Below are 144,179 nucleotides of genomic sequence, written 5' to 3' on the forward strand. Positions count from 1 at the left end.
TACCATATGTATACAGGGACCCCGTGTACCATATGTATACAGCGACCACTTGTACCATATGTATACAGGGACCCCGTGTACCATATGTATACATGGATAACTTGTACCATATGTATACCGGGACCACGTGTACCATATGTATACAGGGACCACTTGTACCATATGTATACAGGGACCCCATGTACTATATGTATACAGGGACCCCATGTACCGTATGTATACAGGGACCCCGTGTACCATATGTATACAGGGACCCCGTGTACCATATGTATACAGGGACCACTTGTACCATATGTATACAGGGACCCCATGTACCATATGTATACAGGGACCCCGTGTACCATATGTATACAGGGACCACTTGTACCATATGTATACAGGGACCACTTGTACCATATGTATACAGGGACCACTTGTACCATACGTATACAGGGACCACTTGTACCATATGTATACAGGGACCCCGTGTACCATATTGTATACAGGGACCCCCTGTACCATACGTATACAGGGACCCCGTGTACCATATGTATACAGGGACCCTGTGAACCATATGTATACAGGGACCACTTGTACCATATGTATACAGGGACCCCGTGTACCATATGTATACAGGGACCACTTGTACCATATGTATACAGGGACCCCGTGTACCATATGTATACAGGGCCCCCGTGTACCATATGTATACAGGGACTCCGTGTACCATATGTATACAGGCACCCCGTGTGCCATATGTATACAGGGACCCCGTGTGCCATATGTATGCAGGGACCCCGTGTGCCATATGTATGCAGGGACCCGTGTGCCATATGTATACAGGGACCACTTGTACCACATGTATACAGGGACTCTGTGTACCACATGTATACAGGGACCCTGTGTACCATATCTATACAGGGACCCCGTGTACTATATCTATACAGGTACGCCATGTACCATATGTATACAGGGACCCCGTGTACCATATGTATACAGGGACCCCGTGTACCATATGTATACATGGATAACTTGTACCATATGTATACCGGGACCCCGTGTACCATATGTATACAGGGACCACTTGTACCATATGTATACAGGGACCACTTGTACCATATGTATACAGGGACCCCATGTGCCATATGTATACAGGGACCCCATGTACCATATGTATACAGGGACCCCATGTACCATATGTATACAGGGACCACTTGTACCATATGTATACAGGGACCCCATGTACCATATGTATACAGGGACCACTTGTACACAGAGACTCATCATCTTTATATAGTCCCGAGCGTGAAACTCTAAATCGGCTTCTCCCTGTCCTACATCGCCACCTGCTGGACAAGTGTATAATAGCAGCCTATCGTCACTAACACGTGAGTGAAGAGCCGGCCCGCCGTCACTGCTGCCGGGAGGTGAGGCGTTGGGTCAGCACTGTTGGTGTTAGTGCGGCGGCCAGTAAGTAGTGCTGCGCTGTGTGGCGGCTGCAGGCGGCGGGGTGTGAGGGCGCCGGGCACCACTTCCTGTGTGCAGCCGCCGCTCCTCCTTCCTGTGTGCCCAGCTGTCCGCCTCCCCGCCGGTCACTGCTGTGTCCCCTGTCAAATGGAGGGGCTTACTATATATAATATATATATGGCTGCGTTCTCGTGCTGCACCTGTGGGGGGCGCTGTGTTGTGTCCAGAGTCGGAGGTGTAACTTCCTTGGCTTCTTCCCCTCCTAGCCTCTGCTGTAATACTGCCCACATTTGGGTTGGCAGGGGCGGCTGCGCGGAATAGACTTTACGTGACTCCTCGTGCACTGGTGCGCTGTGTGGAGTCCCCGGGGATTTACATCGGGGGAGTCAGATGAGCGTATTTTGCAGGCTTTTTGGTGGTGTGAAGAAAAAATGCAGCTTGTCCCATTTTGGTGCCTGTAACGCACTGAAATGGCGCACTGGGGTGCTCGGAGCCGGCGTGTCCGCTGCACATCTGTGTAACACATGCGGGAGCGTCTTGCGGTTTTATTTTTGCTCACATGATAACGCATATTTACTGCACACACAAAAAAAAGCAAAAGTGCTGAAATGCGCAGCGAGTAAACGTATTCCGGTCCCTGAGCACGCTGCGTATTCACGGATCCACATACGGATACGCCCGTGGGAGCGAGCCTTCATGGTGCTGTTGGGGGGGGGGGGGGGTTTGTCTTACTTGTCCACTGCGGTCTGGATATTGTCTTTTTTCAGACTGCAGTGCAGAACTCTATGGGCAGCATGAAGCGTCAGCTCTTCAGACCAGGCGCGGACTCCATCGGAGGAGCAGGGGAGTATAGAAACACCCGACTCCCCAACCAGCGCTGCAACCTAGTTTATGGTGCTGTCTGGAGGCGACTGGTTCCCCTTAACCTCTGTTATACCCATGTATGCCCGTCGGTGACCTCTACCTACCCGGGGGCTCCTCTAGAGGTATATACCTTGATGGAAGGCTCACATGTGGTGTGAACAGGGCGGGCACTGCGGCGGTGGCAATGCTCCACACAACATCCTGGGCACGGCAGCGGGTACTACTCTGTTTGGGGTGATGGAGATTCGGCAAATCCCACTGTTATGGATGGGCCTGGCGGGCATCAGACACCTTGTACCAGATCCAGCATTTTCTGGTTTGGGTCACATGATAGAGCTACTGGCATAACCATAGGAGAACTTCTGCTACCCTTGGACCACAAGGCCGGCGCCTATATCCATTGGGACATGGTGCTACCGGGCCCCTGTAAAGTGGCGCTGCAGGAGGACTGAAGCGCAGTGGGGGGTGAGCGTGCTCGGTCAGGAGCGCCGAGAGAAGCTGGCAGAGCCATCCAGCTATGCTACTACTGGGGCCCTGTAAAGCGGCACTGTAGCGGCGCAGCAGAGGACAGGTGACATGGAACAGGCAGAGCAGCGGGGTGGGTGAGTGATAGCTGTTGGCCGGACAGTGTCAGCGCAGGAGCAGCGACGGGACGAGGCAAAGCGCCGGGGGTGAGTGACAGCTGCCGGCCGGGGAAATTATGGCACAGGGGGCCTCAGGAGTGGCACCTGCACATTTCCCAGTCGGGCAGCGGGAGACAGTCGGGCACAGCGGGGAGCAGGGGCACAGAGAAACTGAGAACATACTTGCTGGAGGTTTCGGTCCAGGTGTGTGTCTCTGCCAGCCAATCCGGAGCTGGGGGCATTCCCTTTAGCTCCCGTGGCACAGCCTGTGTATCCACCCATAACTGTGGTGGAGACAAGATACAACCGTACCGCAGTTGCACCTAGGCCCTGGAGCCTTTGGGGGGGGGGGGGGGGGGTGTGTGTCATAAGGCCTCTTTTTTTCCATATAGGGAGCCCAGGAGCTTCAAGTTATGCCTTAGAGTAGAACTGAGCAATGGAAAGGGGCAAGCATAAATGTTGACCTGGCTCAACCAGCTCTATGGCCCCCGGACACTGATGGATGTCGGGAACAGACAAGTGAGCGCTCGGAGTCATGATGAAAATATACAAGTTATCGCTACAGAATTACTAACTTATAATTGAAACATTTCTTTGGAATTTTGCTTAAAGCGACCCTCCGACCCTGGAGGAACAAAGATGGCCGAGCTGCTTCTGTACCTGATGCACTCATCTAGTAATCTAAAACGCTGCATGCTGATGTGATTGGCTGGGGCTGCCCACCTGGTCAGCAGGTGTAGACTGATGTGATTGGCCGGGGCTGCCCACCTGGTCAGCAGGTGTAGACTGATGTGATTGGCCGGGGCTGCCCACCTGGTCAGCAGGTGTAGACTGATGTGATTGGTTGGGGCTGCCCACCTGGTCAGCAGGTGTAGACTGATGTGATTGGTTGGGGCTGCCCACCTGGTCAGCAGGTGTAGACTGATGTGATTGGTTGGGGCTGCCCACCTGGTCAGCAGGTGTAGACTGATGTGATTGGCTGGGGCTGCCCACCTGGTCAGCAGGTGTAGACTGATGTGATTGGCCGGGGCTGCCCACCTGGTCAGCAGGTGTAGACTGATGTGATTGGTCAGGGCTGGTCAGCAGGTATAGACTGATGTGTACATCAGGCAGTCAGAGAGGCTGGTGCGGCCATCTTTGTTTCTGGACTGAAGGGTCTCTTTAAGCGGCAGGTCATCTCTGTTTCTTAAGAAAAATGTTTTTTCCTCTTCTGCGACTCTACCGCCCACAGCGCTCACCGCAACAACACGAACCGCTCTTACTTCTTAGTCTGCATTGTGTGGGCGTTGTGTCTGTGAGCGATCGCCTGCAAACGGATGCTGCTGGCTTGTAATTGTCGTTGTAGAACAGTGCTAAGGGACGCCTTAAAGGGGTTTTCCAACACTACAAAAAAAGCCCCCAAAGTAGACCAAAAAAACCTCCGCCCCCTCGGGTTGCCTCTGGTCCGGCACCTGTCAGCCAGGTTCCTGCTGGTACCGGATGCAGTGACGTCACGTTCATCTCGGATGTGACCCCTGCAGTCCCCGGCTCAGTGGCCACGTGCCATTCCTGCATAGATGACCGCTGAGGCCAGCAATCTGCTGCAGAGATCATGTGAGCGACAAACGTGATGCCACCTTCTGTATCGCAGGGGGCGGGGTTGGCGGTGCCGGGCCGGAGACAACCAGGGAGTAATGGCTGCTCTTTCAATTACGTTTCCTAACCTTCTGCACATCTTTAACCCTTAAAGGGGTTGTCTCGCGAAATCAAGTGGGGTTATGCACTTCTGTATGGCCATATTAATGCACTTTGTAATGTACATCGTGCATTAAATATGAGCCATACAGAAGTTATTCCACTTACCTGCTCCGTTGCTGGCGTCCTCGTCTCCATGGATCCGTCTAAATTCGCTGGCAGCTTGCTTTTTTAGACGAGCTTGCGCAGTCCGGTCTTCTGCTCTCAGCACGAGCCGCTTCAGCCTGCTAGCCGCTACAGCTCTTCTGCGCATGCGCAGACGAGCTGTCACTGCTCGGGAGCGCGCTGGAGCGGCCATTCTGTACCATCCTCTCTTAGAGAGGGGTGCAGTAACTTGAGCCGCCGAGCTGTCCCGAGAAGCCGCCGAGCTGGCCCGAGAAGCCGCCGAGCTGGCCCGAGAAGCCGCCGAGCTGTCCCGAGAAGCCGCCGAGCTGTCCCGAGAAGCCGCCCAGGTAAGTGATGGGTCGGGGGTGATGTGTCACTAACAGGCGTGGGCCCCTCCGGGTGTCCTAGCGCTGGGCTCCGGGGCCTTCACCTGTCTTGAGGGGACTGCCGCTGGGCCGAGGGGCCTTCGTCTGTTGTCAGGGTCTAGCGCGGGGGAGCCGGGGGCTAGCGCCGGTTACCTGCTGCCTGGCGGTGGGTGACTGTGTGCCGTGGTCGGCTGCGTTCAATCCCGGGGTCCAGTCGGCGGCTGCGGGGCGTCTGGTTGTCAGGGAGACACAGCTGGTAGCGTCTCGGGAGCGCGCACGTCGGGCTACAGCAAGCGACGGGAAAAGAGCCAGCGGCCATCTTGGGAAAATTTTTATAAGTTGCTGAAACGCTGGAACTGTAAGTACAAACCAGCTAGAAAAGTCATTTACAGGGGGGCTTAGTAATGTATGCTTAATTAGGGGGACTGGGAAAAAAAAAAAAATTCACTGCTTCCTCGAGACAACCCCTTTAAGGCCAGGGGTCTGCCTTCTGCAGCCTTTGTAGTTGTAACTATTTCTTAAATGGGGGTTCTCTGCTTTCGACAAACCAATCGGGTTCCTTGATGATGAGCTAACTTCTGAGTGCCCCTCTGAGACGCTGCGGCATATTCACACGGGGTGGGGGGTGGGGGATTGTTTGCGTAGTGTCTGCAGCAGACCCCCAGCATTCTAGAACAGCATAGCTGAAGGTCGTAAGAATCGTGACACTGTTGCAATTTGCATTAAACCGGAATGTGTCTTCTCTGTGTGGTTATGGCGGCTCGGCACCACCGCACTAAGCGGACTCTTATTGGTTATTTTAACTCGTGCTCTTTGAAATATTTCTTCCTTTTTTTTTTTATCAATTTTTGGGAGGAAAAAACAAAAAACCGTGTTTGAACATAAACGTCTGTAGTTTTTTCGATGCCCTTTGTACTATTTATCTAGGCTTAACATTCTTTACAGGCTGACTGACCTCCCTGTTTGCTCCGGACACACGGGCCTCCGCTTTAGTAAGGGGTGTTGCTGTTACTCCTGGACAAGTGGGCAATGGGGCTTTAGTGACTACAGGAAGGGCTCCTTCACCCAAACGTGTGGTAACAGTATATTACACGTGTGTAACCAATCTGCCATAAGCTCCCATGTTTCCGTTCACATGCTGCACATAATAGAGATCTCGGCGTGCTTTATGTTGGCGCACAGAAACACCAAGATGGTGCATGTTGATTGGCAGGAGGTAATGTCATCGCATACTTGCAGGGGAAGCCGTCCTAAGAGTGGGAGGCCAGCTCTAACAAATGGGTACCCAGTCTTTGCTGCTAGTGCCAACCCAACCCTCTATCTCTATACAGATGAGAATGGCCTCCAAATGTAGTTAAAAAGTAATCGGAGGTCCATTATAATATATGAGAATAAGATTGACAGTGTTTCTGCTTAAAGGGGTTGTTGGAGTTGTAATATTTCTGCACTAACATAATAAACCCACATATACTCTCCGTGCCCGCTGTGCCCCGTGTCGCTGCTTCGGCCTGTTTACGGGATGTCACAAGCGCTGCAGCCAATAGCAGAGCTCAGTGATTGATCGCTGGCTGCAGCGCTTGTGACGTCCTGTAAGTCAGGCGGTACTGGAGCGTGCAAACAGCAGAGGACTGAGTGCCGCCATGGGGAGAGGGGAGTAAGTGCGGGTTTTTTAGTGTATGGGGAACGGGTTTTACAGAAATATTACAACCCTTTTAACATTACCCTTTTTCATGTACAGAAGGATTTTTTAGGATAAACCATTATTTTCTTGAGGCGGTCCAACTGTCGGCACCCCTGCTGATTTGAAGAGTCTCTGGCGCTTCTGCGATTGCTACGACTCTGCAATGTGTACATTGGTCTGGGAACGCAGTACTCTCCATAGCAGCCGTTCTGAGTATTGCAGCCTCGGCCCATTAATGTGACACTATGCAGCTGCTGTGGTTCTTAAATGAATTGCTTTCTCATTCTGCTAGAAAAACAGCCTCTTCACCTGCAGAACCAGGCAGCCATTACATTCAGCCACGCGGTGAACCGGCTGGTCTCCAGATATGCAGCCACTTGTTGGCAGTCCTACTTAAACACGGCAGCAGTTGCATCATGTTGGGGCCACAACGTGTCCCTATGCTGTTTTCCTATATACTGTGTGCTTACATGTGCAGCCTGGCACTGCTGCGGTTAATGTGCACTAATAGTACCATTGCAACACTTTGTTGGTCAGGGGCTTCTCAAGTTGAGTATGGTCCCAGTACAAAATAAATACCGATTGTACTTGGCAATAGTTGGATTTTTTCTCTTTACGTGTGGGAAGTCCAGCTGTGGCAGAGGATTCCTTTATCCCCGTGGGCATGAAGGAAACTCCTGCCACGGCTGTCTCAGCTGTGGCAGAAGTCGATATTTTCCCTATGCTTTCAATGGGGTTGGCGCTGCTGCCGGCCTCATTGAAAGCAGTGGTTTTGTGGCAAACCCTGCAGCATTATTTTTGGGGAAGAGCTTGAAATATAAGCCCTTCCCTGAAAAATCATCCCTAGCTGGTGTAAAAAACAAAAAAGAACTTTACTCACCTCTCCGCCGCTCAGATGCGTCCTCCGGCTGGCTCCCCTGTACTGCTGTCCAGCACTTTCAGCAGGCGAGGAATTAAAAATCCCTGCCTCCTGAAAGGGCTGTGCTGATTGGCTGGGCGCTTAGCCAATTACAGGCAGCGCTTAGCTATTCATCAAAGAATAGCTAAGCGCTGCCTGTAATCCCTGCCTGCTGAAACTGCTGGACAGCAGTGCACACGAATGGGTCGGATTCCGCATGTAGGAACCCGCAGCAGAATCCAACCCTGTGCCCTGCCGGTGTTGTGTGTACCTTGTATTACTCTACCTTGCAGATGGTCCAGATGGCTCGCGGTTGGATACGTGTAGTACTTTTTTTTTTTTTTCCCGTCTCTAGACAACAACGCAGAATCCGCAGCTTTTCTGCAATGTCAATTGTGGAAGGGCCTTGGGCCGGACAGCTTGTAATGACTTCAATGGAATCTGTCCGTTCGGAATCCATGCAAAAATAAAACATTAATTTTTTTTCCCAATCGCCTCACATGGTGGCTTCTTAACTCTTTTTCTATCGCTCTAATCTGGAACAAATCCAGGTTAACATAGTGAATGTTAAAGTGGCGTGACGCGCCTGAAAGCACAACATTGCTGTATCGGTGGCACTTTATAGCTACCGAGCTGATAAGTTTCCTTTTTATGTTGGATACATGTTATCTTAAACTTGGTCTTTTGAAGCACAAATCAGATGATATGTATTTTTTATTGTATTTGTGTAATATACAACCCTAAGGCCGGCTGCTCATGGCCGGGTCGGATTCCGCATGCAGGATCCTGCAGCCAAGCCGGTGACCCCCGTGTACCTGTCCGCAGTCTTACATTCTGTACTGTGGATGTGCCGGCCGAGGCACATGCGCAGTACAAGGACTTCAATGAAAGCCGTCCGCACGGAATCTGCCTCAAAATGGAGCATACTCCGGATTCCGTAATGCAAATCTGTCTGTGTGCGGGGGGGGGGGGGGGGGGCCAAGTCTGAAAAAGTTGGGATGTTTGTAAAATGTAAAGACAAGAGTACAATAATTTGGAAATCTCATATAACCATATTGTATTCACCATAGAACATGGCACACATCAGAAGCTGAAAGTGAGACATTTTTCAAATTCACTTTAAAAAAAAATAAATCTAGAAATGGATGGCAGCAACGGATCTCAAAAAAGTTGGAACAGGGTTAACAAAAAGCTGAAAAGTGGTACTAGTGAAACCGCTGGAGGTCAATTTTCATGTCCTATAACTGTATAAAAAGAGCGTGTTAGAGAGGCAGAGTCTCTCAGATGCAAAGATGGTCAAAAGGTCACCAATCTGTTAAAAAGTGTCTAATAAATTGAGGAACATACTCCTGAAATTGTTCCACAATGTAAAATTGTGAAGACTTTGAATATCCTATCTATAGTAAATAATATCAAAAGATTCAAAGAATCTGAAGACATTCATGTGCACAAGGGGCAACACAGACGGTCAGTATAGGATGCTGGAGATCTACGGGCCTCAGGCGTCACTGCATTAAAAATAGGCATGATTCTGTAATGCAAGTCACTGTATGGGTTCAGGAACACTTCCAGAAATCATTGTCTGTGAGCAGCTTGCCATACAATGCACAAATGCAAGTTAAAGCTGCCTCATGCAAAGAAGAAGCCAAATATCAACACAATCCAGTGTATGCATTAAAATTATATAGCATATAATTGGAGAGATGTGGTGCAGAAAGTATCATTATGTGATTCAGTAATGCATAAAAATGGGCTCAGCAAGTGTTAAAGGGGTTGTCCAGTCCACTTGTAAACTATTCTAGGCCTAGCCATAAGATAGGCCATCAATAGTAGATTGGTGAGAGTCTGCCTCACAAAAGCCCCCCTGATCAGCTGGGCCAGTGTGAGTTAGTACGGAGTTGATTTTTTTGCAGGAAGCAAACGGCTCCACTCCCAATGCAGTGGTCAGGCTTAGTATTGCAGGCAATGTTACCATTCAGTTCAGTGCCTCTAATACCAAGCCTGGCCACTGCATTGGGAATGGAGCTGTTTGCTGCCTGCAAAAATCAGTTCAGTTCACAAGCCCACTAGCTTGAGGTGTAGCTGATCAGCAGGGGTCCCGGACAATAGACTCCTAATGATCTACCATTGATGGCTTGTCCTGCAGATCTGCGGAATAAGTTGGCGCTATACAAATAAAGATTATTATTATTATGTGTCTATAAATTGCTCCGCAGTTTGGTTGTTGGTTATGTAATGACACAGTTGGGTTGTTCCTTTTTATATATTTAATAAAGGAGTTGTAACTTTTTTCTTCCCCTGATGTAGTGCTGGGACTTGCTCTAGGAGTTTCCTGCAGAACTTGCTTCCGTATGCAGCCTGGCCCTGTGGTTAGTGTGTAGTAATAGAACTATTGCAACACTTCATTGGTCATCGGCTTCTCAAGTCAAGTATCTTCTTAGTGCAGGACAAGGTTGGTCAGAGTCCGGCACGGGTGATCCTGAGGCTGCGGGTGGTGAGAACACTTAGATCATACAGGTTTTGATTATGGGCATTATTTAAACTTTTCTTTATGATGGGGGCGACTTGGAAACTAGCTCATTGTAAGAACGAGCATTGTGCTTTGTGAGACAGCTCCAGAGGTTCTCCTGGACATGTGATACTTGAGCAGCGCCTCTTACAGATTAGCTGCTGAGTGGAGGTTACTACAATCTGTACTATGTTAAAGTTCAAGTGTGTGTGTGTGTGTGTGTGTTGTACAGTTATATATATTATATTTTTCTTATGTAGTTGTAATGAGTGTCGGCAAATGTATAGCAAGATGCCTACCAAAAGGACACGTTTTTGGCTTATGTTTGGTGATAGTCTATGATATATATGGAATATAACACCTAGCCTACACAATACTGTATTTCCACTTTAATTTAAAGGGAACCTGTCTTCTGTAATGGGATTCTACGGTGAGATAACAGGGAGTCCAGGAAACGCTGCTGCCCGGACTCCCCGTTCTTTCTCCTTTAAAGCCCCATAACCTAGTTTTAGTGAAGCCATTTAAGGGGTTTGCCTAGGATTAGCAAACTCCTGCTGCGTTTCCATACACTGTACAGGTCAGTCCATGGACTGTTCGGTAATGTGATTCAGCTGTAACCACTTGAATGGAGATGAGATGCCGTATCGGACACGGCCCGTGGACAGACCTGGTATTAGTTCTAGGGGAAAAAACAAAAACCACTTAGCATTTCATTAAAGTTGTCTATTTGCATCCAGAAAATGTAAAGAACGTTTCACCATGGATGTGAATAACTGCAAATTGTATTTCTATAAAGACCAACGAGGACTGATTTCACAAATATCAACATAATGTTTTTTTTGGTTTTTTTTTCCTAACAGGAAACTTTTTATTTGCATGAAGAATCTTCAGTTTCATTTTTCTTACCCATTTAAAAAATATTTTTCATGTAAATAAGAGTTTGTGGGTTTTAAAGGTGCAAATCGGAGCTGCTCTGTGATGTCTGATAAATAAAAGCTTTGAACCTTTGACAGGAAGCAACATAAGAGGCTTCAGTTTTGCAGAAGGTTTTCGATCCCCGCATGAATCAGGTAGCCGGCTCAAGGTTGACTAAGCCTTCCATCCTTCCGAGGTCGGTAAAATGAGAACCCAGCTTGGTGGGGGGTAATAAGTAATAATTACCTGAAAGCGCTGCGGAATAAGTTGGCGCTATACAAATACCATGATTTGATTTGATTTGAAGGTTTTCCTGATCATAGTGTCTTTCTTTTAGGAGCTCTGCTGGTTTAAAGGGCCACTTCACCTTTATAAAACATTCATTGTGTAACTCGGCTAGTGTTACCTTATTACGGTTAGTTACTCCTTTCCATCTGAAACTCCTGGCCGCCTCCTCCTCAGATAGTCATGTGATCTCCGTTCTGACCAGCTGAGATTTACTTGGGGTTATGCGTTCCCAAACTAGTCAGCCTAATTGCTGTGTGATATCACATGGAGCCAGATATGCTCTTCAGCAGGGGTGCCGACAGTTGGGCCGCCTCCAGAAATTAATGGTTTTATCCTAATAATACCTATGGCCTGTAGCTTATGTAAGTGAATACATAATGGCAGTGGTTTCCCTGCAACAGAGATGGTGCAGCCTCTAGCTACACGTATAATGTGTTAATGCATCATGGGATTGATAGCACAAAATGGTAAAAGCAGAAATCTCTGTATCAAGATAGTGCCTGATAAGCATCAGACAGGAGGCTGCACTGCATAGAAGTACCTGCAGTAACACCTCCAGAGTGTTACAGCCAATCGGGTGAGGGGTACAGCAATGGAAAAAAAAACGTTTCTTGCCAGAATGGCCCTTTTAACAGTCACGTAGTATTAGAATGGTGGTGTTAGACGTATTAGTGTAAGGAAAAACCACTTAAAGGGGTTGTCCCGCGCCGAAACGGTTTTTTTTTTTTTTTATTCAATAGGACCCTGTTCGGCGCGAGACAAACCCAATGCATGTGTTTAAAAAAAAACAAACGTTTAGTACTTACCCGAATCCCCGCGCTGCGGCGACTTCTTCCTTACCTTACTAAGATGGCCGCCGGGATCTTCACCCACGATGCACCGCGGGTCTTCTCCCATGGTGCACCGTGGGCTCTGTGCAGTCCATTGCCGATTCCAGCCTCCTGATTGGCTGGAACCGGCACACGTGACGGGGCGGAGCTACGCAATGACACGTAGAAGGGGGCGGAGCCAGAACACCGCTCGTGCCGAGACCCAAGAGAAGGGAGAAGACCCTTCTGCGCAAGCGCGTCTAATCGGGAGATTAGACGCTGAAATTAGACGGCACCATGGAGACGGGGACGCTAGCAATGGAACAGGTAAGTGAATAACTTCTGTATGGCTCATATTTAATGCACGATGTATATTACAAAGTGCATTAATATGGCCATACAGAAGTGCTGAACCCCACTTGCTTTCTCGGGACAACCCCTTTAATGGCTACTAAATCACTAATAAGCGAGGCGATCTCCATGCCTCCTAAGGGTGTGTTCACACGTAGTGGAATTGTTGTGGAATGCACGCTGAAATTCTGCAACATTGTAAAGTGCAATGTTTGACAAACCCCATTCACTGAGGGCTCCTACACACAGGTGTAAGATAGTACCCATGGATTTTCAGTGGGTTCATTCACATCTGTGTATTTTTCGCACATATTTCAGTTACATAGGAGAAGGAACAGATGGAAAAAAGCATGTTTTGTTTTGGTGTTTGTGATTGCTCTGTGAGAGAAACCAAGTAATCTTGTAGATATGATACCTTTTAATGACTTACAAAAATACATGATGTTACAGCGAACTTTCGGAACCTCTTTTGATCCTTCCTCAGGCTAAAATGGAACTGGTTTGGATGGGTCACATATATAATATACAGATGCAGAGAGGACACCCCTCTTGATTGAAATACAAATGTTCACATACAGAAATTTGAGACTGTTTTGCACTCAAAACAAACAGAGCTGAGACACTACTTGATCAGTCCCTTGAGGTCAGGAAAGTGATAGAATTTTGATGTCTTATCTCTGCTGTGTGTTGGGGATTTGTATCCTGTCCGCAGTCAGTATATGTGAGCAGGTCTCGCAGCTCCTTACATTACAGGGATAAGTTCCTTTTTGTGTGTCTGAAGGCAATGCACTCCTGATTGTAAGGTTCCTCAAATTTGCAGGTTGCCTGTAACACAGAAGCAGAGGGTCCAGGAATATGGCTGTCAGACGGTCATCCTTGTGTAGAGTATGATGGAGTTTCCTTAGTACCCCTAGCTATGGATTGTAGGTCACTACTAGAGGTACACGTCCGTTTCTTTCTTTCTCCTTGTTTTGGAGTAGTTGATTTTTGGGTATCCTGGTGGCTCTGCTGATTTAGTCATCAATTGAGGTGGGATGGTAGCCCTGATGAAAAAATATCCTTTTAAGATGGTACAAATGTTCCTCTCTGTCTGTTGGGTTGGAGTAGATTCGGTTGTATCTGATGGCCTGGCTGTAGACAATGGACTTTCTGATGTGTTTAGGATTGAAACTGTCCCATCTGAGGTATGTGGGCCGATCAATCGGTTTTCGGTATAGGGATGTCTGTATTGAGTTGTTCGAAATTTTTATGGTGGTGTCCAAAAAGTTGATTTCTGTATAAGAGTAGCTTAATGTGAGGTTTATGATGGGGTGAAATGCATTGACTCTCTCATTGAATTTTATTAGCTCTTGTTCGGTATTAGTCCAGATGATTATGATGTCATCAATGTAGCGGAATTAGGCCAATGGTTTGTTGGGGCAGGAGGATGAAAAGTCACTCTCTGGTTTTGCCATGAAAAGGTTGGCATATTGTGGTGCCATTTTACTGCCCATGGCAGTTCCAGTGAGTTGCAGGAATATTTGTCAAGGAGAAATAATTGTGTATGAGGATGAATCTTGTGAGTTGTAACACCGACTCAGAGGTAACCCCATTGGCCTCAAAGTGTGCCTAGCAGGCGGTCAGTCCATCTTCGTGTGGGATGTTGAAATATAAGGGTTCCATATCCATGGTGGCCAGGATTGCACCATCTGGGAGGAGACCTATGATTGACAGTTTGTTCAGTAGGTTCATGGTATCCTTCAAGTAGCTGGTTGTATTCCTCACCAGTGGTTTGAGGACATCTTCTACCCATCCTGAGATTCCTTCAGTGAGGGTTCCCACACCTGAGATAATTGGCCTCCTTGGGTTGCCAGGTTTGCGTAGTTTGGGAAACATATAGAATACTCCAACCCTGGGGTTCTCCGGTGTCTTGTGGAGCCCATTTTGTTTTGGTGTGTATCAGAATAGCCAATATTAAAAGTGAATTGGCCATTAAAATCTATGGGGGCATAAAAATGTAGGCAAAACCCCCCACAATATGCAGGGAATACGCTGCAGATTTATGTGACTGAAATGCGCTCATGTGAATGAGCTCTTGCAGAGAAAAAAAACTCGGCATGCTGTGTCGTGGTGAAGTGAAGGGTTTTCACCAAGCAAAGAATAAAAACTGCACTAAAATTCCTAAGGGCTCCTTCGCACGAGCGTTGTTTTAATGCTCAGTTAGCTGTGCTTAAACAGCCGTGTCACCTGACTCTAGATGGCCAACAATGGAACAGTTGGGGCTTGTTGGATGATCTGACTATTCTCTCTTCTGGATTGTCTGTAGAGGGTGTCCTGAGCCCAGTCGCCCTATGTGCCCTCACACCTCCACTGGTCCCTAATGCCTCCCAACAGTGTGGTCAGAACGGCCCGGTGGCGGGCAGCTTGTCAATATGACCATCCAACTTCTTGTTTTCCGCTAATGCGCCCCTCTTATACTTTACCAAGTGGGTGAAATATCTTCTCTGTCGTAGAGACTTCTAGCGGTCAACAAGCTCCGCATAAGTGGAAGAAGAGGTCACTACACACAAGGAGCCTCTGAGAGCCTTTTACAGGCCAGGGGGGGGGGGGGGGGGAAGCACTCTTTTTGTTTTAAAATAATTTTATTGAATTATTCACTTTTTAACAATCTCATTCTTGAGACTCGTGTAATAACTGGATTAAGTGTAAGAGTGGGTGTGAGCCATTGGGAAGCTATGTAGATTCTGGCGGCCATGCAGATGTGTTGATAAAGCTGATGCTGTTGAAATATAGCCAAGAGGTCGGTCCGCCGGGAGGCAGGTCGACCGACAGAGGGGGAAAGATTTACCCAGGACGTTAGATATCAGGTTGGCCACCTGCCTCTAGAAAGACCTTACGACCGAGCACGACGACCACGTGTGGGATGTTGATCCTAAAGTGTTACATCCCCTAAAACAATTTGGAGGGGTGCTTGGTGAGTATTTATCAAATATTTACTGGACTTGATAGGATCTGTGTTGAATTTTAAGTGAAGTTTCGGCCAGTGTTATTTGATGGCTGCCCTTTGAGATGAAAGTACAGCAATGATGCCATCAGGGTAAAGAGAGGGAGATGTTAGGATCTGATTCCCATAATTGCATGAATGGAAGCTTGGCGTGGAGCCACTCTTTAAGGGCCTCAGGTGGCAAGACCGGTCATCTAATCTGCATAATTGTCTGGGATCTAATTGCCTGCCGAGTTTTGCAGAGAAACCACTTCTAGGTGCTTGGTATAATTTTTTTTCTTCTGCTTTTCAGACGGCATTCTGTTTGCCCTTGTTGGACTGAGTCTGCATTCCAAAATCTATTCTATAGGCATCTTCGTAGGTCTGAGGCCTTCATGTACCTGGTTCTTATAGTCTGTGCTTTATGAAATTGCATGTAAAAAAACATAAAAGCTTGATCTGCTTCCTGGCTGTCATAGTTTAAAAACCGCAGGCTAGTCATGCAATCACTTACCCGGTGATCTGTATCTACACATGAGATGAGATCTATCCATATTTAAAGGTGCTGTTGAGACTTTGCATTCTGGTTTCTATTGATGACCTGTCCTAAGTAGATGATTGGCGGGGGTCTGCTGCTCAGATCCCCACCGATCGGCTGATCAGCGCCGCTGTCACTATGGGAAGCACATTGCGCTGACCATAGCACAGCGGCCCAGTTTGGTACTGCTGACATGAGTTCCATTGAATTCAGTGCGAGCTGCACTGACAATACTAACCTGGGCTGATGCTGTATAGTCAGTGTGATCTGCTTCCTGAGCTTCCCATAGTGTCAGCGGTGCTGGTAATCAGCTGATCGGTGGGGATCTGAGCAGCAGACCGCTTCCAATTATCAGGGCAGAAATGCAAAGTCTCACAACCCCATTAGTATAATGGTTTGTTAGGTCTTTGTGTGTTTATTGGCCCCAGTGTTGTGCATATTGCATTCACTTGGCTCTGAATTTTCGTCTAGATCAAATTAACAATTGCAGTAAATCCTTTTTCTTGTTACAGGTCAACAATGGAAACTTCAAGAATTCTGACCCTTCTGGTGCTGGTGGCTGGTAACCTGGAATTGGCGCATGCAAGGAGTTCTTTAAGCCACATGTTTAAAGGAGTGAAGGTACCGCCAACAACTAAAGGGGATCCTGGGGAGCCGCTCTTCCTCACACCTTACCTGGACAGTGGGAAGATCGATGAAGGTAAAAACAGAGAATTTCCATCTGGTTTTCCATATTGGCTTGTGATTGATGAATGTTCTGATATCTTTCTATTTTAGCTCTAATCTCCAATCTCCAACTATTAGAACTTTGGTTCCCATGCTCAGCGGTTTTGTAATAAAACGCACCAGTCCGTATAGGAGAGACTCCATGGCTTAGTATTGGAGTCTCTAGACTTTTTATTGCTTACACAGTCTCTTACTTGTGGCTCTCCAGCTGAGAACACTACAACTCCCAGCATGTCATTAGTACTATTTCATAAGAACTAGGAAACGAGACCTCTGCTCTATGGTAACAATTTGGACACATTGCATCCCATGCGCCAAGTGGCAACAAACAGATGATGGCACTCCACAACATTGTGCGTATTAACAGATCAAAGGGGTTGTTTAAAAATGTGCAGAATACAGAATCTGGTGAAGATTTTTCCATGTGGATTTCATCTGTAAACTCACAACTGACCTGCAGACTTCTGCTACGATTATACAAATAATTGGCCATAGTTCCACATGCGGATTTAGCCCTTTTGCAATGGGCAAATCCTTGTGTGGAAATCCTGGTATGTAAACCATGCAGAATTCGCTTCAAGGATTGATATTCCCTTTTTTTTCCACACGTGGATTTGAATTCTGCATGCTTCACAATCCATGCAGTGTATATATAGGTGATGGTGCGGATTCCCACTGAAAGTAATATGATGGATATTTGCTGAGGAATCGCTGTGAGTTCTGCAGCAATCTGCTGTGCGAGTCTACCCTTATAATAAACTTACCAACTATATTCGCTGCCTAATGTCCTGGCACTCCGGTAGTCTGGCATAAGTTCTGGAGCTCCTGCTGTGGTTACATGATATTCATAGTTCATATGATTGGCCACTGCTGTCACGTGAATGATGAGCTGCATGTGACCGCCACAGGGGCTTCTGGGACTACAGGCATGATGCACAAGAGCCAGGACACACAAGTTTTTTTTTTATGTCGATCTGACGCAGTGACATTTATTTTTCTGTTAAACACTGTGCAGATGATTGCTGCTGGTTAAAAGAAAATTAAGGAAAGCCCTGCAGGCTACTTTCCTGTGGCCCACCATGTATATCGAATGACCATAAAAACATGGTTCAGCCCCAAAGACTTAAAGGGGTTGTACGACTTGTAGCTTTTTGGTTAAACCCCTCCTGCATGTAGTAACGTAATAGACCTAAGCTCGCCTCTTCCAGCTCCTGCTGTGTCTTGTGGTGCTGCTGCAGATCTCTCCACTGACGTCACGTTTACAGGCTGCCCCAGCCTTTTTACAGAACATCACATGCGCTGCAGCCAATGACAGAGCTCTGCGTTTGATCACTGAGCTCTGTTATTGGCTGCAGCACCTATGACGTCCCATAAACTGGGCGGGACTGCAGCCTGTAAACAAACAGACGGAGCAGCACTGGGAGCGGTAGAGGACGGAGCAGCTAGAGGCGAGTATATGCAAGTTTACTACTGCATGCAAAAGGGTTTTTACCAAAAAGCTGTAACGCGGACAACCCTTTTCAAGCCTAGGAGTCCAAATTCTAAAGTGACCACCATTAAAATATCCTGTCCACATACATTTTACTGGGTGGCAACCCTCTTTTAAAACTGGCAGTAGTGAGGGCTGCTGCTCCACGTTTCCTTCGAAGATACCACAAGGTGTCACAATGTGATCCCATAGCCCCCACTAATGGATGAAGTGACCTTACATTCTAAGACCTCGTTCGCATTCATGTATACTGCTGTGGTTGACGGTCACAGAAAGCATCATTTAAGATTTAGGTTTCCATAATCGCTAATGTCATTCCAGCACGTGAGTTGAGCCTTGTAGGAGAACTGCCGGGATCGAATGTGAAGAGCTATTCGGGATACTTGACTGTGAACAAGACGTATGACAGTAACCTCTTCTTCTGGTTCTTCCCTGCACAGGTATGACCACAAACTGCCTCCTACAGTCTTACTGCCTATAAAGCGCAGGCTTCAAAATGATGTAAGACCGTGGGGCTTGTCTGCAGTGACACTTGCCGCAGGGGCATCTGAGCTCCTGTTATATAGGATGTCACAAATTCCATAATGCAGTCTAGAGTGAAAGGGTTTTTTTTTTTGAATGGAGTCCTACACATGGGCGACTTCTTCCCCTCACCCCACCCTGTGTTGCATCACACCGCGGGAAACAAATTGCGGCCGTCCCAGCTTTGGACGTGTCCTAGCACCGCCCATTGTTTCCGATAGGGTCAACGGCAGCATCGCACTGCTAAATGCAGGTGAGTGCAATGAGATATATCCCATTGAAAACAACGGGAGGCACCCTGCGATCCTCCGCCAAAGTAATGTGCTTTTGATAAAATAACTCCTCGCGTCCACGGAGAAACCACATGTTGGCGATATCAGACTGTGATTCACGGCCCGATATCGCACTTGTCCGTGGAAAGTTGGCCTAAAGCAACATAAACTAATGTATGGTGCTGTTTCGGCTGGTGAGGTGGTATTCATACTGGCCCGCTGCCTGGTTCCTGCTGTGCCCGCCTGTAAAGTATGCATACCGGCAGAAAATCTGACTTCATAGTCCCTTGCACACCTTCTCCTATGCAAGGCTTTGGGACTCTAAAGAGTCAGATTTCCGGTCGGCGGGGACTTTATGGTAGGAACAAGGAAGTGGGCGAGTATGAAATACGCCTCACCTGCCCTTACGACACCATGAGTTACTCTAGGGTACTTCAGACAGGTGACAGGTTTCCTTTAAAAGCTTTTAGCAAGTTGCCTTAAGGCTGTCTTTTTAAGCGATAGTCGTGGTGTGTAGCTGCACAAACATTGTGCAGTTTTAATTATCCTGTCGCTCATCGTTGTAACAATTAGCCTTATCAGGGATTCATAGCGGGATACAGCTGATGCTATTGTTTCAGCTGTATCCTGCTCCCTGATAACGGGTTGATCATGAAGAACAGAGCGGTCCAGCTGTGGTGTTCAAACCTGGCACGGAGCGCTCAGCTGTATAGCAAGTCATAGATTTACAGTAAATATAAACTTAATTTTAGATATTTTTGTTCTGCTTTTCTGATGCATTGCAGTCTTTGGCCGCCTGCAGACGTCCAGGTCGAATCCGGCAGCGAGAATTCTCGCCGCAGGACCCGACCCGAGCGCCTGCAGAGAGCAGCATGTACTCACCCGCGCCCCGCAGCTTCGGATCTTTCATGCGCTGGCTGCTGGGCAGCCGGCGCATGCGCAGACCGGAGCCGGCGGCTGGTGAGTGACGTTTCCGCGGTATGTTTGCTGCGCGAGATTTTGCGCGGCCAAACCGCAGCCATCTGCATAGGATTGCGTTTGCAGGCTTCCAGCGGCAGAATTTCTGCCCGTCTGCAGGCGGCCTTTTAGTGGGAAGTTTTTTTTTTGGTTTTTTTTGGTGGTTTTTTTTTTTTTTGTTTCTTTTTTTTAATACTACTTTTTATCCCATCACATTTGTTAGTGAATTGGTTTAAATGGAGCTTAGTTTCTTGGAAAAATGTTTTAGTGAAAACCTATATCAAAACTTCCTTTGAGAATGAGTAATGCTATTAATGAAGAAAGAGTTCATATACTTGCTGCTGTGGCTGCTTCCCACATGAATGCTCCTGCACAATCCTTTAACTTTAGCCAGGTAAGAGACCTACTTCACCACCCAGGCCCAAGCGGCAACATAGTAGTAACATAAAGTATCTCCAAAAGGAAAACTGAGCCGGTAGTTCTCTAAAAAGGATATGCTTTTCTTTATTAAATAAACTCATTAAATATCCCATTTAAAAAGAAAAAGCTGGAGGACACATTTCAACTCGTAACGCCGAGCCTTGGTCACCAGGTGAAACGCGTCCTCCAGCTTTTTCTTTTTAAGTGAGATATGTAATGGCAGAGTTTATTTAACCCTTTCCAATCCAATTTGTGTCCTGGTTTTCTTAGGGGGGCTTACTCTTTTTCTGCCGTTATACAATGGCGCTATCTGCTGGCTAAAGCCAGTACTGCATGAGGTGACATGTTAGATAGGCACCAACAGCTGAGAGGCTGGCAATATACAGTAAGAGAAACCCGACGGACGTCTTCCAACATCGGAGCTGTACAGCCTTAAATCATAATGTCTTCACAGGTCAGACAGTGGATTGGAAAGGGTTAATAAAGAAAAGCATATCTTTTTTAGAGCAGTACCGGCTCCGTTTTCCTTTTGGAGATACTTTGTTAATGCTATTAATGACTTAACTTGAAATCTTAATACAACCTTTATCTCCTATCCACACAACGGGATCCCCCCCCCCCCCCCCCCCCCCCCCCCCCCCCCCACTCTCCTTCCTATCCCTACAGTGATGTCAGAATGAATGAAGTGCTGGTTGACCATGCATGGTCGATGCTCTGTTTCAATTAGGCTGATTGAAATACCTGCCGGTATCTTGGCAGTCCCATTGAAAGTGAATGGAGCTCCATTCAGTCTCCTCCTCCCTGTGGTGGGTAACGCTGCAATCAGGAGGACATGGGACCCCCAGTCTTAAGATCCACAGGATACAGGATCAGCAGGTTATCCTCCATCCTGTTAATGGGATACAACTGCAAATCTTGGTACAATGCTTTAACCCCTTAATGCTATCCAGAAAAAGGCAAAAAAAAAACATGGTACCCCAGGCGTTCTGAAAGCTTTTAGGATGCTATTGCAGATTGCCTTTTAAGCCATGACTGTGGCGAGGATTGATTGCCTGTCAGATCGTGGTATAACGTAATGTTCTACTGCAGTAGCGATTAAACAATCGCAAGTTCTTGACCCCTGTGTGGACTAAAAAGAAAAATGTAAAAATTAGTTTATAAGTTATGGCTTAAAATATCTTTGGAAGAAATAATGCAAAAAAACAACTATATAAATTTGGTATTGTAGTAATCTTAGTGACCCATAAAATAAAGCTATCCTGTCATTGCTGCAGTGTGTACATTGTAGAAACGAGACCCTACCAAAAATCATGCAGCGGGAGTCGGCTGTTACTGGTAGTTGGCCTCCCACTGCAACAGCCGGGGTGCATGAGGACAGTGACACCCCTCCCAACTGTTAATAACCCTCTACATAAATTGCAGCATGTAAAGGGTTCACAGAGGGTGGGTGTTCATTACATCGCGGTGGTCTGACAGGTTGTCATGGCAACAGGACGCCAGATACTGGCATCCCTGCTTGTAATTGCCTATGATTGCTATTACAAGCAATAAGGCATTGCAGTACATAATTTCTACAACACCTTCCTATAGCGATTATAAATGCTATGGTTCAGGTCCCCTACAGGGATGTAAAGAGTGTAAGAAAACAAAAAAAGCCCTTTTTCCTAATTTTCCTCTATTTTTTTGTGTGTGTGTGTGTGTGTGTGTGTGTGTGTGTGTGTGTGTGTGTGTGTGTGTAATATATAATCTTTAAAAATAGGAAACCCCACATATTTGGTATCATTGTGTCCGTAATGAACTGTACTATAATTTAAGCACACTATTTATCCTGTGCAGTAAAAATCATAAATGCAGGCAAAATGCTTATTTTGTTTGTTTTGCCTCCCAAAAAGTGCAATTAAATAGATCAAAAAAGCCATATATACCCCAAAGTGGTACAAATAAAACTACAGCTCGTGACACAAGAAAAGCCCTCACAGAGCTCCGTCCACAGAAAAATAAAGTTATGGGACTTTGAATGCAGCAATGTAAAAATTTAAGTTAAGGCTTTTGAAAAGTGGAAATGAAAATCCCCCCAAAAATCATTGCGGTCTCATGACCAAATGACCCATGTCCTCAAGGGGTTAAGTTTCTGATTGACTGACTTTCTATGCTTGTATTGTTTTCCAAGGCACGGCATACTAGAGGACTGAAATCTGAGCATATTCTATAAACTGACTGACTCCTTTCCTCGCTTTCTTCCCTGTTGTAAACATGCATTCACAGCTTTGTACAATAGCTCAGTGGAAGGGCAGTGTGATTGTGCCAGGGGATGGTGGAGGAGGCCAGGAGGACAGATCAGAGAAAGTTACTATTACAGAGTGCTGTAGTTCACCCTGGGTGAATTTTCTGCTCTTTATTAGCAGTGAGAGTGAAAGACCAGCAGCTCCTCGTAGAGAGGAAACTTGAATGTAGGAGAGCCTGCAAACTAAGTGTGAGGCTTTCTAAGTGCATAGGAAGGAAAACTGTATATTGATGTTTTGTGCAAAAGGTTTTCTGTAGCCTTTAAATGGAAAACAAAACTGAGCAGCTTACCAATAGATCAAACAGGGGATTGAGTATAAAAGTGTGTATCCCTCCCAAAAAATCAAAACACTTATACTTTCTTCTCCGTTTCTAGTTAAATCCAGAGACTGCCCCGGTTTTACTGTGGCTGCAGGGAGGACCAGGAGGTACATCCATGTTTGGCCTCTTCGTGGAGCATGGGCCTTATGTGGTGAATCACAACCTGACTTGTAAGTAATCGCACTTTCATATCTGTTTTACTACATGAAACGTTTGTTAGCAAGAAGAGTCGGGGGGACTGGAGTAAGTTTGTCTGTAGTTGTAGAGAATCATGGTAACAAGTGCAAGATGACTGCCCGGCGAATGAACACGTAGTGATACAACACCTACACCTTCTGTATTTCTTTGCTGTACTGGTATTGTAACATTCAGGACTATTGCCCAGGTTTTCAACTATGAGGGTTTCAGGTGGAGCAGCCACAAGGGTTGTCTCCCAGGTTTCTCAAAAATTAAAAAAATATATAGTTTTTATGATAAAACAATAAAACGTTGCTTCTTCACATATAGTCCATCCTAAGGCTAGGGTTGCCAGTGAGCTGCTGTGGAATCACAGCCTTGCCACACAGCTCAGGGATAACCTGAATGATTCCTTAGGGAAAGGTGATTACTTTTATTTTTAAAGTGCCATTATTCCCAGGGCGCTGTACACTGGCCTCTGTTCACAGTTCTTGATGATTTCATCCAGCTGGTCCATCATGGAGTCGGGGAATTAGAGTATGAATTTCACTGAGTAGATGCCTCAGTGACGGGGATCCAAGTATGGGTGACGTCTTGGAGCCTATCGCGGTGAGGAGACAAGAGGAGAGCAAAGATGTGTCAGAGCATGCAAGAACACTTATGTTGATTGGAAGTTTGAGAAAGAGTCGTCAGTTTTTGAGTTGGTAAGGGCTTGGGTCCCTTTTACTCAGGACAGTTGTCAGGCATAGAAGTGCCCGACAGTCGTCCCAGAGATAATGGCTCCTTCGCTTTCAATGGGGACTGAATGGGTTGAAGATCGTTCTAGTCGTCCGCATCTATTCACCCTAAGGGCTCCTTTCCACTGGCGAGGTAATCTCACGTTTTCAGTGCGATGCGAGAGTGCGAGCTCTCGCCGGAAAGTCCCACACATGTTGTTCTATGGCAACCTTTCCACTAGCGATGTTTAAGGGCAAGCTGCGATGCGAGGATTAAAAATCGCAGCAGGAGGATTGTTTCAGCGTTTTGGATTTTTCTGTCGCCCATACAGTGCAATGGCATAACCGATTCTCGCAACGCAAAAGCTTGCGATTTTGCAGCGTTGCGATGCGATTTTAACGTTGTGATTTTCTCGCAGCGATATCGCTATCGCCAGTGGAAAGGAGCCCTAAATGGGCCAATCATCGTTTGATTTTTATGCCTGCAGAAATGATATGATCGCATTGTTCAGATTCCCGCTATCCAGGGAGATACGGAATGATCATCGTTCCATGTAAAAGGGCCCTTAGATGAAGGAAGGGACGGCCTGAATCAATGGTGGCCTCAAAGTAGTGGATTTGTGAGATTAGGGAGAGTGCGGTCCGTCACTTGAGCCCTCCACCAGATGTATCAGTTAGATGAAGGGGAACATGGTAACGTTTTCCTCCGTGTTGAGTTATAGATTATGGGAGGAGGTTGTCCTAGTTTTATGTAACGCTCTAATGGTTACATTTGTAGCATCCAATGATTAACTGGCAGAAATAAAAGAACCCAATACATGAAAATTATCCAAGAAACTGCCATACCTATAAAATCAAGATGGCTAAATACTGGAAAACTGATCAAGTCCCCAAACTAAAAGAAATCACAGCGGGTATAAATCCTAATTGCTGATACAAATCTATGATTGCATCCTCCTGTGATGATAAATCATCCCTTTTTAACAAATGGGATTCATGGTTATCACGTAGACATAATACGTTAATGTATTAGAAATCACCCAGTAGTGACTAAATATTCAATTAGATTAAAGAATCTGGCTCACATATGTTGGCGCACTATAGGCATGTATGTTTTTCTATATTGTCCCTACTACTTTTCCTAGCATACACAGTAGGCTGAATTAATTAGTTTTAGTTATAAGTTGATACATGATATCTTAATATGTTGACTATAAAGTTGTGGTGAACTATGCTGAGCACCTAGATGGTGCAGAACATGAAGCTATAACTGTAACCTCATAGTTCAGTATAACCCTATGTATATTGTGTACGGTGCTGTTTTTGCTATGTTTGGAAAAACTTTTCAATAAAAAGAAATATGATAAAAAATGTCCCAATACATGTTTCCGATATTTACTTAAGGCGGACGTCCGCCCCCACATAGTCTGCATTTTAGGATTTATTAGTAGTCCTGGGAGCTCACTGCTTCATCCACCCAAAGGGCACAGCTCTGATAGAAACATCTGCTTTGGGGCTATTTAGTGTTTGTTTGGTAATGACCACATGTTCCTTATTTGTTTATTTTTTGTGTCCTTTTATAGTGGCTTATCGGGAGTTTTCTTGGACAAACAAATACTCGATGTTGTATATTGATAATCCGGTAAGTCCTTTCTGTTTTATTTGCTCTATTTGAGGAGATGGTGATTTGTTAACAAATGTCAGCTGTGGTTTTAGACCTCGTGTCTGCGGCTGGATTAGTGAAACGCTGCGTTTTACCGGTATTCGTAAATAACAGGTCTGCCAGTAGAGACCGCGTACGGCTGTGAGTGTACTCCTCATGCCCGTGTATCACGCACGCACACACGGTCATTTGCAGTGTGTTGTTTTAAATCCCTGCTCTGTTTCATAGGGCAGCTGTGTATGAAAACGCCGCTCATATGCAATCTATTGCGTATGGACGGCGTTCAATATGCTGCCTATACAAGTGTATAGGGCTCACGCTGTGTGACATGCTGAGAAAGAGCATGCTGCGATCAGATCAACAGTGTGTACACATATGTGCATGGATCAGTAGGAGTCCATTAACGTTCTTTGACCTCATTCACTGCGTATCACACGGCCATTAAATGCACGTGTAATATGCCTTGAAAAAACACCCGTGGACATGAGCCCATCACAGTACAGCAACTGTATTAATGTATAAGTTAGAACAGTACGGTCCGCTTTAATCAACACTTAGCAATTTTTGATTTACAAAGGCCTTATTTGGCACCAGTGGTTATGGGCGCTTCCCTCTGAGCTGCTCTGTAGATGGTGCAAACACTGTAACATTTCTACCCGATTCCTAAAGGAGAACGTTTTATTTACAGATGTCCGTTTTGTCTGATACCACTTTTACTTGGTTTGCTTTTTCCCCAAAACAAAAAAGTTACTCAACTGTAGCATGCAATACTGTATGATGCCTGCAGGTGTCAGCGCTGTAGCTGAAGTTCTAGTTCTGTTCAGTTTAAGCATTATCCTCTTTAGTTGTTTTTCATCGGCAATCCTGTTTTTATTCTGTATATTCAAGCTAACAAATGGCTTTGGATGCAATAGAGGTTTGTTCACCATCCACCATGCATTACATGACCCTGTTTTACCAAGGGATATAATGGAATAAAGTTGTCCCTTCCATGGATGCAAGTTATCTTCTGTGTTTTATACTGATTTTTAGATGGAACGATTTGTCATTACAAAAAAACCCCATTAAAACAAGTGAAAGTAAGCTATAATTGTTCGGCCTAAACGCGAGCCGACAACTGGACGACGAATGAGTCGTTCGCTTTTTGGTCGTTCACTTTATGCAGGCATAATAATATTGGCTTGTTCACTTATTCGGTTTAAACACCAATTGTTCAGTCCCTCCTCGTACGGCGAATGGGAAAAGCTGAGTGATTCTCATTTGAATGAGCCAACAATGTATCTGCCTGTCTAAACAGGCTGCAGGAGAGCGAATGAGCTACCAATGACTTACCTCGCTCATTCAAACGATGATCGGTTCGTCTACAAGTACCCCTATTGCTGAGCATACAGTTACTGATGATCTCCAGCCCCTATGTCTACCATTGTATTAGTGGTTTCCACCAAGGGGTAGGAGGCTCACTGGCAGCTGGTCAGAGTCCCCAGAAGACTGATCCCAGATCTGTCCGTTTACTACTCTTACTGAAAAAACTAACTTTAGCTTATATTTCAGATCATAAAAGAATGTGCACTGATCATATAGTGAATCACACTTGTAGTAACGCTGCCATGACCGTTGTATACTCTTGACTTGTTTTTAGGTTGGAACTGGTTTCAGCTTCACAAAAAATGACCGAGGCTATGCGGTAAATCAGGATGATGTCGGCAGAGATTTGTACAGGTATGGTTTTTGTACAACTTACCACCCCTAGAAATGGAGATAAACTTATCCTGCGTGAAAGTCTGTTATAATGATATGCCAACCTACTGCGCCACATGGCATAAATATTTTGCCATTTGTATAGCCAAGAAGAACAAACACAGCAAACTACTACAAGTCTATTTCACTTGTGAGCCTGGCACTTGCTCACACTACTTCTGCCTCCTCAGCACTGATTGGCATCCAGTAAAGCATATGCCTCTGCACGTTGGCATTAGTCCTTCATTAGTGAGAGAGAAAGCTAGGCTCTCGTATTCGGTGGAGGACTAAAGGCTCATTTACATTTGATGAGTGTCGGGCAAACTATGCCCGACACTCGTCCCTGTATGCCCGCGCTCCCATGGAGCTAGCACAGCTGGCTCGCACACGAAGCAGCCAGCAGGGGCGCGGGGCAGTGCAGGAGATTTCTCTCCTCTCGCTCCCCCACCCCTCTCCATTCACATAACACAGGCGCCGTTCGCTATTGAATGGCGGATGTTTAAACCGCACGATAAGCAATGATCGTCATCGCTCATTTTTTGGGCTGCTAAAAGATGAGCAATGACAATCATCGTGCAGTTTAAACAGCCGCCATTCAATAGCGAGCGGCCGCTGTGTTATGTGAATGGAGAGGGGCAAGGGAGCGAGAGGAGAGAAATCTCCTGCACTGCCCCGCGCCCCTGCTGGCCGCTCCGTGTGCGAGCCAGCTGTGCTAGCTCCATGGGAGCGCAGGGATACAAGGATGAGTGTCGGGCATTGTTTGCCCGACACTCGTCCAATGTAAATGGGCCTTAACTGTTTTGCTCTGGATGCTTATACAGATTCAAAGGGCAGAGTATTTTATATTTGGCATGATGGTAAGTCAGACCTCTTGGGATAGGCGCACACATAGTGGAAATTTTCCATGTGTAAATCCGCACAAAACTTAAATCTGTATTTTTTTTTTTTTTTTCTCACAGCGGACTTCACTCCCAGTATGACTAGAATCATCTGCAGACTATTCTAGTCCTACTGTGAGACCCCATTCACTTATGTTGTATGTATTGTAATTTCTTGTGGCACGTCAGTGCACCTCCTACAGCTGACATTCCGCAGCAATTACCCCATGTGTGAATTCGCCCTTATGTAGCTGTTAAATGTACAAGACTGAACCTGTTCTCCTCAACCTGAAAAGTACACTGGATAACTACTGCTATTGGGTCCCATTGTCATGGCTGTAACACCGCTACTTGAACGGAGCTGTACATTTTTTTTCCTTTTCTTTTTTTTGCCATCGCAAATGGAATTTGGATCTTGTGCAAAGAGATTTCCTAAATTTAAAGGAAAGCTGTCGCCCGATTCATGCTACCCAGACCACGGGTAGCATGAACCCAGGACAGGTATGCCCATCGCACCCATGTAAGTTGTTGTGTGTTTTGTTTTTTTTCTCTTCTGAAATGCTGTTGCATTTTGATATAAATATACTTTGAAAATGCAGACGGAACGGAGCTCCGAGTCACAGGGTGGTGCCGTCCTGACCTCTTCCCACCTTGATCCTCTACAGTGATGGCTCTCTATAAACACAAGGATGGAGAGCTGTAGGGCTGCCTGTCCACGGACGTTGCGGTATCCCCCGGGAGCAGGAGCCTGCAGACGGATCTCCGCGTTCAGCCTATCTGACAGATGGGCTGACCGCGGAGAATCGCGGCAATTTGCAGCATGCTGTGAATTGCCGGCCGCGAGCCAAGAATCACTGATTCTCCGCTCATGGACAGGAAGGCTGCGCTTTCCATAGCAACGCTATGGAAAGCGTGCATTGCGTTTCTTGCGGCCGGATTATCGCCGCTGGGAATGCAATCTAAAAAAACGCCCATGGACAGGCAGCCTAACTCCTACATGATGCAGAGAAGGAAAAACGTATGCCAGCAGCACAACCTGAATTGCTGTTCCCAGCGAGGCAGATTTTTAAAAAAGGCAGTCAAAGGTGGGAGCCCAAATCAAGGCTCCACCATATGCAGCCAAAGAAATAGTGTGCAGCATAAATGGTGCAAAAAAAGTAAAAAAGATACTTTATTTGTTCATACGACTGTGCGACTTTCAACTTGGTAGTCTTTAGCAAGTTAAAACGTCATACATTCGTATGGAGGAATAAAGTATTTTCACCTTTTTGCACCATTTATGCTGTCACACGATTTCTTTTGCTACTCTACATGATGCAGGCGGACAAAGACCGATACTACATTTCTACACGACTTGGAGCGCCTTTCCAACTGCATCTTTTAAAGTATCCTTTTATTCTGCAACATTGTGAAACCATGTATGATTTGTTCTGAAGTGCCAATGTGCCTCCCTGTCCTGGGTTCATGCCAGCTGTGGTTTGGGCACCATGAACTCCGTGGCAGGCTTCCTTTAGCTTTGGGAAATGTTTTCCCTTTGTCCTGCTCTCTTGCTTGGTCAGTTTCTGGGAAATGTTTTGCTAATCTAGGGGGACTGAGGGATTGTCTGGTCATCTTCTCAATCTCATTTCTAATGTTTCTTTTTAGTGCGCTCACTCAGTTTTTCCAGATCTTCCCAGAATATCAACAAAATGAGTTTTATGCCACAGGCGAAGTAAGTATTGTAATAAATTACCTACAATAATGTGCTAAACCATCAATATCTACTGGTACAATATGTGAACACACCAATAGTGTGTGCTGTAGCAGAGATGGAAGTCTAAGGTGCTCTCCATTAGGCTGGTCTCACACGAAGGAGTCAGATTCTGCTGCGGGCTCCTACATGCTCCTCAGACCGCACCCGGCGACCCCGCGTACCTTTTCCTGTACTGCGGATGACCGCGGACGCTCACTGTTGGTCATGTGCAATACAGATAATTTTATTTTTTTTTTTTCAAATACCCATGTCATCGCCTATCTGCAATGTTAATTGCAGATGGGCTGCGGGTTGGACAGCCTCCATTGAGTTCAGTGGAGGCTGTCCGTAACAAAATAGAGCATGCTATGACTTTTTTCTTCCCTCCGCTTGCAGAAATTGCATTTGATTTCTGCGAGTGTGAAGGAAAAAGGGAAAGTACATAGCTTTGCATGCTTTTTGCTGGGATGCCAGCTGCAGATCCCGCAATAGAAATCCAGTCGTGTGAGAGCGGCCTTACACAGTAAATAAACAGGATGCTTTAGTATTGCTGAAATCTGTAACTTGCAACAGGTCCTTTTTTTAAAAACCTACTGACAGTAGCAAGCAATTGTACCCTAATCCAGGGCCGCTTTAAGCATAGGGCACTGCTTTCACTGTATCTGTGTCTTCAGGATACAGTTGAACACTAATGCGGACGGCTTGAACCCCACCACCACCACCTTCCTTCCACCCATTCCCCCCATTGTCCATGGAATATTCACTTACCGGAGCGGGCAGTGTGGGACCTGGGCTGAAAGACCCATATGACAGGTGGGGGGTGAGTTGTCCAAGTCCGTAGATCAATGCAAGTTGTGATATCCACCACTAACACGGAATGGCAGCGCTGTGTACAGACCACGATTCCCCCCCCCCCCCCCCCCTTCACTGCCCTTCCCTTCTTTTGGATCCAGCTCAGTGCTTCCGAGTGGAATCGCCAAACTGAAACACGCGGTGAGCAATCATGGTCTGCCTGCAGTGGCTTTTATCAAATGTGGCGTCATTAAATGAGCTGTACAGTCATAAACTATTGATGAAAGGCCACCAATAGTAAATCAGTGGAGGTCTGCCATTCAGATCCCCTCTGAACAGCTGTTCACTGGGCGTGTGTGTTTTTGAACTGAGCAGATTTCTATAGGAAGCAGACAACTCTGTTCCATTTACTTCAATGCTGCATGTAATACCCAATCTTGCCACTGCAGTAAGAAGAGAGCTGTCCGCTTCCTGCAGAGATCGGCTCAGTGTACAGGCTTATCAAACAGCTGATTGGTGGGGATCCTAGGCAGCAGATCTACTATTGATGGCTTATTCTTCGGATAGGCCATCATTGGTTTTCAATGGACAACTCCTTTAATAGGTTCCTAGGGCCTTATGTAGACAAATACGCTGGTATTCTCATAATGACTAAAGGCCCATTTACAAAAGGTCTTTTGAGCAATAATCGTTGAGCGTAAATGCTGCAGTCGTTTACTTTTCGGCCGAATGATTTTTAGGTAAGCATAAAATCCATCCTTTGGATGGGAAGATGATAGCAGGGACCACGTGCTGTGTTCTCCACAGGAGTGCTGATTACATTGTATTCAGCTTGCAGTCCTGCAGCAGAACAAAGGAGCTGTATGCAGAGAACAGACCACCTGCAAATGAAGCTAATAAGCTACTAATGGGCATTCGTGCCCATTAGCAGCTTATGCAAAACGATTGCTAAAACTCTCAATTATCCTATGTTTTGAACAAATTTTGAGCGCTCTTTGAGTGTAAATGGGCTTTAAGCCTACCCCGCTTTCTGTCAGTCGATGCAGTGATAGTGACCGGCTTGCATTGTTATAATGAGCAGGTCGCTTATCCATTACCTATGACGTCACTGACATCGGAGGGCCGCAATGTCGTGAGACTCCTTGTTGGAACTCAGCTGCAAGTGGCAGGTCCGTCTTGGCAGGTGCCGGTGAGGACTTCAAAACTAGAGGATGTGCTTAAGTTGTGCTGGATGATTACAAATACAAGGTCATGGTGATTCCTTACAGTTTATCATATTTGATTTTTTTTATACTGGTCTTTTTGGGACAAGACCTGTCCTTGTGTGACCCTGTAGCGTTGCCATGTCTGCACACTGTGGGGCAGTATTCTCCTATGTACTCGCGGTCAGGCTCCTCTAATAGAGCGACTTGCTTGAGGAAATCCATAAAATCTTGCAGTAAAGATTACACATAATGCTTCCTCGTACAGTGAGTTATAGGAACAATAGAAGTTACCTTCGAGATCAAAGTACATTTTAGAAGTGCATTGCATTAAGGCCCATTTACACGTAACGATTAGAGATGAGCGAGCGTACTCGGATAAGCACTACTCGCTCGAGTAATTGGCTTTATCCGAGTATCGCTATGCTCGGGGCTAAAGATTCGGGTGCCGCTGCGGCTGACAGGTGAGTCGCAGCGGGGAGCAGGGGAGAGCGGGCGGGAGAGAGGGAGAGAAAGATCTTACCTCCGTTCCTCCCCGCTCTCCCCTGCAGCTCCCCGCTCCGTGCCAGCACCTGAATCTTTAGCCCCGAGCACAGCGATACTCGGATAAAGCTAATTACTCGAGCGAGTAGTGCTTATCCGAGTACGCTCGCTCATCTCTAGTAACGATTGTTGCTCAAACGAGTGGAAGTGCGTGATAATCGTTAAGTGTAATCGCGAGCCATCATTGCTTTTAGGTTGTCTCTCAGTTTCTTTCAGCCTGCCTAAAAATCAGCGTCTCGTTCACTTCTCTTTACATTTAAACACTGAATGAGAAGTGGACAGTTCTCAACGAGGTGGTATTGTATTCTGTCGCCACCGGGAGTTAGGGGTGGCGACATAATACAAGAGTTTGACATAGTCATACCCCCAGCTTGTGATTGGCTGGGGGCATGTGTGACCTGAGGAGAGGCAGCGTCAGCGCCAGTGGCATCACTAGAGGCTGGGGCGGCGGCCAGAGTAGAGAGCGGCGTCAGGAGGAGATGCAGCGCCGGCAGCCCCAGAAGAGGCTGCAGCCTCGGCATCAGAACACGGCGCGCCAGCGGCAGGACCACAGCCGCTGGTAGCGGACACTGGAGGGAGCGGCATCAGCACAAGACCCGCTGGCAGCGGCTGCTGCAGGAGAGGGCTCTTACCTGGCAAACCTCCATGCCGACAATGCTGCTACCAACCTTGAAAAATCCAGCAATCGGGAGCTAGGGGTCTCCTGTCAAACCCCTAGCTTCCAGTGGCGTCAAGACACAATAATGCCTCTCAATGATCTGCTTACATAGTAACCTAGTATGCAAGGCCGAATGAAGACAATGTCCATCTAGTTCAGCCTGTTTATCCTCCTATGTTGTTGATCCAGAGGAAGGCAAAAACCCCAAGGGCAGGAGCCAATTAGCCCTTTTGGGGGGAAATTCCTTCCGGACTCCCTAATAGCAATCAGACTAATCCCGGGATCAACCCCTAATAGTTCCTACCTGCCTGTATACCCGGATTAACAATTAACCCAAGATTTATATCCTGTAATATCCTTCCCCTTCAGAAAGACATCAAGGCCCCTTTTAAACTCCTCTATGGATTTTGCCATCACCACATCCTAAGGCAGAGAGTTCCACAGTCTCACTGCTCCTACTGTAAAGAACCCTTTTCTGTGTTGGCGATGAAACCTGCTTGCCTCTAAACGTAGCGGATGCCCTCTTGTTACCGTCGCAGTCCTAAGTGTAAACAGATCATGGGAGAGATCCTTGTATTGTCCCCTCATGTATTTATACATGGTTATTTGGTCGCCCCTTAGCTGTCTTTTTTCTAGAGTAAATAATCCCAATTTTGATGCCTCTCTGGGTATTCCAGTCCTCCCATTCCATATATTAGTTTAGTTGCCCTTCTTTGAACCCCCTCCAGTACTGTAACATCTTTCCTGAGCACCGGTGACCAGAACTGTGCGCAGTATTCCATGTGAGGCCCGACAAGTGCCTTATATAATGGAAGAATAATGTTCTCGTCCTTCGCCCCTATACCTCTTTTAATGCATCCCAAGACTTTATTAGCTTTTGCAGCAGCTGACTGGCATTGCTTACTCCAGTTTAGTCTGCAGTCCACTAGTACCCCCAGGTCTTTTTTCATATGACTTTTCCCTAGCAGTACCCATTTAGTGTATATTGGTGCATGTGCATAACCTTACATTTGTCAACATTGAACTTCATTTGCCTCTTTTCTGCCCAAACCCCCAGCTTATCCAGGTCCGTTTGTAGTCCGTTTGACTAAACCTTTTGCGGGTGTAAATATACGGCTCTTGGTCCTGGGGCTTTAATCCCAGACGATGGCACACACAGCCGAGGTCCCGGAGGAGAAGGGAGAAGCGTTTTTTAACCGCTTCTGTTTTCTTCTTTCCAGTTTAATATCCAATCCAAAATCTTGTAGGTAAGGACAATTCTATATTAAATGCCAAAAGTTAGCGTTCAGTTGATGACACCTGTAACTGGCCGATGGGTGAGATAAGATTGTTGTATAATATACAGCTGTATTAGTTTGTTAATGGCAGAGGATACATTTAAATGGGGTTCCAACACATCTGACCATTCCTCATACATCCAGTAAGGGATTGCCATCTGCTTTGGATGGAAAGTGGGTTGTGCTTAATCTTTGCTGAGAGTGGGGGTATGTATAGTACTGATATTGGCCTTTGGGTTCCTAGAATTAAAGTATACCTATTATAGGGTAGTTTGAAATGTAGGTTGTGACTGAAGGGAACTGAGTATTTAAAGCCTGATGTAGCTGGAAATCTCCTAACCCATTGGAGCTGAGGTGCCTGTAAACCTTCTCATAGTTGAGTAAATGTGGCAAATCTAAGTTCTCTATAGACCTTTTCCAGCATAACAACTCCTAGTTTTATCCAGTGTGGACGATCTGTAATGGATTGTAGATGGGTACGGTGGGGTTGTTCCATAAGGGAAGATCCGACATGGTATCCGAAAAATGCTGGCTATTCTTGACAGCACAGATGTTACCAGGCAGTTTATGGCTTCTAGGTACTCGGAGTAGAGGTATCTAATATTACGGACATTCTTGTGTGTTTCTTTATCCCCAAACTCCTGCCTTGCAAGTTTATTGCATTGAAGAGGAAGCTGTAGCCCAGCAGGAGGAGACCGTCATTGTTTAGTGGCAGCAAGGATTACAGAATAGCCACTTGGTAATCTGGTTAGACCAGTGGTGTTTAAGGTCAATTTCAATGTCCATTCACACTGTAGTGCAATGTTTATGGCCGGTGTGTGTGTGTAAATGTTTATACACACAAGTAGGACTGGAGAGGAGTGATCTGTCTCGGACCCCTGATTAGTGGTAAACCTAATTCTCCCCTGGTGTGTGTGTGTGTGTGTGTGTGTGTGTACATATATACATACGCCCTGACTGACTCGCCGCTAATTCTCTAACATCTCGGTGTCGTACAAACATGGAATTTGGCGCGACCATTCTTTACGTCCTAAATAGGAAAAGTAAAGGAGTCACAACTTGATTTTCAATGCTTATTGCAAAAGTAAGTACACCCCTATGTAATGTAACTTCTTAGTGTCATACAAGAATGAAATTTGGCGCAAGCATTCTTTAGGTCCTAAAATGAGGAGAATGGGATGGGTGGCACATTTTGCAGAGGGACATCGGTGCATGCAGCCTGAAGAGAATTTAACACTTCCCTATGTGTATACATATTTTATTCCTCGGTTACTTTAAAGTAACCTTGACTTCATAAGATTTTCTGTACAAACATGTAAACACCTGTCTCAAATTAACTCAACCAGAGATATATAATATATCACACACACTAGGAGATGTCACACACAAATTAGGAGCTGAGGGGGTGGGAGAGGTGCTGAAATGTAGCATGTGATGTATTATACATTGTAACTGCTTGTGGCAGCCTGTACAATAGAGTCCTACTATTAAGAGCTTAAAGGGGTTGTCCCGCGGCAGCAAGTGGGTCTATACACTTCTGTATGGCCATAATAATGCACTTTGTAATATACATTGTGCATTAATTATGAGCCATACAGAAGTTATAAAAAGTTTTTTACTTACCTGCTCCGTTGCTGGCGTCCTCGTCTCCATGGTGCCGACTAATTTTCGCCCTCCGATGGCCAAATTAGCCGCGCTTGCGCAGTCCGGGTCTTCAGCAGTCTTCTATGGAGCCGCTCGTGCCAGAGAGCGGCTCCGTGTAGCTCCGCCCCGTCACGTGCCGATTCCAGCCAATCAGGAGGCTGGAATCGGCAGTGGACCGCACAGAAGAGCTGCGGTCCACGGAGCAAGAGGTTCCCGGCGGCCATCTTCACAGGTAAGTATAGAAGTCACCGGAGCGCGGGGATCAAGGTAAGCGCTCCGGTAAGCTGTCTGTACGTCCCTGCATCGGGGTTGTCTCGCGCCGAACGGGGGGGGGGGGTTGAAAAAAAAAAAAACCCGTTTCGGCGCGGGACAACCCCTTTAAGTCCTGGTTAAGAACATTTAATTACAATGACCAAAACTTTATTTTCTAGCAAAAATGCATTGATTTTGAGAAAAAAAAAAGCATGACTGTGTCTGTAGCCTTTAATGAGATCTCCACATACTCTGCCGGCTATATCCGTTTGTCTCCATATTTTATAGAATTTTCTTTGAATTTCTTTTTTTCCCTATTTGCACTGCTCACCAGGTATCTTGTTCCCTTCTCTCCTCCAGTCCTATGCTGGGAAGTACGTTCCTGCTATTGGCTATTATATTCACACTCGCAACCCAACCTCTAAGGTTAAAATCAACTTCAAGGGGATTGCCATTGGAGACGGGCTCTGTGATCCTGAAGTGGTAGGGCATTTTAATTCAATTTTCTATGCTTTTGATCTACAAAAGAAGGTGGAATGCCTTTCTTCCCTCGCACACTGTTTTGATAAAGTAAGCACCTTCCCCCTTGTGATCTGAGACATTTGTTAACAATGCATTACTCAGTAAGTTGCTGTATCACGTTTAGGGTAGAAAGGATTTAGCATTTCTTATTGCTTTAGCTGATTAGTATTAAACACAAACCACGGGGCGGTGGGGGAAGCGCTTCTACTAATGACTGTTGTGTGTATGTTGCACAGATGTTGGGTGGCTACGCTGACTTCTTGTATCAAACCGGTCTGGTAGATGAAAACCAGAAGAGTTACGTCCAGCAGCAGAGCGACCTGGCGATAAGATATATCCAGCAGCAGAAGTGGATCGATGCTTTTGATGTACGTATTGCCACTGTTGTGCTTGCAATATTCAGAAAAATATCTCTTCAGATGTGTCAGGATTTTCAGGGTTAATGTAAACACTACATTTTTCCATGGGACATTTTTTAAGGGGTTATCCCCTTAAAGAGTTTAGGGGATCATTTTGCTTAAGTTGCTAATGGGGCACTAATGCCGATTAGTAGCTTATTAGCTTTATCTGCATGTAAATGAGCCTCCAGGAGCTGTATATAGAGAACAGCAGGTGGTCTGTTATCTGCATACAGCTCCTTTGTTCTGCCGCGGGACTAATGCTGAATACAGTGTAATCGGCACTCCTGTGGAGAATCACAGCGTGCAGTCCCTGCTATCAGCTCTCCGGACGAACAATGGATTTTATGCTGAACTAAAAATCATCATTCGGCCGAAAAGCAAACGATGGGAGCATATACACGCAACGATTATCGCTCAAAAGACCTAGTTTGAGCAAATTTTGAGCGATAATCGTTGTGTGTAAATGGTGCTTTATAAGGCCATCCATTCTCCTCTGGGAAATGATATGCAAATAAGGAAGATGGAATACCTCTGCAGCGCCACCTATTGGAATGCAGCATTCCTGCAAATCAATGTTAGACAAGTCTTTGTAACAATGATTGGAAATCGACCAACAGCCAGAAAAGCCTACACATACAGCTGTACAGAGGCATTGCTTCTAGGGTACGATACCTTTATACAGATACCCTGGAGGAGTCTGTATGGCAGTGGATGAAGGCTGTATGCCTTTATAGTAAAGACACCTACAGGGATCGTGTGTAAAGATGCCCATAAACCTTGCCTGAATGAAGTTTTTTGACGGACCATAAGACTTCCCGACGGCAGATGTTGGAGAAGGGTATCAAATGTGTTGTATTTCATTGTGCCCAATCCTTTGTTTGCACGGGAGATATGCTGCTGCCACAGGTACCCCCGGCAGTGGCATAGTCTTTTCTCCCACTGAGAAAACATGCATGCTCAGCTGAGCGTGCGAATGAGTGGAGGGGGGTGACAAGAAGAGCTGTCAGTGAGTGAACATTTGGCCTGCTTACTCCCATATACAAGCGTATGTGCGCGTGCTTCAGAGCAACATATTGGCATGCATATTGCTGTATTTTCTTGCACACTGGACACTACCACCCGCCAATTTTAAAAGCTCATTTAGCCTAATGAGGTCCAGATGTGTTTTTTTTAATTTTTTTTTTTTTTCTTCCATGGAATTGCACAATGTATTATGCATTTGCACATTTCCCATAGACGTCTGGGGAAAATTAGGTGCACAAAAGTAGAGCATGCTGCATTTTTGTTTTGTTTTCTGCTCGCACTAAATGGACATTGAAAAAAAGGGAAACGAGAACAAAGCCATTAAAATCAATGGGTCCTATTCTCTGCGTATTCCATGTGCAGATACGTCCACGTGAAGCCGCCTTTAGGCACAGTTTAGCATCTTTTTTTACACTTATCCAAAAACTGAAAATGAATGTAAAAGACAAACAATTACCTAAAGTCTCCATTAGATTAGTCTGGATGACAAGTTTATAAATCCAAGATGCATGACAACATATTCTACAGCCTTGTAATAGGGATACAGAAGAATACATGACAGCAGGAACATGGTGTAAAATCCCTGCTGGCAGAAGTTTACTTAGCAAACGTTAATAATGACTATCCAATATGTAATGGAATTGGCCGTTGTTTTGAATACTGAGGCTTATTTGTTTGTAGAGTATAATTGGGAGCATATGTATTACTGGGCTCTACAGTAGATTCCTAACACATCCATGACAACAGCAAAGGTGATGTCACGGGGGCATACATGCACTGGGTCGCTCTGCTTTTCATTACTCCGTTATGTATGTTCTGTCTCTTATTCTCAAAGTTTGTTTCAAAGTAACTCCTTACTTGTCCATTGCCTAAGAAACACAAGTTTTCCTGCCTCTATGTACGCTGCGTCTCAAAAGTGTGAAAACTACCATATAGAATGAAAATGGTTTGACAGACTGTGATTCAATTTTACATATGGGCTGTAGGGGGAGACCTGTTAGACCATGTCACCAACATGACTGCCATTTTGAATGCCGCCATCTTGGATTCGGCTCTAATTCTTCCAGTAGGTAGGTGTGCTATATCATACCGGCAGAGAATTTCACAAGAACATCTCACTCTCTTGAGACAATAGGTGATTGTTGACCTCACCATTTATAAATAAACTTTGCTTCGTCACTGATGGGGAAAATGAGGGTTTATCTAAAATTGCCGGGTCACCCATTTTGCACGTTCTACCCAATAATCTGGGTCGGTCCTCCGTCAGTTGTTGCAGCATCTACAGTTTCTAAGGATGCCATTTCTGCCTAGACAAGTCATTTTATGCAAACATGACTAACCCCACGTTCTTGAGACTGATGACTGATTTGGAAAGAAGTTTGGCAGCTGCATTGTGGGTAATAGGGGGTCTGGTTGAGGGACGGGGAGTGAAATCTGCTTTGATGACGCGTGTGCTTTATTCACCTTACTTAGCCTATCCCAACACATTGTGCTTGAGAACGCCATCCTTCACATTGGCCGTATTGAAGAAAAATCACTAACGGGAGAACAAATAATGTTATGATAAAATGAAGCACAACATTGATGTATTCATCTGGTAGAGACGTTCACCAATAAAACCCACACCTACTGTACCTGCCGACTGGAAAAATTACAGTTGAATCCAAGGTAGCGGCATTCAAATTGGCCTTCATATTGGTGACATGGCCCAACAGGTTTCCCCATTCTTTGTATACAAGATTGGGTCACCATCTGCCAAATGGTCTTCATTCTGTGGCTTTTTCCACACTTTTTTCCGACATCCTGCATTATAATGCTGCCATTTAGAGATGTGACTTTGTCAGGGTCCTATGGTGATTGGTAAAATTGGTAATCTAGGAATTGCCATTGAAGACCTTCTCAAGACGGACATCACTAGGCATGGAAGAGGTTACCATACGAGGAGAGGAATCTCCTCCCTTGTTGTCAGTGTAAAGTTCCATCAGCTGCTCCCAGGTTGTTTCTTTTTTTCTTTCATTCTCTGATTTGAAAGAACTGTTCCGTCTCTAAATGATACATGATTGTAAGCTTGTCTGCTGAAGGTGTGAGGTCTCCTGGTAGGGCAGAAGTAACTCTTTTATGTTGGCCCCAGACATATAATTGATTCTAGTTGTTGGCTATTGAGCGCTTGCTCTTGCCTCACCGATCGACCACCAACAGCCAGTCTGTCACAAAAGAAAACCGCTATTGGATTTTCTATATCACAAGTTCTAATATGAAGTTTGCTAGAAACTTTCAGCCAATAATGGCCCCATTTAGACACAACCAGAATCGCTCAAAGCCGTCTTTAACAGGTGGTTGTTCTGTCTAAATGCACTGACATTGTACAGTTTTGTGCACGAGTCGTTGATGTTTTCTTGAATTGAGCGATCCGCTGTTATCAGTACAGCCGGCTGTGCTGATGGGATTCTCTGTCCTGTGTCTTGCTGTGAAAACACAGCGGCAAACGGGCTGTGAGCGTGCAGAATAATACAGCTGTTTGCTTATGCAAAACAGCTGTATTATTCTATTAGCAGCTGTGGCTCTGTCCCGCTCCGACTGCATAACTGTATAGTAGCTACTATAGATTATGCAAAGATGGTCGCTCAAAACTATCACTCAAACTGTCGTTTGAGCGATCATCTTTCAGTGTAAATGGGGTCTAAGAATTCTCTAAAAGAGAAACCAAAATCTGGTTTCAGATGAACCAACCTTAGCCCTTATTTACATGAGCGTTTTAACGTGAGTGAAAATCGCAGTTTGTTTTTTTTTTTTATTTTATTTTTTTACTCGCAGGCCATGACCATCTTGGCGAAAATCGCAGGGAACTCCCATAGATTCCTATGAGAGCTGTAAAAAAAAAAAAAAAGGGGGGGTGGGGCGGTGGAGGAAGTTTTCCTGCATCTGGTGCTCGTTGAAGACAGCTGGCTTTGCATCGTGGCAATGCAGTGTTGGCGCATTTTGTTTGTTTGTTTTTTAAGCGATGTGACCCACATGAAAATGCATTGCTTGTGTGAAAGACCTTAGATGACTGTTTACGGTAGAACCGTATGGTCTGTCTGGTTCATTAGAATAGCAGATGGTCTTTGTATTGTGGCCATTCAAATTCGTTGTAGAAATTTGAAGCCACCTTTCGGGTGAATCTGATATTTGGATGTACAGATTTGTAATGGTCAACAAACCTTTCGGCTTCTTGCTGACCTCCCTGTTTTATCAGCCAACCATCACATGTGGATCACATTGAATGTACTGTCAGATCTGCGGGCAGTGTGTAATAAAGCGGCATTTGGGTGTACCCTGATTCTTTCTTACAAAATAATGTAACTTGTACCTATTGATTTAAAGGGAACCCGTCGGCACCTGTGAGCACCATAAACTACACTGTAGTGTTTTCTTGTACTGCACTTGGTGCAAGAGCGGGGCACTGGGTATCGCCCCTGAAAGTTGGCCATGGACAGTGCAGCGGACTTATCTCTGCAGGCTATGCACACATTGTTCTCTATAGGAGTGTGCGCACCGTGTACATAGAAGTATCCACTGCACTGTCTGCTCACTGACTTCCACAGGTGAAAGCGTGGGAACAGGTTACTGAGTGTTAAAAAATCCCCAGGCTCATCAGGACCTGCCTGATGTGCACCAAAACTTGGTTTATGGATCTCATAGGTGGTGACAGGTTCCCTTGAAGTTCCTGTTCCTTCTGGGTTTGAGTGAGTGTTACTACTCGGTGTTGGCTATCCCACTGTGCGTACCGAGATCGCTGCTAGTCCCTGGGTAGGACCATCTGCTGGATATCACTCGGCTCAGCTCCTTTTTCTCTGTAGCATGTTCCCACAGAATGCACAACAGGATCAATATGAGGGGTTCCCTTTAATGACTTGGGAGCACCTGATGATGAAGTTACTTGGTGAATGTTTTTGATGGCGATGAGTAAGGAAGAAAAGCGTTTCATGACACTCTATACTTGTGAAAAAAAAATAATTTACTGTTCCCGTTTTTTCGTTTTATAGGTGTTTGATTCATTACTGAACGGTGACCGGACGTCATACCCATCATTCTTTCAAAATGCTACAGGTTGCAGCAATTACTTCAACTTTCTCCAATGTCAGGTAAGACATTAAGTGATAAACATGTAATGGATCTACTATTAAAATGCCGCAATCTGGAGAATAGTTCTGCGACTTTTCATTATTTTGCCCAAGTTGCCTGGGGATAACACTTAAAAACCCTTAAACATCATTGTGAAGTACCGCTATAGTGATGGCTGCTGTCATCGACCCGGTGACTGGCAGTCAGTGATCACTGATCAGTCAGTTTGTCAGGCTAGCTGTATGACTGCTGCAGTCGTCAAAGTTACAGTTAGAGTGGGAACGTTTTATTTTAATTTAAGCATGATGCTTGATAAAGTCGCTACAGGTTGCGACGAAACGTGTTGCATATTTTGCACATTTGCATGTTTGTTTTATACCCTAAATAAATCCAGCGGGACAACCCGCATTTTTTAATACGAATGGTTCCTTGGAGCACCTTAGTTATTTTTACTTAAACTTTTCCATGTCTGCCTTTTGAGGAGTTGAATCCCCTTCTTTTTGGGGATACAACAAACTTTGGCTAGCTCATCCCTGGTCACACAGGGGGTTTCCTAGGGAACACATTCTCCAGCCTTTTGTGAATTCTTCGGACTTCCATTTATTAATTCTTCATGCCGACCAGGACTTGGAGGTGTGGGGTGGAAGGACCCTCCAGCACACGGGGGTACCCTCCACCTACACCCGGGTAAGTCGTTTCTTCATTTATTTATTTTTCATTTCGTTCTTTGGATGCCAAAGAGGAGCGCTGTCCTAACTGCTTTCTATTCTTCAGAAAGGTGTTAACTGTTAACCCATCCCAAGAATAGCTTGTCAAGTTGATCAGCCAGAGTCCGCAACTTGGGATCCTCGACTATTGACAGTTTGCTTGGTCCGCTGTTAGTGTGGATGGAGGTGGAAACGGACAGCTCTGCCCACATTGCAGCTGCCCGGGTTCAGTATTGCAGGCACAGCTCCCATTTGACTTCTATTTCACCATTTGATTGGATCTCCTGCCGGTATTGTCACTTTTCGTAATGTTTCTCCCTGCAGGAGCCAAAAGACCAAGAATACTTTGGACCTTTTTTGGCACTCCCAGAAGTACGTAAGGCAATCCATGTTGGTAACCTGACTTTTAATGATGGATCTGAAGTTGAAAAACACTTGCTTTTTGATGTGATGAAGACCATAAAGCCATGGTTGGTGGTGCTAATGGATAATTACAGGGTAAGTGTCCTGCAGCTTCAATCTCATTACTCACACCGGCCATCAGTGTTGCTTCAGGGGTAATGGGATTAACCAACTTTAAAAATAAGATAAAAGCAAAAGCGCTCCACTTCTCCCCATGCATCACAGCAGGAAAGGGGTCTGCAATATAGGGCTCACAGAATGATTCATTGCATTACAGCTTTAAAGTGGGCTGTTAAATGCCCTCGGGATGGCTGGTATTGAGAAATGTAGTCATCAATGTATCTCATTAAATGGCTTTTGATCCGCAGGTCTGAGTTGTATTTCCACAGCTGGAGATTCTGCTGGTTCTGTGGTGCAGTTAACGTGTAAACTTGTTCCAGTATGTTGGACAAGCAAAATGGCAAGTTAACCTTTAGGTCCTGAGAATGGTAAAGAAACCCTTCAACGTTGTGATTACACCTCCGCCGGGCTGAACTCTTCACACGTGACGGGAAGGGCTTACCAACTCGTTCTACTTGCACCACTTTCAGATCCTCCCATCAGCATAGCACAACAGATCTTTGATTTATCTGACCCGGTGATGTTTTTCCACCCCAGTGATCCAATTTTTGCAGTTTTGTCCACTGCCTGTTTTTCCCTTGGCCAGAAATGACACTCAAACTGGTCCCCTCCTGGTATGAGGCATACATGTTTAGGAACAGTGCTATGAATTTGGACACATTAGTTGGAGCACCAGTTTTGCTTGACTCTGCACAGTCACTTTATTAGCACCATTCTTTACATCCTCCTCTGATCCCTTTTGTTTAAGAGTAGTTTGCATTCACAGAATCCCCTTTCATTGGATGGTTTCCTCGATTACACCAGTATCTGTATACTGTCCAGTCTAACCTTTTGGGGTTCTCTCATGCAGTAGTGTTTGAAATACTGGCCCAACTAGTCTACCACCTATGCCAATGCCTCATTCGAAGTTACTCAGATCGCTCAGTTTTTCCATTCTATCATGAATTCACACTAAAACTGGTCCGTGGAAAACTTGTTCATTTGACTTAATGCTGCACTTTGGGGCCATGTGTCTAATTTCAACACAGGGAAATTCCAGTTTGAAAGGCCAGCTGTCTTTAATTTGGCGTATTTAAAATTCTGCTTGTGTACTATTTTGTATACGGATACAGTAGGCTCCTGTCTGGAAGAAAAAGGTTTTATCCCTCAGGTTAGTCCTTGGCCATATATTCCATGGGCTAACTGGATGGACTAATCACAACATTCGTTATGTGACCTATCAAAAACGTCACGTAACTCAGATTTGCAAGAGAAAAAAAATAGCGCAATTTTTTTTCATTTTTCTCCCGGTAAATTGACTGGACCCAGTGGGGCATCGCTGACTTCAGTCATTGTCACATAACTGACATTTTGTCTTTCTTTCACATGATTGACCTCATGATTGGTCCTGTGTATTTCTATTCAGGAAGCCCATGGATGCATTAATCTGTGGTCTTTAATGTTTGACTTTGCAGGCACATGGACTTCTACTTTCTAGTATAAGAAAGGTATATCCAACTAGATGGATATAGTATGCTAGGCTGAATGAAGACCAGGTTACTAGGAGATCTCCAGCATACAGCCCTGCTTGGAGGGTGGTGACTTATATTTACCTACAGATGTCAAAAGCAAGCCTTTATCACCTGCCAGTGCAATAATTGCAATAATTTTGGCCTTTGCTATCCAGTTAACCTTGTGACTTCATGCACTGTGATTTTTCCAGAAGGGCAGCACAGACTACAACTGCTACCATCGTCTTGTGTGGATTCCCACCGCCGGAGCCCATTCTTAATGAGTGGAGCGGTGGTCATACATGAGGCCTGCTGCTCCATTCATTTAGTGTCTATGGGACTCACAAATCACCAAGTGCAGTTTATAGCTACCCTGTTTCCCCAAAAATAAGACACTGCCTTATATTAATTTTTGCTCTCAAAGACGCGCTAGGCCTTATTTTCAGGGGATGTCTTATTTTTCCATGAAGAAAAAATTCACATTTATCGTTGAACAAAAAAAATGAACATTTATTATATACTGTACAGTAGCTGTCCTCACAAACCAGCATAACCGGACAAACTGTGAATCCTATTGAGAATTTCTTGTTACTACCATTATTTCCATGTACACACTGTCTGGAGACTGTAATGATCACCCCCTTAAGAATCAAAGTGACACACTGCCTGACTGACACACAGGGCCACAAAAAATAAGGGCTGTAAAGTACCTGGTTCCCACACACTGTCTGGAGACTGTAACAATCACCCACAGCAGTTCCTGGACCACTTGTACAGCAGGGAAGGTATTGCAGCTCCCGGCCACCAGGGGGAGCTCATCACAGCAGACTCGCACAGCAGGGACAGATAAGTCTTACTTTGGGGGGGGGGGGGGGGCTTATATTTAGCACTTCAGCGAAACCTCTACTAGGTCTTATTTTCAGGGGATGTCTTTTCAGGGAAACACAGTAGCTCTGTCAATCTCATTGACTTTGAATGGAGCGGCATGTATGAAAACCACCCCATTCAAATTTGTCTTGAGTGAGGGGCTATGACTATTCACATGCGTTAGAACTACTGTTCTGGAAGATTACTACAAGAAAGTGTAACCTGATTGTAATTAATATCATGGTTGTATGTTATGGACCAGACAATTGATCCTGTTCTACCACAGATGACAATATTGATCACGATCAACTTATCCTTTTCAGTTTGGTCTCGCGTCTGACCTTATTTGGGCCATGGACTCTGGAAGTCTTGGGTAAAGGGTAAAGTCCCCTGGTGCAAGCACAGAGGCGTGACATCATCTTGGCAGACTGTTTTTGTCATTTGCTATTGCTTTCTCCAGTTATCTTTAACCCCCCTTCTTCCCTAGCAAGCTGGGTACTCATTTTACCAATCTTGGAAGGATGGAAGGCTGAGTCAACCTTCAACCCGCAACCTTCAGGCCATGAGCGAGAGCTTAGGACTGCATACTGCTGCCTTCACACTCTGCACCACAGGAGCTCATTACTTACTGATAATTGTTCTGCACTAAATGGTCCTTCACTTTGTATAACTGTAGAAATCTAAAGCTGGGTTAACACGGTACGAATGTCGGATTAACAGGGTACGAATGTCGGGCAAACTATACCCGACACTCGTCCTGTGTGTCCTCGCTCCTGTGCTTCTGCAAGGGAGCTAGTATCTTTTTAACACTGCTCCATTCAAAGTCAATGAGATTGGCAGAAAAGGCTAAACTACAATGTCTGCAATAGTTTGGCCTTTGCTATCATGTTAACCTTTTGTGATTTCAATCAGGGTCACTGGAAGGTGATGAGGGTTTCCTTTGACATCTGTAGGTAAATACAAGTCACTACCCTCTAAGTAGGGCTGTATGCTCATCCATAGATCCCTTGTGGATAAAATACACTGAATTTGGGTCTTCCAGAAATTATTTCAGTAGAGCTTTTATTGAAAGGACAGAAAAGACTGGAAATTTTAATAAAAATTCAACCTCGACAGTTGTCTGTTCACCACATCTAATCCCCCTTTTTTTCCCTCCGATTTCAATATGTCTCATTTTCAGTTACAATGGGGGTCGTTCTCTATTTTTTTTCTAAGTTGTTAGACTTTAAGATGTTTAAAAAAAAAAAAAAGACCAATGTTGCCAAATGGCTGAGAACATGTTTGGCAGTCACAATGTTTAAAAACTAATGTTTAGTAATACCTAAATATACGATAAAAGGCTAGCAAAATTGGTCTTGAAACGACTTCTCCTCCTGATACAATCTTCCCCTATTGATGAGGATTACTGAGATTAGTTCATGACATGCGAGCTCCGTTCCGATAGTTAATGTGCCTGAGGACAGGAGCGGCCTGTTTAGAGATTACCTAGCCAGGAAATGATGGTTATAAAGCTGCAGAAACTGTCATTTTCTCATCTGCAGCTCGTTAAATCCCAACTAATTGCATCCTTGTTATGCTGCTTAGTGGTTTGAAGTTTTTGGCAGTTAACTTGTAAAACCTAAAATCTAAAAAGATTTGGGATTTTTCCCTAACATTCTCATTTTTAAAAGGATATTTCGGCTTCGGTCTAGGAGCAAGTTAAAAAAAAATTACCTTTTAGGTTAAAATTGCATAATTATAGCAAATTAGGAAATGCTTTTTAAAAAAAAAAAAAGCACTTCCTGCCTGCTACTTTGTTTTTCGATAAGTGTATCAAAGTTGCCTGAGCGCGCACAATATTCCGTTAATGGGTATAATTGATATATAATTTTTTAATCTCTTAATGAGGTTTGCAAGGAAGTGTTGACCTGCCAAATTTTCTATCTAGCTCAGGTTATTGAAATGTGTGCAACCTGGACTTATCTTACTTGGTATGTAAGGCTGTGATTACACTGATATGCTCATCAGTGATCTGATGCCAGAAGCCTACTGTATAGTCTATCTGGTACCGGCAGAGCAGGAATTTTTACGTGGTGTCTGACATAACTTGCGGCACCACCTTGCAATGTCCCGTTTGATCACTGCAATGAGTAACCCTTTTAACTTAAACATACCCATATAGCAAATGATTTGCTGCCAATTGTCAGCCGAGGTGTCCGTTTACCTCTTGTGTGAACTGTTGCCCCTGGGCAGCCTTAAAAGAAAAGAGGCCTCTGCTCGCCACACTTCACTCAGAAAAGTGAAATTAAGGTACCATTTGTTACCTAGTTTGAAAGAAATGGCAAAAGCAGCTTTTGAAGTTTTGTAGAGTAAGCAACAGTAGTTACACAAATTACTTTTTTTTTTCTTTCCAATGTCAGCGTATTATACCTACAAAAACTTTTTTACATTATCGTTTCTCCTTTAAAAAAAAATTGGTCTAGAAACAGTAAGGCCGCCTGCAGACGGGCGGAAATTCCACGGCGGGATTTCACGCGAAGTTTCTGCCCCTGGAAGCTGCCATAGGATTGTGTTAAACGCAATCCTAGGCAGACGGCCACGTGAAATCTTGCGCGCCAAACAAATCGCGGCATGCTCTATTTCTGTGCAGAGCTCGCAGAGACCCGCACAGAAATGTCACTCCCCGGCCGCCGGCTCCGCTCTGCGCATACGCCGGCAGATGCTCGGGTCGGGTCCCGCTGCGAGATCCGACCCGGCCGTCTGCAGGCGGCCTAAGGGATAATTTACGTAAGGGTACAATTACGTCCTGGAGCATCAGGGTATATATGAAGAGGGCTCACGGGGCAACCTCTCTTCATACAACGTGGGCGTCAGATGTTTACTACAGCTGACACCTGCAGGCATTAGCTGCAATCGCAACCATTAACCCTTTAAATGCCCCAAACGATGTTCGGGGTCCTTTATGCCCCCCCCCCCCCCCCCCCCCCCCCCCCGTAGTGAGATCGATGAAGCCGTACAGGTGTCGTGGCAGCCAGGGGCCTCTGAAAGGCCCCTGAGCTGCCTTAGGAGATTGCCTATCAAGCCGTCCCCGTGAGTGGCTTAATAGGCTGCCTGTCAAATTGCAGTATAATGTAATGCTATAACGTTACATCATACTGCAGGAGCGATCAAAGCATCGCATGTTGTGGTCCCCCAGGGGGGCCTAAAAGTAAAGTAAAAAAATCAAAGTTTTTTTTTTTAATTGTAAAAAAAAAAAAATAATAAGTTTAAATCACCACCCTTTTTGCCATATCTGTAACTAAAAAATCTAAATCCTAAAATAAAAATACATATTTGGTATCGCTGCGTCTGTAAAAGTCCGATCTATCAAAGTAATACATTCACCGTGTGGGGTAAATAATGTAGTCCAAAAAATAAAGAGCGCCAGAAATGCACTTTTTCAGTTACCCTGTCTCCCAGAAAAAACACAATAAAAAGCGATCAAAAAGTCGTATGTATTCTGAATTAGTACTAACGAAAACTGCAGGACATCCTGCAAAAAATGAGCCCTCACTCAACTACGTCGACGGAAAAATAAGTTATTGCGCGCACAAGAAGACCACAGAAATTGAAAAAATTAAATGTCTTTGAAAAAAAAAAAAAGTAGTAAGGTAAAAGAAGCTTTACAGGTTTGGCATCGTAGTAATCGTACTGTCCCATGGAATAAAGTTATGTAGTTTTTGTTGCAGTTTGTGCGCCGTAGAAACAAGACGCACTGAAAGATGGCGGAATGTGGTTTTTTTTGTTTGTTTTTTTTTTCATTTTGCTCCACTTAGAAGTTTTTCAGTACATTAAATGGTACTTTAAATAGTACCATTAAAAAATACAACTCATCCCACAAAAAACAAGCCCTCAGACATCTACCGCGATGGATAAATAAAGGAGTTATGATTTTTTTTTTTTTTAAATTTATTTTTTTTTTAAAAGGGGGGAGACCAACGAAAATGCGGGGAAGAAAGGGGGGGTCGCGTCATTAAAGGGTTAAACAGCATTTTGGGTGACAGACTACATTTAAAGCGGTTATCCACCTCCTACACCTCCTCCTATTGATGACATATCCATTCTTGGGATAGGTTGTCACTAGTTGATCCGTAGGGGTTCCCTACTTGGGGCTCCAGCCAATTAGCTGATCTCCTGGTGGTTGTCAATGTGTGTATGGAGCTGGAAGCAGATGACCCTGTATGCACTGACAGCCACACAGAGAAGAGCTGATTGGTTCAGGTCAACTCTCGAAGACCTGTCATGAGGTTGGATAGGTCGATGGTGTAGAGGTGGGCGACTCCTTTAATTGCTTCAGACGAGTCACTACCTTTATCTTAACCCCTTTAAAATACAGGCTGCAGCTACTGTGTGCCCCCCTCATGCTATGCTGCATCTGATTGGTCAGAGCCTTCACTGATGGTTTTGACTTTTTAAACTCCTTCACACACCGAACTTTTGAGCCACTTTTCAGTAACTTTGTAGTCTAAAACAATAAAACCTCTGAATGCCCACAGGGTAATATAATGCACCGTAGACCATTACTGATTAAACTGCGCATTCTATACAGAAAATCTACAGCAAATCTCACGGCTGAAATGGCCTTACCAAATAGCACGGATTTTAATCGGAAGCCAATTTAAAGGGTATGTGGCGGTATATTCTCCTGATTGATCAGACTACAGAGTGGAACAGTTTCAGAGGTAACCGGTTGCTTCAGCAGCTGCCCACCCATCAAGCATTTGCGTGTCTTCATGCCGATGTCAGATCGCGGTGGGAATGTGTCTCTGGGCAACACCTTTATCCTATTAGACATCTCCATTTCCAAAACGTGCTACGTGACCCAGCTAGTAGCACCTTTTTAGTGTATGCTCTATCCTTATAATTTAATTCCACATCTTGGCAAAGGAGGTCACCTTCCTTTGAAGCAGGAAGGAATGTTTGCATGCGTTGCTTTTTTTCCAGGGTTAAAAAAACACAAGATTGCTTTCTTCCGAACACAGCGCCACCCCTATCTGTGTTTTGTCTGGTATTGCAGCTCAGCTCCCATTCACTTCAGTGGCACTGAGCCGCAATACCACATGCAGCCTTATGGACGAGGGTGGCTCTGTTTGGAAGAAAGTAGCCCTTTCTTTTTTTTCACCCTTTTCTAACTCTGGAAAACCCATATAGGGTAAAAAGATGGACCCATTTGGTGCTTCTGGTGTCCAGTAAGGTGTAAAGTACATTTGGCTGGCTTCTTTCTGTGAACCCTATGCTAACTGGTTTATTCCTCATCCCACTTGGACATTTTTCATACTTGGATGTATAAACCTTATAATATACACTTAATATCTGCTGAAATTGACTACAATTATAGTTTTCAGTGTTTACTAAAAGCCGTGGTGAATGTATTCCCTGTAGTCTAGTATATATTCTCATTGTCCCACACAGATCCGCTCTGGCTGACAGATGTGGAATGAGATCTGTGAGATAAGAGAGGCCCTAAATTCCATATTTATGGAAGAAAAGTGTCTCTTGTGCGGTCTTCAGTTATCTTGATAATTGGATGCTGGATTACATGCGGTACACACATGCTTTTTACATAGTTCAGGATTATATAGTGTTGTGTTCTTCTCCGGAGACCTTCTGTAGACTCCTTTGTACTAATAGATGAGGTTCGGGAACAGGGTCCCCCACTAGTATGCAGAGGTGTTAGACTTGCATTTATAGAACAAGGGGGTTAATCATAATTTCTTAGCTATCCGGTTTCAGAATTAACATTTTTGTAATTGACTTCATGTTTGAAAGATATTGACCTGTTTATCTTCAACTTGACTTGCTGTGAATTGTGCCTTGGTACTGACTAACCACATAGGTGTTTTGGTACTTTGCTTTCCAGTACAGTGTCTGTGTATCCAAACCATGCAGCCATAGGCCCCTTCAGAATGTATAATGGTATAGACAGGGCTGTCCTCCTATATGCTCTGATCAAGGAGCACCTTACAGCCTTTATTCGCACCTGTCTGGATATCTGGGGGATTACAGTTGGTGATCAAGAATACAAGTATTCTGAATTTCGCAGAGGTCTTCCTTCTAAATATTTTTTTTCTCAGTATCGCACTGTAAATATATTATACAGATTGTGAACTTTGTCGTTTTAGAAAAAAAAAAGCTAAATTGTGCCCTCAAATTGGCAAAAAAGCAACCCTTCAAATACACTTTGTAAAAAAAACAAACAAAAAATTTTTTGAATACCTAGAAGTTTTGCATGCAGTTAAATCTCAGGCAGGTATGCAAATGACTAGAGTTGTAGTGTAATTATATGAACGGTCTTACCACCTGAGGTCCTAAAATGATTCTACCCTCTGCCTATAAGAAGGCTCTCAGAGGCTACTTGAGTAGTGACCTCTTCCGCTTGTGTAGAGTTTGTTGACCACTAGATTCCTCAACTAGGTAAAATCCCTTTGACTGCATCGTAAATCGTTTGAGATGTATCGCATTATTCCAAAAGCTGAATGGTCGTATCAGCAAATTGCCCCCTGGGCCGTTCTGACCGGACTGTTAGGTCAGATGGACGCATGAGGGCACACAAGGTGACAAAGCGTAGGCCGCCCTTGACAGACCTCCAGTAGAGAGGATCATTTCATTGTCCGACAAGCACAAGTAGCTCCAACTGTTTCATTGTCTGCAATACAGAGACATGTAATACCATCGTTCTAGGCCCCTGTGTCTGGCGAAAGCATTTCCAGGTGCTGGAGACCTCGGGGTGAGTGCCCCAATCCTGGCTTTTCTGTGGAGCGGCACACTGCCCCCACTGCTGGTGTGATAGTCTGGTGGGCCATTGCATTACGACGGTCGGTCACCCCTAGTAGTAGTACAAGGGACCTTCACAGTTCAGTGATATGTTCAGGACATCGTGCAGCCAAATGTGTCGCGCCTCATGGCGGTTTCCAAGAGGCATTTTTCACACAGCAATGGTGTCACACTAATGTCCCCACAACATTTCCACACTTCTATGGCCGCCCGCCTGGTCAACAGATTTATCGCCAATAGGACATATATGGGACAATCTGGGATGCCAACTTAGACAGCCTATGAGTTTACACGATCTAGAGGCTGTTACAGGAAATGTGAGCCAATATGCCGCACCCGATACCCAGATACCCTACGGAACGTGTACATCTCTAAGCCCACCCGTATCACATTAGACTCCCTCAATACATGGCCCACTTCTAATGTCATTCTGCACTTGTCGTACACGTGCAGCATTGCATTCTTCTGTGGTCCATTGCACCCTTATTGATCTTCCTAGCCCAGTACTTCCATACACTGAAAATCTATTTTCCCATCAGGCAGTTCTAAAAAGTACTCCTTATGGGTCTTTGAAAGCGGCACTCGCTAAGTTTCCTTCTTGTTCTCCAAAACCACACTTCAACTGCGCAGTACCCCATCAAATATATTCAATTATCACTTCTTTTTTTTTCTTTTACCATACGACCACCTGAACTAACAGTTTTCCATTGGTTCCTTACAAGCTTTGGGCATATATGACTATATCTCCTGCCCCCAATACACCCTTTCTTCTGTTTTACAAATTGTTACTGTCGCCTCATACTCAAGATTTTCCCTCATTCTATAGTGCATGAGAGACTGAATTAGGAAAATGATTCTCTGCTGGCCTATGGGCCAATTGCTTCTACTTAAGTCATTGCTTCCAAAGCTCAAGAAATTAGCAACAATTTTGGCATGATGGTACCATATACCTGCCATCCCTCATAGGTGGTACCCCTCAGTCTTTGATGCCTGTTGGTAATGTGGTGAGGCAGGGTGAACATAGTGGAGCTGCCCTCCTTGTCGGGCTTCTGTGCTGCGGTCCTGCAAATCGTGAGATAACCGGTGTTTTCATTCCTAACGCCTCCAAAGCCAATCTACTTGCAAAAAAATCTTGCTTGTAATCTTTCACAAACTACCGAAACAGTCATTCCTCACCATTGGAAAGCCATGGAAACAACTACCTTATAGATAGTGATGTAGATCCAACGCATGAAAGACCTGAATTCACAAACTGCGGTGGAAATGATTACATATGGCAACATCTGGTGCTTTTGGGCTGTTTTCCAATCCTCCCACTATAGTTCACAAGAGTGATAGATCACATCCCTCAACTAAGGCTCCCATTTCCATGGAGTACTCTTCTTCACTGATCTTTTTTCCCTTCCCTTGGCATCCCTCAATATCCTAAGACTTTTCTTTTTAATGGAACTTGCGGCATTGTGTTTTCCTCCTTCGCAGTCTTGGCCTTCTCTCCTCTCCAGCTTTTCTCTTCTCGGTGCTTATGAGGGTTTTTCTATTGGGAGACACCCTGTGTCGTCAATGAGCTGGTCCCTGGCAGAGTCCTACACAGCCGCCTCTCCACGTTGTAATTATTAGTCCTCTTGCCTGGTTGCAAGTGAGTTTTTAACACTTTCTGTTCATTATTAATAATAATCCATTACATTTTATGTAGGCGTGAAAATCATCGTTCATCTTTTGCCAGTCATTCCATCTAAATGGCGCTTGTCCAGTCATTTCCAGGCATATGCCAACTCCTCTAATGGCTCACTCAATCCATCGCTGGTCTATGACGAAAAAGACGCAAAAAATTTAACTATTTGTGCAAGTAAATGAGTGTCGTTTGAAAGCGAAGTACTGATTTTGCTCATTCCAACGATTAATTGCTCTGTGCAAGAGAACCCAAAGACACTATCAGTAGTTTTCCCCAAATGCTCTCCACTTCTGCTACTGATTCCTTTTTGGACTAAACATAACTGCTGTAACCTCTTTGCACTCAGATCCAGTCTGTCCCATGAATCCAAGCTTTGCTACGTGCCACAGAGCAATATGGAAGTAATTACTATTCTGCTCCATTGTTCTAAATGGTGTCCCATCTGCAGCGTGTGACCATGTTTGTGAGGCAGGACTTCCCATGTTGTGAGAAGTACTGTAAAAGACAGATGAGAAGCAACAGAAAGCATATTGTTAATGGCGCTGAGGAATTCGGGTTTATTGATGCCAGGATGTAAAGATTTAAGGAGCAACTCCCGCCTCTATAGACGCTGGCATCTTTATGGGCCATGGACTGAATGGTGATCTGTGATACAACTGGCTTTGCTGGGTTTTACTCCTACACACTTCAAATTCTGCATCCCCAGCTGTCCGTGTCTGTGCGGTGCCGCTTCCCTTCTGATTTAATGCTCCATCCTGCCTTTCCAGCACATACACTGAAAGCAAACATATATGTGATGGGAGTATATTAGTATACTGTACCAGAAGGACAAGAAAGGGATCACATGCTTAGTACAATATATGTATGACTGGAGTTGCTTTTTTTCACTTAGGCTAGGTTCACATGGAAGGTGAAGTCCACACGAGTTCATGATGAGACTCGCACCAAATGGCGCGGGTTTAGAGGCAGGCTTTCCACGGCTGATCTGTAGCGGAATGCTTGTTGCGGACATTCCGTTGGACATCCGCCCCGTGTGGACCCAGCCCTTGGGCTCTTCTCACTGCATTTGTCCTACACGGTTTTGTTTCTGGGTTCTATCAAACTGCATTCAGACAGTCATAGACGTGTCAAATGGTGACCGCTTTGGTCTCTGTTTTGACGTGGGTTACGTTTTTTGACCTAATTCGAGAGGACTGGAAAGTGTAGTAGAGTCTGTAGTTTCAGCTGTAAAGGTGCATTTGAACAATTTATGAAGAAAAAAAAAATGTTCCCTCTAAACGTGAGCCGATGACTGAACGATGAACGAGGATCAGTCACTTCTTGATCGTCGTTCGGTTTCTGCAGGACTAACGATCATTGTTGGCTCATTCACTCATAATTCCGTTTTTAAACACTTCTCGTTCAGTGTATTCGCTATTTGAAACACTGAATAAGAAGTGAACGATTCTCATTGAACGAGTCATTGATGAATCTGCCGGTCTAAACAGGTTGCGCAAACGAGGTGGTGATGACGTCACCAGAGCATTCGCTCCTGCTAACGCAAATTGTGCAGTGTAAGAGCAGCATTACTAAACAGTAGAAGGTAAGTAATATCTATACAGTTCAAAGAAATAATTGATTGATTTCGTGAAGGTTTTTAAACACTAACTTGGGCTTCTATGGTTGTGTAATGTATATACTGGTAACTTCGGCTTCTATAGGTGTGTAATATATACTGGTAACTATGGCTTCTATAGGTGTGTAATATATACAGGTAACTTGGGCTTCTAATGGGTGTGTAATATATATACTGGTAACTTGGGCTTCTAATGGGTGTGTAATATATATACTGGTAACTTGGGCTTCTAATGGGTAATACATACGGGTAACTTGGGCTTCTGTGGGTGGGTAATACATATGGGTAACTTGGGCTTCTTATGGGTGTGTAATACATACGGGTAACTTGGGCTTCTAATGGGTGTGTAATACATACGGGTAACTTGGGCTTCTAATGGGTGTGTAATACATACGGGTAACTTGGGCTTCTAATGGGTGTGTAATACATACGGGTAACTTGGGCTTCTTATGGGTGTGTAATACATACGGGTAACTTGGGCTTCTTATGGGTGTGTAATACATACGGTTAACTTGGGCTTCTAATGGGTGTGTAATACATACGGGTAACTTGGGCTTCTAATGGGTGTGTAATACATACGGGTAACTTGGGCTTCTAATGGGTGTGTATTGTATACGGGTAACTTGGGCTTCTAATGGGTGTGTATCGTATACGGGTAACTTGGGCTTCTAATGGGTGTGTATCGTATACGGGTAACTTGGGCTTCTAATGGGTGTGTAATGTATACGGGTAACTTGGGCTTCTAATGGGTGTGTATTGTATACGGGTAACTTGGGCTTCTAATGGGTGTGTAATACATACGGGTAACTTGGGCTTCTAATGGGTGTGTAATACATACGGGTAACTTGGGCTTCTAATGGGTGTGTATCGTATACGGGTAACTTGGGCTTCTAATGGGTGTGTAATGTATACGGGTAACTTGGGCTTCTTATGGGTGTGTAATACATACGGTTAACTTGGGCTTCTAATGGGTGTGTAATACATACGGGTAACTTGGGCTTCTAATGGGTGTGTAATACATACGGGTAACTTGGGCTTCTAATGGGTGTGTATTGTATACGGGTAACTTGGGCTTCTAATGGGTGTGTATCGTATACGGGTAACTTGGGCTTCTAATGGGTGTGTATCGTATACGGGTAACTTGGGCTTCTAATGGGTGTGTAATGTATACGGGTAACTTGGGCTTCTAATGGGTGTGTATTGTATACGGGTAACTTGGGCTTTTATGGGTGTGTAATACATACGGGTAACTTGGGCTTCTAATGGGTGTGTATCGTATACGGGTAACTTGGGCTTCTAATGGGTGTGTATCGTATACGGGTAACTTGGGCTTCTAATGGGTGTGTAATGTATACGGGTAACTTGGGCTTCTAATGGGTGTGTATTGTATACGGGTAACTTGGGCTTCTAATGGGTGTGTATCGTATACGGGTAACTTGGGCTTCTAATGGGTCTGTATCGTATACGGATAACTTGGGCTTCTAATGGGTGTGTAATGTATACGGGTAACTTGGGCTTCTATGGGTGTGTATCGTATACGGGTAACTTGGGCTTCTAATGGGTCTGTATCGTATACGGATAACTTGGGCTTCTAATGGGTGTGTAATGTATACGGGTAACTTGGGCTTCTATGGGTGTGTAATGTATACGGGTAACTTGGGCTTTTATGGGTGTGTAATACATACGGGTAACTTGGGCTTCTAATGGGTGTGTAATATATATGGGTAACTTGGGCTTCTATGGGTGTGTAATATATACGGGTAGCTTGGGCTTCTATGGGTGTGTAATATATGGGTAATTGTATATATGATAAAGGTTTGCAATATGGAATTTCAATGCACAATATATAGTCTAAAATAATTTTTGTGATGTAGGTCCTGATGTACAGTGGTCAGCTGGATGTTATAGTGGCTGCTCCTCTTACTGAACGATTCCTGCAGACTGTACCCTGGTCAAGACTGGAAGAGTATAAGAAGGCTAAGAGATCATTCTGGAAGATCCGGCCGACAGATACTGAGGTGGCCGGTTATGTCCGAGTGGCTGGAGAGTTTGCTCAGGTAAGATCTATCGGGATGTGTAGATGCAGCGAAGTTTAAGTGTGTTCTGCAGTGGTAAATTCTGCACCATCAGTGTGGATTTTGATGCGGGCAACACTCTGATCAAGGAGTACATCGGGCACATAGTGTCAGCAGCTTGCACTTGTACTCTTAAAGGTTTAAAAAAAAAAAAAAAATTAAATTGCTGACACTTCATATGTGTTTCATCTGCTTTATGAAAAGTTCATAGTATCATATAAAGTGGCAAACTTAACCCTTATGTGCGAATGTCCATCATACTCTGAAAGCCTGGAGACCAAGTTTAGAGGACATTTGCACATATGGGTTAAGTTTTCCACTTTGTGATCCTATGTATGCGTCTCATTAGCTTTATGAAAAGTTCAAAGTGTCGGCAATTTATTTTGAAGTTGATTTTTGACATAGATCCACATCAAACTTCACCCTTTCAATCAGAAGGGTGAAATGGGCTGATCCGCATCAAAATCGGCACGAATGCTGTGGATTTTGATATGGAATATAATGCAGCCATTTCCACTGCAGAAAATCCACTGTGTGAACGCACACTTAAGGGGTATTCCGAAGGATGAAGTTAGTCCCTATTCACAGGATAGGGACAAACTAGCTAATTGGTGACGGTTCAACCTCTGGCACCCCACCAATCCCAAGAATGAAGCAGAGGTTCTACATGCAGCACAACCACACCATTCATTTCAATGAGGGTATTGAAAATCGAGCACTTGAATATTTATTTAATATTGCTTGTCCTGGTCAGACTCCACTGATTAATATGGCCATACAGATGCTTGGATCTGGTGGTTCAGCTCTGTCCCATAGTGTACAGGACTGAGCTGCAGTACCAGGCACGGCCACACCTGTAGGGCCATTGTAGTGGACGTGGTGCTGGCTGGGGCCATGCTTGCTAGGTGCCTGTGCTTACCAGAGGGGAAAATCCTCTCTAGGGCACCATCTGAAGTCTTCACCACCTAGTCATACCAAAACTTTCCACCTCTGTTGATGGAATATGTTGTGCAGAAGTGCAAGAATCACTGCTAGAATCCTAGAGTATTTCTTTTTCTTCTGGAAATGGGACTCAAGTTATCAGGATGTATATTATTGGTTATTGATGACTCTCAGCCCTACGGTATAACCATGGGGTTAATTCATACACATGAGTACTTGGGAAGCGCACAAAATAGAAAGCATATTTAGAGCTTCCATCTGCTGCACAGCTTAACAGAGGTGCTGCTGGCTCTACACGGTGACATCCAGGGTCTTCCATCTGATGAGAAGAACAAACACAAGTGGCTGATTGCATCCACATGCTTCTGATGGGACTCCTTTTGTTCTATGCAGAACCACAACAAGCAGACAGGACCCTTTTTATAAAAGTATAGCGACTTCTGTACCAAGTCATTGGTCTTGTCTGACCAATGACTTGGTCCAGCAGTTGGGACCACCACTGATGTTGAAAAAGGGTAACAAACTTCCTTTTTAGCAGAAAGCTAGCCGTGTTTTTTGTGCAATTTCTAACTCTCATATTTACCATTCTGACCTGCAGCATTCTAAGATACGCTTATATAGCAATTATCGGCAAGACTCGAGATGAGCAATAACTGCATTGTGTCAGGGTGGTTTCGGATCTGCGTTGGAACTTCCTTCCGGTGTTTGCAGCTGGTTCTGCAATAGAACCTCTGGCCGGAGGACACTGCATGCAGCGTTTTCTTCTGTCCAAAAACTGGTGGACCCCCATTATAGTCAATGGGGTCTGCCTGGTGTTGTTTGGTTTCGTACAGAGATTAAATTGTTAGGAAAGGGGAACCCCCACAGCCAGCTCCCCTGACTGAAGCAGTAAAGCAGAATCCCCAGAGCAGATGTGCAAGCACCCTTAGTATGGTGAGATAAACTACTTTTATGAAGGTATGCACTTTGTTTATTACTAAACATGCATAAAAACCTGTATTTTCAGCTCAGTGCTGCTAATTAGTAGATTTCACTGAACAGAATTTAGCAGACATGAACATAGGCTCCATAAAAGGATTAAATGCTACAGAAATTGCGTTCTTCCAGCAGATACTATTTGGAGATTGCCTATAAAACAGCTTATGAATTCCCAATGATGGCTGTTTAAACATGAAGGTTTTAAAGGAGCTCTAAACATAGAGAATACACTCAAAATAACACCCAGGCCCTTCCTTCCTTAAAATAAAGGGGTTGTCTTCAACTTTTTTTTTCTTAGTCAAACAACCGGCTGTTATAAAATAAGCCATAGCCTCCTCTCTTCTACCTCCGGGAATTGCTGCAGCGGGCCCCGCAGTGCTCCAGGTTACTGACAGTAGATGCCACTTGACTGCCGCAGCCATTCACAGCCTGCAGCATCACCACTTGTTTTTCCCGGGTGAAGAGAGGAGTGTGGTTTATTTTTGCTTTTAACACACGTGATTTTGTTTGTTTGTTTTTTTTAAGTCTGATGCCCCTTTTATTACCTACCTTTCCTTTTTTATGTTTTTTTTTGTCTTGTTTTATAGTTAAAAATGTAGCATAGAATAGCAACCAACCAGGTGAAAATGGAAGAGGTCAGCTGGAATCTAACACCTGACAGTTTTACAGTAGGTTGCAGTCTGTAAAAATACATAAAAGGTCTATCTTAAAACTATTTCCATTTCACTGATTGGCTAAGAGGGATCACCTGACCAGCTGTGGCCTGATCTATAGGTTTTTAGTGAGCCAGTCAGATCATCCTTACCAGACGGATGTAATGGTTAAAGTACTGTGCATTCCCAGCTGTCTCCTTCTTTCTCGGTGGGGATTACCACCAAGTAGAACATTTTCCCAAATGTCGGTCAGTCATAGTAATTTTTACTAGTTTGCTATAACACTGAAGCAATCTGCTTGCTGGGATTTCCTTCAGACTCCTTATGCACATATTGTACTTGGCTTCCAGATGACCGTTCCAATATTGTAATGTAGCTATGAACATGGCCAAGTCCTCCCGTCTGTGGCCGGTTCCTCATTGCCCCATGCAGCCTCCTAATTTGAGGTCTACATACTATACTGGATTTTGTTCTCCCATTAAATGTATCCTGTTCTCTTCCTTCCTAATGTCCCCAGTAGATTAGACGTTTCCCTTTCTCATTTTACCGTCTCGTTCTGTATCCTTATTTCATAACCTGGATGGAAAAATAATTTGTGGAAGAATACACTTTTGTTTTCACCTTCTTGATAGAGATGATAATCAGTAGAAACAAATCGTTGCGGTTAGAAGAAGCCATAAAGTAGTGGAAAATATCTCAATTTGTTCCAATTGCATGTAGCCCAGCTGTAGCAGTCATTCACTTTTGTGCTCTGTTTGCAGTGTTTATATGCATTCCAGGATTGGATTTCCTTAGTTGGGGTAGGCGTAATATAAACTGTAAGAGGTGCAGGGGGAAATGCAGAGCCAAGACATATTGGACAACTGCAGCCATAATAATGGCAGAAGGAGATTTATTCTATTGTCTTATGAAAACGAAAATCGTCTGAGAGGAAATGAGTGTCTCCCCTGATCGTGAAAGTGTTCTCTTGGTGTTCTGGTCACCTCCCACGGGTTAATAAATTTGTCTAATGGCTGAGCACACATGTTAGAGGGTCCAGATGGGGCAGGATTGCCGCTGAATTTCCGTGCAAACCCTCTGCAGCATTTGCAGTAGCAGCAAAGTGAATGGGATCTTGAAACTCTCTCGTCCACAAGCTGCGGAAATCTGCACAAAACCCATGTGGAAATGAACATGCGGTGTGGTATTCAATTCCGCAGCTAGTCAATTTTATCATTTTCCACTGCAGAATTTGCCTTTTTTCAATGGGTGGGGAGGGGAGGAATTTTCCAAAAAACCCACTTCAAATACACCCCAAACGGTGCAGATTTTAAGTTGGCTTTCCATTGCTGAACTGCAGCAGACTGCCAGCTTTGGACATTCTGCTGTCAGTTAGCCCCTGTTTTGACCCAACCTTAACCCTTTGCAATCCAATTTTGGATTCAGGGTTTCCTAGGGGTTTTTCTCTTTCTTCCATTATACAATGGCACCATCTGCTGGCTAAAGCCAGTACTGCGGTATGTGACCTGCTGGAGAGGGCCCCCCCGACAACAGAGCGGCCAGTAATCTACAGTAAGAATACCCTGTCGGACATCTTCCGACATCGGAGCTGTACAGGCTTCAATCAGAATGTCTTTAGACGTCACAGTGGATTGGAAAGGGTTAATGTTTTTAATAGTTACTTTTTTACTCTGGTGTTCAGTGGAATTCTCATTGGTCAGATCTGACATTGGTGGCTTACGGCTCAACTTGCACAGGATTTTTATTGATCCATTCACGTTAGCGTTTAAACATTTGCGTGTAGACACAGGCCTGAAAAAGATCGCAGCATGCTCTATTTCACCATGTATCACGTAGGGACACAGCCCTATTCTTTTCTATGGTTAGCGCATGCAACGCTGTCCATACGCAAAAGCTTGCTCTTGGGCAACATTGGACATGCAACTCCGTTATGTGAGAGTGGCGGAAAAAAAAAAGGAAACTAGTCACACTGTGCATGACTTTGTGTGCGAGATACGCTGTCATGCACAGTGCACTCGCCAGTTGGCTGTGTCTTTCCCCTCCCCTGCTTTGAGCCAGCCTAGCATTCGCAAGATTGCTCAAGGCAGTGATTGGCTTCACATAGCATTCCTGCTGGCGGAGGCCAGTGATTGGCTGCAAGATTCATGTGAACGAGGGTCCAGCCTGTGAACACTACAGGACCTTCTGGGACCGAGAATATTCTACTGAGGGGGGACATCATACTGGTGTGAACAGCCGTGGGCCTTTGGACCCCTTAATCCGCAACTAGAAGTATGCGCTATATAAAGTTTTTTTTTTTTAATAAGAATTATTAATAGTGACAAGTTGGGTGATAAAATGGGCCTATTTGATATGGTGAAGGGCAGAGTTAAAGGTTTTGAGAATAAACGTGGATTGGGCAAGCTGAAATCCCACCATCCGACCCTTCCTTCTGCTGACATCTGTTGGACAATTTGGTCACCTCCTTGCACATTTAATGTTTGGCCAGTCCTGCTGAAATTGGCAGGTTCAGCTGACTTGCATCTAATGTGTCGGACCATATTAATAGTCTAGCTTCCAAGAACTAGTCTTTCTGAGTAGAATAGGTGCATACGTAAGATTATAGTAAAGGAGGGGGGGTGGGGGAATTTTGAGAATGCTCTAACCCTCATTTTCTTTAGTAGCAGTTGGTACTGCGGTGTAGTCCATGGGACTGGATAAAGAGTTGGAAGATTCTCTGGAGTCTGGCTCCATCCCTGATCCCTTACAGTTACGTTGTATACAAACACGTTGGCGTAAATATTTGGACCAACAAACTAAAAAAAAAATATGCAGACTTCCAGAGACTGCAGCAATATTAACACAAGCAACCATAGAGACACTGCGAGAAGAAAGGCATGTTCTATTGTAACGAACACATGGAAATACTCACTAAATTGGCCTCCAACTGGGAATTTTTTTTTTCTCTGTAGTAAAGACACAGCTGTCCAAAAAAATAGCAGCAACTCCTTGAACGTGTGTAACAAAATGTGCCGGACCGTAAGAGTAACATTTGTGATTGGGGTTTTTCCAAGAATGTGTATGTATTAATATATATATTTTCGTGGCCCATGTTAAAAACTAATATGAGCCTATTCTTGCGTATCCGGGGTCTATACCGCTCCCTTCACCCCATCAGGTCTATTTACAAGCTGCAGAGTCACTGGGTGAATGAAACATCTCAGCCAATCGCAGACCTTGGTTGGTTGACTGCTGTGGTTTGGTTGGCCTATGATGGCCCATTAACAGGCTGGATGCAAACTGTAAACGGAGTGAGCGCGTGGAGCGCTCCTGTATGTGTGTTTTTTGATTTTGCTGCCCATTTAAAAAAAATAAAAAATTTCTTGGAAAACCCATTTTTTAAAGATACATTTCATTGGAAGGATCTCTACGGCTAAGAAGTGTCTTGATGGTCATGTAAACCGAGGTAGCAGACTTTACTAGAACGTAAGGAAGCCATGCATATTGGGTTCATATCAAACAAATTTGCTGGGACCGGCTGATCTGCTGTGTTTGGTGGTGCACTGTGCTTCCCCTGAGGGCAGGGGTGGTAATCGGAATATTCCCCATACTTTTTTTTTTCTTTTCTCTCTTTTGTGGGAGATAAGCAGCTTTTCCCTCTTTCCCCATTGAGAATACATGAACTCCTGGCTGAGTGTGCATTGTGGGTGGGGGATAATGGCATGGTTTGGCCAATGAGTATGTGAAGTGTATGGTGGGCTTCATTATCACAAAACCTTTATACTGCTGAGCTCAAAGATTTATGCACAGTACTTGTTCTATTGACTCGTTTTACAGACCTGTTAAAAAGGCGTACATTGGTTTGAAGGAATACTACCATCCAATAGGTGGTGCTGTAGAGGTATTGTTTCATCCTCCTTTTTTGCATAAAATACCCAGAGAAACATGCATGGCCGTATAAGTCTCAACAGTCACCTCTCGGGTGTCTTCTCACACCCCTCCTGGGTTCTCTCCTTGGGGAGAGATGATGCCATCCCCTGACCCACTCACCCCCTAGGTGTTTGCACGCACTTTTTAGTTGCTCTCCTTAAGGAGAGATGACACCCCTCCTGACCTATGCTGAATGTTGTACAGTAATCTGTTGTAGGAAAGCCTGACTGTCACAAAATGTGGTGAAGAACACTGCAGTCAAGGACCTAAGTGGATGCGCCTTAACGAGCATCTGGAACGAATATTCGAGGATGTATAAACCATGAAATGGTCTATAATAAGGCCATACTTCTTTTTTTTTTTTTTTTTTTTTTTTAAACAGCTAATCTGTTGATGTAGGAAAAGCGTTGTTATATTCTTGTATGTTATTTTGTATCTTGGCCTCTGTTCACATACGTGGTGGGGATTTCGATATTAGTGCATCTTGAGGCCACCAGTATCTAGAGGTTTGACAGGAGAAACGCCCCTGTCACACCCCTAGATACCAATTGGCGCTAGTATGGAAGGTGCTAGCAGCCTGTGTGCAGCCAATGGATGCTGCTAGAAGCTAGTTTGGCAGCCACATTACTTTATGTGCCCTGGAGCCTTGAATCCCCCGGCGCCAAGAGTTTCCCTCTACCTCGCCCCTCCAGCCAGGCGTGTCAGTATATTTTCAAAGCACTCTGCAAGCCACCTTCACTATTATCACATTACATCGGCCCTCCATTGCTTGCAATGCTTGCCACAGGGCCCGCTGCAGCACACCTGACAGTTGAAGCGCCTTCCCCGCCGCCAGACAACCCCCCCCCCCCCCCCCCACCACCTTCAACGCTCACCGCTGTCGGAAGCACGGAATCCTCAGCGGCACACGGCTGCCCAAAGAGGTGAATGCAGGAGGACACCGCGGGCACCGAGAGCCTATGCACAGTGACATGAGCTGCTGGGTCGAGCTTCCTTGGGAGCTGGAACAGAAGGGAGCCCATACTGGCAAAATACAGTGCCCTGCCAGCAACGCAAAATGGGAACAGCAGTGGGGAAGAGCCAAGCATTATTACAGCACCTTCGGGGACACTTCCATCTGTGCCGCCTGCAACAACAGCTCAAGAATAGTGGGCAGCCAGGACCTATAGGGGACCGTTGTCTGCAGCCAATGAGGTACAGAGGGGGGGGCGTCCCCCCCCCTCCCCCCCCCCCCCCTGTCAAGCTTGACTCCACCAGGACTTCCTGGTGGCGTCAAGATACACTAATACCGGTGATTTCTATTGCCTAGCTCAGCCATAGGAGTTGAACTACAAAACAAAAACCTCAGTTTTGGATCTGGCATATCATGAATGACATCCATTAGATTCCGTTGACTATAACGGGGTCAACGGATTTTCATTCATGCTATATTGTCTGGGATTTTGGACTAGATCTGCAATGGAGGCTCTGAACAGTCTTGGATTATAAATTTTCACTTCACTTTTATAGTTATAGCTTTCTTTGGGGAAACCTTTTAGATAGCCTGAATCTGGAGGATAATACTTGAAAAAAAAATCTGTACATGACTGACGAGCCGCCGCGGTCATCCACAATACAGGAGAAAGCGTCGCTAGCCGCGGTCAGAGCCATAGTCTTTTCTGTGTGCCCCCGCATGTGGTACCCGATCTGGTCGTGTGCAGCCGGCCTTATGAAATATAAGTGTTTTTTTGTTTTTTTTTCCTTCTTGCTTCCTCTTGCCCATAGTTTGTACATTTTTTAATTCTATAATTGTACTTGTGTTTATAATTACACTGAGGATTTTTCTTAGAAATCTTCCTGGCAAAAACTCACTTTTTTGCCTGTTTATTGTTAACATCTGTCCACTAACTGGATATTTTTTTTTTTTCCTAGCTCTCATTGATGTATATCTTGCAGAATACAATATCCTGAATTTGTCAAGTGTATGCACGAGATGTATTTTTATTTATTTTTTGCAGTGCCCTACAAAAATGGCGCAGTCCTACTGTGAACTACTGAAACCACATGTTTATAGCCAAGATAAGATAGTCAGTACTCCATAATACAAAAACGTGTGCGATTTCACTTCTGAGGGGCATTCTTCTCAAATTCAACTTTAAATCTGTTCCTGTAGATTCAGGAGGTGTTTGGTATGGTCCAATCATCTGGGGTTGTGGACTTGAGTGCCCTACATGGGAGAAGAGGCCAAAGGGTTGGTGGAAAAATAAATGAGCCCTCGACTGTAATCCTAAAAACGCAATGTATGACAGCCTATCTAATAAGCCTGCTGAGATAGATGTGGGCTTAAATAGTGTATGAAGAAGTGCATGTGGAGTAGTAACACCGTGATCAAGGGGCTTTACTATTGGCAGCTACTGCAAACTGCAAGTATATATGTGTATATAGTGTGTTTTGGGCTTTTTTTTCTATATAGTGTGTATTTGTAAATTAAATATTTTTTGCAGATGTGGTTTAAGTAATGACCATTCATTGTTCTTCACCGGGATCCTTGTCCTCAGGTCAGACAGGAAATGCGGGTCACAGATTAATTGGCCCTGGCTCCACAGTCCATGTTACCTTTGTTTGCTGAACACTGGATGTTAGTGTGTTATCAGACCATTTTGCTGGCAGATGTTGTCTGCTCCGCCTGTACAGTTCTTGTGGTTAAAGGGGTTTTCCGGGCACAAAATGGGAGTTGTGAAGATGCTGAAGTCCTACGATGTACAACCAATAAGTAGCAGCGGCCTCTACCTTTCATCTGCTGTTCTGGAACCTCTTATTTGTTGTGTGCAACTTCCCACTTGACGCTATTTTTATATGCATCACTTCTGCAGTAAATGCAGCAACAGACTGTTAACTACAACTCCCAGGATATATATATATCTTGTTTACCGACCAGCGCTGCAGCTCCGCTCACTGGTGCAACAACGTACTGGCGCCAACCTCCCCCCTGGCTCGGAACTGACTGGCGCCAACCTCCCCCCTGGCTCGGAACTGACTGGCGCCAACCTCCCCTCTGGCTCGGAACTGACTGGCGCCAACCTCCCCTCTGGCTCGGAACTGACTGGCGCCAACCTCCCCTCTGGCTCGGAACTGACTGGCGCCAACCTCCCCCCTGGCTCTGTGCCAGAGAACTGCGGATGCAGACAGGACCTTCCGTCACTCTGCACTGCACATGAGCAATCCAGTGCAGTACTTCCGCTTCTGTCCTGCCATCATGCACTGCTCACAGGATGTTGGAGGCCATGGAGAGAAGAGGAAATGGCAAATGCGGACAAGATGTCAGGAATGGCAGAGATTTTTCAGGCAGAGGGTCTTGTAACAGAAAATGAAGAAAATAGCTAGAGCACGTAATGTGAGCCTATTACAAAGTAACTAAGGGGTCTTTCCCACGAGCATAGGCGTTTTTTACGTGGGACCGCCGGCGCTGTAAAAAATGCGTGAACGGGCAAACAAATCTAACGTTTGTACGCCGGTTCAGACGGCACAGGCCCTGGCGCATATACACCAAGGCCGCAATGCTGTTGGCTCACCACCTCTTTTTCCCTCCGGCTGTTTCCAATGGGAGTGGGCGAGGGCCGAGCTAAGCACCCGGCCCTTGTCCGCAGCCAACAATGGGAGTGGCGGAGCTTATCTCCATCCACTTCCATTGCTAATAGCCTGAGAGGAGAAGAGAACAGGAAGAGAGTTTGGCAGTCAAGCTGCTAAACTCCCTCCCACCTCTCTTCTCCGACTGCTGTCATTGACTTCCATAGGAGTCTATGCAGTGGCCAACGTATTCTGGGTACAAAGATACTATATCCTTGCTGCCTGGCACTATATTGGCCGGCTGGGTGCTTTTACGCCGTGGGAATACAATGCATCAGATGGGAGCATATATCAGCCGGCCGTGAAAATGGCGGCTGATATACGGTCATGGGAGTAAAGCCTTATTGTGATGTAGATTAGATTTTAAAATGGGATGCCTTTTACACGGGCTGAGGGTGTCGCAATTCTCGTTTGCCCAAGGGAACGAGCCGGTGACCTCCTCAGCCGACCGCTTGCACTCAGGTGGCCTGTTTAGACTGCATGATTCTCATTGATAATTGTGCAGTCCTTGGGCTCTTATTGTTCATTCCTGTGTGAAAGACTAAACGGTCAGGGTTTAAACTGCACGATAAGCAAACGAGCCGGCGCTGGTTTTTATGTCGGCTGAAACTTAAACGACGAATGAGTAGTGCACCATTTTCATTCGTCATTGGCTACGTTTTTAGAACGATTATCATTCCACTTCGCTTACTTGAACGATAGTCGTACTGTGTAAACGCAGCATAAGTCTGTGCCCAGAATCCCCCTTTAATAAAAAGGCCATTGGTTGCACATCCACTCTCTCCAGCCATGCCAGCCTTTTGTTTTTCATTAGTTGACTCTGCACAGAGCATTGTAGAACCTCAAGTGGCTGATTACCATCGGCGCAGTCAGTCTGAGACATTTTGACTTTAGGTGTCGAAAAAAGTCAGCTGAGGTTGCTTTTTATGCTTTTTTTTGTAGTTCAAGTAAAGGTTTTCTTTCTCAGATTTTTAAAAAGATTGTCCATGCACAAGTTTAAACAACTAAAACCTCTTGATCAATTATGGGGACGTCCATGGGCATCTTAAATATAAAACCTATATCTTATGATTAAACCTGAGATGGACCGCCTCTGACCTCCTAGGCAGTATTATAATAGACATGCATGATAGTAGTTTGTAATTAAGACACATTTTGAGCCGTAGTTCGTAAACTTAGTATATTGGGTACAACACAGCAGACTGCTGATGATGCTACACCAGGTTCTCCAGCAGTTTCTTCTAGATATTAAAATCTGTCCTCTTAGAAGGCGGCAGCAGTAGTGACTGCTAGGCTTATGAGGTCTCACCAAGAGTAGCAATGTTTTACTCTAGATACACCAAATAATTGGACATCTTCATATATGAAGTTACATTGGGCACAATATCAGAACTATAGAAATTGTTTCTGCATTCTAACAAAGGAAAAAAATGGATGGGAGTTCAACAGAGTCTTTACTTGGTGGTGGTGGGGGTGGGGGACAACCGGCGGTTTGGTTACGTGCAGCCCACAATGCCATTCTATGTGGCCACCCAACCGCTTGGACACAGAAGTGCTTGTCTGTATGGCTGCTCACGTGTAGTTTCCATATTGAAAAGAAGTGGTCCACAGCTCAGAATCAGGTAAGTAGTAATGGTGCACTGTGTAGCCATCTCAGGGGTCCCCACATCAGACAAATGGGGTACTCTTGATCCCCGTTTAACTCGCTCTTCCTGAAGTGTGCAGCTCTCCATTGTAGTTTATGGGAGTTGTGACCTGCTAGGCTGTTGGCACAACACCTATGATCTTCAGTGAAGAACTACATGCACATACGGTCGGATCCTTTCTAGAGTACTGATTGGGGGAGAATGGGAAAACTGGGTAGGGTTTGCTGCATTTGTCATCAGACATGCTCTTCAGTCATGGCCAACTCCTGGGTCACAGAGTGCCGGCTGTCTATACATGTCAAGTAATGCAGTAATGTGTTTATCCAGATCACTTGTGGACCCCAGCACAGTAGGCACTGGCATCTGCCCAGATTTAAAGACTGGTATGGATCCCAGTGCAGGTTCCGGCTGAGACCTGGTCATGCTTGTATGCTTGTTTCCAAGCAATCTGACCCTGACCAGTCACGCAATGACGTATCTAGTGCCTTTAGAAGTGTTGAGTTCGAAATCCACTTGGAACATTGCATCGTGGTTGGTGTTCCGGGGTTCAAGGGATTTTTTGGCTATATGGTAGTAACCGGTGCCCTTTTATTGGTCCTTTTTATGATACTGCTAAGTTTAATCCATCTTATTTCTCTTTCCTCTTCTAGGTGATCGTCCGAGGCGGTGGCCACATCCTTCCATACGACCAGCCTGAAAGATCATTTGTACTAATTGATAGATTTATAAGTAACTGTAAGGCCTTGAATTGTGAGACTGATTAGTTATTCTACAGCAATGGGTTTTCTTGAGTTTATACTAAAATCTTCTTGTTTTGAAGAGTACATATGAATAAAAATCCTTTTGTAAGAACAAAGTGTCTTTTGTATAAAATCGTAGAAGCCTACATACTTGTTTTCTTTGGAGACTTTATCCTAAAAGCACAGTGCAAGAATTGTGCAAAATAGGGAATTCAGCATTTGTTTTTATCTCTTCTTAAAGTGAACCTGTGAGCGCCCCCGATAGGGCTGATTTAGTAAGTATTTGTGTTCCCCATTAAATAACTCTGGAGCATCTTCTCCTAAAATTGTGTTGCTGATCCTCTGCTCCTCCTAGAAATTTAGGAATAACTTGGTGTTACCAGTTGGGGGGTTTGTCCTTACTCAATGTGACAATGCCAGACTATGTACGGACTTGCCCCTTTGACAATGTAGCACGAAGTTGACAGTTTATTCAGTGGCAGCAGGGTACAAAGGGGGTTTCCAAAAGTTTTTGTAGGTACTAGGAGTGGCTACTTCGTTGTTCTAGACACCATGGCATCACACCAAGTCTAGAACAATAGCGAACATCCATGTTCTAGACCAGTGATGGCGAACCTTTTAGAGACAGAGTGCCCAAACTTCAACCCAAAGCCTATTTATTTATCGTAAAGTACCAACGCGTCAGGGATCGGGGCTCATCATGGCGTATGATATTACCACCGTTCTAAAAAGGAGAGGGCCAGTTTAAAATAGACAGCGTGCAGATTTTGACTGCTTTTTGGATGCGGCAATACTGAAGAATGTCTTCAGCGGAAATTTCCGTGGAAAATTCTGCAGCATTTCCGCAATCAAAAAGCAGTCAAAATCTGCACCCTGTCTATTTTGAAGCAGCCCTGCCCATTTCCGCCACATGTAAACATACCCCAGCGATAATGGTGACATCCCCCAGCGATAATGGTGACATCCCACAGTGGCCCCAGCGGTAATGGTGACATCCCACAGTGGCCCCAGTGGTAATGGTGACATCACCCCTAGTGGCCTTAGCAGTAATAGTGACCCCCCCCCCGTGGTAAGTGACCACCCCCTCCCCCAACAGCAGCTCCTGCGGTAAGTGACCCCCCCCCCCCCCCCCCACAGTGGCCTTCGGCATGATAGTGACACCCCGCAGCGGCCCACACTAGGATAGTGACACCCCGCAGCGGCCCCCACTAGGATAGTGACACCCTAACCCCCCCGAGACCAACTTACTTGCCCCCTCCCCTTCGTGGAAGCGCCGCCCATAACACTAGATTCAGAAGCTCAATGCTCCTTTCTCCCCGAGTCAAAAGCGCACAAGATCCGACTGAGGGTAGAATCCTTCCTTCAAAGATGGTCATGCTCAATCCGGGAGGCTATGTCCCTCCTGGGAAGCCTAACATCATGCATCCCGGGGGTGGCATGGGCTCAGGCGCACACCAGATCTCTGCAAGCTGCAGTTCTCGCGGCATGGGACGGCAAGCAAACCTCGCTGGAGAAAAGAATGCAGATAAGGAACTCAGTAAAGGTATCCTTATGCTGGTGGACTTCCCCAGGGAATCTGCGAAGGGGAGTCCACTGGACACAGAACCCGACCACGCAGGTGATAGGGGTCAATCATTATTAATCAATAACCTAACATAAGAAAGATAAGGAAACAGTGTAATGAATGTGACATTAGTTATTTGGTTATATAATGTTATGTATTATATGTAAAACATTCCGGAAGTTGCTAGTAGAATTTGGATATAGAATCATATGTAAAAAGGTATATTCAAGCGTTTATATAAATATTGATTTTAAAATACCAAATGTATGACTAATTAGATTTTATTCAGTTATCTTACTGAATACCAACTTACCAACTTTGTGCTGACTTCCGAGTAGGTGGCTGGACCAGTTTTGTCTATGTGAAAATTAGAAACAATGTCCCCTCTTTTGATGTGCAAATTGCTGATGAACTTTGAAGATTACAGTTCTTCCCAAACAAGAAATGTAATTAACAAAACCTGTATTATCACACTGTAACTGTTTCCATGTCTACTTCAAACAGTTTTGTTGATACCTTTTGTTTAGAAAAGCTTGTTGATTTACAGTTGCCAAATGTACTTTGTAACCAGGCATCAGGTAACATTTGGCTTGTTGATTTACAGTTGCCAAATGTACTTTGTAACCAGGCATCAGGTAACATTTGGAAACGCCTTCTTTACAACTTGCATATAAACTAGCAATGTACAACAATAAACAGAATTCATTCTGATCACTAGACGGTCTTATGTGTAGTGGTTATTATGGTTCTCTATGAGTACTCTATATAATATTTCCTCTTAATTTGGATACAGGCAACATTCGCATTACGGTCTGCGTTCCAGACCCCCCACAGTTTATTTGGCGCCCGACAAGTGGGGCAGAAGCTAACTCCTTACCTGCAGCCGATACCTGACGACACTACCTGCCGACCAGCCGGACGAGAGGCCACGGGACCCCAGATCTACAAAACACCGGTATACGGTAAGCTCTTGACTTACCACTCAAGCTCTGGGCTCTCCTGACTTCAAGTCTCGTGTCGACAGGGGGTGAGTTGCTGTATGTTATATAGGACGCTTCTGCCTGTTATTTACGGTGTTCTTAGTGACCGTGCTAGACGGAAGAACCCTTGTGTGTATATTGCCATGTTGCCTGTAGTAATTGTTGAAATCTGTACGTTGATAGTCTGTCGTGTTAGCCATAATTCGCTTTTACTGAGTCTGTTATAATATCACCAGAAGTTCCCTTAGAAGAGAGGTCTGGTCTCCCCTAAACCCCCCCCTTAAGGAGTCCGTAAAACTATTCCAGGACCAGGGGTCCTTAGTGTACTGTGTGAAATAAAAGCCTGTGTGAAATAAAAGCCTCTGTGAAATAGAAGCCTGTGTGAAATAAAAGCCTCTGTGAAATAGAAGCCTGTGTGAAATAAAAGCCTCTGTGAAATAGAAGCCTGTGTGAAATAAAAGCCTCTGTGAAATAAAAGCCTGTGTGAAATAAAAGCCTGTGTGAAATAGAAACCTGTGTGACAAATAAAAACCTGTGTGACAAATAGAAGCCTGTGTGACAAATAGAAGCCTGTGTGACAAATAGAAGCCTGTGTGACAAATAGAAACCTGTGTGACAAATAGAAACCTGTGTGACAAATAAGGTTCTGTGTGCCATAAGCTGTGTGAGAAAGGGAAGGGGGAGACGATTGCAGACAAGTGTATAAAATATAGAAAGATAGGACTTAGAAAAGCAGGAACCTTTAAGTATGAGTTCTGGTAACAGTACGGGAAAAAGCATATGAAAGATATCAGACGCCGGTTTAGATAAAGGAACAGACAATATGGGAAACGTACAGGGCAAGCAGTATGCCTATATGGAAATCAGCCAGAGAAATAGTAAAAGACAAAGAAGGCACGTTAGCTGTGGGAAGAAGAATGTAGTAAGGTGCTTAGAATTTTGGGAGTCTTAGACCAGCAAGTTTGGGGAAAAGATTCAGAGATAGTCAAAAGGTTGTATAAAAATATGTTAGACAGATGGATTAAGGCAAGTATAGATACGGCAGTAAGGGGTTATCAGAGAAAGGGAATCCTCTTATAGTTTGTGTCCCTCTGGGACATAAAGTAAGTTCATGCAAAATCTGTGGACAATTATGTGACAAATAACCACTATTGTTTGTCTTGTAAGTCTTGTTGTTATGTAAACTAATCTTTGTTGTACGTCTTAGTGTTCTTGTAATGTCTAATTTCTAAGTGTAAGAAAGTTATACCCCACTCACATCTGTGGGGGTTCAAAAGAACAATGAAGTATATATATACTGGGTGGTTTTTTTTTTGTTTTTTTTTTCCTGAGTGTAAAGTTGATGTAAGCAATTTTAGCTGAAGGTTATAGTAAAGAAAAAAGCAAGTCAATGAGTTAAGGAAAGGTAGAAGGTTTAACAATGAACGGTGATAATAGTTGCTATCTGGAGTGGTGAATATAAGTATGTGGGTAGAAATGGGCATAAGTTGTATTGTGTTTGTCATTGGGTAGCCTATTCTGAGCGAATCGTGTAAAAACCGCGGTACTAAGAGTTTTTCTTATCTATACATAATTCGCTCATTATTGGAAGTCTGGTGTACAGTAAATACAATCCCAATTTCTACTTCACATATTATCAGTCTGTATGAGTGAATTAAAAACCCCAGTGAGTGTGAATTCGTGTATTAATGAAGGGCCCGTATGAGAGTTAGATTGTGTTATATGGTATATACTGTCCGGTGGCTAGAAACTAAATGAGGCAAGAAAGACCAAACGCTGAGCCAGACCACAGGTGGTGGAGCTAGGTGATGTAAGGAGATGGGAGGGAAGAACAATAGGAAGAGGTCTTCCACCCTCAACACAGACCAGCCTAGGAGAGAAGTATACGTCTAGTAATTACTAATAATTAATGCTGTTTGAAGTCTGAATGTTTTAGTTGCTTATTAATATCTTAGCTATTGTTTCATAGAGATAAAATTCAGTGTCATAGAAAGGAAGAAAGACGCTGATGAAATAAGAAACTTGTAATGAATTATGTGAATTACTCGGTCTTAAAAATAGAGAACATATAGGGATTTTTAAGATATATTTTAGTTTTTTTTGCTTTTTGTGTAAATGTCAGTTCTGTGATTGGTTGGACGTCTATATCACTGCTAAATGCTGTTAGTACTGCACTGTCTCTGAAAGAATGTTCTGTAGGAGAGACATGCAAACGACCAGCATCGAAGGAGTGGAGCTAGATAATGTAAAAGTAGGTAATGTTTCATCCTTCTTTTGTCTACAAAGGAGGGGGTGAGGAGCTTGGGCAGTTAGGAAATTTTTTCTTCTCAAATTTGATGAGACATTGCAGGCAGGATCAGATTAATAATGAATTTGCTTAAAGAATATCATATTCCAATATGAATACATGTTTGTGGATTATTCTGCCTTGTTGTAATTCATGTCTGTTATTTGTACTAATATCTTACAAGCCTTATCTGCATCCATCAAATTTTCACCGGATGGATCGGTACGGGTTGAGACCTCAAGTGACAGTTCAGAGGAGGTTTTGTAAACTAACTGCTCTCTTGGTAGATCCGGCTCATGTATTTGTCTTGATAGCCACTGCAGAAACTCAGCTTTCCGCAGGTCCTGACAAATAGTAAGTCACCTCCAAGACAAACTCCAATTCCTGAGTCATTGCTTAGCCCAAGGAACTGGATATCTGACATAGGTGATCCAGGTATTGCAGGTCAGCAATTTCTAAATTTTTAATTTTTAATTTTTTTTTTTGCTACAAGGTTCTGATCTATTTTAATAGAATACCAGCTTGATTATCTAGCAGTAATTGGTGAAAGGGGTTTCAGGAGTGCCGATTCAGCTGGCAGAAACTGAACCACTAGAGGTAATGTTTAAAGGGTCACGATGCCTCATGCGCTTCCTTGTGCTGGAAAGTCCTGAAAGCATATTGGGAACCGAAATGATGGGACCCTTGGGATCTTGTATCGAACTTCACTCGTCCGGTGAGGCTCGTATACACCCCAGGTCTGAAAGTCACCCGACCTTCGGTCGGATGGCAGCAGACCTAGCGACACCTCTCCCTGTCTTCACTCTTACGCACGCAGAGAAACAAGTTCTTAGTGTCGTTCCTTTGAGCCTTTGGGCTACCAGTCAGACGGACCTCGACAGACTGTCTGTATTTGTTTGTATTTAATTTCAGAGGAAAGCAGTACTGTTGGATAGTGCTACCACAAGGGGCACAGTATAGCCCAATACCAGTTCACCAGATTCATGAAACTGGTATTAGACGCCTGGCCAATTCGCGAGGGCACCGCCCTCTTGTAATATGTTGATGATTTGTTTTTAATTTACTTTTATGTACTGCTGACAGTTACCTCAATGCATCACTAAGCCTTTTGTGTTTCCTCCATCAGAGTAGAATGGCTGCAAAGCCAGCAAAGAGAAACTTCAGTTCTGCAAGTCTCACGTAGTGTTCCTGGGCCACTGCCTAGGTCCAGGTACTAAGCACCTGACGCCGGAACGCACGAAGGTGGTAAGTGACATGTAACTTCCCACCTCCCATGCCCAGTTGCGTACCTTCTTGGGACTGGTTTCATACTATTGGCAATGGACGCTCTGCCTCCATGACCATGCAGCCTCTGTACGACTGTTTGGGTTCACGGCCATTTGCCCTGACCCCGCAGGCCGAGTCAGCCTTCTATCAGCTGAAAGTACAGGTAACCGGGTGCACTGGGGCTGCCAGACTATGACAACCCTTTCCAAATGTACGTCACTGAGATGGAGGGACACGCCACCGCTGTGCTGACACAAAAAGCGACCTGTAGCATACTACAGTGCCCATCTTGACGCGGTGGCTAGAGGGTCTCCATCCTGCGTCCGAGCGGTTCTAGCAGTTCAGGCACTAATGGACAAAAGTTCTGACGTTGTCTTAGATCACACCATGGTGATCTACACCCCACATGACATACATGGTATCCTGACACAGGTAAGCCGTAGACATCTGTCTCTTGCTAGACGGATCAAAATGGAACTTGCATTTACACTCTTCATCCAATGTCTCATTTCAACGTTGCACCACTTTGAATCCGGCCACCTTATTGCCATTAGGTGACACTGATTCAAATGGGGGAGTAAGTACAGAGGACCAGCTTTTTGCAAATTCTCTGACTGATGATGAAGAGGAGGCCTTTGACGCAGAACACCAGCATGATTGTGACAGCTGGGTTCGCACATGTCACTGACAAACCCCTCCTAAACCCCCACCTTGAAATGTTTGTGGATGGATCTAGATACCTGAATGACGAAGGAAGGTTTGTAACAGGTTTTGAAGTAGTCACACTGAATGAGATGCTTGTACAAAAACCACTGCCGCCACACATGTCAGCGCAGGAAATGAGGCCTGTACGATTGAAAAATATACCACTACTAATATCTACACTGATTCCAGGTACGCCTTTGGTACTGCACACGATTATGGACCCATCTGGCGGTCCAGGAGCTTTCTCACGGCACAAGGCAAGCCCATTAAGCTATCATGTTGCCAGGACAGGTGGCCATAATAAAGGTTAAAGCACACACGCAGGGGCAGTCACCAGAGAACAGGGGGATAGGGCAGCCAAGGCTGCAGCTCTCCCAGGACAGGACGCAAGACCCCTTGTGCTGTAAGTTGGATCTTGGTCCCACCGCTCTTGTTGATTTGGAATTTGGCGTCCTACGGGACGTAGATGATGTACCAGCGGCTGCCTACACCCACCTCGCCGTCCTAGCTCACGGGAAAGTGCATGCCTCTCGGAATGCCATGGTTTCTGTTATGGACAAGGTATGGTATGCTCCAGGGTTCGACAGGTTGGCAAAGGCATATGTGAAGGCATGTGAAGTGCACACCCAGACCACTGTATCCTATTCAGAGATTACAAATCGATTACATCCAGCTTCCCAAATCAGGCAGGTATGAGTACGTCCTTGTGTGCGTGGACCTGTTCAAAGCCACCGCACAATGTACAGTGGCTAAACTTGTGTCAGAACTTGTATGTAGATTTGGGGTACTAGAGACAATTGAGAGTGACAGAGGTACACAGTTTACAGGTGAAGTGATGCGAAAGGTGATGTCAGCCTTGGGGTGGAACAAGCGTTTTACACTCCATATCACCCGCAGAGTTTAACAAAGTTGAAAGAACTAAAATTATATGCTTAAGTTAAAAGAAGTGTTGTTTGGCTCTATGCCAAGATTAGGCCTGTACCATCCACAGGCCCTACAGCGGGGGTGTGATAAGGTTATTGAATATGTACAAGAACTATGTCGTAAACTGAAAATAACACCCGATCTAGTGTTTTCCCCAATTCCAGACCCTGACAACCTAGAGGGGACTCATTTCTTGCCACCTGGAGATTGGGTGGTCACAAAAAGACACGTAGTAAAGGCCTTGGACCCAAGGTTTGACGACCATACCAAGTTCTGTTGTCAACGCCTACTTCTGTAAAAGTGGATACATGCCTCCCACTGCAAGAAAGTTCCCGAGCCAGAGGAAAAGTGATGGGTGGGATCCCGGCGTTGTGTGGGTGGGGGAGGTAATGGACATTTTGATTTTGACTTCTGCATTTGTCTTATTGGACTGTCTTCTTATTGGGAAACACCACTACGAACGATCCACATGGAGAAGCGATGGACTGGATGGGCAAATATTTCCCACACGTGTATGCCCAACCTCAGAAGTGGAGAAGACATTTTGCGGACTTGTCTATTATCTGTCCCCACTCCTGTAGAGACTCTTCGAGACATACCCAAAAATACACCCCTTTAAGTGTCTAATATGACAATGACGATATTGATGTTGATAAATCTAAGATTACTGTATTGTAAACTTGATTGACTTGCAATATTTGATATTATGTCTTCATATCTTGATGGACATAGAGTGCACCATTCCTACCTGGGAACCCGGCACCTATGGGTGACAGAACCAGGAGATAATGGTGGCTCTGATGTCCAAATGGGGGAATGATAGGGGTCAATCATTATTAATCAATAACCTAACATAAGAAAGATAAGGAAACAGTGTAATGAATGTGACATTAGTTATTTGGTTATATAATGTTATGTATTATATGTAAAACATTCCGGAAGTTGCTAGTAGAATTTGGATATAGAATCATATGTAAAAAGGTATATTCAAGCGTTTATATAAATATTGATTTTAAAATACCAAATGTATGACTAATTAGATTTTATTCAGTTATCTTACTGAATACCAACTTACCAACTTTGTGCTGACTTCCGAGTAGGTGGCTGGACCAGTTTTGTCTATGTGAAAATTAGAAACAATGTCCCCTCTTTTGATGTGCAAATTGCTGATGAACTTTGAAGATTACAGTTCTTCCCAAACAAGAAATGTAATTAACAAAACCTGTATTATCACACTGTAACTGTTTCCATGTCTACTTCAAACAGTTTTGTTGATACCTTTTGTTTAGAAAAGCTTGTTGATTTACAGTTGCCAAATGTACTTTGTAACCAGGCATCAGGTAACATTTGGCTTGTTGATTTACAGTTGCCAAATGTACTTTGTAACCAGGCATCAGGTAACATTTGGAAACGCCTTCTTTACAACTTGCATATAAACTAGCAATGTACAACAATAAACAGAATTCATTCTGATCACTAGACGGTCTTATGTGTAGTGGTTATTATGGTTCTCTATGAGTACTCTATATAATATTTCCTCTTAATTTGGATACAGGCAACATTCGCATTACGGTCTGCGTTCCAGACCCCCCACACAGGTCACGACCGACGCAAGCTCCTGGGGATGGGGGGGGGGGGGCGCACGTTGGAGACAAGCTCCTACAGGGTCCATGGCCGCAGGGAATGAAATACCAGTCCTCGAATTACAGAGAGCTGCAGGCGATCTGGAAGGCCCTCCAGCAACTGTGGGACGAGGTAAGAAACCAGCACATAAGGGTGCTATCGGACAATGTCACGGCAGTCGCCCATATTCGGCATCAGGGAGGCACGAGGTCGCCAGCCCTACAAAGCATCTCACAGAGAATCTTTCGCTGGGCAGAAGGCCGCATCCTCTCATTATCGGCGGTACACCTGAAGAGATCCCTGAATCAAAGGGCAGATTTCCTCAGCCGAAGGCGTATAGACCCAGGGGAATGGTCTCTATCCCAGGCGGCATTCCGGGTAATAACGGACAGGTGGGGTCTCCCGCAACTGGACCTGTTCGCATCCAGACGCAACGCCAAAGTAGAGAACTTCTTCTCCCTCAGACCGGAGGACCGGCCAGCAGCAGTGGACGCCCTGAGCCAGGACTGGGGGGGAGAACTGGTGTACGCGTTTCCCCCAATTCCACTAATCCCAAGGGCACTGCAGCACTTCAGGTCAGACATGCACCCTGATACTAGTGGCTCCCTTCTGGCCAAGGAGGAGCTGGTTCAGCCTTCTAAAGAACCTGAGCATCCAGGAGCCTGTCACCCTTCCTGCTCACGCGAGTCTTCTAACACAGGGGCCTCTGAATCATCCCAATATAAGCAGACTCCACTTGACAGCCTGGATACTGAAGAATCCATACTAAGAGGCAGAGGATTCTCAGACAAGGTAGTCAGGACGCTATTGGCAAGTAGGAAAGAGACAACAAACCGCATCTACCAAAAGATCTGGAAGAGGTTTACCTCTTGGAGACAGGAAAAGGACTCCTCGAGTAGCGGTGCTGACATCCCATTAATCCTGGACTTCCTGCAGGAGGGGCTGGACATGGGCCTCTCCCCGAGCACCCTAAGGGTCCAGACGGCAGCCCTTAGTGCCCTTTTCGATACTAAGCTAGCGGGGGATAGGTGGATCAGTAGATTCCTGACGGCGGCAGATAGGTTCCGACCTAGACTTACTAATATATGTCCAGATTGGAACTTAAACCTGGTCCTGGGGGCTATGTCGGCAGAACCCTTCGAACCAATTGAAGGGCTCTCAATAAGAACGCTCACAATTAAAACAATTTTCCTAGTGGCCATTTCCTCAGCCAGACAGGTTAGCGAGCTACAAGCCCTATCCATCCGCCACCCGCTCCTCAAAATAACAGACACCAAATTAGTCTTCAAAACGGACCCGACCTTCTTGCCTAAAGTAGTGTCTCCATTTCATAGGGCACAGAACATGGTAATCCCCTCATTCTTTAATAACCCAAAAAACGAGAAGGAGAGAGCCCTAAACTGCTTAGACGTCAGGAGAGCGGTCCTGAAGTATATCGAGGCCACAGGTCCATGGAGGCAGGACGACAACCTATTCGTCCAATTCTCAGGCTCTAACGGGAAAAAAAGCAGCTAAAAGCTCAATAGCCCGGTGGATCCGCCTGGCCATTAGCGAATCTTACAGGAACCTGGGGAAAGAGGCCCCCGCGACTCTTAAAGCCCATTCCACGAGGGCAGTAGCGACTTCATGGGCCGAGCATAGCTCGGCTTCCGTGGAAAAAGCCACACACTTTTGTCAAACATTATAGGGTAAAAGTGCAACTTGATGAGGACATAACCTTCGGGCGTAAGGTCCTCTCGGCGGCAATCACACCCTAAAAAATAGCTTTAGTTGGTACGTCTCAGGTGGTGCTGTCGTGGAGACGACCTGGGAAAAGGGTGATTATACCTACCCGATAATCGGGTTTCCAGGAGTCTCCATGACAGCACCCGTACATTCCCTCCCAAAAGAAAAATATAGATATATAAATAAATAAATAATAAATAAAATTTTACATATACCAGATAGGTAAAGAAATTTAAGTTAGTTCCTACCCTGGCAGTTTCGTTAAAATACACTGTGGAAGGGGGGACGGGGGGGGGAGATTTTAACCTCTCGGTGTGTTCCTGTCCTATCAGGAGGAAGGCGATCTCAGGTGGTGCTGTCGTGGAGACTCCTGGAAACCCGATTATCGGGTAGGTATAATCACCCTTTTTTTTTCAGTCTTGTCAGAAAACTGGCATAATACATTAAAGGGGTTGTCTCGCGGCAGCAAGTGGGGTTATACACTTCTGTATGGCCATATTAATGCACTTTGTAATGTACATCGTGCATTAAATATGAGCCATACAGAAGTTATACACTTACCTGCTCCGTTGCTGGCGTCCCCGTCTCCATGGATCCATCTAATTCTGATGTCTTCTTGCTTTTTTAGAGGCGCTTGCGCTGTGCGGTCTTCTCCCCTTCTGCTTGGTCCAGGCACGTGCGGCGTTCTGGCCCCGCCCCTTCTACGCGTCATGTAGCTCCGCCCCGTCACGTGTGCCGATTCCAGCCAATCAGGAGGCTGGAATCGGCAATGGACCGCACAGAGCCCACGGTGCACCATGGGAAAGGACCCACGGTGCATCGTGGGTGAAGATCCCGGCGGCCATCTTGGTGAAGGAAGACGTCGCAGAGCGGGGATTCGGGTAAGTAATGTGTTTTTTTAAAAATTTTTTTTTACACATCCCTTGTGGTTGTCCTGCGCCGAACGAGGGGCCTATGTAAAAAAGAAAAAAAAAAACGTTTCAGCGCGAGACAACCCCTTTAACCTCCCCCTTTCAGTCCACAATAGTTCACAGCTATTAGTTTACTGTTACAAACTCTTATATATGGCAACCCTAAGGTATAGAGTCAAGAAAAAACCACTTTTTTCTTGGAGTTGCAGTCTTTAAGGTTTTCCTATTCTCGTCTACAGAGCTCTCATTTCCCCATTGCTGTGTACTTGTCCTCCTGAACTCTGCAGCTAAGGTTGCATTCTTCCTTCAGACATAAATTTAGTGGAAAATCAGCGTGTGAGCGATCTGTGCCGGCCCGCCCTCTTCATAGCTCCACAAATATCCTCTAACAGTAATAGGAGGTTCCCATTCAAATATGCGCCCAATTTTCTACTACTGTTTTTTGAATATTTTTTTTTTTTTTTTTTTCCCCATTAGTTTTCTATTTGATACCCATGAGCATTCTGGAGAGAATGTATGTTGATGAAACGATGTTAAAATGCTGTAAGTTGTATGAAAAACATTTCCCTTAGGGCTATCTCTCACGTATTATGTGCATGTGTTTTGCATGCATAATTGGCGGTAAAAAACTTTTCACTAATTTCAACTGTGCAAAAAAAAAAAAAGTGTCATGCGCAGTCTTGGCACGCATACACGTTAAGATAGTGTGAGGGGATTGTCAGCATGCGGCAAGTACATAATGAGATAAACGTGGCCAGAATTACTTGTGCGGTGCGCTGTATGACACGCTCGTATGTGAGAGCGCTTAAATGAATGGGTCTGAGCTGGTCGCCTTCATCTCTTCTGGCCGGGGATTGAAAAATCCCCGCCTCCTGGAAGCGCTGGCTGTGATTTGGCTGATGCTTAGCCAATCAGAGCCAGTGCTCGATGATTGGCTGTGATTGGTTCATCGAGCGCTGGCTGTGATTAGCTAAGCGTCAGCCAATCACAGCCAGCGCTTCCAGGAGACGGGAGTTTTTCAATCCGAGGCCAGAAGAGAAGAGGAATAGGGCTGGGGACAAGATGCGGCCGAACTGACAGCACTTCGAAGGTGATGTATACTTTTTTTCGTTTTTTTTTTTTTTTTTTTTGCAGCCAGGCCTTAGATTAGGGCTATGACAATAGGATTTCCTACTGTCAAAGCTGCATCGCACCACACAAAAATCGCGTTTTCATGCGATGCAACATAAAGGAAGACTCCATAAGGGAAACATGGGCTACAAAACCTCACGAGTCGCAGGCATATCAACGGACCCACAAGGTTTTTGTGTCAGGATGTCGCATGCTACTACACATTGTATGTGTGAATTAACCCATAGGAAAGCATGGGCTTCACATACATGTGATTTTTGTAGCAAAATCGCATGACTTTGTCACCCGTGTGAAGGAGGCCTTTATGATGACTGAAAATCAGCAATAACTAGAATTAGCAAATGGTAAACTTTTTTTTTTTGCATTTACACGGGATGATTATCGCTCAATTAGGGCGCCCACCCACTGGCGATTTTTTTCCCTGCGAAATTCGCAGCATTTTTTTCTCTGCAGTGGTCTATGGGACTTGTAATGTTAAAATCGCGATCGCGCAAAATCGCAATTTACCGCGAAATCGCGATTTTAACATTACAAGTCCCATAGACCCCTGCAGAGAAAAAAATGCTGCGAATTTCGCAGGGAAAAAAATCGCCAGTGGGTGGGCGCCCTTAGTTTGAACAAATTTAGAGCGCTAATCGTCCCGTGTAAATGGCCCTTCTAGCATATGCCCACAAGGGCTAGATTTGCTGCTGAGTGTCCACAGTGCAAATTTTGCATCATCTGGTGCAGAGTGTGCCCTCTCATATTGAGGAGGTGGAATCCGTATCCCACATGCACTGCAGCCATTTCATCAGCCGTTGCAATTTAATGTGATCTCGTTTTAAAAAATTTTTCCTGAATAATCTGCACAAAGGGACGCAATGCTTCCTGGTTAACCTCAGACATACCCGGATTATTGCACTTCTACAATGCAGTTTTTTTTGGGGGGGGGGGGGGTTGTTTTGTCCCCGTATGTGGTCTGATAAAAGTGTTGCTGAAACGCGTTGCCCAATAAACTGGATTGTCTTTCCATTCTGATCTGTTCTCCTTGGCAGCAGTGCCAATGTCCTCCTTTTCTCCCCTCATTCCTTGGTCGGTCTATCTGTTCCCCCTAGGAGGGGCTGTAGCTGCACATTTGGTCTCTATACGAGTTGCGTCCTCAGCGCAGCCAGTACAGGTGAATGCGGTTCTATTTCTTTGTCGGTTGTGTGTTGATCCTGCACTATGGAGCGCTTGGCTGTGGTTTTTTCCCCCTACATTTTAACTGCAGCTACTTGACATGCAGATTTAAATTCCGTTTCGCATGTTAATTTTCCGCACTGATTTTGCGTGAATTTTGAAGATTTTGAAAATCTCTTTTCACATTGCTGCTACCGCATGGAAAATCCACAGCAAAACCTTAGATAGCTCCAGGCATTAATAAGCTTACAGGACTGGCCTGTAGATACCGGGGTGGTTGAGAGAAGCCGCTGAACTACAGCATTCAAGATGTAATACATTTAGAGTATAAAGAGATGCAGTTCACTATTAATGTAGACAAAGGTGTACTTTTACAGGGAGAGAGAATGGATGTAGGTAAGGTTTAAGAGCTGTACATGACCCCTATACTCTGTCCACTTAGACATCTGCCCTGTGGCCGTAAACGGCTCATCAGAGCCGGGCTGGAATTGTAAAGCAGCCCTGGCACACACCCCACCAGCCCACATTAAATATTTACCAGCCTCTCCCAGGCCACATTGCGGAAATAGCCGCTTGCACAAACTTTGAGGAATTTCTCTTTATCTTGGAGAGTAGCCCAGGAGCCAGGATGGTAAATATCAGCTGTTATCTATTGGCTAAATCTAACAGCTCAAGCCTTCTCAAAATGTTTCCACTTGGGCTTTACTAGCGCACAATTCCAAATAACAAGATGGTGCCAACCAGATACCACCGCTTGGTGCACAACATACCACAGCACCGCACAAGATACCTCCCCAGTAACACAACGATGTTACCGTGTGAAACTACAGCTTCCAGTATGATCTGACCAGCGGTGAGGGGATGTTGAGTTGTAGTTTTGCAAGCCCGAATGCTGCAGACCTTACATGTGAATGCGATGCCAGTAGAGACAGAATACAATGACGCTGAGTGACTCATAGGTGACTCTCTCTGGGCTTGTTCCTTTTCTTCTCGATCTGGTACAGACCTAGCTACATTTCGTCTTTATAGAGTTTATGACCCATTTTTGGCTCACTGTGCCATTCCCCACGCCGGAAATAGTACACATGGCATGAAAATTAAATTATAATACCGTGCCCAGGAAATATACTACACACTGTCCCTGAAATGATGCACACTGTGACCCCAAAACTATAATGCTCACTTTGTGCCCCTCTTTGTTATAATTACTTTTATATGGTTAATACTACTAGCCAACCTCTAAATGGCTGGCACTATAATGGTTTTGTGATGGATTAGTCCAACAGTAGCAACATGGTAGTGGTGTCAGCCAAAAAATAGCACCGAGCCATTAAACAGCGCTAGACATTTAGTGATGTCTATAGCATACTGAAGCTCACCCCACTACCAGGTTTCTTGTTCCTTTTGACTCTTTCATCTCCTTCTTCTTTCCTTGTATCCGTCACTCTCCACTACACTTGTCTGCAACTCTAAGCACTCCTCTGTCACTTCCCCCCTTCAGGTTCTGCAATGTTCTCTCGTTCTTGCTCCACGAGGGATGTGGTTTGGCTTAGTCTGCCGCCTGTAGCTCCAGATGCTTGCCAGGGTCTGTGGCCAGATAGAATTCCGTGGCTCACCGGCCACTTGCAGTGTTTGGAGCCAGTGAGTCTCCCTTCAGCTAGTGTCCTGGGCTTTGTATGTAAGGCTGGGCGTCCCGCTCTAGCACAGCCCATCAGAAATCTACCCAGCCTGCAAGAAAGGGGACAGAGGAGGATGTCTTGAATCGTTCGGAGCAATAAGTGGTGCGCGGTCAAGCAGACTGCATACAACGTAGGTGCTCCAGCGAACATGTCCCAACACATGACTTGTTGATCCTTAGTTTGGATGGTCTATAACCGCAACTGAACAGTTCACATGTCATTGCTATCTAAGGGAATGCTCACACATATTGGACATGCTACAGATTTCCTGAAGCCAATTTTGCTGCTTACAGTACCAGCCGTGTAGACAAGATTTTGAGAAGTCTCATCCATGCACTGCGTAAATCGACTTGCGGTGCGTATTTTAAATATGCAGCATGCCTGTTTACGCAGCGCCTGCAATAGTGCAACCTGCAACAAAACATATATGACTTGCAGGTTTTGACGCAGATGTGGATCAAAACCCACCGTGTATTTCCTGCTGTGAAAAATCCACTGTGTGAACATGAAAGGCAAGACTGGCGAGGGCAAAATAGGCACAAAAATCAGAGCACAACGTGATGGACAAACATTGCGTGGTCCAGATATTTCAGATGTCTGTTGCACCAGCCTGGTGGGGGAGTCAGAATTTGGTGCAAGTGATGGAGTGGAGAATGTTTCCTCGGCAAGCCCTGTGTTCTCCACCTGTGGATGGCGCCATGGCGAATAGCTGTGGTTCTGAAGATCAAAGGAGGTCCAGCATCCTCCCAGATGGTTGTCTCTAATGAAGTGATTCAGTGTAGTCTCTGCTCACTTGATGTATTTATACCCCATATATTGCCTTTGTTGTATGCTGGTTATGCTTTCTGACTACAATCAAATGCATCTTTGCAATAATACCTAATTGCATCCGTTAAAAATATATATTTTGGAATATTTCAACCATATCCTGGAGTCTCGGCGGAAGGAAACTGTATCATTAAGTGGCAATCTGCCAAGTCACTGAAGTGATTCTCTGTTTCTAGATGGTGAAAGTGTATTGGGGATATAAAAGCTGCTTCAACGGATATAGAAAAAGAAGGGCCTATATCCTATTAACCACCCGAAGCCTTATTCACATAGCAAACCTGTACACAGATCCTGCTGGGTAGCACCCTTAGGGCTCACATCAATAGTTGAATGGCTGGGGTCCATCACTTAGGATTGGGCATCTCTTGTCAGCGCCGGTATCCACGGTTGCAAAGCGGATGCAGTATGCATTAAATCCTTTGTATTGGCCGGCAATGATAATTGCAGGCGCAACGCTAATTGAAATCAATGGGAGGTGTGCCTGCAGTTACAAGCGCTGGCCACTACACAAGGATTGGAGCAGCAGCTTTTGCTCGTACCCCTGTCTATTATGGCACTGACAGTGGGCAGCTGATCGGCCAGGATCCCTAGCGGTGGACTCCAGTTGATCAACTATTGATGATCTATCCTGTGGATAAGTCCTCAATAATATTTGCCTGGAAAACCCCTGTAACTGCTACTACAGAACCATAGTAAGGCTGGCTGCACACGGGCAGATTTGCATTGTGGAATCCGGAGCTGGCGTCCGCCTCCCGATTCTGCAGCAAATACTTTCCATGGCATGCTATGGAAAAGTGATTCTTCCTGCACATGAACGGAAACAGATTGCTGTTTCCGCTCGAAGAGGTATAATCACAGCATGCTCCATTTTGCGCAGATTCTGCGTGGACTGCTTCCATTGAAGTCAATGGAAGCCGCATGATCCATAACTTACATTTTTCCGTGGAAAGAGAAGAAGTTAGAAAAAAAGTTTTTAAAAATATGTACCTCGCAAGTCCAACAGTGAGCCGTGGGGACCACCCGCAGTACAGAAAAAGCACAGAAACAAGTACACACTAATACCGCCGCATGCGGAGTCCGACCCACCCGTGTGCAGGCGGCCTAAGGCACCGTATTCCCCTAGAAATATTGCTAGTAGCACAGACTACCAAGTAATATGGCATCTGATGAAACCTAATACTAAAGGCTACATTATATGAAATAGTTTGTACAATATGGGCCTAGAGATGTCTATGGGTTCCATATCATGCACGACTTTGTAACAACATTTTGTATAGATCTATTTACTGTCAAACCCAATCTCTACAAAGTGACAAACTCATTAGTTATTAAACCTTTGGCGATACACTATATGATCCTCGCTCTTGGGTTGTCCACAATGTTGCAGTTCATGCTCCTGCACTATTCTGATCCTCATGGAGTCCTTCCAGGGAGGCAAATCCTGTTATAATGTAGGATAAGATTAGTCCATTGTTACTGAACAATTTGCCATATCTATCAATCCTCTACCCAATTTTCCCCATTAGTCTCTATCAAGACCCTACAACAAATGGCTTATACTATACAGCTGCAATTATCACAGCATGTGTGGCCTTCAAGGACCCTGCCAGACAGACATATGTTAAGCAGCATCAGCGATGTATCAAGTTGCCACTAAGCTGTCATGAAAAATTCTGCATTTTGTGATTGACCACATACTGCAGATGATGATTAACTGCAGAGCATCCCCCATCTAAATGTGTTTTCAGTATTTAGCCTTTTTCCTGTTGAACCCATCTGTATGGATGTAATTTCCTATTTCAATGTATTCACAATTAATATTGGAGCTTACAATGTAAATTCCAAGTTACCTTAAGAGTACTGTACAGATGGAGAAACGTTTAGGCTGGGTTCTCACAGGGCGGATTCTCAGCGGAAATCTTGCGGTTTGGCCGCACCGAAAAACCACGAGATTTCCTCCGGGAGAACCGCCACTGCAAAACCCACGGCGGCTTTGAAGCGGCCCGGCCGCTTGCTCTTCCGCTGCGTCCGGCGCTCCCATAGAGGAGAGCGCGGCCGCAGCGGAAAAAAAAAGGACATGCTGCGGTCGGCAAATCCACACCGCAGCAGCGGCTTCTGCCGGCTTAGCCGCAGCGGATTTGCCGACCCGTGTGTAACCATAGACTGCTGTCAGCCTTGCAACTCCCCTACATACATTCACTCTGGGCTCCATCAAGCTGGCATGTGTTTTTAATGGGAGGGAGTCACGTGGACCCCATAAACATTAGATAGTTGCCATATTCAGCCCAGTTTAATGGGCGTGAGTATGCTCTCTTAGGGCCCATTTACACTCAAAGATGATCGGTCAAAAAATGGCTTTTGAGCGATCATTAGTTGCTTATTAATGCATGTGACCCGCCAGGAACTATATTCATAAAACAGCAGGTGGTCTGTTCTCTGAATACATTCTCTTTGTTCTGCCACAGGGCTGACAGCTGAGACAATGTTTTCAGCGCTCCCAGTGGAGAACACAATGTGAAGTCCCTGCTATCAGCTCTATGCCGAGTGATGGATTTTATGCCGAACATAAAATCATCATTCGGCAGAAAAATGAAAGATGGCCACATAAACATGCAATGATTATCACTGAAAAGATGGCTTTTGAGTGACAATCGTTGTGTGTAAAAGGGCCTTTAGTGGCCAAACTGAAAATCGTCATATATATTGCAACACTTTGCCAAAAGCAATGGAGTTTTTTTTTCTGATGGTGTTCTATTTAAATGCACATTTTGCATGGCACAACTCCTTTGTAATATATTGGTATATATTCCCTAATTACATTGTAGCTCTGATATTGGAAAAATATCCGGCTGCCCATCTCGTCTAGACTCCCCATTAATATTTTTATCTTGCATAGGATGCCGAATCCTTGTCGAAACCTGTTTCTTCAAGACTATTGCTCACATGTATTAATCTGTTGGCCAGTTTTTGGAGTAAACTGAGCCCAAAAATGCACAAGTGATGGAACATGTAATTTTGGGGCAAAAATCTACAACTTTTCTCAGTAATTATCAGTTTTGAAAAGTGCCGAGAAAAGTAGACATGGTTTACTGGGAGGTATCTTAAATCATACTCACACTTTTTTGATGACTTTTTTAGAATAAAACACAAAAGCAGTAGTCGTTGGGATGACCTCTGCTCCCAACAGTCATCCCATGTAAAGTAACCCTTAATAAATGTGGGCCTTGTTGTCTGACTTTAACAGCTGGCCATGCAATAAAATAACAAAAGAAGCCATACTCTCCTCTCTTGGGGAACAAACAACTCACTCCATTGGCGCTATAGGTCTGTAATGGCAGCAGAGGTCAAATGACTGCTGTAGCCAATCGGAAGCCACAGCGTTACTACTTGTTCTCCTGGCATCAGTGCTCACCTCCTGCACAGCTGCTTTTTAATGAGACAAGAAGTTTCATGTAACTGTAAGTAATGTGTGATAAAGTGCATTCTCCGTTTGCAATCAACCGCAGAACTTCAACTATTCTAGCATAGGGGGCATCCTTCATCCATCCCATACCAATCCAAAGAGAGAACAAAGCTAGCCACATCCGATAGCTCCCCATAACAATGTACTCTTGGCTTAGCTTCTCCCTGGGCAAAACAAAGGACCGGGTATGTTGGATTTCAACATCTGTTGTCAGACTATTGGGATGCCCACATACACATTAGATTGTCAGTGTCAGAATACATTGATCTAGGGTTCTGTCATGCTGTTAGGTGTGTACTGTACATCGGATGCCAAAAGGACACTTTCTTGGCATCTGTCAGGTGACTGGGAGCCTATGGATAAGGAGCTTTCCCAGTGCATACACAAAAGATTCCTCGGAAATACCCTCCGATACGTATCTTATGATGATCACAAAAGACTTTACTTAATATTCTAATATGAAGTGTTTTTGGTCAGTGACAAAACTCACTATGAACTATCACCATGTTCAACTACATGGCAAGATGTGCTGGTTGAAGGCATGAACAATGCTAGATGTCTACCTGTGGGTCACATCTGTTAAAGCAATACCATTAAAGGCTCCTTAAAGGAGTTTTTCAAAACTAATATATTGATGACCTCTCCTTAGGATAGGTAATATCAAATCGGTGGGTGGCCACCACTTAGGACTCCTGCCTATCCGCTAATTGAATAGGCAGCTATGGTGCTCAGGTGAGCGCCGTGGCCTCTTCTCAGGCCTGTGGCGTCATGTTTATTGGTCACATGGCCTAAGAGCTGCTCAGTCCCATTCAATTGAAAGGGATTGCTTTGCTACACTAGGCGCCTCCACTATTAGCCTTATGGTGTGCAGTAAAATGGCTATGGCACTCGCCTGAATAGCTCTATACTGGAGGGACTCTAGCCATACTAGACTTAACCACTGCAGTTGCACTTAGTACACTTCCTATGCTAGCCCCCAAGTGCTCCTCAGTTGTCATGGCCAGTACAGATAACCTTAGGGCTAAAAAGAATTTTATGGCAGACCAAAAGCTGACTTTTTTAGAGTTTGCCTGAAGTTGTGCTTTAATGATCATTATCCTTTCTTTAGACATCAAAGATTGACGTCTTCTGCTCCCTTGTCTGATTCTGACCATTTGCTGATAGGTTTATCTAGCTTCCTTATCTCTTAGTTTATTGACAGCTCCCCTGGTTTGTCCTTAATATATCAGACTCTTCTGAATATACAAACTCTTCCAGGGAAATACAATTTGCATTTCATTAACGAGGAAGTGATAAGCACAAAGTGTGATCTGTGACCATTGTTCATGCTAAGTGATTTACTGCATCCTGTGTCAATGCCCCTGGCCGGCTGTGCATCAGGGATTTCACATTACCATTTTTGGAATGATTTGTCCTTTATACTTGGTTTGTGAATATTGTCTTCTCGGACACCAATGTCATATCCTAAAATGGCAAATCAGAACTCAGTCTCTTCGTTAATCTGTGGCCCGGTCTGGGCTTTTAGTGGTGAGATGCAGATCTGTAGTTTGGCAACTTTGTAATGACTGTACCCTCCAATGACCAAAAACTCCATCATGGTAAATTAAGCTCCATTTAGATGGGACGAATGTTGGGCAAATGATGCCTGACACTCGTCCCTGTGAGACCTCGCTCCTGTGGTCCTGCACAGGAGCCAGTAGTGCTGGTTTGCTCATAGAGTGGTCAGCAGGGGGACTGGGAGGCTGCAGGCGATTTCTTTCCTCGCGTTCCCCCACCCCTCTCCATTGACATAACATAGAGGCCGTTCAATACTGAACGACTACTATTTACACTGAGCGATTAGCGATCAGCTCATTGTCTATCGTTTATGCAGCATAAAGAATGGACGATGAGCTGAACAATCATCGTTCTGTGTAAACAGCAGCCGTTCAGTTCTGAGCAGCCGCTATGTTAAGTCAATCGAGAAGGGCAGGGGAGCGCAAGGAGAGAAATCTTCTGCAGCCTCCCCCCCCCCCCCCCCCCCCCCTGCTGGCCGCTCTGTGAGCAAGCCAGCAATACTAGCTCCCATGCAACAGCACAGGAGCGAGGACTCACAGGGACGAGTGTCAGGCATCGTTTTGCCCGACATTCATCCCATCTAAATGGAGCTTAACTCTTCTACAGGATGTTTGCCTTCAGTTGGCATCTGATTCATGAAGTGAGAAGGTGCTAATGCCGACATAAAATTTGGATTTTTTGCCATCCAAAATCTCTAGTTTATGGCCATCTTAAACCTCAAATAAACAATCGATCTCTAAAAGTGATGGCCATGAAATGGACCTTTACATTACAACCATCATATATGTTTTTAAAAGAAAAGCCTGTGGAAAAAGTCTTGTGATAGCCATTTAGAATATAAAACAATTTATCAAAGACCCCAAATTTGTATGTATAGCTTGCCAATTCTTTTCATCCACAAATTCTACTATTATTGTTGATTGCTTTGTGCAGTTAAACTGGCCAATTATCCTCTAGATCAGTGTTTCTCAACTCCAGTCCTCAGGACCCCCAACAGGTCATGTTTTCAAGATGGCCTATAGTAAGATCACTGGTAGCAATGTCTGAGGCACTGACAATAATTACATCATCTGTGCAATACTAAGGAAATCCTGAAGACATGGCCTGTTTTGGGGTCCTGAGGACTGGAGTTGAGAAACACTGCTCTAGATGATTGATTCCCAAGCGGGGTGCCGTAGTGCTCAGATGTGCTGCGAGAACCCACCAGGGAATTACTCATTAGAATCAATGGGAACTGCGCCTGCAATTACAAGTGCCAGCCACTACACCGGGGTCAGAGCAGTGCTTCTGCTCTGACACTGGTGTATCCTGACAGGCGCTGCCTGAAAAAAACCCTTTAGGCTGGATCCACACGGGGCAGATTGGCCACGGAATTTCCAGCAGACCCTTCGTACTGAATTCTGCGGCATTTACGGTTGTAGCAAAGTGGATAAGATTTTTGAAAATCGTGTCTACAAGCTGCGGAAAAAATACGCACAAAACCCGTGTGGAAATTGACATGCAGTGCGGAATTTAATTCCACAGCATGTCAATTTTATTGCCGTTTCCACTACGGAATTCAGCTTTTCTCAATGAGGGGGTGAATTCTGCAAAAAAAAATATCCAAAAAAAACTTTTTCACAACCCACAGCAAATGGAGCGGGTTTTAAGAAAGACTTTCCGCTGCTGATCTCCTCTAGAATGTCCAATGCGAACATTCCACAACATATTAGTACTGTGTAGACCCAGCCTTAGTATATGTTTACGCACCATTGGTGTGGATTTTGACTTGAAATCCTCTTCGATTTCTTTCTGTTGCCGGTATGAAAACTTGTAAACACTTGCAGATATACATAGCACACCACAAAGCAGATAGGTATAGTTCACGCAAAACTTCTTGGGCTCTGGTGGATCACACGAAAACGATGTGCGTTAGAACCTTTATAGGTAAATTAGCTGCTGCGCGGGTCTGTTTTGTCTACCCCCTCAGCCCAAGAAGTTTAGCGTGAACTCTACATAAACAATTTTATGAAATATCAAAGAGGTGAGTAATTTCTATGTCTATTATAAGTATTATGTACAATCTGTGTAAGGTGGATTATGTCATTTACAGAACGCCTAAATGTTGATGATGACCTGCCTAAATGGGGTCCGGTCACATAGACCCCCATTTACATCTCATGCACCCCCCAAAAGGTCTTCTTGCTGACATGGACCCGCAGCAACTCAAATTCGACCCCTGGGGTCCATATAGACCACTTTGGGAACCTCTGATATACAAGTACTTGGTCACTTTGGGTATTTGCAGTATAACAGCAAGCTAAGAGTCTGTCAGGCTAAAGTGGGAAGTACAGTAAAGTGAAGGAAGGGCAGAAGTCTTCCAGTTCACTTTCTTTTGTGTCTTTAAGGTAGTATTTAGATCTGAATGGAAATATTTTAATGAAATCAATATGTAGCAGTACAATAGCTGCAAGGATTGTTGGTGGTGGTGGTGGTGGTGGGGGGGGGGGGGGGGTGACTGTTCAGACGGAGTAGATCATTTGGCTTTGGCTCAGGCTCCCCCTTTGTTTCCCTATTAGAGTCAGTGAGTGCTCTCCTTCTATCTAACATGTGCTGGATGTTTCCTCCTCCCACCAGCAGCTCTGAGCTGCCTCACTAGGATCCTCTTTCCTTGCTAACAATCTCCAGGGAGTCAGTGTGGGAAGCACGTATTTCCTCCTCTTCCTACAACTGCACAAAACTTTTCGGCTTCGCACTACACCAGACTTGCACCTTGGATATCGCCAAGCTTAACTCAAGAAGAGGATACTGTAAAAGTTGTGCCAAGGACAGACACCTGGCTGCTTCACTGAACTTTTTACAGCAAGCTGTGCAAACTTGGGATGACTTCTAGACCAACTGTAAAACTTTCAGGTTCCTATGGATCTATGAGTGACTGCTAATGAGCTGCAGATCTTCTATACCATCCCGTCACATCTGGACACCCCACAAGAGGGTGGACATCAGCAAATGAAGCCCAGAAGAGGAATTTTGCATAGCACCGTGAGTTCCAAATGACTTATGTTTGCCATCTCCATTTAGTTTTCATCTTGCTACCTTTGAAAATGAACCAAGCCGTAATGTAAGAGTTAACAAGATGTTAGGAAATAGGAGCTCCAGTGCAAACCTTCAGCTGAATGTCTCCAGTCCCAGAAGGGATTTTCTAAGCCTGAATACTGGGAGGGGATGCTTAGCACTGGGATAATTTATACAAAGACCCAGGTGAGATGGAGAAGGCTATATTGTTGGTGGCATTGGTGACTTCCGCTGCTTGTTGGAGTGTGGAGAAGTGCCCAGAACCATGTGATTGTCAACATCCACAACATATATTATGCTCCAACAGGGGGCTATTATCAGTTCCGACATCTAGTCACTTTGTTGGCTCCGCTGCCATTAAAACCTTCAGCTTGGGAGGAAACTTTATCGCCAACATAAGTGCCATAGACTTTTCTAATTATTATAACTTACAGAGGCTTGACCTGCAGTACAATCAGATACAGTTCATTCATCCCAAGGCATTCGAGCAGCTCACTCACCTGGAAGAACTGTACCTTGGCAACAATTTGCTTCCTACACTTACTACTAATGCTTTGTTGCCACTTAAGAAGCTTAAAGTCCTGAATGTGAACAGCAACCGGCTTCACAACGTCAGCCGTACTAGTCTAGCTAACTTGGCGTCACTCGTTAAGCTACGACTGGACAGTAATAACATCCAGATACTGCATGGTTCTCCTTTCATGGGTCTCTCTAATCTGCTTTACCTGCATCTGGAAAACAACAAAATTAGCAATATCAGTAAAAATGCCTTTGTAGGACTTGTGAAACTGCGTCTATTGAGCCTGTCGGGAAACCCCTTGAATTCTTTGCGATATCCTATATTTTTGCCATTGCGCTCTCTAAGCACATTAACCATGGCTGGAAATGACCTACAGCAACTGGGACCAGGTGTTTTCAATGGATTACAAAGGCTTTCCAAGCTCATTCTCAACTCCAACAGGATTTCTACACTACATAGCAAGGCTCTGCAAGGACTTGGCATGCTGCAGGAGCTGCAACTGGATGGCAACTCACTGTCCCAGCTTCCTGAAGGCCTCTTGGCATCGTTGCAAAGTTTGGAAGTGCTGAACCTGAGCCGGAATGCCCTGTCAAAATTGCACCCTGGAACTTTTAATGGACTAAATCGGCTAAGGGTGTTGGATTTGCAGCATAATATGTTGAGTTTTCTGCCTGGGGATATTTTTTCTGGAAATCCAACTCTTTACCGGTTACAGCTGGATGCAAATCCATGGAACTGTAACTGTCACTTATTGGGACTTAAGCACTGGATTCTTGGGACCCTGCATTCACGTAGCCGCATGTTAACGGTGTTTGTGCAGTGCATGGAGCCTTGGGAAGTTGCAGGGAAATATTTGGACTACCTTAATGATACCTTTTTAGAGGGAGTAGGAGGTTGCACACTCAGCACCACACCTCCAGGACTGGCTACCACCATACAAGAAGATGGTTTAGTTTTGCATCATTCTACAAACCAGAGGATGAGTGATACAAGTATTGAACCTTTAGACCAGACAATGAAAACCGTTTCCAAGCTTCATTTAGTACCTCCTAAATCGACACTCCCATCAAGAGGTTCCACTTTGCTCCAAACCCTAGTGTCTGTGCAAAAGGTGGCGGGCACAAAGGGACCTCTAAACACAAAAAGGGAAGGGGGTACTAGACGTCAAAATATACCACAAACGGATAAAAAGCGAAATATAAAAACTTCTGTTGGATCAAGGAATCCTTATGGAGCTAATCAAGACTTGATGAACCCCGGCCAACTGGATCCAGAGTCTCAGAAGCAAAATCCTAATACATTCCAGACTGCAACTGAGTCATTAACACAATTACATCTCAAGCAAGTTGAGGCTCAAATCCCAACATCCTACAAGTTGCCTCATAGTATTCCTACAGCTGAACATTTCTATGAGCAGCCCCATGAGACCAAAGAACCTCCCTTCGAAGCAAAGGACTTGGAGACCACTGGCACTTTGCCGTCAGCATTTGACATGACACCTAGTAGGGATTTGAATCCTGAATCGAGCCAGGAGGTGTCCATAGTAGAGACCTTGCATCAAAGTCCGCTTGACTCTTTGCAGCCATCATTTGATTCGGTTCATCCTGGCCACAGTGAAACACTGCATCAGTTTGCTCCCTTAGGCCTCTCTGACCCATGTGAATTTAATAAGCTGCATCTAGTGAATCTCTCGGTGGAATCTGTAGGCAGTAGCACAGCTCGTGTACGTTGGCGAACCTCAGTCACTCATACCCATGGACAAGTCTTATTCAGGGTGCTGTATGAGCGTTTTGGGCAGAGTGGTCGTTTTCAGCGTTTTATCTATCCTCGGGGTCATGCCGAATCTTTAACTTTGCTGGAGCTCACAGGAGATACTCCATATTTGGTGTGTATTGAGAGTATAATTAATGGTCGAGCTTGTCCGGTGGCCCCTAGGGAACATTGCGTAGGGCTTGTGACTTTACCTTCAGAAGATGAGCGACCTGTACTAAATTACCAAATGTTAGCCTTGGGGCTACTAGCCCTCAATGCTTTGCTGCTTTTGCTCGGGTTTATTATCTGGGGTTCTAGGAAAGCGCACAAGAAATGGTGTCGCAGAAGAGCCCCCGTCCATGTACGTCAAATGTACTCTACACGACGGCCCTACAGGTCTGTGGGGACTGGAGTTTCCACTGATTTCTCAGGTTTTCAGTCACATCGACCCCGCACGGCCGTATGTGCTCTAGGAGAGGCAGACCTCATTGAGTTTCCTGGCTGTGATCGGTTCAGAGAGGGAGGAAATCTACACAGAGATGATCTCCTGCAAAGGTTCACAGATTGAGCAGCCATGAGTCACCGATATGGTTTCTGATGCAGTCATGATTGGGCGGTTGTTCCTACTCCTTCCCAATCGGCAAGAATTAACCCTTATTTATGATCAAATGCATTGGGTTGCAATAAGTACATGAGAACTGAATACTCTAATATGTTGTGTACCTGGAGGAGAGCAGTGCCAACCTTAATAATTGGGTGCTTTTAACCAAATAATACTAAGTACCAAAAGCAATGAATGCTAATTGTAATATGTCCTGTCTAAGTGAGTGTTACTTCCAGGTTACACCATTGGCTCACAGTATGTTGCAAATCATGTGATGCAATATAGTAGACATTGGCAACTCTTTGATAGTTCTGAACAACTATATAAATGTCTAAAACTAGCAGTATGTTTTACACCCTTGTACTAGTTGACATGCTGCTACTAGTGTTGGTAATAACTGAAAACAGGATTTCACATACTGTTTATATGTATTTTGGCTCAATTGTAAAACCTGTACTTGTGTATTCAATGTTAAAGGGGTTGTCCAGTTGTAAATTATTGATGGCCTATCCTCAGGATAGGCCATCAATAGCAAGTCAGTGGAAGAGCGCCACTGATCATCTTTTCTCTGGGCCATGGCATTCGGATGCAGAACTGTTTTTTGCAGGGAGCAGATAGCTCCATTCTTACTGCAGTGGCCAGGCTTGGTATTGTAGTCGAAGTTCCCATTCATTTCAGTTGAATGGGAACTTGGACTGCAATACCAAGCCTGGCCACTGCAGTGGGAACTGAGCTGTCTGCTTCCTGCAGTAATCAGCTCAGTACACAAGCACACTGGCTCTGTGATCTGCTTGATTGGCATAGTTCCTGAACGGCAGACCCCCACTGATCTACTATTAATTGTTTATAGGCCATTAATAGTTGACAACCCCTAAGGTATTGCTTCTACATTGTAGCAGCTAGTGGCAGTTATCGCTCCTAGCAAACAGGTGCCAGTTGTCAGATGGGTGACTGGAAGTAGATTTCCATGGTATAATTTCTCATTTCCAATCCTCATTGGTGTACTATATGATTTCATTCAATGTCAAAAACCTTTTAAAGAGGATCTTTCATGTCAGCAGGGCCAGTTGTATTACTTTTCAGCCACGGCTCTGCTTACTCAAACGATGTCTCTCTTTTCCCTCTACTCCCTCCTATTCCTCCATAAAGACTCTTCTTCATTTCAGTTCCCAGAGCTGTGAATATGTTAGTTGGGTGGTCCTCACTGTCAATGGGTGATGTAAGTCTTGATTGACACTGAGTGGTTGGAACTGCCCACTTGACACATTCACACTAAAACAAAGAACAGGAAGGAGTAGAAGGAAGACATAGCTGGGGTCAACAACGCCGTGGCTGGAAATCTATTTGGTTTGTCCCACTGATATGAGGAAATGTCTCCTTTAAAGGAAACCTGTCACCTTCCAACTGCGCCGTCAACTAAGTTATGGTGCTGTTAGGGAAGGCTAAGGAGATCTGGAGATGTATTTTATTATGCTCACCCGCTCTCCCGATCCTGCACTCCCAGCTGGTGAAGATTGTGCATGGCACAAAAATCGGACTCTACCATAAACTTCTATGGGAGAGTGCGTACACGGCAATCTAAAAAGAGTCCGATTTCCTTGCCACATGCAGACTTCAGCAGGTGACCGTGCAGGATCGGGAGAGCAGATGAGTATAAAAAATACACTTCCTCGGCTCCCTTAACAGCACCATAAGTTAATTTATGGTGGTTTAGGGAGGCAACAGGTTCCCTTTAATATATGTTAATTTCACATGTTCGTTAACTGTTGTGTAGAGGGACTTCAGGAGACATGGCAGTAATATGTACATAAGATATGTCCCCATAGCGTGGTATCGGCAGCAAGGAACCTTTTTAGTCCAGAATGAAGGGGTGGTTGCTCTGATTTCTACCGGCTCTTGACCATACATCTAAGGTCAACTATCTACTGAGTGAATTGGAATGATAGTGCCCTCCCTTGTAGGTGTTGGTCATGCATTCAGAAGCACCACACTTGTAAGATATGACTAATAATAAATAATGTAACTGAAGCAAAGGGAAATGCCTTAGTGTTTAGTGTCCTTAGAAACATTTGTCTTGGTGGTTGTGTCTTTTTCAAAAAATTTCAAATATTGTGGTGACAAATCAAACAGTTGCGTTTACAAAATGGTAATGTAATGGTACATGCTGAAGTTGGCGCTGGTGCACAATACCCTATATCTTATCAGGACAGTGCTCGCCACGTGTTTGCCTCTCCCCACTGGCTTGAATTGCAGTCCAAATGTTGAGCCAAGTCCCCCTTACTTTTTAACAATACTTTGTGATTTTTTGGAGATGCTGAGATTGGTGCAGGGGTGGAATGCCCATGGAAATGGGAGGCAGGGCCAGATTGAACTGGGGCTGCATGTTCAATAGGAACTACAAATTCTACTTCCATGATATATACTCCCTTGGCAGGAGTCTACATTGAAGAGTTAGGGTGTTTATGTCTTATTGCAAAAACACACAATTTTTTTTTAATTTGATACACTTTTACCGCAGCCAAACCGCCCCATGTGAAAGTACAATAATGGGAAGATGGAACAATACCTTTACTGCGCCACCTATTGGAAGGCAGCATTTTTGCAAGTCAATGTCAAGGCTTTTTAACAAGTCTTGTAACAATGACTGGGAAGTGTGAGCATCTGTGTGATCCCAGTCATTGTTACAAGGCTTGTTAAAGAGTCTGACATTGAGGGCTCTTTCACACGAGCGTATACGTTCTTACGTTTTCTCGCCGGCGCTGTAAAATTGCGTTAAAGGATATTTTTCCGCCAGGGTAATTAGCATTTTCTCGCCCATTCACAAGACCAGTGAGCGAGGTTTTTAGCGGAAAAATACATCGCACCCCGGAAAAACCCTCGCTCGGCTTAATTTCCTGGAATGACTTCTAATGCCTACATATAGGCACCTGTAAGCTTTTCACAGCCTCCCCCTCCCTTTTTTTCTAGCTCCCATAGAAGTCTATGGGTCCCGCCGGTGTATATTGGCCAAAACATAGTTCCAGAGCTATCTTTTTGCCCAACGTACATGTCTTGGTGTGTATTTCGGTCACGTATGTTCCATTTTTCACCATTCACCGTTTTTACGCTCCGTATATTCACCCGTGTGCATTTGAACTCAATGTCACAGATGGTCACATATATCGGTCACCCGTAGAGACGCACCATTTATGCGCTCGTGTGAAAGAACCCTGACTTGCAGGAATGCTGCCTTCCAATAGGTGGTGCGGCAGAACTATTCTTTCATTTGCACACTTCTCAGAGGAGGATGGATGGCCTACCTAGTCTCCTCACACCTACTAGGGCTCTTCCCAAGGTGAAATGATACATTTCCTGACCCAATGTACCCTAAGACACCAGTTGTGTAGATGTCCGTGACTGATATCTGATGTGCAGATAATGCCCAGCCGCTAAGGATGTTTGTATTGTTGTTTATAGCAATTAATCAAGTTGTTGTACAGGATCAGAAAAATATGTCTGCTTTCTTCCTGAAACAGCACCACAGCTGTCCATAGTTTGGAGTTGGTATTGCTGCTCATCTCCATTGAACTGATTTGGGCTAAGCTGTAATACCATGCACAACCTGTGGGCAAGTGTGGTGCTGTTTTTGGAAAAAAGCAGTTATGTTTTTCCAATCATGTACAACCCCTTTCACGTCTTTTCCAGCCTTGCTTAATTTAATAGCAGTTGTAATCTGATTGGTTACTATGGGCTAGACCATTGCAATGTTTGTGTTGTACTTACATACATCTCTTTTGATATGTGGAAAAAATATTCCTGTTCCCAGTATCATTACATTTTATGCAGGCGTGCCTATTAAATTAATTAGTCTGGGGGTTAACACCCTCAAGTGTTTACATGGTTCTCAGCCCTCTGGTTCCTTCGAGGATCTCCGAGCCAATGCATACATCACCAGATTCTTTTCTAATGCAATCACGGGAACAGTTCACTGCCTGTTGTATTATATCGCTGTCCATGTGCGCTACAGATATTGGGGCTTCCTAGTCACATCTGCCATGCACAGAGCTGAATACGTTATGGGCCCTATAATAACCCCATGTAGTAACTCCCTTCTTCTGTCCGACACATGCATTGCTCATTAAGCCGAGTACATTCTTGTGTCACAGATTAGTCGAGCCGGCCCCCTACCAACCATTACTACTATTGCTTTAGATGTTGAACTCGCACTAAATGAGTAGAAACTACTTAATTGGATGCATTTGTTACTTTTGAACATTTTTTAATTAAATGGTACTGGTACAATTAATGAATTATTAATACTAGTTACAGCTTATATCCTTGAAAGAAAAGAGTGGGGCCAACTCCAAGTGCTCAAAAAAATTGTTCTTCAATATCAGGATGAAAAAAACCCATTTTAATTCATGCCAGGGACTAAAAAAAAGTAGGGGTGTACACAGGGGCGTAACTTGAAGCTCATGTAGTACTTGTAACAGGGCCTCCAACTATAATACTTTATTCATAGTACTTAGTTCCCTATATGGAGAAGAGGGGCCTTATGGGCCCCCTAAGGCTCCTGGGCCCGGGAGCAACTGCATCCCCTATAGTTACACCAGTGGGTGTACATGCATAAAAACAATGCTTACGCGTTTCAAACTTGACACATTATTTTTATGGATATACTGTACATACCTACTTTTTAATCCCTTACATGAAATAAAGTTTATTCTTTTATCCTGATGCTGGAGAACAATCTTTTTTGAACTCTTGTTTCATCTTCCTTACTTGCATATATTTCCCAGAGGAGCATGCATGGCCTTATAAGCCTCCTCACTCACCTCCTAGGTGTCTTCGTACACCTTCTAGGTGCTCTCCTTAAGAAGAGAGGATACACTTCCTGAACTTTTGGAGTTACCTAAGATTTGGCTCGACATCTTCCTTCCTCTATGTATTTGTCCATGATTTCCTGTGTTAGTAACTCATATCCCAAGATAGGTGGCTATGAGCTGATATCTTTTTCAAACTCCATGTGGTTCAGTTTACCATTTCATCGCCATATGTGGTGCTTGTTGATCCTGCCATTGGTCTCTTGCAGAGCATTGAAAGACTTGACATCCTTGTGTATTTTTCCTCTTCTCGTATTTTTAAATATGGATAAGGGGGCTTTGTGTAGAGTTACTGAATCTATGGACAAGTAGGAGAACCTGACTTGGGTTTCTTTCTATTTAGGGCTCCAGAGCAGCTACCGTCTTTTAATAGGTAGGCGGTTGAAGTGCAGTGTCAGACTGGGATGCCTAGGACCCACCAGTAAAATTTGTTTTGGGGCTGCAGTGAACAGTTGCATGCAAATATTACCTATCTAAGATGCTGTACTCTGCCCATCAGTATGTATTGTCATGGGTGTACAGTGTCGTGTGCTGGGGATTGGAGCCCACTCTTGGCTCAAAACCCACTGGGGCATTCACCTGTTCTCTTGTGGGCCAGTCCAAGCTTGGATAGCTGGTATATTAAAATTGATTCTAATTCCATTCTATATTACAGGAACCAGTGCTTACACTGCATGAAATCACCTCACCAATCAGTGCCTCTGGAGTATTTGTTTTGTAGACCACTAATTTTAAAGGGATATTCTGGGATTTTTTAATTTTTTTTTTCTATTGATGACAAACAGGTTATCAGTAGATGATCGACGGGGATCCACCGCGCTCAGATTCCCACCAATTCAGGAAGCAGAAAGAGCTGACCATAGTGCAGTGGCCTAGGTTGGTACTGCAGCACAGCTTCTATTAAATTTAACTTGGGCCACTGTGCCTGAAATACCAACCGGGGTCACTGTCAACGCAATCTGCTTCCTGTGTTGCCCACAGTGACAGCGGCAACAGGAACCAGCTGTTCGGCGAGTATCCAAGCGGCAGGCCCCTGTCAGTCATCAACAGAGAAAATCCAATAGAAAAAGTCCCAAAATTTCTCTATAAGGAGTTTTCCCATCTTACATATGCAAAAAGCTACAAGCTCCCCGCTGCAACTCACCTGTCACCCGCAGCGGCCCCCGAATCTTTAGAGACGAGCGGGGAGATACTTGGCTAAGGCACTACTCGCTCGAGTAATGTGCCTTAGCGACTATACTTGCTCATCTCTAGTCTTAACCTATTCTTCATCATGCTGAGCCATGTTAGCCCTACTGAATAGAACAAGATTGGTCGGCTAATATTTTAAATCATCTATCTAGAATTAGATTTCAATACACTCATGTAAAAAAAAGTGCAGAGTTTCATCTGTACAGTTAAGTTTTATGTTTTAGTGAACCCTCCGTCGTGATTTAAAATCTCTCCGGTGATGCTCACAATAAGTAAAAGTCTCGCGATTGCTTACTGCACGGTGAGTGGACGTCCTTATGGAAAGTAAGGGAAATACGCACCAAACTGTGAAATTCCATAGCGACAGAGTCTCACTCCTCGGTGTAACCGTCTAATATTATTCATTTCAACTTTTTCTCTCATGTATTGAGTCATTTATGTTGTCAGGACTAATTAATATGCGCTGTGAGAACATATAGTTGCCATTTCTAGTGGATGTCTGTGCGGCATTGTACATAAGTGTATTCTGTAAATTGTAACATATTGCTGTCTATGTTTTTTTGGAGGCAAATATAGTAAGAACAACATTTTAGGTAATCGGCATAACTTTAGCTCCCTTCTGAAGTTCAGAGGAAGTCAGTACCAAAGTCAGAACTTTCTTGAAAAGCCTAGAAGAACAGTATTTTGAGTAAGATGAGTAAAGCCCCTATGTGGGATATGCTACATTGTAAGGAAATAGGCTGGAGACACTTTGACATCATCGGTATTTGCAATGGACGGACATTAGATCAGCTATATTGGATTTTAATGGCCAATCTTATTGTCTCTAAGGGCCCTATTAGCTTGATACAATTTGACAAGATATAAGCTACTTTAACCCTTTCCAATCCGAATTGTATCCTGGTTTTCCTAGGGGACTTACTCTGTTTCTGCTGTTATACAATGGCGCTATATGCTGGCTAAAGCCAGTACTGCATGAAGTGACACATTGGATAGGCTCTGACAGCAGAGAGGCTGGCAATATACAGTAAGAGAACCCTGACGGGCATCTTCCAACATCGGAGCTATGCAGCCTTAAATCATAATGTCTTTAGACATCAGACAGTGGATTGGAAAGGGTTAAACGGTCTTCATACAGGCCAATTCAGACTTTAATGGGGGTTGAGAAATCGTTCATACGTTCGTTCATTCACCCTTCATCATTAATATTGGCAGCACATCCCCGGTTTACATTTGTCTACTGCATGCTCGTTTCATGGCAGCGGTGCAAATCTTAAAGGGGTTGTCCCGCGCCGAAACGGGTTTTTTTTTTTTTCAACCCCCCCCCGTTCGGCGCGAGACAACCCCGATGCAGGGAAGTAAAGGAAGTTTACCGGAGCGCTTACCTTAATCCCCGCGCTCCGGTGACTTCAATACTTACCGCTGAAGATGGCCGCCGGGATCCTCTGTCTTCGTGGACCGCAGCTCTTCTGTGCGGTCCACTGCCGATTCCAGCCTCCTGATTGGCTGGAATCGGCACGTGACGGGGCGGAGCTACACGGAGCCGCTCTCTGGCACGAGCGGCTCCATAGAAGATTACAGAAGACCCGGACTGCGCAAGCGCGGCTAATTTGGCCATCGGAGGCCGAAAATTAGTCGGGCTCCATGGGAACGAGGACGCCAGCAACGGAGCAGGTAAGTATAAAACTTTTTATAACTTCTGTATGGCTCATAATTAATGCACAATGTATATTACAAAGTGCATTATTATGGCCATACAGAAGTGTATAGACCCACTTGCTGCCTCGGGACAACCCCTTTAAGCTTCATTGACTATTTGCATCCACATGCTACCAAAATTGGATAAAGTGTTCCACTCTTTTCATCAGGTCTTCATTCTGTCCTCCATAGAGGATGATGTTCAAGAATATAATGCACAGTACATTGTACCTATTGTTAGTGGGAGAGGATAGTGCATGTGATATATGGTGCCATAATATACCTACGTTGTATAATACGCTATCTAAAATTCTGTCTAAACCTAAGCACAGTCAACTGTGAAAAGCTATAATGCCGGTCTACTTTAAGGAACTGCTTTAAGGAAGATCCATGGATTCAGCAATACGATTAGTATGTTTACTGCAAATTGGTGCTTTTACTTTCTAGGTTATAGTTTTTGGGTTTTCCTCGTCTTCCATGTTTGTACATAATGTCTTTGTGTTAGTGGAAGAGATCCCTTATTGATACTAAAGAATAATACCATAGAAAAAAACCACTAGAAATGAAGTGTATGTAATTTGATGTAATCGTATCACTGGATATTCTTCCAATGGGAGATGCTAAGATGTAATTTCTACTTGTATTTCTTACACAACGGTTGTAATATTTAATAAAATGGTGCTTTACTATTACATTTAGTTTGTACTTCTTGAAATTAAATACATTTTTAAGTTAAAAAAAGTTTTACTGACTTATTCAGTGGGGAGGGAGGGGGGGTGGAGGTGACCAATAAGTTGGGGTTCTATACTATTTTGGATTTGGGGTCAGAGAAGTGAGCACAAAGAACTTTTGCTGCTTTAGAACAAGTGCTCTATGACAGTTTTATTGAAGTTGAATGGAGCTTCATTGCTCATGCTCTACCGCCGATCCACTCAGTCACCTCCTCACTGAGAGGAGTAAAATCATAGAATGGTAGAGTTGGAAGGGACCTCCAGGGTCATCAGGTCCAACCCCCTGCTCAATGCAGGATTTACTAAATCATCCCAGACAGATATTTGTCCAGCCTTTGTTTTAACACTTCCATTGAAGGAGAACTCACCACCTCCTGTGGCAACCTGTTCCACTCATTGATCACCCTCACTGTCTAATATCTAAATTGTGTCTCCTCCATATCAGTTTCATCCCATTGCTTCTAGTCTTTCCTTGTACAAATGAGAATAGGGCTGATCCCTCTGCACTGTGACAGCCCTTCAGATATTTGTAGACAGCTATTAAGTCTCCTCTCAGCCTTCTTTTTTGTAGCTAAGCATTCCCAGATCCTTTAACCGTTCCTCATAGGACATGATTTGCAGACCGCTCACCATCTTGGTAACTCTTCTCTGAACCTCCTCCAGTTTGTCTATGTCTTGACCCGCAATGAGAACTATGAACCGCAATGAGGAGAAGAGAGAGACACAGGACCTGGTTTTTGGGATTGGTGGGTGTCTTATCAGTGAGACCCCCAGTGTTCAGACTTTTATCCCCTATTCTATAATGGATGATAACAATCAGTCTTGGTGAATATCCCTTTAATTTGCATTCAGACTTGTGTGCAATGTGATTTGACTCATTTAGTTAATTGAGTAATCTGTTGATATAACAATATCCTATCCTCACATGGAGTCCCCAGTGATGAGCGTGATTAGTGTTAGTCTGGAACAAAATGCTCATGTCAGAGATTGAATAAACAAAATTTAGTGAAATTCTGGGATTTGAGCTTAAATTACATCATTTGTCCTAAATATTGGATTGTGGTCCCAGAAGAACGCTATGGAACATGCGTCATGGTATGAAGGCACAATGCATCTGCTAGTGGTGTAAGTTCATTACTCCCCAGGTCTTGTCAGTGAACACGAAGATGACAAAAGAGCTGGCCAACTGCTCATACAGTGGTCGAATGCTTCACTCGGACATATGTTTGTCAATAAGAGCTGCGGACTTTTCCTATATATCATTTATGTTGTATTTTTTCCAGATGGAATCAATCATAATCCCAATGGTGTTCGAAGAATTTACACATGGGTCAGATACAGTAAGAAGCGCTGTTACTCCTTTGGCAGTACAAACTTTGCAAGGGTTGGAAATGTTAGCCGGTATTTAAGGGAAGATAAAACTAAAACGAACACAAGATAACTGAAGACGATTATGGCTCCTTACCTTCTGATGTCATCCTCTTTGTACAAGAGCCAAAATAGACTATAATAGAGTAAAAGGATAAATACTGCCTCCAATAACTGAGACATGGAGATATTTTCTAAGTAAGATCCACAGTTTCCATTTGGCCATAAGGGCTCATGCACACGGCCATCCTAGCCATAATAGGGTTCCTTAGAGGTCTATGGGGTGCAAACTGCAATTCTGTATCCTTCTTCTGATTTCATATGATGACATTTGTGGCACACTCCATTGGGCTCGGGTTGTATGGAGTCTGTAGGAGATTATTGTGCCATGCGCATGAAAGAAACCAAAAGGATCTACACTGTCATAAACCATCTTATCTATCTTTTCTTTGAGTGATTGTATTGAGGTTTCATCAATATGGTGTTCTGTGGTGGTAGACTTCATCAAGCCACTATAGTGGTAGATACTTGTGGTTAACAAGTGGTCTTGCATAGATTTGTGGCACTGTTAATACTATTGTTTGTACATTATTTTGCTCTGTCATTTTTATAGAAAAAGGCTAAATAGCTGCTACCATCCCCATCAGTTGGCTTCTATTAGCCTCAATAGTGTTGTCTTCCACCCAGTAAAAAAGATCAGATGGATCTCATGAAAGTAAAATTAAGTTCAAACGTTGAGCGATCACTTTGCGCTCCGAGCATGGTATGCAGAAGACAATTGGGGCCGCTTGTCTTCTGCATCCAGCTGTTCTTTTCTCGGAGCGCTTAGCTGGTATATAGCTGTGCGCTTCGAGTGGGGTATGTAGAACACAGCTGCAGTGCTGTGTTCTCTATACCCCGGCTGTTCACAGAGCACTCAGCTGGTATACAGCTGTGCGCTCCGTGCGGAGTATGCAGAACACAGCTGGACTGCTGTGTTCTTCATACACCGGCTGTGTTCACAGAGCGGGATACCAGGTGAAACAATAGTATCAGCTGTATCCTGCTGTGAACTCCTTATAAGACTGATCGTTCTCTTTTGGCATTCTGAAAGACAACAGTCAGCCACTCGTTAACGAAAAATGCACAATGTCAGTGCAGTTAGGCACAATAATTATTGCTCAAAAGATGGCTTTGAGCGATTTTTGAGCGAGAATCGTTGTCTAAATCAGCCTTAACAGTTCCCAAAACGGTAATACTAAAGCCGGTGATTAGGTAGCTCCACTCACTCCTGCTCATTAGTTTTCATTAAAATCTAATTACTCCTTTGCCAATGGTGAGTCACTAAGCCATGCTGATTTACATTAGGACATGAACAGACTTCTCCCTACTCCCATGACAGGGATTAATTTCCGTTGCTAGCTGCAGATTTATGGGACATCACAGGGGCTGCAGCCAACAACAGAGCTCAGCGATCGATCACGTGCACCTTAATAAGTTTTAACATGTTTTAAACTCCAATGTATACAAAAGGAACAATCCAGCAGAAGCAAGAATAAAACCCAAGGGGGACATTTACTGCATATTCTAGGCCAAAATACTGGCACAGAAAAGTTGCAAACTTTGCAAAAGTCCTGCTTGCACAAAAAGGTTGCGACTTTTCTTCCTTCTGCGCCAGCCCCGGGTTGGATTTATTGGGAGGGGGAGTGGCCACGCCAAACCAATAGATGTATAATTTACACCAGAAACTGCCGTAAATTAATCTGTCCGATTGTCATTGGAAGGGTGCTGAGTAGAGATGAGCGAGCATACTCGTCCGAGCTTGATGCTCATTCGAGTATTAGGGTGCTCGAGATGCTAGTTATTCGAGACGAGCACCACGCGGTACTCGTCTCGATTAAACGAGCACTGTCCATTGAATTCAATGGAGCCGGCAATACAGCCAGCTCCATTGAAAGCAATGGGCTGCCGGCGATCTCAGGATGAATTTTCGGGAAGGGCTTAAAAATATAAGCCCTTCCCTGAAAATCATCCTAAAATGTGTAAAAAAAAAAATTGTCAGCATAAAGATCGTTCTCCTCTGCCACAGCAGTAACAGCTGTGGCAGAGAAGAACGATGTTAGCCCATTGAATTCAATGGAGCCGGCAATACAGCCGGCTCCATTGAAAGCAATGCGCTGCTGGCGATCGCGGGATGAATTTTCGGGAGGGGCTTAAATATATAAGCCCTTCCCTGCAATTCATCCAGAAATGTGTAAAAAAAAAAAAAAAAAAATGTATACTCACCTTTCCGCTGCAGCCGGAGTTCAGCCGCGTTTGGCCGGCAGTTCTCCTGAACTGCTCTCAGTAGTATTCAGCAGGTGGGGATTTAAAATCCCCGCCTGCTGAATGAGCTGCCTCTGATTGGTCACAGCCTCACCAATCAGAGGCAGCTCTCACTCACACCCATTCATGAATGGGTGTGAGTGAAAGCTGCCCCTGATTGGTCCCTGGGCTGAGCCAATCAGAGGCAGCACTCACTCACACCCATTCATGAATTCATGAATGGGTGTGAGTGAGAGATGCCTCTGATTGGTCAGGCTGTGACCAATCAAAGGCAGCTCATTCAGCAGCAGGGATTTTAAATCCCCGGCTGCTGAATACTACAGAGAGCAGTTCAGAGAACTGCCACCGCTGAACTCCGTCTGCCGGGACCGGGTGAGTATATATATATATTTTTTATTTTTACACATTTCTGGATGAATTGCACGGAAGGGCTTATATATTTAAGCCCTTCCCGAAAATTCATCCCGCGATCGCCTGCAGCGCATTGCTTTCAATGGAGCCGGCTGTATTACCGGCTCCATTGAATTCAATGGGCTAACATCGTTCTTCTATGCCACAGCTGTTACAGCTATGGCAGAGGAGAACGATCTTTATGCTGACATAATTATTTTTTTTTATTTTTACACATTTTAGGATGATTTTCAGGTAAGGGCTTATATTTTTAAGCCCTTCCCGAAAATTCATCCCACGCTCGCCGGCAGCCCATTGCTTTCAATGGAGCCGGCTGTATTGCCGGCTCCATTGAATTCAATGGGCTAACATCGTTCTTCTCTGCCACAGCTGTTACAGCTGTTACAGCTGAGGGGCACTCTTGCCACTATTGTGGCTTAATAGTGGGACCTGGGAACTTAAGATGCAGCCCAACATGTAGCCCCTCGCCTGCCCTATCCGTTTCTGTGTCGTTCCCATCACTTTCGTGAATTTCCCAGATTTTCACAAATGAAAACCTTGGCGAGCATCGGCGATATACAAAGATGCTCGAGTCGCCCATTGACTTTAATGGGGTTCGTTACTCGAAACGAACCCTCGAGCATCGCGGGAAGTTCGACTCGAGCAACGAGCACTCGAGCATTTTGGTGCTCACTCATCTCTAGTGCTGAGCAAGAAATCGCTAATTAGTCGCTAGTCATTTAGTTTCAGCTCAGTGTATACAGGAAGTTGTTCATCTCTGAACGTCTCTTCACAGTGAATGGAGGCGGGCGGCCGGAAGAGATCTCCAACCCGCTTTATCTCCATTCGCTAAACGACTATCACTCCTGTATGGAAGCAAAGTAAAAGTACCTCTAGACACTTTCAGCCATTTTTTTCCCCTCATTGGCTAAAATTGCAGGCAAGGGTAATGGCCTAAATGTAACTACGGGTACCAAAAAATGAGCCTACATTTTAGTGCTAAAACTGATTTAAACTAAGCCAACTAATAGGTGGCATATGCTTAGTCTGAAGATGCACCAGATTTATCATCCAGCAGAGTCACTCTAATAAACTGGCGCATTTTAAGACTGTAGGGCAGATTTAAGGTACTTTTACATAAGACGAAAAAAACATTAGTGTGCCGGAGGTCTTACCATGTTTTCCCAAAAATAAGACTGTTTTATATTTATTTCAGCCCCAAAATATGCGCTAGGGCTTATTTTCAGGGGATGTCTTATTTTGAATTGGCGGTGAGCGATGGCCACGGTTCAACCACTGAGCCGCTGAAATTCCACAATAAACTTACAGTAATGAACAAACCTCATTCACACACAGTAGAAGACATCTGCAGCGGAGTCTAGTCCTGCTCTAGAACCCTTCTACATACCGCTGGGAACTGGTGTTTGGAGCTGCCGAACCTCTATATCAGTACATATCGTCATATCCTTGATTTACCTGTTATTTCGGTTCTGCCTTTTTATCTTACTAAATTGGAAACAATAAAATGATTGAAAACAGATAAAACTAAAATGATAGAACTTTTATTTAACTTGTATTGTTTAATTAGAGAATATTCAGCGGGTTGTAGAGCCAAAGTTATCTACAGAAACATAAATCCAGTGGCTGGATGTAGGACACCGTTCAAACCTAAGGGACACTTCGAGCTGCTCTGTTCTTCTGTCTAGTTAGTAGAACACGTATTCAGTATTCTTGTATCTTGTCACCACCAGGCTAATGGGTGGAGAGGAGCTGAGGTGGAGAGAACGCCCAGAGCTTCTTATTGGCAGCCACATACACACCCTCACTGCTGTGCCCAGAGCTCTGTGCTGGCTGCTTTTATACACACCTTCAGACACCTGCAGGGAGCTGCAGAGACCAGCAGCTAGGTGAAGAGGCTTGACAGAGGGAGGGAGCTCCATCTGTGTCGCTGGGTTGTCATGGCAACAGGACACCAGATACAGTGGAACGCAGTGAACGCTTTCCATAGACTACTATGGAAAGCGCAGCCCTGCTGTCCATGGGCGGAGGATCATAGCGATTCTCCGCTAGCGGGATTTAAATCGCAACATGCTGCGATTTGCCAGAATTCTACAAGGTGAGCCTATCTGTCAGATAGGCTCAGCGCAGAGAGCCATCAGCCGTGGGCATTAGCCCTTAAGAAGCTCCGCGGGCGATATGTCACTGCGTTATCTGCCATGATAATCCAATTGCGGGTAACGCAGGGACCGTTTTCCATTGACTTCACTATGGAAAGTGCAGCCCACTGTCCACGAGTGGAGAATCATAGTGTTTCTCCTCTCATGGGATTCACATCGCGGCATGCTGTGATTTGCCGCGATTCTCAGAGGTAAGCCTATCTATCAGATAGGCTCACAGCGGAGACCTCTCCGTTCTTCCTCCTGGTCCCGTGGACAGGGGGCCTTATAATGCGCACAGATAGATTTCTGCCGTATTTCACTCGGCGGAAATCCGCGGCGTTACCCCGCAGCTATTAGGTTCTATTAAACCTAATGGGTTAATGCCAACAGCTGGATTTCTGCCACGGTTCACGCAGCGTAAATCTGCGGCAGAAAAACGTGCTGCTATTAGGTTCTATTGAACTTAATAGCTCAGTGCCCACAAGCATGATTCTGTTGCGGATTTAAGGCTCCTGTCGATAGGTGTAGCGATATCCCACGATCTCTGATTTTCCGCTCGTAGACAGCAGGGTTACGCTTTCCATAGTAGTCTATCGGGATCGTTCACTGCGTTCGCCGTGGGAAACACAGAGAAAAATCGCCTGTGGACAGGCAGCCTTACACCACGGGAAAGAAATCGCGGGATGTTCTATTCCACCGCGTTATTCTGTGGTGTAAGGTCTCCATTAATACAGTATTAATGGGAACCTCCCAGCGGCCGCAGAATAATGCGCATTATTCCGCGATCGCCAGCGGGGTTTTTTTTGTTTATCCCCGCTGGTGATTGCGGCGTAATACCGCTGCAGAATCCCACTACGGCTGTGGGCATCCAGCCTAATAGCTCAATGTTCACGCTGCAGAATTCAGCAGCGTGAAAGAAACCGTTGCATGTTCTAATTGCTGCGGAAAACTGTGCATCCTCCTTCTGTGAAGCCTCTTCACTGAGCTGCTGGTCTCTGCAGCTCCCTGAAGTTGGCTGAAGGTGTGTATAAAAGCAGCCAATCAGCAGCTAGCACAAAAAACTCTGGGCACAGCAGTGAGGGTATCTATGTGGCTGCCAATAAGAAGCTCTGGGCGTTCCCTTCACCTCAGCCCCTCTCCACCTATCAGCCTGGTGGGGACAAGATACAAGAATACCATATATATCATGATCACATGACATACAACATAATACATTTCGCAGACATAACCCAGATGTTAACCAATTCAGTGCTGCAGAGGTGCAATACACATAGCAAATGCACACTACATAGAATACACTGACAATATTGAGGTGTCCCAGAACGTCATCCTGGTCCCCTCCATAAGTGTCATACATGTATTGTCTTATGTGGATGCACTGTGCAAAGCTTTTGTGTCATTTTCTGTATGTGTGTTGCACAGCTGCAGCATCTGAAGAGTAAACTCCCATAAAATCATTGCTTGTCAGCTCTGCTGCTGAATGTATCTATTCTACTGTGTCATGTGGTACAAGTGAGGTTATAAAAGGGAGTGTCTGATAGCCGGAAAAGGGTCCATCTTCAGTAGGAGTGCTAACACAAAGCCACATGGAAGCACTTTTAGCTTCCATGTTGGTGAAGATAAAGAAAGAGGAACGACTACCCGTAGCATCTGGAGAGTGGATGTGAGAGGAGTGATTCCTTTCCAGAGAGAGAGAGAGAGAGAGTGCACAACCTTCAATTTACTGAAACAGGTGCCGTTCACACCACAGGCATTTTTCCTGTGTGACCGTCCGCTGTTAGGATCACCACACAGAGGTACTTAATTGCGACACCCACGCGGATGTTGTGCAGGGTGCATCTAGGTGAAGATGTTTTGTCTGCCAGAGTGTATGTGGAGTGACCTCTACCCTTTACCTCCTCCAGAGTACTCCCAAATTCCAGGACCGGTGACATATAGATAATGTGGACTATAGGGCCATATTGTTCCTGTGTTTCCTCCCAACCTCTGAGCTCTAGCCTGTAATTGCTGCAAGTGAATTGTACCTGTAACTACCTGTTTATTCAAGTTTATTCAAGTAAAGTTTTACCGGGCCTTAACCGTTCCTGAGAACCCATGGTACTATACACAAGTCTCTGTGTTCATTACTCCGCTGCTTAGATTAACGGTGTGCGGGAACAGTGGCGTCCCAATGTGATATTTACTACAACCCCCTTCATCCCCTTTATTGGCACTCCCAGCCAAAGGAGTGTCGAAGCAGTCTAATTGGCCTTGGTTGTGTGTCATCCCTCCAGGACCAGAGCATGGAAAGTGCCAGCGTGACATGTCAGCACTTAACCCTCCCAGCTTTTCACGTTAGCCAGGTACCCAGGGTCACCCCTCTGGGGTGTTGCAATACAATGGCACAAGACAAACACATAACATTATGGAGGAGCCCTGCTAACTCTGGGCCACTACAGCTGGACGGCGAGAGTAACAAACAGAGAAGTCCGGAATTGTATAAGAACTGATATATCACTGGAGGACAAGATGACCAGACTCAGGCTCACGGATTTTGGCCATGTAATACGAGCAGAGTCACTAGAAAAATCTATAATGCTTGGACAGATCAGTGGCAAAAGAAGACCCGGCCGCCAAAGACACGATGGCTGATACTGTCAGAGCGGATACTGGCATGGCTATCACACAACTGAAAGAAGCAGAGCCAAACCGAAAAACATGAATGGAGCTCGCCTTTAGGTTCACCGAGGGTCGTGAATGACTAAACTACTAACAACAACAAGACAAAATAAGCGGTTAAAATAACTAAAGATATTCATGGATCTATATATCCTACCGAATACATTGGGTTTCTTCAGCTTTTTTTGCCATTTCTCAGACAAGCCCTTTACGTCTATTAGAGCAGGAACTTCTCTTTGCAACAAGTCTCTGCTTTGGCTCTTAGAGGAGGGTTCTGTATGGGGCTAGTCCAGAGGCATAACTTGAAGCTCCCGGGCCCTGATGCAAAACTTGTAACGGGGCCCCCAACTATAATGCTTTACTCATAGTACTGGGCTCCCTATATGGAGAAGAGAAGCCTTATGGGCCCCTCTAAGGCTCCTGGGCCTGGGTGCAACCGCATCCCCTGCATCCTCTATAGTTACGCCCCTGGGTTGGTCACCTCTATTATTCCATATCTGTTAGTAGGCAATTTGAGAAGGAATTGTGGTTTTAATATTGAAGGCATTTTGTTTAATATTTTTTTAAAACAGATAAGAAGTGAAGTGTCTCAGATCAATGCACAGTTTGTTTCATGTAGTCTGAGAAGCGCCAAAGCCATTCAGGATGGCAGAAGAGGTACCCAAAAATAATAAGATCTGTGGCATAGGGGCGCAAATGGAAAGCACTGAGTAATATTTCTTATTTTTCCCCATCAAACATGGAATTTTGTTCCTGCACCGAAATGTTGCTTTCAAAAGATCCCCCTGTTTTGGGACAAAATTCTATCCCGGGATAGGTGGTATATTACATAAAGTTGTTCTTCTGTGCTGTCCTACCAATCTGCTGGTTCTGGGTTCAGTTTCTGGTCATCCAAGATGGTGAACACAATCTTCAGAGTACCTAATCCCCACAGTGCACTGGTAGTGTTAGACTAGTAATGCACTATACCTGCTGTGTGATTGGCCAGAACTACCGATGTGATCAAGACTGGCCAATCAAAAAGCAGTGCACAGCTAGAAAATTGCTGTGGCCATCTTGAATGGCCTTAAATAGGACTGGAAACTAGTGGACTGGAACAGAAAGGAACAACTGAGGTAAGAGATATGAGTTCCCATGGCTTTTCTGGGTTTCCGAGAACCTGGACCAGATTTAAAAAGGAGTTGTCTTCCTGATAAAAATAAGCTTATATCCACTTAAACAAATGATTTAATAAAACGTAGCAATGTGTATGGCTTTTATTAATGGGATAAGAACACGCTACAAGACTTTGTCTAAGCACATTGACAAAGGCACTGCAGGGATCATTCCAACCCCTAAGTCTCTGAAGAACATTGGCCCACACTGTAATTTTATTACTGTTTAGTACAATGGGGTTAATTTATGAAATGAAGAGATATTCTGGGAATAGTTTCCATTCCTAACACGTGGCCTTTATTATGAAAGTAGACACTAGATGACTCCACTGTCTTCCTGAAGGATTGCTGCCACCATAATTGAACATAAGGTTTTGATCAGATCGAATCTGTTACACTATGAAGACTTTTATTCCAAAATCTAGAAGGACTGTGACTCGATGGCAGTTTATGATTACCATTGGTTAGTCAAGTTGGTGGTAGATGTAGAAAACTCACTATCAATAGACTCAGCAGTCTCTGAATGCAGCACTCTTACTCCTTTGGGTTCCTGCTCGAACTCCTCTGTCCTCCAAGGCTCTCTGGCCAAAAAAATTCTCTCTCCTCCTCATGAGACCTTTACTTTAGACGGGGCACTGTCTGCCTTCCAGATCTCTGCAAAGGGGGAAAACATTTTGGCCCAACCTCAGTAAACATAGCGGGAGATAATTAACTCACTCTGGCTTATTGCACTTCCACCACATCAACAGCAACTAAGACTCTCGAGAACTCACTTTTATAAAGTTCACTAATCCCTCCCACAAGTAGTGAAGCGCGTCTACATCAGCATCACCTGTTTTCTTCGTTCTTTATAAGTTCCTACATGCTCTGATGCATCTCAACCAAACTTGGTACACATACTCATGACGAATTTAAAATACTGTGTATGTGTGTGTGGGAGGGGTTTCAACTGTTTGTTGCTCACTGCAACCAATCACAGCAGAGCTTTTATTTTACTAGCGCAGCTTAAAAAATGGTGATTGGTTGCTATGTGCAGCAAACAGGTTTTTACGCCATTTCAATAAATGAGGTCTATTGCATAATGTATGGTAAAATAAGATGCTTTGGGATTCAGTGTGTTGAATAATAAGAGTTGTAGTGGATCCAGAATGCCTCCAAAAATACCCGAAAACTCATCAGACAAGTCCAGATGAAAGCAAAGAAAGTAAAATTACAGCAAGTGTGTAAGACAAGCGTACAACGTGACCAATGATGTAAAAAAGGAGTTGGAAAGAGCCAAGACATTAAGGGTTACTGCGACGCTAGAACAGCATGAAGCCCAAATTCAAAAAAAAGAAGATCGAGCCAGTGAATCACAGGCGGCATGGCATTCCAAATTGTTGCTGGAAGGTTTTCAATATGATCCTCACAAGGACTACTACCAACATCTGAAATGTATTATTAGATGAATGGGCCAAATATGAAGTTACTGTCATGCCACAAAATTTAAAATGGCACCTCCTGTAATGTGCTGTAGGATGTTAGGTTGTGCTTCTGGGACCTATAGTTTTATGTGTTTCCAGGAGCACACCTTTACAGGTGTGGGATAATTGAGCTGGCTGTGTGTGTAGTTCTCCAGCCAGCCAGTCCCCTCCGGTCTTCTGCACATATATACCAGCCCCTTTTTCTAGAAGGAGCTGATTTTCTCATTCCCTCTTGTGTTTGCATCCATGCTTGTTGCATCCATGCTTGTTGTGGGTGTGAGCTGCGATGTATTTTTTGTGTTGGAGCTGGTTGCCAGACATGGTGTAAACAGTACTGTTCCATTTTGTATGCATTTTCTGGTGCTTTGGTAAGAACTATGTCCTGTGCTGCTTGAATCGATTATCATCTAGGGAGAGTTGAGTTCATAGGTTCCACTGTGGGGCCGTCCCTATTGGGACGATCACCCCACTTGCAGGCAGGACTCCTGGGGTAAGTTGTCTTGTGAGAGTAGGGACTCGTGAGACAACAAGGACCCTTGTCGGCAGGCTGTTGGGCTTAGGTATCTTGGCTAGAATACGACACCAAACAGAAGTAAAACTGTCATTTGAGATTCCCAATCATTGTTATAAGGCTTGTTTTAAAAAGTCTGACATTGGCTTGTAAGAATGCTGCCTTCCAATAGGTGGCGCTGAAGAGGTATTGTTCCATCTTTCACTTGCATTTTTCCTAAAGATGGCCTTATAAGTCCCCTCACACACCTTCTAGGTGCTCTCCTTCAGGAAAAACGATACCCTTCCTGATCCTTGAGAAATTTGTACCATCAGGGGAAACGCCTCCACTGATGGACTTTCTGAACAGTAGTAACCACCTCTTAAAGCGACAGTAGCATTATCTTAAAATATGTGAACTCCTCTTCTCTGGTGAAATCTCCCCAGGCAGAATACTCAGGCACAATGTACAATACTGGGATGCATTGCACTCACTATCCCTTGACTAAATACACAGGCATCTATCCCAATTATGAATACATTACCACAACAGTCCACACTTTGTTACTATACTCTAAATCTGAGTGTTACGTTCGTGCTAGACTTCAATGGAACTCTGGGATCATGTGGTACAGGAGCAGTCAGGATGGACGAGAAGCTTGCTATACTGGTGACTAGATGCAGGATGAACAGAAATGAGAGGGAATGAGCAGAGCGGGGCACTCTGAACCCCTTAGACTGAACCCACCTCGCAGCAGACCATCCGTCCCAAAAGGGATGACCTCACTTCTTCCACAAGAACAGGTCGGGAGATCTCTCTCTCCTCCCCACTACCCCCCGCCGCCTCCCGCTCATCCCCGCTGCCCCCCTGAGCCTGCTTGGACGAGAATGCAGTTACTCGAGAAGAGCGATGCTTGCTTGAGTAACTGCATTATCCGAGTGTGCTCGCTCATCTCTAAATGTAACCGTTCTCTAAATATTAAAGGGGTATTCGCAAAATTAATTTTTATCACCTATCCGCAGGATAAGTAATAAAAATCTGATCAGTGGAGGGTCTCAGCGCTGAAACCCACACAATCCTAATCATGTCCCGTGTTCTCCTCTCTACTATGGGCTAACGGCACCCATCAGAGTGGGGAGTAGATTGGATGGAGAGATGGCTGAACATTCATTTTAACAGGGCCGATGGAAGTAGCAGAGTACAAGTGCCCAGCTATCTTTGACAGTCCCATTGAAGATGAATGGAGGGACACTACGCAGGCTTGACCACCACTTCATTCAGTCCCCCCATCATAGTGAGTAGAAGAGGAGGACGTGAGACCCCTATTTTTAGGATCGATGGATGTTTCAATGGTGAGACCCCAACCAATCAGACTCTGTGGATAGGTGATAGAAGTCAATCTTGTGATAACCCCTTTAAAGTACTTACTGTACATCAAACAGGTGTAAATCTGAGGATCACAAGGTCTTTTTTGTGTATCTTCTCTTTCTATGTGTAAAACATTGTATATAATAAGGCAATATGCAGCTGCTACTTCTAGCTATAATGTTATATTTCTACTCATTGTCTCCATTTCCTACTGTTTAGGATGGTCTACCTACAGTATATATAGCATCAGACTCTACAGAAGTATAAATCTTCCACTTTATGATTTTCAGGAAGAATGTTTTGCCAGAAATGTATTTTTTAACATAAATATCTCCTGCCTTTGCCTAAAAAGACAGATTTCTGAGATCTGGCTCATGACACAACAGCAAATTAATGTTCAACTCAAACCAGATGTTTTTTCCTGTTTTCAGGGATGGTCATTGCCAGAACGAAATAGACTGAGATTTTCAGATGTTATTGTAGGAAGTTTAACTCTGCAGATTGATGTCTAGAGCCCCAACTAAAAATGATCTCTGCAAAGCATAGGTGGAAAGGATGGATTTCTGTAGATTTAGTGGGAATTTGGAAGCAACGACTACACTGGAGGGACGAGGCTTTCATGATGAATGATTATCTGCTGCAGATGGTGGAATAGTCAGATGCATCTACTCAAATCTTAAGTAAAGACTCACAAATCTCTCAGATGTTCGCACACAGAGATATATCATAAATCTGCACAGCTGTTAGCCAATACTCGTATTCTCACAGGTATCAATTATACAGATAAATTGATGGTATCCAGGATGGAAAATGTCTCATTCAGCATGCTGATTGCATTTATTTAGTTATATAGCACATACATATTCCACAGCATTGAACACTGATTGTCATCACAAACATCGGGTCCTGACCCTATAAGGGTGGACGCTCACTGGCGTTTTTTTCTCCACTGCGATGCGGAGATGAAGGAATCCTCTGCCACAGCTGTCACAGCTGTGGCAGAAGTCCCCGACATTCTATCCTATTGCTTTCAATGGGATCGGCACTGCTGACGATCCCATTGAAAGCAATGGTTTCTGCCAAGCCCCGCGGAATAATTATCGGGGAAGGGCTTGAAATATAAGCCCTTCTCCGATAATCAGCAAAAAGTGTGTTAATAATTTTTTAAAAAAATTACTCACCTCTCCGACGCTCAGACGCGTCCTCCGGCTGGCTCCCCGGCACTGCTATTAAGCTCTTTCAGCAGTCGGGGATTTAAAAATCCCTGCCTCCTGAAAGGACTGTGCAGATTGGCTGAGGCACTCAGCCAATCACACATAGCCCTTAGCTATTCATTCATTCAGCTGTGCCAGCTGTGGCAGAAGTCCGTGGCATTCTCCCTATGTTTTCAATGGGGCTAGCGCTGCTGTCGCTGGCCCCATTAAAAACCACTAGCGATATGCCGGTTCTATACCGGCGTCTTTCTTGCGCTGCGAGAATTTTCTCGTGCTCTCGCAGCACAAGAGAGAAAATATCGCTAGTGAGTGTCCACCCTAAGGTCTAACAATCTATATTTGCCTATTAGTATATTCCATGCAAACATGGGAGAAGATACAAACTTCATGAAGATGTTGTCCTTGGTCAGAATTGAACCTAGTATTAACAATAGGATTAACCAAGAGTAGTGATTGGTTGCTGTGAACAGTTCTACACTTTGCATTAAGTTCCAAACTTTTCCTAGGCTGTGTGTGTGAAAACTTCCTAGATTAGGCAGCAGCTGTCTTGTTTGGAAAATGCTATTTAAAGGAGCATTAAGCCACGAAATGAAAAGGTAAACTATGAGGAATTTGTCGGTCTACAAGGCTTTGTACCATACTTGCCTACTCTCCTGGAATGAGTTGGGTTTTTTTTCAAAGAGGAGGTGTGATTAACCACATAGAGTGTAAATAGCGTTTGGCACTTCAAATTCTTAACTCGTAATGGAACAGTCTGGCTATGTACAACTAGGACTAGACTGGTGGTAGACACTAGACCGGTGGTAGACACTTTCCTCCAGTCTTATTTATATAGTTCATAAATATACTTTACATTCATGCTTAGTACTATGGGTGGTTTCTCAACTGTGTTGAGGGTTCCGCTTTCCTGCTCCATTCGGGGATCAGGAAAGGGGAATCTCTGGAGTCAAACTGCTCTGTCTCAAGATGGAACAAACAGTCGCAAATGGACCCCATTGACTATGATGGGATCTGTTCGTTTTCCACTCAGCTGCCTGGACATGCTGCAATTTTTTATACTAACGATTGGTCCGGGCAAAAAATTGCATTGCTTTTTCTTCCGGTATTTTGTGCCAGATCTGTGCCGCTACCTCCAACTGGAGGTTCCAATACAGATGTGAGATCACTCTAAGAAAACTATTTATATATAAATTCTCTTTCCTGAAAGTGCATAATCCACATCCGATGGGTAAAAAGACATACTAGAAATGATCCATCTACAAATCTTCCTGTGTAAAGGAAGCAAAAGCCATAGAGTTAGGCCTTATTTACACGGATGAGTGCCATTTTGGTCAGTGAAAATCTGACCAATTTCACTGTGAGGGTGTGTGTATTTAACGTTTTTGTGCTTTTAATGTATGAGTGGCATTTTCATGCAAAAAATAAAAAGGGAAGGTTGCCCAATTGATATCACCTCAACGGGCAATTTTGGCCAGTTAAAATGCACCAGAATCACCCATTCAAGTCAACCAGTACATGAAAAAAATGGAAATCCTTTGCATTGCATATGAGCGCATTCCGTTTTGTTTAATGCATCCACTAACTTCAAAGGGCAATTCTGGTCCGAAACATTACACCAAAATAGGACATGTTGCAATCGTTTTACATTGACCATTGGTCCGTGCTAAAAAATGCATGTGTCAATGCACAAATTGGCTGTAATGGGTCAAAGTTCTGTATGAGTTTTGTTAGTTTCACACTTAGGCGGGACTAGGATGTTAAAATCACCCGTGTGAGTAAGCCCTAAACTGGATTTTAAGAATAGAAGGTATCTTTAAAGTTAATATAATTAAGATTTAGACCTGTAATTAGGTCTAAATCTATTCTGCCTCCGTTAATAGCCAACAGCATTGAGATGGAGATAAATCTTATCTCATTTAGACAGTTTCAAATATCTCATGATTATAGTGCCAAAGAAATTTCACATGAAATCTCCTCCATTAATTCCAAAAATAAGGACAAAAACTAAATATGGAATTAGATAAACCTGTCAAATACACATAGAATAGCAGTAAGAAAAATAATGAAATGCTTCCAAAGACTTGATTCATCTGCTTTGGAGATGCCAAAGACATATATGAAGAGGTCATCCACAAACTAACTTATGCTAAAGCCAAACCCCGGATAGAATTGTTTTGTCAGTGTTAATCGCCAAGATTTCCACAACCAAAATATACAGAAGCGGAGATACTGAGCACCCCTTCCTGGTCCCGTTGTTAATGTCAAAGGGTCTAGAGAGACTGCCATTAACTCTAAACAGGGCTGAAGGACTACAGTGTGACATGTAATATGCATCACATCCAGGGCGAATACAAATATAAGGCTGGTCACAACAACAAGGGTCCTCATTTCGTGAGTCCCTACTCCAACAAGACAACTTAAATCAGCTTTTATATATCACAAAAGGAACATCAGTGGATGAAGATACCAAGTATGATTCCTCAATTGGACGAAAATACTGAATATTGATGCTCTTTGAATGCTTTACATAGAATTGCAGTTTATTTTATGACACATAGAATTTGTTATACTTCTGATGTACTAGCTAGGATAGAAAATCAGAAAACGCTGCTCAATGTGTTGGCGCAAAAGTTGACTTGATTCATCTGCTTTAGAGATGGCAAAGACTGTAAGATACTGGACAGCACTGATTGATGCAGTTAAAGGAGATGTCTCGAGGAAGCAGTAAATTTTCTTTTTGCCCAGTCCCCCTAATTAAGCATACATTACTAAGCCCCCCTGTAAATGACTTTTCTAGCTGGTTTGTACTTACAGTTCCAGCGTTTCAGCAACTTATAAAAATTTTCCCAAGATGGCCGCCGGCTCTTTTCCCATCGCTTGCTGTAGCCCGACGTGCGCGCTCCCGAGACGCTACCAGCTGTGTCTCCCTGACAACCAGACGCCCCGCAGCCACCGACCGGACCCCTGGATTGAACGCGGCCGACCACGGCACACAGTCACCCACCGCCAGGCAGCAGGTAACCGGCGCTAGACCCTCCGGCACAGCGGCAGCCCCCCCGGCACAGCGGCAGCCCCCCCCGGCACGGCGGCAGCCCCCCCCCGCAACGGCGGCAGCCCCCCCCGCAACGGCGGCAGCCCCCCCCCCAGCCCATCACTTACCTGGGCGGCGGGACGGTGGGACAGCTGGGCGGCGGGACAGCTGGGCGGCTCTGCACCCTCCTCTAACAGAGGAAGGTACAGAATGGCCGCTCCAGCGCGCTCCCGAGCAGTGACAGCTCGTCTGCGCATGCGCAGAAGAGCTGTAGCGGCGAGCACACTGAAGCGGCTCGTGCTGAGAGGAGAAGACCGGACTGCGCAAGCGCGTCTAAAAAAGCAAGCTGCCAGCGAATTTAGACGGAACCATGGAGACGAGGACGCTAGCAACGGAGCAGGTAAGTGAATAACTGCTGTATGGCTCATATTTAATGCACGATGTATATTACAAAGTGCATTAATATGGCCATACAGAAGTGCATAACCCCACTTGATTTCGCGAGACAACCCCTTTAAGGAGATATTCGAAATGCAAGTAACCCTAGACTTTGTGGTATGTATTTAGGGGTACGAATCAGCAGAAAAAAAGGATATTGGGGCCATTATTGCAAGCTGGAAAATTAACAACCAAATATTGGATCTGTGATATCTTTGAATGAATGGCGATAATACCAATCCCGTCATACAGTCTGAAATATGCTGGTTTCAAAGGATAAATAACATAAATCCATTATTTTAGGGGTGGGATCCATGGGTAATGTATCAGGGTGCAAGATAATCACTTATTGTTTAGAGTTTTGAACTGTAATTGTCCCTTTTGTCTGCCTCATCCCAATGGAAGGGATAGAAAAAGGGGATGTAGAAAATTATGTGTACCGTTTGGTAAGATTCATATATTTGTCTTTTTATTTGATGTTTTGGACACTGACATGAATAAAGAATAATGCTACAAAAATAACTGATTCATCATTGTATTTATCAGTCTTTCCTATTTTCCAACTTTTGAAATGAATTTGATGTAATACAGACATTTTCTGCCATCTAGTGACCTTATATGGGAATTGTCATTGATGACTTTTTACTTTAGAATGTTTTTCCTTTTCCTTGTGAAGCTTTATGATTCATTAATATTGGTTCTTTAGACAGCAAATGTAACATTAGCCATCATTGCAGTATAGCTTCGTAACTACTGTATTTTTGCTGTCTTCATCTATTTCCCAGTGTTTTTTTATGTATCAAAAAGCCTACTAGCCAAGGCCAAGTTTCCAGATCACATAAATACTTGATGTATATTAACATACCCTGTTTTCTCGAAAATAAGACCTACCCTGATTTTGAGGGATTTTTGGGTAGGCTCACAATATAAGCCCTAACACAAAAATAAGCCCTAGCTGCATTACATACAAAAAAAAATTCTAGCAGGCTTTGGTCCAAGTCCTTCCTGTTGCTCTCCGGAGCTCCAATGCACTTCTTGCAGTCCTCGGCCACCCACAAAAGATCAGTTCTTGGTTACAGGAATCATAAATCCCACCTCCAGAAAGTGATGGCTCAGATTGACTGAGCAGCGCTGGATGAACCAATGCGATGGCTGTGATTGGTTCATCGAGTGCTGCAATGATTGGCTGAGCAGCAATCGAAGAACCAATCACAGCCATCACATTGTGGAAGCGGGATTTATGAATTGGACGATCAATGCTGTGGCTCAGCCAATTTATAAATCCCGCCTCCACAACAGTTAGGTAAATATAATAAGAATTCCCCTGAAAATAAGACCTAGCCCCTCTTTTGGGACAAAAATTAATATAAGACAGTGTCTTATTTTTGGGGAAACACATTATCTAATTAACCGGATTAACATCTAAAAATGCAACATTTTGCATGGGATAACAATGTGAAAATATATTTGTGTTCAGATATTCTAGGATCAGTCAAGCGTTATTGAAAAATCATCAGCCTATAATAAAAACCCCATATAAAACCTTAATGACAGCATTTCTAAAATAAAGTAACATTGGACCGTAAGTAGATATGGTTATCTACATCATGAACTGCCAAGTGAATCTCTCACAAATTTAACTAGCCAACTACTAGAACATGAAGACAAAAACACAAGAACAAACTGAAACGACCCGATGCAGAAACACACACGCGGGAATGGCTGGGGAACAGGTAGACCAGGCGGCCTCAGCTTTCCAATACATTACAACAAAAATGTATTTGGAACCTAACCCGAAGATGGCAAATAGCCCAAAAAGTGTCATATTTGGTGGATTCAGAGGCAATCATATCCTCAGTTTGCATGATACCATGGAACTCCTCAGCCCACTTCACTGTAGTGCGGGACGAAGAATACCTCCAAAAGCTAGGCATCGCTGCAAGAAAATGTCAAAAAGCTCCCTTCTTAATCTGGGAGGTCAGTCCTGGAAGCATTGATAGTAAGGCTATTTGCTTTAAGATGCACATTGACCCTCAATACAAATTATTGTGTAAAGCTGTAATGTCCTCCCAAAGCAGTTCAACCAACTGGCAATTTCACCATATATGTACCATGGAAAGGGAAGGAAACATACACCGGAACCTGACTAATGTTCAATACCATCTAGAGAAGATTTTAGAGCTGTTTTATTTTTTATTCGGCTGATGATGGACAATTTGTGAGTGATCATGAAGCACTTAGCCCAGTCAGCCTCATAGAAGGAAACTTTCAATTCCCTCTCCCACCAAGATATGTAAGAAGGAGGTTGGGGTGTCATGCCCTCCAGGAGTCCATATAGGAGAAAGATCAAGTGTGGGGGTGCCTGTATTCCAACATAAAGGCACCCTAAGGGAGTCAATGCCCTAAGCAACAACCCCCTTGCTGACAAGCTGCTGATGAAACCAGTCAAATGAACATAGATGTACCAGGCACTGGGGGAAGGAGGCTCACCCACATAGAACTCCCGAAGGGGTCTAAGGGTGCCTCCTGAGAATAGTTAATTGACCAGTATGCCTTGTGATCTCGAAAAGCCTAATAACCTGGATGCTGTCATTAAGGGAAAAAATAATGTGTTGCCAAATTTAAGGGACATAAGCCCAGAGGGGCCCGCAAGAAAGAAACACCTTTTTTTGGAGGTCTCAAAATTTTAACATCATGCTTAGCATGAAAAGGAAGAACGTGGCCCTCCAAGACTCATCAAAAGACTGAACATATAGGAAGAGACAAAAGGTCAGTCTCCAGCTTCACCCACAGGTTGGAATTCTCATGAAAGAAGGGGTTAAGTATACATGTTAGTAAGGAAGCCTTGTAATATAAAGAAAAATCAAGCAAACTTGTGTCCCCACTGTTACGGCAAAAATATATAGCTGTTTAGGAAAAGCGGAGTGTACCTTGTGAATGACATCATGTGACCCATGCTATGGTGATAGCCTGATGAGGAACAGCAGAGTGTACCGTGAGACTGAAGTCCAGGTGACCCGTGCAGTAGGGCTGCCACACCTAGAGTTTAGTACGTCATGTGACGGAGGAATTAAATGACAGAGCCCACACAGTTATGGATTCATCAAAGAATTCCCAACAAATGATGTCGGGCTTCTTTATTTATAGCCCCCCCAACATAGGGGTGTCACAACTTCATTGGTCAATTAACTATGCAGTTTATTGGTTAGTTTCCAATCCAACATTTTTCATAGGTCAATTTAACCCTTCTTCGTGTCCATTGGTTACATCTCATTATTCCAAGAAATATCATAGTTCTTTAGACAGTTCTCAATCCGACCTCTGATTGGTTACTTCTCAGACATTTCATGGCATTCACTGGATACATTCTGATTCCTCATTTGCATACCTTCCAGAAACTTCCAAGTCAGCAGTGAATAACCTCTTGACGGAGTGCTGAGAGGCCCAAGTAGCTTGAAGTTCTTATCTTATCTCCACATATGTGTCCCTTAGCTAAGAAGATGGTCACGCGATTTGTGCAATACATTTCATGATGATTCTGTGGCGTAATATTTCAAACATCACTTGTGTACATATATCTATATACACATAGGCATACACACATAAATCTGCACTCATATATACATATATATATACATACATACACATATATACACACACATACCCTGTTTCCTTGAAAATAAGACATGATTTTCCAGAATTTTCGAGGATGCAAAATGATTTTTCAGGCTTTTTGAGGATGCTTGAAATATAAGCCCTACTCCAAAATTAAGCCCTGATAACAGTTCATTAAAAAAGTCAATTTAAATAGTGTCCAGGCAGCTATACATGTTAAAAAGTTAAACCTTTTTGAACAAAAATTAATATAAGACACTGTCTTATTTTCGGGGAAACACGGTGTGTATATATATATATATATATATATATAAATAAATACACATATATATCCATTTCATGATTACTTTTATAACTTTGTTACAATATTCCATCGCTAACGTGAGGCGTCAACCCCCCCCTTATTATCTTGACATTCTTGGTATGGCCCCTTGAGCCAACATGTGGAAGCTCCTTGATATTCTTATCTCATCTAGACATATGTCCCTCAGTATAGTTACACAACCTAGTTTGTGAAGTAGCTTCTCTGGTATATTTTGATGCTGTCTGTTATTGCGCAGCTTTAATTCAAACAACCCAATATTTTATAATCAAATATTTTCCATTACATCACCAACCTTTTTACTGATTAAGGTGCTATGATCCAAATGTGACCCAGCATCCCCTATATGAATTTCCTGAATAAGCGCTGAAGTGACATCAAAAATACTCTTGGTAAGGGTGCCTACTCACTTGCGTTTTTTTTTCCTGTGATGTTTTGCGTTTTTTCTCAAGAGCAATTAGTATAGAATGTGTTCTTGTCCATCTGGGGGTTTTTTTCCGTTTCGTGGGGTTTTTTCACATAGGAACTGTCAGTTGCATATGTCTCCTTATTTTTCTCTTAAAGGGGTTGTCCCGCGAAAGCAAGTGGGTCTATACACTTCTGTATGGCCATATTAATGCACTTTGTAATGTACATTGTGCATTAATTATGAGCCATACAGAAGTTATCAGAAATTATTCACTTACCTGCTCCGTTGCTAGCGTCCTCGTCTCCATGGTGCCGTCTAATTTTCAGCGTCTAATCGCCGGATTAGACGCGCTTGCGCAGTCCGGTCTTCTTCTTTCCTCAATGGGGCCGCTCGTGCAGGAGAGCGGCTCCGTGTAGCTCCGCCCCGTCACGTGCCGATTCCAGCCAATCAGGAGGCTGGAATCGGCAATGGACCGCACAGAAGCCCTGCGGTCCACCGAGGGAGAAGATCCCGGCGGCCATCTTCAGCCGGTAAGTAAGAAGTCACCGGAGCGCGGGGATTCAGGTAAGCGCTGTGCGGATTTTTTTTAGGTCCCTGCATCGGGTTTGTCTCGCGCCGAACGGGGGGGCTGTTGAAAAAAAAACAAACCCGTTTCGGCGCAGGACAACCCCTTTAATGCACCCATGATTGTCAATGGAGGGCTGCAAAAAACGCCGCAAAAAACCCACGGAAAACGCGCAAAAAACACGCGAAACGCTGCGTTTTTCACGCGCGAAAATCGGCAACGCAAGTGGGTAGGCGCCCTTCAGCTACAGGTAAAAACTGCAATAAGTACAGAACTTTGGCTAGGACATCCATCTTGAAAATTAACTATGAAATTGCTAAGAGCACCAAGTCTAGTGAATTCCTTCATAATAATCGGGAGTTCTATCCTAGGGTTCAAAACATATGAAGAGGTCATCCACAAACAGAGCTAACTTATGATGGTTGCAGCCTAAAGCCAAACCCCGGATAGAGTTGTTTTGCCAAAGGTAATCGACAAGATCTCCATAACCAAAATATACAGAAGCGTATATAGTGAGCACCCCTTCCTGGTCCCGTTGTTAATGTCAAAGAGTCTAGAGAGACTGCCATTTACTCTAAACAGGGCTGAAGGACTACAGTGTGACATTCGCCCCAAGTGTAAGATGCATCACGTCCGGGGTGAATACAAATATAAGGCTGGTCACAACAACAAGTGTCCTCATTTCATGAGTCCCTACTCCAACAAGACAATTTAAACCACAGGAGTCCTGCCTACAAGCGGGACAACCGTTCCAATAGGGACAGCCCCACTCTGGAACCTAGGGGTCTGGCTCGCCATAGACGGAACACAACATACACGCTGAACAGGACACCGTTCACACACACAAACAAGAGACATACACCCAGAACAGTTAACTGTCACACCAGCAAACAAGAAATCTCATCCAGAACCTCATGCATCAAACCGAAGCAGGACATGCATGACACCAAACACCAGGGCTCTGTGAGGGAATGAGATAAATGACAAGTCGATGAAAGACCAGCACCCTCTAGTAAAGGGGGCTAGTATTTATATGCAGCAGACTGGTAGTGATTGACTGGCTAAAGAACTCCACATCATTAGCCAGCCTAATTAACCACATCTGTAGCAGTATGCTCCTGGAAACTGGCAGAACAACATGGCACAGTATAAGGCCATAATATACCTGCACATAACTGGGCCCGGGTTCCTTTGGGGGAAGGGTGGACAGAAAACAAAGAACCGGTTAGTCCAGGAGGGCTATCATGGGAAGCTTTAAAGTTCCTGAAAATTTTGGAAAATCTTCCAGGAATTTGAAAGTGGCAGACTTGGACTCCTTCCAAACCAACAAATGGAAGGTGTAGCCCCAGGCCTCAGAGTGTGCTCTGGCTGGTCCTGCCATCCACGTAAAATAGCTGGGATAAGTGATGGATGAAATGAATGTTGCGTAGCCCCCTCCCCTGCCTCTGGACCTATATTACCCCTCCTCTTTCTCATCCTGTACTTTCTTCTTTATGTTTCTCCAATGGGTGGAGAAACAAGCTGGAGAAGATGCCCAAAGTCACCCCCCCTGTGGTATTGAATAATGGCGGACTGGCTAGACAGTTGGGAGATTGGTATCCCTTTCTCCTCCTCCGGTGACAACATGTTATTGTCCCTAAGGCCCTGTAGCATCCAGTATCCTCCAGCAGGCAGACAACAGGGATGGTCATACTGATTAGTGTGTCAACATGACTGAAAGAGCAAACACAGTTTCCTGGCCTCTTCCAGCAGTGGATGGAATTCTGGGCAATGGTTTAGGAAGTGCTGGACTGCCAGGTTCATCACATGGACCAGGCAAGGTACATGTGTGAGATTGCCAAGGTGTAGGGCTGTGAGCTGGTTGACCCTATTGTCACACACGACCTTGCCTGCCTTCAGATTGTGCGGAGTCAGCCAAGTGTAAGCTTGGGCCGGAAGAGCCATCAACAGCTCTTCGGATACCTCTGCCAATGTGAAAGGTGTTGAAAGATGGTAGAAAGAGGTGGAAATAGAGGAGGAGGAAATGGAGGGTGAGGAGGGGACAAATACAGATGAATGTCCTGAAAATCTTGGGGCTACCATGAAACGTGGGCCACACCTTTTGGCTTCATGCCCCACCTCCAGAACATTCACCTAGTCTGCTATTAAGGATATGTAATGCCCATGGCCATGTTTGCTGGACCATGTGTCTATAGTCAAGTGCTGGAATATGGGGTAGATGTCAATGTCAGTGAAGGCACTGGTGGTGGCGGCGGCTCAATTTCTGCTCTCCATTTCCCACTCCTGGAGGAGAGGTGTTAAGCAGTCGTGATACTGCCCCAACACAAAACTTCCTCTCTGTGCTCTGAGGCTGCTGCATGAACGGGGAGGGAGATGGAGGAAGAGGCGGCTACAGCAGCAGAAGAGGGAGCTGGATGAGGCTGACTCTTTGTCCTCTGGCCCAGGTGGGCTCTCCGAGGCAGCGGGTGGTGGGAGCCCATGTGACTGTTCATACATGTTGTGTTGATGTTTTTTATGTTCTTGCCGCGTTTTTCACACTTACTGCAGATCTTACAGATGACCGCTCTTCTGTCATCACGTGTGGATTCAAAGAATGCCCAGGCTGCACAAGTCCTGTGAGCAGACCTAGCTGTGGGCCTGATGTTGCTGCTAGCTGTAGCAGATTATGGCGGTATGGCCCTTTTGTTTTTCTGTGACACCCTCTCCATGTGTTGTCAGAGGACTACCCCTACAATGTCCACCTCTTTCTCCTCCCTCTATGAGCTGCTGTGACTCTCTGTGCCTGTCCATGTTGGGTCAACTAGCCCATCATCTTCCACCTCCTCTTCCTCTTTGTAGGCTCCTGGCGCACTCTATGACCTAGTTAGAGGTGTCACTGTGAAAATAGCAGGATTTTCGAAAAATATAGATTGTGAGATTGAAATAAAAATATGTTTAAAATAAAAATGTAATTTATAGATCAGATCATTTTCTGACCACACATTCCCTATAAGGGACCTTTCACACGGGACAGAATTCTATGCAGGATGTAGTGCAGATTTTGTTGCGTTTTTAACTGCGGAATGCGTTCAGTGGAGCGTCTTGAAGAATTTCATGTGTTTTCTATGCAGACTTTAATTGCGGAATTATATTTCCTGTATGTTAGAAATCTGCAACAACAATTCTGCAAGACGTCCTTAAGCTTTTCCACTGCAGAATTGAATCTTGCGGTATTGAAGTAAAGATGCGCAGTTTTTAACAAGTGTGGAATTCAAGCCCCATAGGGATAACAATGTGACACAGAATTGTCCGTATGGACTTATTCGTTCCCCTGTGAAGGGTCCCTAAAGCTCTCCTCTAGGAAGTATGCACTATATAGACATCTTAGAGTTTGCATTTGGTTTTGTTCCACCACTTCAACAGCGCCATCTAATGGTGTTATATCATATTACACAGGAAGACATATTGAACCACTTTCTAGAATCTCTTATCATAAAAAGTGAAAAATGTCACTGTTTTCAGTGTTAAAAAAAATTCCCCCTTAAATCTAGATGATAAATGGATTTTTAGTGATTATTTTAGTAGATTACTCTATAAAGTTTGGAAGCAGATATCGCAGAGTGGAGGATTTCCTATCACGTTTAGTATCCTTATAAACATGTGATACGATTTTTATATGACATAAACCACTATCTTACAAAAATATTACAAAAAGCATAAATTGGTGCTGGTCCTGAGTACTGGGTTTTGTGTCCAGACAGCAAGACATGTATTCAATGAAATGAATGCAAATCGCAGCAATGACCGATGTTCTCACTTCCACCATCTGTAACTGTTTTTCACTTCAGAAGAAAAGAAGACTGCTCTCATCCCAATTATGCCCTCTGCTTTTGGGCCAGGGTTTTTCTACCTCCTTAAATGGCTGATAAATCGGAGCTGTAGATTGGTGCCCTGCAGGAGAATTCCTGGTGTACGCTGGATGGTAGGGAGCAGTAGCCTGCAATTGCCATCCCTGCAGCACTATCCCCGATGCATGCTTGCTGCCTGCTTCTGTAGTGGCCTAGAGTTAACGGGGCCCCTCCATAAGTATGCATGTGTTTGTCTTGTGTAATTGTATTGTCAGTGTCTCCTGTGTGTGTGCTTCTGAGATGTGTATTGCACTACTGCAGCACTAAATGGATTAATGTCTGGGTTATGTCTGGAAAATGTATCTTGTTGTGTGTCACGTGATCATGTTTCATATATGTGTTTGCAAGGTGAATGCAAGTTAGTCTAAGAGTTAGTTAGTAAGCGTCCTCTTGCTAAGGTCAGTCTGCGAGTTGGTTGGAGTCTGAGGAATTTAGAGACTTTTAGTGAGTAGGAGAAGCTGTGCCTTGTCCTATGAGGAGCCCCAGGATGGAAGAGGCTGAGCGTTGACCTGATGTGTGCCCTGGGCCCTATTCACCCAGGCCTCCCTGCTACTAATATGGAGGACTGAGAGAGACAGAGAGAGAGAGAGAAAGTGAGAGGAGCAGCCTTCAGCACTGAGTGCCCTTTTCCAAATGTGAGTGTTGACCAGTAGAGAGCTGGAGAGAGAAGGAGAGTGGCCGGGAACAGAACCCCACAGATAACGGGGACTGTGGACTTGACTGTCATCCTGTGATTCCCCCCTGTCCCACCACTATTGTGTCTGCACCGGTGTCCTGCTGAATTGTACAAAGTTTTTGGATTGTAACCATTGTTAAAAGTAAACAAGCTCAACCGACCGTTCCCGATTCTGCTCTGAAACATTATCCCTGTGTGTGGACTCTTTATTACCAACTTCTGGATTCACCGCAGAGGATGGAACAGTGGCATCACGAGTGACAAAAGGGCTTCACGTAAACTGCATACTGGCTTACCTTGTGAAACTCTCCCAGCAGTAACTTGGTCAGGTCCCGTACTACCCCCAGGGGAGGAGATGGTAGAGCCCCCTGAGAAGGCCTCAATCTACCCCACTATCTCCTCGGCTGTGGGCCTGCTCCTCGAACACTGCCCTTCTAAAATGATTCATTTTTCTATTTATATGGTATTCTAATTCTGGCCTGCACAACTTGGCAGCAGGTCGGGACGAAAATTAAAATTGTCAAACCTTTTGGGGCCATAGATTTTTAGCGACTCACTTTGTAAGAAAACCACTAAAAACCTATAGATTCTATAGATACTACTGATATAATAAGTAAGTATAAAGAAGCTTGCTACAGGGACTTATGCTAAGGTTAGGCCTCCAGAACAACTTTTATCATTGGGCAGCATTCGATTCAAGGAAGACCCCAGGAACGGTTTATTATATATAATAAGTATAAACATTCTCCGCTGCTCCCAGAGTCTTCTCTGAATCAAATGCTGCCCAATGATAGAAGTTGTTCTTGAGGACTAACCTTAGCATAAGTACTTGTAGTAAGATTCTGTGCACTGCCGCTTCCGGGGCCTTCTCTGAATGCTGTACTGTAGTAAGCTACTTATATGTGAAGAGCCCTGTGTGGTGCAGAGTAATAAGGCAGCAGAAATGCAGTCTTAAAGGGGTTGTCCCGCGCAGAAACAGGTTTTTTTTTTTTTCAATAGCCCCCCCGTTCGGCGCGAGACAAACCCGATGCAGGGCTTTAAAAAAAAAAAAACGGATAGTACTTACCCGAATCCCCGCGCTCCGGTGACTTCTTACTTACCTTGCGAAGATGGCCACCGGGATCTTCACCCACGGTGGACCGCAGGTCTTCTCCCATGGTGCACCGTGGGCTCTGTGCGTTCCATTGCCGATTCCAGCCTCCTGATTGGCTGGAATCGGCACACGTGACGGGGCGGAGCTACGAGGAGCAGCTCTCCGGCACGAGCGGCCCCATTCAGAAGGGAGAAGACCGGACTGCGCAAGCGCGTCTAATCTGGAGATTAGACGCTGAAATTAGACGGCACCATGGAGACGAGGACGCTAGCAACGGAGCAGGTAAGTGAATAACTTCTGTTTGTAATATACATCGTGCATTAAATATGAGCCAAAGTGCATTAATATGGCCATACAGAAGTGTATACCCCCACTTGCTTTCGCGGGACAACCCCTTTAAGCTCTTGCTCAGAACCTGAAGGTTGCAAATTCAATGCCTGCATAGTTCAGGTAGCTGGCTCAAGGTTGACTCAGCCTCCCATCCCTCTGAGTTCGGTAAGATGAGTACCTAGCGTGGTGGGGGGTAATGAATAAATAACTTGTAAGCACTGTGGAATAAGTTGGTGCTATACAAATAACAAGATTTATTTTATTTAAAATATACTATAAAGATATACTTATTATAAACATTCTGTGCCCCTCCGTGCCCAAGGCCTTCTCTGACTATAGTGATTGTCACATGACCAGCCATGCGCTGCACAATGTAGTCAGACACATAACTGGTTCACTGAAGGTCCTTTAGTAAAGGACTGCCTACATAGTCATGTCACACTAGCGGTGCTGCCCTAAGCCTAACCACTAGCAGCTGGTAAGGTTTAGGGCAACGGTAGTGGCGCCACTAGCATGTCATGACTGTGCTGCTGACTGTGACATGACTTTAGTAAAACGGGACAATTGTTGGGTGCAAAAGTACCCAACAGCGGTCCCAGCAATAGCTTTCACACAGGAGCGACGATCACTCATTGAATGGAGGCAGAACGGACAGAGATCTCTTCCATCCGCCTCCATTCACAGTAAACTACTCATAGATGAACAACCGCCTGTTTACATAGGCAGATCATTGTTTAACTTTTATGCCTGCATGACCGGAACGGCGTACAAAAAATCATGCATCGTTCAAATCATGATAATTTGATATTTGAGAAATCCATCACAATATCACTGACTTCTGCTGGAGGAATTCAGTTCTGTATCTTATCCCCTCTAGGCCGTGTATTCTGCACTTTTCTTCTGGCCTCCAGGTCAAATGACCAGCACTCTGACAATGCTTTGTATGCTGCAGTTAACGGGTCAGATTTACGCCAACTGCCATAAAGAAAATTGGTCTTTCTTCTCCAGGGCAACCAATCACAGAAGAAACAAAAATCCCTCAAGTAAAAAAGCTCACAGAGCAGTCTCTGGACAGACTGAGTCCAAGAGGAGAATAACAACCACAACCAGCAAAAGAGACTGTTGTAAAGTAAAATTGCTTCTCTATTTTGTGGATGTTGTAATCACTAAGCCATATAGTCTAGACTGGGAAAGAAGGTTTCTATACTAACATAGAAGGGGGTTCTTTACTGTAAGAGCAGTGAGACTATGGAACTCTCTGCCTGAGGACGGGGTGACAGCAAATTCGATAAAAGAGTTCAAGAGGGGCCTGGACACCTTTCTTGGGCAATACAATGTTATGTGTTATAATCATTAATAACCTCAGAAGGGTTGGTGATCCGGGGATTATTCCATTGCCAGATTGGATTCAGGAAGAATTCTTTTGCCTCTAATAGGGAAAATTGTCTTCTACCTCATTGGGATTTTTTTTGCCTTTCTCTGGATCAACATTGGAGGGTAACAGGCTGAATTGGATGGATATATATCTTTTTTCGGCCCTACATACTATGTTACTACGTTTAACGCTTGACAAAGGAATTGCCACTGTCCCGACGTCCTCTGCAGATGATCTCCAATGGTCTTGTCAAGTAACATAAACGCTCCCTTATTGTAGCCTTTCTTGCACCCTGTTGCCCCCTCACAGTGTAGCCCCCCAGTGCGCTCTCTGCAGTATCCAATGCACTATTGTCTATGATGGGGTTCCATAAGAGAGTAGCTGAAAACGGAGTCACAAGTTGTAGAAGCTACTGCTGGGCGGGAGGTCTTCCTTTGGGTCTAGCACGAAGAAAGACCAGAGTTATTGTACATTGTCAATCCTTAAGGCCGCAAGACCTGTGGATTGTAATCTGTTACCAGACAGTATTTATGATGTAACATTTGAAGTGTAGTGCCCTCCTATGCAGTGTAAGAATGTATATCTGTGTACAGTAAAGTGTGTCCTGCAACTGACTTTTCCTCTGCCTGCCATTTACCGGTATTTTACTGACACCCAAAAGACCCTGCCCCAACAAACTTCCCCAATGTTAATCATGTGTCATGGTCCTCCTCAGGTTCTGAGGACAGGGGTCTTACCTTGACCTCTGGAGACCGGTGACATGTCATGAATGAGGGGAGGGACCCACGGTTCTGCTTCAACAAAAATAATAAACAGCTTCTGAGCTTCGAAGGTTCAATTCTTTGAACATTACAAAGGGTTAACTTAACACAAATTCCTATGGTATTCACAATTATTTCACTAAGGCCGCCTGCACACCAGCGCTGGAAGCCTGCATAGGATTGCATTAAAAAAACGCAACCCTATGCAGACGAACGCGATTTGGCCACGCAAAATATCGCACGGCAAACAAATCGCGGCATGCTCTATTTCTGTGCGGGGCTCGCAGATCAAACAGCCGGAGCCGGCGGGCGTGGGTGAGTACGCGCTGGTCCCTGCAGGCGCTCGGGTCGGGTCCCGCGGCGAGAATCCTCTCCGTCTGCAGACGGCCTTACCCTCGTTCACGAGAAAAGTCTCTTTAAAGCCTCAGTTTCTTCCAGAGACACAAAGGCCATATTTGAGCCTGGTCACAGTTCTTATTATATTTATTACTAGCTGATTACCCGGCATTGCCTGTTTATTTTATTTTTAGACATGAAAAGAATTGAAATATGTGTGTGTGTATATACTGATTTGATATATTAGTATATTAGGATTAAGAAGTCATCTGTGTAATATATTAGTATATGAGGAGGAGGTCGTCTGTGTAATATCTTACTGCATGAGGAGGAGGTCATCTGTGTAATATATTAGTATATGAGGAGGAGGTCGTCTGTGTAATATATTGGTATATGAGAAGGAAGAGGTCATCTGTGTAATATATTAGTATATGAGGAGGAGGTCGTCTGTGTTATATCTTACTGCATGAGGAGGAGGTCGTCTGTGTAAATATATTAGTATATGAGGAGGAGGTCGTCTGTGTAATATATTGGTATATGAGAAGGAAGAGGTCATCTGTGTAATATATTAGTACACGAGGAGGAGGTTATCTGTGTAATATATTAGTATATGAGGAGGAGGTCATCTGTGTAATATCTTACTGCATGAGGAGGGGGTCGTCTGTGTAATATATTGGTATATAAGGAGGAGGTCGTCTGTGTAATATATTGGTATATGAGGAGGAGGTCGTCTGTGTAATATATTGGTATATGAGGAGCAGGTCGTCTGTGTAATATATTGGTATATGAGGAGGAAGAGGTCATCTGTGTAATATATTAGTACATGAGGAGGATTACTGGCATCATTAAAAATCAAAATCTCACCGTCTTCCCCTGTAATTTTTGTTGCCAATAGCAACCAATCACAGCTCAGCTTTCACTTGTTATACTGCTGAGGTAAAATGAAAGCTGCACTCTGATTGGTTGCTATGGGCAACACAGATTTCCTTTTGGACAGCTTTCATTAGAGTGGGTGCTGGGCTCATTTCTGTGTGGTACATTGTGGCTAGGTGCTGGTGGGAAGCTGTGTGGTAGTTGGAGCAGAGGAGGAGGTTGTCTGTGTAGGATATTATTATCTGAGGAGCAGGAGGTCTGTGTAATATATTAGTATTTGAGGAGGAGGTCATCTGTGTAATAGATTAGTGTATGATGATGAGGAGGTCATCTAAGACTGTGAAATAAAAACCATCTGCTCAAGCAAAATTCTGGCATTTCCCCCAGGGGTAATGGGGCTGTCTTATCCCCACCAAATTTGTCTCCAAGGGATGAGTTATATTTGTACCAAGCTTGGTTGAAATTGCACAGACACCCTATTTTATATATATTGATGAGCAACGTAACTTTCTAGAGACCGGAGGTGTCACACTTAAATGTTACGAATATTAAACCCATCCTCCACTCAATAACAGTCTTTGTTCTGAACATTACTCCACTGTAATAAAGGCTGTTGCAGTCACAGTGTGCACAATTACTGAGTGTAAGTCTGGGCAATAAGCTGAGCAAGTCTCTGGAAACTAAGCAGTGAACCAGCTATGGCTGTAACATCGTGGAAACACGTGGACAGTCGCAGACGTATGCAGCTTCTTCATACGGTGACGAGGATGCCCCAGTTCTCACTACAATCTCATTTGCAACAGGAGACACCTCATGCTGTAGGACTAATTTGGCTGAGCCATGTCATAGGGCCTGATCCAGGACCCAACCAGCAGCCTGTTGCACCTCTGGTATGTACTACACCGCACACAGAGTCAGTGCACCTCTCTGTGGTGCCTGAGTCCTCCCGACATCCCACATGATCCCAGCAGCCAATGGGAAGTCGCATACAATACTCTATAGAAAAATATATAAATTGTAGTAATATATGATGGTCAGTAGACGTCATCCTTTTACCATCCAAAGAAACATCATCTGAGCCCTTACATAACAAACAATATAAGAACCATAACAGGGGGAGAAGAACAAAAATGTGAACATTTCCCCTGAGCTTGTTACAGCACAAACTCAAACCTGGGCTCCCCCAGCCTTACATCCGTCTGTCCCTGTCTGGTTTTACTTAATTCTCATGAACATTGCCAAAGCTCCCTGCATATAAACTGTATAGTGTCAGAGCCGAATGACATGTTAATTAAGGGTTAATTAGTGTGAAGATATACAGTACACAGTCTCACCATAAACTATAAAGAACCCAATTATGTTTGCATTGACACCAGCAGGTTCTTAATCAATGAAAGACAAGACACTCATAAGATAGAAAGAAATTACCTAAATGTTCTGGCGCCTCGAGAGGCCGGGACCTTATTGCTGGAGTGAAATATTCTGGGGACACGGAGTAAAATAAAGTGAAAAGAGCAGACTGGTGACATTGTCTGTGTTGTGTAATGGAGGAAGACATTAATCAGACACCCTTTTATTGCTTCGGTTGGACATTTAAGAAACAATAATCAGTAACCTTTGTCCAGTACGAAAGAATGGAAGTAATGAAGGTGAGGGATGCTGACAATGTATCTGGAACAATACAGAGGTCATGTGATTAAATTCCTGCCTCATCCTGACCCTCAGACGGGCTGCCAGCAGACTTATTGCATTGGAAATGCTGACTTTATTTAAGACTCCGCGTAGAATTTGCTTTCTGTAGAACATTCAGGATGAAAGACGTATTATCTGGAATGCTATAGAACAGTCTAAAGGCCCTTTCAGGCTGTACGAGTGTCGGGCAAACGATGCCCGACTGTCGTCCTCGCACATATTCGCTCTTGTGCTGCTGCACGGGAGCTAGTATCGCTGACTCACAGCGGGGCGGCTGCAGGAGATTTCTCTCCTTGCTCTCCCACGCCCCTCTCCATTGACATAACACAGCGGCCGTTCAGTACTGAACGGCCACTATTTACACTGAACGATAAGCGATCAGCTGATCGTCCATCGTTTGTGCAGTATAAACGATGGATGATGAGCCGATCGCTCAGTGTAAATAGCGGCTGTTCAGTGATGAACGGCTGCTGTGTTGTGTCAATGGAGAGGGGCGGGGGAACGTGAGGAGAGAAATCTCCTGAACTGCCCCACCCCCCTGCTGGCCGCTCTGTGAGCGAGCCAATGTTACTAGCTCCCATGCAACAGAATAGGAGCGAGGACATACAGTGACGAGTGTCAGGCATCGTTTGCCCAACATTCGTCCCACCTTAAGACCGGATTCCTATTGCGGAATTCACGATCGGTGTACACACGGTGAATCCACAGCAAATTGCACGCTTGAAAGGTGTATACTTTTGCTTTTTCCTTCACGCTTGTGGGTATGAATTGCGTATTCCGCAAGCAGAGGAAAGATCGCAGCATGCTCTATTTTGCTGTGGACTCTGCGCGGACGGCCTTCATTAAAGTCAATGGAAGCCGTCTGAACCGCAGACCGTACGCAATTGATGCAATTACCGAAGATGCAGGCAATACAAATTTATTTGAAAAAAAATCTGTACTGAGCATGACCGCCTGTGAGCCTCCGCGGTCATACGCATTACAGATTTTGCTCATGTGTATGACCCAATTCAAATATGAATGGGGCTCATATTTGTGCATCTTGCAACACACAAATCTTGCACGATTTTCTCAGTTATGTGAAAGCGGCCTTATGGGCTAAAAAACAGATTTTCCCGTAGTCCGATAATGACTCCTGTTTAGAAAGCTTACGCCAAGGGGCTAGATAATGTATGTAAATTAGCATGGTTTAGGTATGGGTACAGGTACAGATGGAGGCGGGGGGGTGGGAACTGAACTTTGGTACTGGGCCTCTGAGCCTTTAGCTATGCCCCTGACTGAAAGTATCAGTGATCCTGAATAGAGATGAGCGAGCACCAAAATGCTCGGGTGCTCGAGTCGAACTTTCCGCGATGCTCGAGAGTTTGTTTCAAGTAACGAACCCCGTTGAAGTCAATGGGCGACTCGAGCATTTTTGTATATCAGCCATGCTCCGCTAAGGTTTTCATTTGTGAAAATCTGGAAAACCTACAAAAGTGATGGAAACGACACAGAAACGGATAGGGCAGGTGAGGGGCAACATGTTGGGCTGCATCTCAAGTTCCAAGGTCCCACTATTAAGCCACAATTGCAGCAAGAGTGCCCCCCCCCTCTCTAACAATTTTTACTTCGGACAAACCCTCATTAGCAAGGCACACCTTAGCTAAGCACCACACTACCTCCAACCAAGCACAATCACTGCCTGCGGGTGATACCGCTGCCTCTTCTTCTGGGTTACATGCTGCCCAACCCCCCCCGCACGACCCAGCGTCCACAGCGCACACAACAGTGTCCCTGCGCAGCCTTCAGCTGCCCTCATGCCACACGCTTGCTTCATAGCCACACCACCCTCATGTCTATTTATAAGTGCGTCTGCCATGAGGACGAACCGGAGGCACACACTGCAGAGGGTTGGCAGGGCTAGGCAGCGACCCTCTTTAAAAGGGGCGGGGCGATAGCCCACAATGCTGTACAGAAGCAATGAGAACTCCAATCCTGTGCCACCTCCGTCAGGAGCTGCAAACGTGGGCATAAAGGAGACTCAGGTGCCAGCCCAGCACTTCTACACATCTCCACAATGCAGCAATACTCGGTGTGGGAAGTATGTGAGAGGGCCCTGGGTCAGCCTCTGTCCCAGCAAACACCTTGTGTGGCCCAAGGTGCTGCGAGTGACATAGCAATGGGGACTCCATGTGTCCACACATTCCTGAACCCCCTGGTATACAGCAGCGGTAGGGAAGGAAGCTGCTGGATGAACCACAGCTCAGAGCAGCAGTCACTCCATCTCTCTCATCTATGGTTAGAGCTGGTTAGAAGCCCTGCCCCCAACAAGTGTCATGAACTGGAATGTGAGTGTTACCATGCAGGGCGGCGCTCCGATGCCGGCTTCAGCGTCCCGGAGCTCTGCTGTCGGGGCTCTCCCGGCGGCGTGGAGCAGCCAGCGTGCAGCGGCCGTGGGCGTTTCCGCCCGTAAGGTGCTGCCCGCTCTCCTCCACCTTCCATATGCAACAGTGGGAGAGTCGGCTCCTCCCACTCTCCGCCCCTGGGCGGAGGCTTTAAGTTAAAAGGCTGGCAATGACCTGAGCTCACTGTCAGTTATTGGTTCTGTTAGCCTCTAGTCAGGTCTGGCTCAGTCTGCTCTAGTTGCTAGTCAGTGTCCTTTCAGTTTGCCTGTGAGCTCCATCTCCAGCCTTACTCTGCCTTGTAAGTACTGTTGGTCTGTTCCACCTGCCTCTTCTGTCGGCACGCTGTCCCCCGTTAGTAGTTCCATCTAGGTAGTCGCCAGGTCCCTAGCCAGAGCAGGGACCGCTGCCCAGTTGTCCGCCTGGGGTTAGCCAGGGCCGAGGCAAGTAGGCAGGGACAGTGGGGTGCGGGGAGTTCAGGGCACCCCACCTGGCGCTCGGGGGGCAGAGTGCTGTAACAGTGAGGCTGCAGGAAGCAATGTACATGGTATGTACTGTACAAGGAGAAGAAGCGCAGAAAGTGCCCATAAGAGCAGCATGCCTGTGTATGTTTTTGTATATATGTGACTGTGTGTTTCTGTATACCTGCATGTGTGCATACATTCATGCATTAGCTTATATATAGAGTATATGTGTGTATAGATGTATGTATACAGAAACACTCGTGGCCCTTTTTTTTTCCTTCCCACTTTAAAAAAAGTATAACTCGTCTGTTTATTGTTGTAGATGTCTGTCGGCTTGTTTTTCCAGGGACAGGTTATATTTATCATTGGAACTCTTTAGTGTACCATTTGATGCACTAAAAAAAACACAATTTCACCATCTTTAGGGTGCCCACCCACTGGCGTTTTTTTTTCCCTGCGAAATTCGCGGCATTTTTTTTCTCCTGGGGTCTATGGGACTTGTAATGTTAAAATCGCGTCACGCAAAATCGCAATTTA

The 144,179-nt window shown here is 44.7% G+C and overlaps 2 protein-coding genes across 6 annotated transcripts; both read left to right on the top strand.

The window, feature by feature from the left end:
- Positions 1 to 1,346: 1,346 nt before the first annotated feature.
- Positions 1,347 to 70,729, top strand: LOC136586522 (probable serine carboxypeptidase CPVL). 5 transcript variants are annotated; one of them, XM_066584649.1, is made up of 13 exons: positions 1,347 to 1,406; positions 16,601 to 16,788; positions 18,625 to 18,743; positions 23,134 to 23,248; positions 25,555 to 25,613; positions 27,274 to 27,353; positions 29,894 to 29,960; positions 36,710 to 36,832; positions 37,108 to 37,239; positions 42,321 to 42,419; positions 43,431 to 43,604; positions 57,939 to 58,121; positions 70,524 to 70,729. In XM_066584649.1, exons 2-13 carry the CDS (start codon positions 16,608 to 16,610, stop codon positions 70,635 to 70,637), a joined length of 1,446 nt encoding a protein of 481 aa, XP_066440746.1. In that variant the 5' UTR covers positions 1,347 to 1,406; positions 16,601 to 16,607; the 3' UTR covers positions 70,638 to 70,729. The 5 variants fall into 5 exon arrangements, with proteins under 5 accessions (XP_066440746.1, XP_066440741.1, XP_066440745.1 ...); XM_066584644.1 differs by lacking the exon at positions 70,524 to 70,729 and adding an exon at positions 66,774 to 66,961; XM_066584648.1 differs by lacking the exon at positions 70,524 to 70,729 and adding an exon at positions 66,774 to 66,967 and having other exon boundaries at positions 1,362 to 1,367.
- Positions 70,730 to 95,088: 24,359 nt separating this feature from the next.
- On the top strand, positions 95,089 to 99,000 carry TRIL (TLR4 interactor with leucine rich repeats). The gene has a single exon (XM_066584938.1). It carries the CDS (start codon positions 95,660 to 95,662, stop codon positions 98,306 to 98,308), a length of 2,649 nt encoding a protein of 882 aa, XP_066441035.1. The 5' UTR covers positions 95,089 to 95,659; the 3' UTR covers positions 98,309 to 99,000.
- Positions 99,001 to 144,179: the final 45,179 nt, after the last annotated feature.

This window comes from Eleutherodactylus coqui, chromosome 12, assembly GCF_035609145.1.
Source record: "Eleutherodactylus coqui strain aEleCoq1 chromosome 12, aEleCoq1.hap1, whole genome shotgun sequence".
Classification (NCBI taxonomy): Eukaryota; Metazoa; Chordata; class Amphibia; order Anura; family Eleutherodactylidae; genus Eleutherodactylus; species Eleutherodactylus coqui.

Coding starts and splice junctions, on each gene's coding strand:
- LOC136586522 (XM_066584644.1), top strand. CDS start 16,608: ATGGAAACTTCAAGAATTCTGACCCTTCTGGTGCTGGTGGCTGGTAAC. Junction 36,833..37,107: donor GGCTCTGTGATCCTGAAGTG/GTAGGGCATTTT, acceptor TATGTTGCACAG/ATGTTGGGTGGCTACGCTGA. Junction 43,605..57,938: donor TGCTAATGGATAATTACAGG/GTAAGTGTCCTG, acceptor TTTGTGATGTAG/GTCCTGATGTACAGTGGTCA.
- TRIL (XM_066584938.1), top strand. CDS start 95,660: ATGGAGAAGGCTATATTGTTGGTGGCATTGGTGACTTCCGCTGCTTGT.